Source organism: Bufo bufo, chromosome 5 (genome assembly GCF_905171765.1).
Source record: "Bufo bufo chromosome 5, aBufBuf1.1, whole genome shotgun sequence".
Taxonomy (NCBI): domain Eukaryota; kingdom Metazoa; phylum Chordata; class Amphibia; order Anura; family Bufonidae; genus Bufo; species Bufo bufo.
Window position 1 is genome coordinate 12811403 of NC_053393.1, and position 144179 is coordinate 12955581.

Sequence of the window (144179 nt, forward strand, 5' to 3'; positions counted from 1 at the left end):
GCCTTGGACACCAGTGGACATTTCAGCATGACAATGACCCGAAACACACAGCAAAAGTGGTGAAGAAATGGTTGGCAGACAACAACATTAACGTTTTGGAGCGGCCCAGCCAGAGTCTAGACTTGAATCCAATTGAGAATCTGTGGAGGGAGCTAAAGATCAGGGTGACGGCAAGAAGACCCTCCAACCGGAAAGATTTGGAGCTCATTGCTAAAGATGAATGGGCACAAATACCTGTGGAGACCTGCAAAAAGCTGGTCTGCAATTACAGGAAGCGTTTGATTGCGGTAATAGCCAATAAAGGCTTTTCTATTGATTATTGAGAAGGGTAGGGATAATTTTGGACCTTAAACTTTTTGCTCAAATGTAAATAAAAGCTGAGAAATGTTTTTTTCCCCACAATAATGCCTCTTGTACATCGTCTTATTATCTTTTGGGAGACACCTATGTCATTTCCAGTTAAAAATTACTTGCTGGTTGAATAAAAGTAACTTTAAGTCAAAATTTGCCAGGGGTATGAATAATTATGGGCAGCACTGTATATATACATATATATATATATATATATATATATATATATATACGTACATAAAACACCCAGCAGGTATAAAGTGCAAGTGCATATAATAAATTAAATTTCCATATCAACAGATATTCGCCCATAGCACAGTAACAGGGCTCCCATAATAGCCTAAATATATATATAGAAGAAAACTAAATATTAAGGGCCAGGACTAAAATAATGTATATCAAATCTGTAAACAATCACAACACTTAACCTCACAGTAATACATAGTATAATTGCATACCCATTATATTAGGGATATCCACCTCAGGAGAGCCACGTACCCCGAAGCGCGTTTCGGCGATGCCTTCTTTCGGGGGTGCAGCTCTCCTTGTAAGTCTGCTCCTTTTAAAATACCCAGCTCACCTGCATCCAATGTCATAATAGCGTTTTTTTAGTTAGTCACGTGGTCGCCCCTCCTCTCGTTGTCATGGAGAAAATGTACAACAACTTGGGTCCCGGACGCGCTCCTTGCCGGGCGAGTCACGTGATTGCTGTAGTCACGATCACCTGACACTACAGCGCGATCACCTGACTTGTTGTCATGGTGATCGACGCTGCAGCGTCGGGTAGGGACAACACAGAGTGTTATCAGAAATAAGAAGTGATACCAGGAAATGGCCTATAGAAAGGATCCCCTGTATATTATTTAGTATGTTTAGTCAAAATTGGGCTATACTGATAAAATGTATATAAAAAATATAGAAAGCAAATCGATTATGTATAAAAGATGGTAATTGAAATAAATTATTTTCTATAAAATGATTTTTGACTATTTTTAAAAGGGTTTCTGATAAAGGTAAATACTGTTATAGCAGTAAGGGGAGATTCTGTTGTAGCGTGATAAAAATGAAGATAAAAAATGAAAAATTGGTATAGTGTGATAAAAAAATATAATAAAATAAAAATGGTAATTCTTAATGGCCTAATTTTTAATGCAAGGTGATATATGGTTTGTAATAAAACATTAGACGTAGAAAAAAGGGGTGCAGGGGCGTTTCACATAATAAAAGAAAAACAGAAAAAGGCTTAGTTGATAAGACGTATTACATTTGGAGGGATTCAGAGATTGATCTCGAATGCTTCATTTAGAGACTATTCGGTTTATACAATACATCTCGCGGCGTCTTAGACATTGTAAATCCTTGCTCTGATGTACTGGTATATGTTCAATGGGGGTAATTTTGAAACCTGAAAAACTACCCCCATGATAGTTTGCAGCGTGTCTGGAAACGCTATGTTTTTGCCCAACATATTGTAGGCCACATGGGCATTCTAAAACATAGATCAAGTATGTGGAATTGCAATCCAAAGAACAGGATATTGAGAGCGTTTCACCATCTCTTTTGTTTGTAAAAAATAGTTGTTTAGCAAATAGTTTCCCAGCAGCGGCATCTAGATTGTCCACATTTTTTACTGCCTTGTTTATATAGGGTACCCGTATAGTCGTTCATTTTGACTGCACTTTTTATTTCACTAAAATATTCTTAAAGGGAACCTGTCACCTCCAAAAGTGATATAAAACTGTCAGCATTACCTTATAGCAGCCCCCAGTCTGTTATTGATTGTGTGTGTGAGACAGAAATTCGATAATCCATACTTGAGAAAAATGCTTTTTTAATCTCCTGCGCGCTTTGTTTCCTGTGAGCTTGAAGTCAAGGGGGCAGCGTCTTCCTTGCTTCAAATCAAACAAATCCCGCCTCTTACCCGTCCCCTCTTGACTGTGATTTACATATTTTCTATTCCTTGGGATCACACAAGTCTGGCGCCTGCACGGTGCGCCCCTTGTGACTGCACGATCTGGTATCGGGCTCCCGCAGTCAGCCGGGCATAATTTTCTCACTGCGCATGTGACGTGAAGGTAAGTAGCGCGAGATAGGAAGAACGCACGTCACTAATGAGATAGGAAGATAGAATAATAATAAAAGTTAAGTTTTAAGCGTGTAAGTAAAACATATGGCAAGATGAGGCAATTAGTAGTCATTGAGTAAATGTAAATAAATATTATAGCCTCTACGTGTGTTAGGGTCCATGTGTGAAATATTATCACTGGCTTGAGTTCTCCTGCAGCCAGTGATCACGCTCACGCTGTGAATATACCTCGCCGGCGGGAGCGCGCACGCTGATTCTTGCCGGCGCGTGCGTGCACACGCCGAATCTAGCCAGCACATGCGCAGTGAGAAAATTATGCCCAGCTGACTGTGGGAGCCCGAGACCACAAGAGGCGCACCGTGCAGGCGCCAGACTTGCGCAATCCCAAGGAATAGAAAATATGTAAATCACAGTCAAGAGGGGACGGGTAAGAGGCGGGCTTTGCTTGATTTGAAGCAAGGAGGACGCTGCCCTCTTGACTTCAAGCTCACAGGAAGCAGAGCGCTCATGGAGATTAAAAAATAGTTTTTCTCAAGTATGGATTATCGAATTTCTCGCTCACACACATGATCAATAACAGACTGGGGGCTGCTATAAGGTAATGCTGGCAGTTTTATATCACTTTTGGAGGTGACAGGTTCCCTTTAAGGGTGCGGGCCCTTCTATAGGTAAGGTGGGGTGCTCTCGGGATGATTTGACTTAGGGTCTTTTTTTTTCAGTAAGTGCCAATGTTTATTTAGGATAGATTTCACCAAACTGTGGTTCTGATTGTAAGTCGTAATAAAATTCAGTGATTGCATAGTCTCTTTAGGAGTTGTTCTGGATTTGGGCATCAGGCACTCAAGTTGTGTGAGTCCCAATGCTCGTTTTTTTTCGCTTGGGTAATGATCTCATTAGGATAACACTTTTCTATGAACCTTGAGTGAAGGACCTGACTTTGTTTTTCATAATCCCTCTCCAGGGTGCAATTCTCTTGAATTGGCTAAATGAAATGTTCTGTTTCCATTTTTTATAATGTGTACTATTATAGTCGAGATAGCTGTTGCTGTCTACTTTTGCGAGTCAAATCTTCGCCCCCTTGTATGAAAAGCTCTCAATCCATATATTCAGTTCTAATGTTGTGGTGAGACCCTGTAAATGAAACTCCCCACTCATTGTTATTCAAATGTGATATGAATTCATCAATGCTTACATTATCCCCTCTCCAAATAATAAGCTCATCGATGTACCTCTTAAAAAAGATGATATCGTCCGTCCAGAATTTTTTTTGGTATATGTAACTCTCCTCAAATTTACCCATAAATTTGCAAAACTGGGCACAAATCTCGTGCCCATAGCGGTACCCTTGTACCTGTCTATAGATCTGGTCGTGGAATCTGAATGTATTGTGTGTCAATATGAATTCAATACTTGTAGTGATAAACTCTTTTTGCTGCATTAGCATATACTCATCCTTGGCTAGGAAATCTGCAGTACATTTTATCCACAATTCATGGGCTAAAGCTGACACATCTAGAGTCAGCCATTGATAATAATCTTACCATTTTATATTTTTCAATTTCATTATGAGTGAAATGGAATCTTTGATGTATGATTTCAAATTTGCTACAGGTTTCGGCAAAAAAGTATCAATGTAATGTGATAGGTTGCGTGTGAGTGAAGAGACCCCAGAGATGATTGGTCTTCCTGGTGGGTTATGGAGATTCTTATGGATCTTGGGGAGATGGTAGAAGGTCGCTAGGGTAGAATCTGTGACCATTATATATTCTCTTTCCTTTTTATCCAAGATATAATCTGCTGATTTGATTAGTGACTGGAAATCTTCTTTGTCCTGTTGGGAGGGGTCATCTTTAAGAGGTATATAGTATGCCTCAGGTTGAGACAGGCTTAGATAATACGGACCGGTTAGAACAGGGCACATTAAAGTCTAGCTCTTCCCATAGTGAAGGCTTTGAGAGCATCAATATTAAATTGCAGGATATTCTGGGAGTGGTTAACGCTACTAGTACCTCAGTTACAGAGTTGGCTTCATCCCTCTCAGCAGTACAAGGGGATGTTAGCATAATAAGGGACGAAATGACGAAGGTAAGTTTAAAGGTGAGGGAATTGGAAACGGCAGTTAACTCGGTCAATATAGAGAATGGCGCATTAAAGAACAGATTAGAAGAAGTAGATGAAGATCTGAATTGGTTAAGAAGGAAAGTGGTAGAGTTGGAGGATAGATCACGTCGACAAAATCTGCGTTTAGTAGGCTTTCCAGAAAGGGTAGAACAGGATAATCCGTCGGAATTTATCCAGAAATGGTTGGTAGAAAGTTTGGGTCCAGACTATGATGCATCTTCCTTTTGTGTGGAAAGGGCCCACAGAATCCCTTTTAAAAAACCTCCTCCAGGTGCCCCCCCCAGGGCAATGCTAGCAAGATTTATTTGCTCAAGGGATCGGGACTGGGTCCTTAGACGTAAAAGAGAAGTATCAGAAATATATTTTGACAGCAATCTGATAGCAATATTCCCTGATTTCTCCCGAGAGACTCAAATTAAAAGAAGATCTTTTTTTGAGGTGAAGAAAAGATTGATTGCCGCTAAGATTAAATATGCAATGTTATATCCGGCTAAACTAAGAGTGGTTTACAATGACTCTGTCCGCTTCTTCTCCACACAGGTGGAGGTGACGCAATGGCTGGATTCTAGGGGTTTATGATATTGTATAATGAGGTGGTGAGGAGGGAGGTTAATGAGGGGAGGTGCCGGGGGGGAGGTTAGGTGGAAGGAAAGAGGTTGATGGGTATTGTGGAATGCCTTATCAACCATGTAGGGGGGGTTTTTGGGGGTGGGGTTAAGGGAGGGATTGGCTGCCGTTCTTTATGTCGTGGCTGTGCGTGCTTCTCCGATGAGACTGGGGATACCTCTACGTATAAGATATGCCGTGTAACATTTTATGTTGGAATGTAAGAGGCTTGGGAGACAGAGTGAAAAGGGCGGTTGTATTTGACCTTGTGATCCGTCATCTTCCTGCGATTGTGGCATTATTAGAGACCCACGCAACAGTAGATAGGATCTATACATTGAAAAGGAAATTGGCCGCTCTGGAGTATCATTCTTGTTTTTCCTCTTATGCAAGAGGTGTTAGTGTTTATATTCACAGAGGGATGGAGTTCCAACCGTTAGATAGCGTTATTGATAAAGAAGGGAGATATGTATTCCTGCATGGGTATTGGAAAGGTCAGGAGACGATATTGGCCTTTATTTATATCCCTCCTGCATTTAAACCAATTGTTATTTCCCATTTAGCCCACTACATAGCTTCTAAAAATCATTGTGCGTTATTAGTGGCAGGTGACTTTAATGCGGTACTTGACCCTGAACTGGATCGGTTCTCTTCGCTTTCTGAACGCGGTCACAGTGGGTCCCCCTTGATTGCTGTGTGCGAGGAGCTGGCGCTGGTTGATATCTGGCGCCACCTCTACGGGAAAAAAAAAAAATCTTCTCATGTTTTAGCCAGTCATTTGGGTCCATGTCCCGTATTGATCTGGCCTTTGCAAGTCGGGATCTGTGTGGCCGCGTCCTGAGAATGAGGTATGAGCCCCATGGAATATCGGATCATTCCCCAGCTCTGATTACGTTTGTGGAGGCTCTAACTACAGGAAGAATCTTTAAATTGAACTCGCATTGGTTTGAGGTGATAGGGGAGCAATCCCGGGTAGATCAGGACATACAGGAATTTTGGGGCCTCAACGTAGGCTCGACTCATATCCATTATGTGTGGGATGCGCTGAAGGCCCATATTAGGGGCCTCTACTTTACTAAAATCCACAGATTTAGAATGGAATTACGACGTAGGGAAAAACAACTGACAGATTCAATTAGAAGTTTGCGTGCCGCATTGATTGACTGTCATGAGGAACAACTCATTGGTCAATTAAAGGAGGCTAATTCGCAACTTAAGACACTTTTGTATAAAAAAGCACAACATAAGCTTCTATTTCAAGGCCAGAATCGTTTCTGCGAATCCGGTAAAACGGGCAGGTTTTTGGCTCGTTTGGTGGCCAATCAGAGAGAGGATTCCATTATAAAAGAAATTAGGAACCCACAGGGAATTGGGGTGAGATCCGCAGAGGAGGTTAGAGAGGAGTTTGTGAAATACTATTCTACCCTTTATAAATCTGAGTCTATAATTAGTCGTACTGAGATGGATCAATACCTACAACAATTGGCGCTCCCTCAGTTATCTACTCAAGATAGAGAGATGTTGGAATGCCCCATCCTTTTGGAAGAACTTCAAACGACTCTCCCGCTCCTAAAGTATAGTTCAGCCCCTGGTCCAGACGGGCTGCCGTTTGAAATTTATAGGTACCATGCCAAATCCCTCTTGCCGATTCTTCTCCAAGTTTTTAAGGAATCTTGTGCACTTGGCTCCTTACCACCATCATTTAGAGAGGCAGTAATTACCTTGGTCTTGAAAAAGGAGAAGGATCCATGCGATGTGGGGTCATATAGACCCATATCGCTATTAAATACGGACTATAAGATTCTCGCAAAAATTCTGGCTAACCACTTGAAGAGAGTTATAGCTGGTCTGGTCCATCCTGACCAGACAGGCTTTATCCCGGGCCGGCAAATACAGGCTAGTATTTATAGGGTCTATCTGAATTTGTCAGTTGGGGGCAGTGCGGACCACTCCGTCCTGTCATTGGACGCCGCAAAGGCGTTTGACAGGATGGAGTGGCCTTTTCTCTGGGCTACAATGTTATGTTTTGGCCTTGGGAACGTATTTTTGGAGATGACCCAAATGCTATACGAACAGCCAGTTGCATATATTAACATCAATGGCATGAGATCTTCCCCGGTTACGATGCGGAGAGGGATGAGACAGGGTTGCCCCCTGTCTCCTCTCCTCTTCGCTCTCTTTATTGAACCTTTGGCTTGTCGGATCCGTTTGGAGAATCGTATAGCAGGTTTCGGGGTGGCGGGTGTTAGCGATAAAATAAGTCTGTATGCAGATGATGTGATCTTGTTTCTGGACCAGGGGTGGAAAATCCTTCCGTTTGTTATACAGCTAATTGAAGATTATGGTAAATTATCAGGCTATATGATCAACTGGACAAAGTCATCGCTCCTCCCGCTGAACCGGAAAGCTGTAGATGTGGGGAGTCGAGTCCGCGTCTTGGCCCCTAATGATTCTTTGGATTATTTGGGGGTTAAGATCGGGGTCCCTATAGATAGGTTCTATGAGCTCAATCTGGCCCCAGTGCTGAATAAAGTTAGGACCAAAATTGGCGCTTGGCGGAAACTGACATTGGCACAGACAGATCGAATTGCATTGATCAAGATGATTATTCTGCCTATAGTCTTGTTTCCGGTATGTGCCTGCCCCATTTGGATTGATGATATCTTTTTCCACAGATTGGAGACTTTGATTAATGACCTAATTTGGGGAAGGAAGAGGGTGCGTATTAAGCAGAGATATCTATGGCTCTCGGAGGCAGATGGTGGGTTGTCACTACCTTTTTTTCAGGGTTATTATTTTTGCGCACAGATTCAGCGATGTTGTTATTGGAAAGAGAGTTTACTTTCACGGTATTTGAACATAGTTATTGACACCCCAATAGAGAATATTTTTTAATACCTGGAATCTGGATCTATGGGAATGAGGAAGTCCTTACTGGTCCCTTTCTCACTACAGAGGGTGTGGAACAGGCTGAAGGAGATTCTTAAAGTCCCCGGTCCGTTTGTTTTCACCCCTTTGTGGAGGAATGGGGAGCTGGAGGAATTCTTCAAGATTACAGACTTTGGTTATTGGTCACGAAAAGGCATCTATATGGTGTCTCACCTTTTTCATTTGGGTCGTTTTAAAACACCTCAGGAATTTGGTTTTAATGATAGTTCTCCACTAGAGATATTTATGTATGCACGTTTGAAACATGTCTTTGAAGCCTCTAGGAATAGGGGTCGTATTTTTCCACGAGAGAATATATTTTTTGACTATTGTGACGCCCAGAAGTATGAGAAGGTGAAAATATCTAGATTATATGCTAAACTCCGAATGGCACTGGTAACACCTTTTAAAAGCCCAAGTAAATGGGAGCAAGAGCTGAATTGCTCTCCTTTACAGTGGCCTACTATTTATAGGAACGTGAGAAGGGCGACAGTTTCCAGTGCGCATAGATTAAATCAATTTAAGATTCTTCATAGACTGTATTACACGCCTAGGGTCCAAGGGAAATTTCCACAAAATAGGGACCGGGACTGTTGCTGCCCTAAATGTGGATATGTTAATGCGAACTATGTCCACATGTTATGGAGCTGTACTAAAATAAGAAAATATTGGGATGAGGTTTTTTCTGCCCTACAAAAGGAATCCTCAATGAACTATAACCCGGGGATCTTGATAGTGATTTTTGGAGACTATGGTTCAGAAACGGAAGTCTCTCCCCGGGTTAGACAGATCTGGATGAAAGGATTGATGGTAGCGAAAGCTATACTGGTCAAGTACTGGGGCTCTGTCTCCCAGCCTTCTTCAAGGGAGTGGGATCTATACCTTCAACAAATTAAAATCTATGAGGATGTCTACGTGCACGCAGAGCCACGTAGACATATTTTGATATTACTCATTGTTTGTTGTATTTGAATGAATTGAGGGGAACGACAGCCAATGGGGGGGGGGGGGGTATAAGGATATCTATGATTGTTATACTACATACCTATGTATATATACTGAAGTGGTTTAAATTGGTCTATGTACTAATTCTAGTATTGTTATATTACATTCACTGTTGTATTGGTAATAATTTTATGACTTTCTATAATAAAAATAAAGTTTAATAAAAAATAAAAAAAGAGGTATATAGTAATCAGTGTCCAATACATTTTTTATTGCTTCTTTAATATAATCTTCTCTATTTTGGATAGCTATACCTCGCCCTTTGTCTGCATTTCGAATAATTATACCTAAGTTAGATTGAAGATGTTCAAGGGCTGATTTCTCACAGGGTTATAGGTTGTGTTTTGAGACAGAGTCTAGGTTTATTCGACGGAATTAATCAGATACAACCGAATAAAATGTATCAATGAAATTTCCCTTGTGGTGTAAAGGATAGAAATTGGAAGGTGATGACAGGCCTATGAGATAAAGAGTCATGAAACTACTACTGTATGTCAAGCAACAGCTGTACCCAACCTGGAGGAACCAACCGAGCTGTAAACTCCCTAGCTGCTACTGATACAACCCTTTTTAGCACAGTCACCCATTCAGCATTAGAAATATCTATGTTACTCCATGCCCGAAGAAAAAAGGACTCACTAAAAGAAGATGTGCAGTGTCCCACTGCAATGCAGCAGTACACCACAAAGCGGTTCAAACATTTAAGTGGTACATTTGTTTCCTGTACTTTTTATGCAGGCAGTTAATAGACCTCATTTACATCCACCACAGGGCTGTTGTTACCCTCTCCTTAAATAGAGGAGGTGTTAGACCAGCCTATGTGTAAGTCTTAGAGCAGAGAGGAGTAAGCACAAGCTAAATAACAGTGCTAAAAAAAAAAGCCAGCCCTGGAATAGCAACCAGCCAGATTGAGGCAAGAGAAAGACCAGAAAAGCCCAAAAAGCATGCCAGATGTAAAAGAGGGAATGTAGAGAGACATTTTGTAGAGAATTGCTGTATGAAAATGACCACCAAGTCTCCACAGCCACATGTGAAGGAGATTAAAGTGTTATGGTGCCTGGACACACCTTTGGAGCAGAGGACACTGTAGACACATACATTGTAAATATGGCAACCCATAAAAAAGGTGCAGGGCATAGTCTGACATTGGGGTCCACCTCATGGTTGCACTACAGACAGAGAAGTGTTGCACCTCTATTGTTGGACACCTATGCAAGATTCAGCTACAGACGTGTAGTGTAAGGAGAATTGCTTTAAAGAGACATCTTGGTCTATTAGGCACTTTTTGCATGCTGCCGGTCCATGCAAGCCCAGAACTGTAACTGTTATAGCTGAACTTGAATCTTCAGTAAAAAAAAAACTTTCTACTTCAAATCTGCCTCATTATTGTCTTCAGAACTGCACGGGACCCTGCCTTGCACCCCACAATTCGTCACCCTCAAGGGCTTGCCCTAAAGGCAAGAAAGTAGTGCCCTTCCCATGCCTACACAGCCCAGGGGAGCATCAGAGTGAGTACCAACTACAACCACCATTCTAGCTACAATGACTTCTATCTTTTCCTCTGCTTTCCTCTTCCTGGATCACTCCATACAATTGGCATCACAAACAGGATCCTATGCTCTGTGCCTCTCTGTAACACACCCTTATGAGTGTGTGGCAAAAGAAGTGCATGGTGGACATCAGAAAGGACTCTAGTACATATGTGCAGCATTAATTATCCATCCCTTATCCCAGGAAAAATTTCCCTCTGCAACTCAATGTGAACAGCAAATTCACTGTGTGAAAAACTGGGTATAGCAGAGTATATGTGGTGGCATGGCCGACACCCAACACAGCCGACAACCAACCACATACCCTGAGAATAAATACAAGAGGCAAAATACCTGGAATAATAAATACCAACCAGTTTGGGGAGAGCTGAAAGCCTGACGTACGTTTCGCAAAGTGAGCTTCACGACCCCTGGAAGAAGGTTGTCCGATTTATTTATATTAATGACCTATTCTCAGGATAGGTCATCAATATCAGATCGGCGGAGGGCCGACTCTGGGCACCCCCACCGATCAGCTGTCTGAAGAGAAGGCCGCGATCGTACAAGCGCTGCCTTCTCTGCTTTATTTACCTGCTTGCTGTCGCAACTGCAGCGGTGAGCATTCATTTCTATGGGGCGGTTCCTTCACTTCAATAGAGCTGGGGTGCCGGGAGTCCTCAGGATAGGTCGTAAATATAAATTAAGCAGACAACCCCTTTAAATTACGTCTCCAAATGTCTGCTCCTTCTGCCAAGCACAGTAAGTCCAGTCACGCCTCCCGTTTAATGCAAGTGAACCTAGGGCGTGGGCCTAAGCCGGAAACAGACAGATAAGTCTGCGTCCAGATAGCAAGAAGCCCTGCTAGCTCCAGCAGATGGCGTATAGTGTGGAAAGGTGGTATCCTGAATTAGATTGGAATACAGAAGAAGCCCTACAAGACTACTTTGAGTGATCATTGACTTTCTCCTAAGCTGGGACGTGTGTATTACTGGCCTCCAGATCTGCTGATCCCCACCGGCAGCTTTGTCTCATGAAAAGACACCTTCAGCTATGTTTACTTCTGAGGGATCATCTTCATGCCATGTTCAGGTTGCAGAAGAGGTTGGCAGAACATGCATGGTGTTAGAAGACTTGTCAGACAGAAAGGGTAAACTATCTGCTGACACATTCTCTGATCTGTAGTTTTGGACTGGAGAGAAGGTGAAGGATCATCATGACTTCCACTAAAGGCTGTGAGTTTGGCTTTATCCTCCTGGAGAGAACTTATTTGTTGACCAGTGTGCCTTGAAACACACATATCCCCCGAAACACCTGCACAACCTGTACATTGGAGAAAAGGTTGAATATACCCTCACTCCTAGCCCCTGTGGGCCCTGTGCTATAGGAGTTACAGTACCTGGCTGGAGCAGTTTAGGTCTTTTCTACCAAAATTGTGGAATGACTCACATGGTGGTATGCAAGTACAACATTTCTCATTTTTGTCCTATTGGCCACGAACCCTTTACCCATTGCTTACTGAAAAAAGACCTCTATGTTCCTTCCTATGTAACATTTAATACTCATGCCCAGAGATTAGCTTTTAATTCAAGTGCTCTTTGATATTGGCAACTAAGCCAGTGTTCCTACACCAGTTTTGATAAATATCCCCCTTCATGTCTAAGCCTACGGTGATCAATTACAACCAGGGATGCCCAGGGATGGATGTTCCCCTGTGAATTGCTGCACTTTTAATAGACTTTGCAGGACTGAGCCTTAAGAAAAATGTAGCCCCTATGTCTCATCCAATCTTCAAATCGGAAAATTGTTTTGATCTTTAGTTCACTGACCTCTGTCTCACAAAAAGGAAGCTATGCCTGCAATGTGAAGAGATAAAAATCCTGTTCGATTCATGCATCTCTAGTCTCTAGGATTTGTGTCATGTTAAAAGATCTAAAGAATGTGAGATAGAGGAGTGAACCAGATGTAGTGGAGGAACAGCAAAGATAGTGGATGGCACCAGAGGTATTGGAGGACACCAGAGATACAGGAGCACAAGAGGTAGTGAGGACACCCAAAGCAGTAGAGGCACCAGCGACAGTGGGGACATCAGAGATAGAGATCATTAGAGATAAGTAGAGATGAGCGAATTTCTCAAAAATTTGATTTGGTCGGTTCGCCGGATTTTTCAAAAAGATTTGATCTGAATTTCTTCATGGCGAATCTCAGATCCGATCAAAACAGCTATTTCCTAGCTGCAGAGAATCTGTACAGTGGTGTAGAACACTGTGCCTGTATTGCGGTGTAGAACACTGTGCTTTGCAGAAACACGCATAGGGAGTCTGCTGTGGTAGTGAAATAATACTGTGAGTCAGTATGACATGCAGATGACAGGCGTCTTAGAATCACTGCACAGTACATGGGGCCACAACTGACCAAATTACTCAAGTGTGAACTCTTGGCCTTACAGGTCAATGTTAGCACCGGGTATAAAGAACCGTGCAGAGGCCTAAGATCCTACCATAGCGTGAAAGAGCACACTCCTTTTACACCATTGTCAGCTGATTCTACATAGATTTCTACAGAACCTGTTCTATTAAACACTTATACAAATTGGGTTCCCCCAGACAGATTAGAGAGGGTAATAAAGAAGGAAGGACCGGCACTCGCAATGATGATGATGAATGTTGCGTTTATTCAGTCACATATTAAGGACATATAGTGACACGTTTCAGCACAACACGTGCTTTCTTCAGACTATACAATAAACTCCTATCACATCTCTTTTATACACAGAGAGAGGGAGGAGTAACAAAACAAAAGGGAAATGACATCATACTATGTAGCTCCACCCACCTCAGGGCTGACACAGGTGAAGTAATGAAAGATGCAATAAACCAAAAAAAATCAATGTGGATACATTGATGAAACAATGGAACAGTTGATAACAATTCAGGAATCAAGTCCGCTGAAAGAGACAAATGAAATGTATATTATTATAATCTAAATTCTTATAATAAGAATAATATAGTCAAGAACTAGGTGAAACTGGAAATATTATACTCGCGGTTGAGCCCCCTTGGATCCACAGTTTGTAACCGGTGGATCCAATAAGCCTCACGCTTTAAAAGCAAACTATTCCTGTCGCCGCCTCGGCGAGGTAAAGATACGCTCTCAATCACTTGAAACCGCAACTGCGATATCGCATGACGCTTCTCATGGAAATGATGCGGTAGGGGTAACAACAAATTCTCAGTGCGGATAGTGGATTTATGCTTACTTAGTCTATCTTTAATCCGCATTGAGGTTTCCCCTACATAGACCAAACCGCAGGGACATTTCAAAATATAAATGACATTTTTACTATCACATGTGAACATGCCTTTAATGGGAATTTGTTCTCCAGAATGAGGGTGGGTCAGTGTAGAACCTCTAATGACACTCGAACAGTTGTTACAATTTAAACACGGAAATGTGCCCTGACGCGGAGTAGTCAGTGTGGTTTGTCTGACTATAGGTTTGTTAGTGCCTATGTCTGCTCTAATAATTTTGTCACGGATATTGTCCGCTCTTTTGAAACACATCATTGGAGAATTTTGAAATATCTCCATATGAGGATATGATCTAGACATGATGTGCCAATGCTTATTGATTATGCCCCTTATTCTCTGTGTCCAAGGATGGTACTTCACTATTAATGGGATACGTGGTGGTTTAATAATCTTCTGTCCCTGCGGTTGATCTAACTTCTGCTTTTGAGATTGTAATAAATGTAGGGGATAGCCTCTGTTGAGGAACTTTTTCGTCATCTCTTGCAACCTAATTTCACAGGTGTCAGGATCAGTCACGATCCTTTTAACCCTCTGGTACTGTGAAAAAGAAATCGCCTTCTTGATTGCTGGGGGATGGCTGCTAGTGTAGGTAAGTAGACTATTTCGATCTGTATCCTTGATATATAAATCAGTGTACACTGTACCATCATCCTTGCGCTTTACCCATGTATCAAGAAAGGATATTTGTTGAAAATCAAAGTGTATGGTAAATTGAAGCTCACTCCAAATGGAGTTAAGGCTAGTTTCCATGAGGGATCGAACGTCGCCTCGCCATACGCAAAACACGTCATCTATAAATCGACGCCAAAATATGCAATGCTTTAAATATAAAGAATTGGAATAAACAAATTCACTTTCAAACGATGACATATAACTGTTTGCGTAAGATGGTTTATTGCATCTTTCATTACTTCACCTGTGTCAGCCCTGAGGTGGGTGGAGCTACATAGTATGATGTCATTTCCCTTTTGTTTTGTTACTCCTCCCTCTCTCTGTGTATAAAAGAGATGTGATAGGAGTTTATTGTATAGTCTGAAGAAAGCACGTGTTGTGCTGAAACGCGTCACTATATGTCCTTAATATGTGACTGAATAAACGCAACATTCATCATCATCGCGAGTGCCGGTCCTTCCTTCTTTATTGCAAGTATTGGGACGTCTTCCCACTGACTCGTGCACCGCGTCTATTCCAGCAGTGCCGACCCTTTCCCACATAAGATTAGAGAGGGTGTCAGCAGTAAGTGTGTGTTGACGTCACTGATTATTTTGCCCTTCCTCTGATCCGTCAGAACAATAACCCCCAAAAAAAGGATCCTGTCTGTTGAGCATCTGCCTTCACTCGGAGTGGATCCAAAACAGAGATGACACGTGAATGGAATATTTTTATGTCTTCTGTGTTTTGTACCCACTCCTGCTTTTGGCTACCAAATCATAAGCCAAAATACAGGCCTTACAGCTGCTACATAGACAGGATCCGTTGTGTGTCTCATTTTTCCTTCCTTCTGACAGATCAGAAGAAGGGTCAAATAAATGGTGATGTCATCCAGGCCAAAAAAGCAAAATAGTGGCCCAATCATGGAGTGGTGAGGTAGTAGCAGCATGAGAAGACCACAGAGTGGCCCAATGACAGTGTGGAGGTGGCAGCAGCATGAGGAGACCACAGAGTTTTAATGTGGCAGCATCATGAGGAAACCACAGAGTGGTGAGGTCGCAGCAGCATGAGTAGACCACAGAGTGGCCCAGTGACATAGTGGTGAGCTGGCAGCAGCATAAGGAGACCACAGAGTGGTAAGGTGGCAACAGCATGAGGAGACCACATAGTGGCCCAATGAAAGAGTGGGGAGGTGGCAGCAGCATGAGGAGACCACAGAGTGGTGAGGTGGCAGCAGAATGAGGAGACCACCGAGTGGCGCAGTGACATAGTGGTGAGGTGGCAGCAGCATGAGGAGACCACAGAGTGGTGAGGTGGCAGCAGCATGAAGAGACCACAGAGTGGTGAGGTGACAGCAGCATGAGGAGACCACAGAGTGGTGAAGTGGCAGCAGCATGAGGAGTCCACAGAGTGATCCAGTGACATAGTGGTGAGCTCTAAGCAGCATGAGGAGACCACAGAGTGGTCCAGTAACAGAGTGGGAAGGTGGCATCAGCATGAGGAGACCACAGAGTGGTGATGTGGCAGCAGCATGAGGAGACCATAGACTGGCTAAGTGACATAGTGGTTAGCTGGCAGCAACATGAGGAGACCACAGAGCGGCCCAGTGACATAGTGGTGAGGTAGGGGGCAATACCAGTACCAGCTGAAAATGGTGGGTGGCAGTAAGAGCACCTGGCAGCAGGGGTGTGGCATTAGGTGGGTGACAACATTAGAATAGTAGCTGAAGCAGGTAGCCAGAAGAAACAGGTCTCTTTTGACAAAGTTTAGGTGTGGCACCATGGATGATCTAGTCTGATGTATCAGGCACTGGTATGTGGAAATCCTGGATGATCCAAGCCTTATTCATCTTCACAAAGGTCAGTTTCTCCACATTTCGCGTCGATGGGCAAGTTTTCCTTGGGGTAACTATGGCCCCCGCGGCCCCGCCACACTAGAAACCCGCTCTGATGCCACACTGCTGGCTGGGCAGGAAAGCTTGTCCAGGACAAATCGAGTTTGGCTGCCCAGTAGTCCATGGGAACTTCAATGTGGGGTGGCAGGGTGCACTCCAAGTATGCCATAACCTGCTGGTTCAGTTTCTGCCCTATGTCTACCTACTGCTGCTTCAGGTGGGTCGTTTCTTCAGTAGGCAGATGAAAAAAACTGCTCATCAGCGACTCTAGACTTAAGTTGCTGCTGATACTGCTCCTGCCCCCCCCCCCCACAGCAGCCATGGCAGTGGAACATGAGCGCAGAGGGCCCCCCCGGTCAGACCTGCGAGAGGATGGACGATGGCGCACATAGGCAGCAGCCAACTGACTACATAGGATGTCTCGATAGTAGTTTAGTTTGTCCTCCCTCTCAGCGGGTGTAAAAAAAGGCCCCCATTTTGGACCGGTAGTGGTGGAGAGCCAGTAGTCATCCCTCTGCTGAAAGGGGACAATTCGGCTGTCACTACGCAAGCAACTGAGCATGCATCAGGTCATTTGACCAAGTGACTCCCTGCCTCCATCTCCACTGCATACTGCCATGGTGTGTCTGGGTCCTCTTCCTTATTGCCCTGTAACTCCTCCGGCTGCTACTGCTCCTCCTCTCCTGTCACCTGTGTAGAAAAAACACCCATTTCTCTATGCATTGCTTGTGCTCGAATGTCCTCCTCCTCCTCCTCTAGTTCAGCCCCCACAGGGCTCATGTGTCCATGAGATGTAGTCGCTATGTCTCCTGTCGCCAGGCCAGCCAGATTTAGCAGCATCTGCTCCAGGACATGAATCAGTGGAATAACGTTGTTCATCCCATAGTCCTGGCGACTGACAAATAACGTGGCCTTCTCAAAGGGCCTGAGCAAACAGCAGGTGTCACACATGAGCTGGTACTGGCTAAAGTTGAAGTTACACAGGGGAGTACCTCTGTCTGCCTGTATCATCAAGAAATCGTTTATGGCCTTTCTCTGTTCATATAATCGGTCCAACATATGGAGGGTGGAATTCCAACAGGTGGAAACGTCTCATATCAGCCTATGTTGGGGGATGCTATTCTGCTGCTGTAGCCCAAGGAGGGTGTGCGTTGCGGTGTATGAGTGGCTGAAGTGCATGCAAAGTTTCCTGGCCATTTTAAGAATGTCTTGCAAATGGGGTGAAGAATTCAAGAACCGCTTTACAACCAGATTGAACACGTGAGCCATGCAGGGCGCATGACTCAGCCCTCCTTGACACACCGCTGACACCATGTTCTTCCCTTTGTCAGTCACCACGGTTCCAATTTTCAGTTGTCAAGGAGAAATTTGGATTCGATTTCTTGATGAAGGACGCGGAGCAGTTCCTCCACTGTGTGACTCTGTTTGCCCAGGCAAACTAGGTGCAGAACAGCTTGACACTACCGTGTTCTGCACATGTGGTATGCTGGAGGAGCACTGTGAATTGTCCCTGCAGTGTAGGCTGAGGACACGGTGGAGGATCAGGAGGCAGAGGCGGACATTGTCGCAGGACCAACGGCGTGCGAACATGGCTGGGCAGGAATCACATTTACCCAGTGGGCTGAAAAGGACATATATTGTCCTTGACCGTAGTTACAGCTCCACACGTCGGCGCTGCCATGCACTTTGGCAGATACCGACAGGCTCAAGGACTGGCCCACCTTCTGTTCTACATATGTGTGCAGGGCTGGTACTGCCTTTTTCACAAAGAAATGACAGCTTGGGACTCTCCACTTCGGCTCGGCACAAGCCATCAGTTCTCTGACAGGTACAGAGTACACCACTTGGAAAGGGAGCGACTGCAGCACCAGCAACTTGGCCAGGAGCAGGTTGGATGAGCGCACGCATACTTGTTGTCTCTTGGCAATCGTTTCAGTGATCGATTGCTGACGAAATTACTGACGAGGAGTAGGAGGACGAGGAGCAGGAGCATCAGGACCAGTAGATGATGGGAAGGACAGACAGCTCCCTTTGGCTGAGGTGGTGGAGCCTTGACTGCATAAAATCGGGTGCATGCCACTGGGAGATGTAGTGGTTGCTGCGGCAGGCTGGACCACCACATCGGAGCCACGGTTCTCCCACATCGGAGCCACGGTTCTCCCAGGCCACTGTATGGTGACGCTGCATGTGTTGATGCAGGGCTGTGGGGCCAACATTGGCACCCTGGCCACGCTTCACCTTCTGCCCACAAATTCGGCAAATGGCCATGTTCACCTCCTCCGGCAGATTAACAAAAAATTGCCACACTGCCGAGTATGGCATTTTCCCCCCAATACTCTGTGCTGACTGCCTGCTGCCTCCGTGAACCCTTGAACCGCTACTTTCTGGGCAGGTAGGCACCTGCGAAACGGGTGGTGTACCCCGGGCACGTTTGGCTCCCGACCTCACACTGCTGCCGCCCTGCTGACTCACGGCCACGCTACCACCTTGCTGGCTCAGCCGCTGCCTCAAACGCAAGTTGCCATCCTCTTCTCCTGATGATGATGAAGCCCCTTCTTCACCCGGCTCCAAAGTGCGATCGGCTATATCATCCTCATCCGCTACTGTCTGCACGTCACCCTCAACGGTCTCAGGGCCAGGAGCCTGACCGCTCGCAACACCTGCTCCCACGCGACTCTCATCATCACTACTTGCCCGCCTAACGGAGGAAGCGGCAGATGTCTCCTCCAGATCTTGGCTGGGCAGTAGCTGCTGACTGTCCTCTAGTAGCTCGTCCTCGCTTAAAAGTGGAGCCGAGCCTATGGCATATAAAACTTCTTGTACTGAGGGAACAGAAAATGACTAAGGCAGGTTGAGGACAGTTGGGGGCCCGGCCATGCCAACTAAGCGTGGTGTCAGAGGAACCCACCGACTCTTGGCTGGGGATGTCTGATGTCACTTGCGATGAAGTCAAAGACCAAGTCAACTATTCAAGCACTGCTGGGTTGCTAGTCAAGACATGACCGCTAGATGACACTGGGAGCTCAGGCCTCTCGCTGCAACTCCTGCTGTCACCCCCCCCCCCCCCTTCTTCTGCTGCTACTTCTGTTTTGCGACAAAAACATTTTGGCCACTGCCCGTTCTATTTGAAGGGCCTGTCACTTGTCTGTCTGACATACTGTATAATAAAATAATTAAATTAAAATAATACACCCCAAAAAAGGCTGTAGTACAATGTAACTTTACTGCAAAACGGCGATTAAGACGTATTCTTTTTCCTATTAATACACCGCCCAAAAAAAATATAACAATCAAAATTCACTGCAGAACGCCAATAGGACGTACTTACAGTCAAGTCAATAAATATTGGGACATGGACACAATTCTAACATTTTTGGCTCTATACACCACCACAATGGATTTGAAATTAAACAAACAAGATGTGCTTTACCTGCAGAGTGTCAGCTTTAATTTGAGGGTATTTACATCCAAATCAGGTGAACGGTGCAGGAATTACAACAGTTTGCATATGTGCCTCCCACTTGTTAAGGAACCAAAAGTAATGGGACAATTGGCTTCTCAGCTGTTCCATGGCCAGCTGTGTGTTATTCCCTCATTATTCCAATTACAATGAGCAGATAAAAGGTCCAGAGTTAATTTCCAGTCTGCTATTTGCATTTGGAATCTGTTGCTGTCAACTCTCAAGATGAGATCTAAAGAGCTGTCACTATCAGTGAAGCAAGCCATCATTAGGCTGAAAAAACACAACAAACCCATCAGAGAGATAGCAAAAACATTAGGCGTGGCCAAAACCACTGTTTAGAACATTCTTAAAAAGAAGGAACGCACCGGTGAGCTCAGCAACACCAAAAGACCCGGAAGACCACGGAAAACAACTGTGGTGGATGACCGAAGAATTCTTTCCCTGGAGAAGAAAACCCCCTTCACAACAGTTGTCCAGATCAAGAACAATCTCCAAGTTGTAGGTGTATGTGTGTCAAAGTCAACAATCAAGAGAAGACTTCACCAGAGTAAAAACAGAGGGTTAACCACAAGATGAAAACTATTGGTGAGCATCAAAAACAGGAAGACCAGATTAGAGTTTGCCAAACGACATCTAAAAAAGCCTTCACAGTTCTGGAACAACATCCTATGGACAGATGAGACCAAGAACAACTTGTACCAGAGTGATGGGAAGAGAAGAGTATGGAGAAGGAAAGGAACTGCTCATAATCCGAAGCATATCACCTCATCAGTAAAGCATGGTGGTGGTAGTGTCATGGCGTGGGCATGTATGGCTGCTAATGGAACTGGTTCTCTTGTATTTATTGATGATGTGACTGCTGACAAAAGCAGCAGGATGAATTCTGAAGTGTTTTGGGCAATATTATCTGCTCATATTCAGCCAAATGCTTCAGAACTCATTGGACGGCGCTTCACAGTGCAGATGGACAATGACCCAAAGCATACTGCAAAAGCAACTAAGGCTACTTTCACACTTGCGCTTGATCGGATCCGTTCTGAACGGATCCGATCATATTAATGCAGACGGAGGCTCCGTTCAGTACGGATCCGTCTGCATTAATAACTTAGAAAAATTTCTAAGTGCGAAAGTAGCCTGAGCGGATCCGTTCAGACTTTCAATGTAAAGTCAATGGGGGACGGATCCGCTTGAAGATTGAGCCATATGGTGTCATCTTCAAGCGGATCCGTTCCCATTGACTTACATTGTAAGTCTGGACGGATCCGCACGCCTCCGCACGGCCAGGCGGACACCTGAACGCTGCAAGCAGCGTTCAGCTGTCCGCCTGGCCGTGCGGAGGCGAGCGGAGCGGAGGCTGAACGCCGCCAGACTGATGCAGTCTGAGCGGATCCGCATTCATCCAGACTGCATCAGGGCTGGACGGAAGCGTTCTGCTCCGCTCGTGAGCCCCTTCAAACGGAGCTCACGAGCGGACAGCAGAACGCTAGTGTGAAAGTAGCCTAAAGTGTTTTTTAAGGGAAAGAAATGGAATGTTCTGCAATGGCCAAGTCAATCACCTGACCTGAATCCGATTGAGCATGCATTTCACTTGCTGAAGACAAAACTGAAGGGAAAATGCCCCAAGAACAAGCAGGAACTGAAGACAGTTGCAGTAGAGGCCTGGCAGAGCATCACCAGGGATGAAACCCAGCGTCTGGTGATGTCTATACGTTCCAGACTTCCGGCTGTAATTTACTGCAAAGGATTTGAAACCAAGTATTAAAAAGTGAAAGTTTGATTTATGATTATTATTCTGTCCCATTACTTTTGGTCCCTTAACAAGTGGGAGGCACATATGCAAACTTCTGTAATTCCTGCACCGTTCACCTGATTTGGATGTAAATACCCTCAAATTAAAGCTGCCAGTCTGCAGTTAAAGCAGATCTTGTTCGTTTTATTTCAAATCCATTGTGGTGGTGTATAGAGCCAAAAATGTTAGAATTGTGTTGATGTCCCAATATTTATGGACCTGATGCAGGTAGGAGCAGTGCTGAGGAGCTGATGCAGGTAGGAGCGGTGCTGAGGAGCTGATGCAGGTAGGAGCGGTGCTGAGGAGCTGATGTAGGTAGGAGCAGTGCTGAGGAGCTGATGTAGGTAGGAGCAGTGCTGAGGAGCTGATGTAGGTAGGAGCAGTGCTGAGGAGCTGATGTAGGTAGGAGCAGTGCTGAGGAGCTGATGTAGGTAGGAGCAGTGCTGAGGAGCTGATGCAGGTAGGAGCAGTGCTGAGGAGCTGATGCAGGTAGGAGCAGTGCTGAGGAGCTGATGTAGGTAGGAGCAGTGCTGAGGAGCTGATGCAGGTAGGAGCAGTGCTGAGGAGCTGATGCAGGTAGGAGCAGTGCTGAGGAGCTGATGTAGGTAGGAGCAGTGCTGAGGAGCTGATGTAGGTAGGAGCAGTGCTGAGGAGCTGATGTAGGTAGGAGCAGTGCTGAGGAGCTGATGTAGGTAGGAGCAGTGCTGAGGAGCTGATGCAGGTAGGAGCAGTGCTGAGGAGCTGATGTAGGTAGGAGCAGTGCTGAGGAGCTGATGCAGGTGGGAGCAGTGCTGAGGAGCTGATGCAGGTAGGAGCAGTGCTGAGGAGCTGATGTGGGTAGGAGCAGTGCTGAGGAGCTGATGCAGGTGCAATGAGCAGGACACTTGTACGGTGGCTAATGATGTAGTGGGTCAGGATATGTGCATATAAGTCTATGAGTAGTTTGTGACGCCAATTGCAGCTTGCGCAGGTACTGTAACAGGGCCCTTTAAGATGTTATAACTCACGTACCAGGTGAGGAATGCCAGAGGGGGGTAATGTCTCTGTGTAATGTCAACGGTGTCTCCTACCTTGGTACGGCTGGACTCCTGGATCCTGGCTTACTTGCAATAAAATGAGTGTTGTTAGTAGGAGTAACTGAGGAACTTTGGTAGTAAGGAATGAGATCCAGACTGGTGATATAATCCAACTTGTCTTTACTTAATGGTAGCTTGAATCCATACAAGTATACAGCATAGGTCTTGGGTCCCAGCAGGTATTGGCAATATGTGGCAGGAATCAATATGTATTCTGCTTATATTTATATGCCTAGTGAATCTGTCAGGTATCTATCTTCTGCTCTGTCTGTCTTCTGCTCTGGTGTGGGCCTGACTAGCTAAGGAGGAATTTTTTTTTTGTCCTGGTCTCTGGATAAACACTCACAGTTCTGCTCGCAGGGTATATTTTGTCCTGGAGGTCTGTAGATCTGGAGGTGGCTGCTTGCTTGTCCACCAGCACTGAGGTAGATGGCCCAGTCTGGAAAGGGTGATCCTTAGCCGAGGCTGGATCCTAGGTTGGGATCCCTGTTTCTGGGAGCTCCTACCAACACAGCCTTCCCCTTGCAGGGAGAGCTGGAACACACTGGATCTAACTGGTTTTTCCCTCCCTTGCCGCAGGGCGTGGGAAACTCCACTTCCCTTAAGCAGGGGGGCCGAACAGAACTGGAATGTTCCATTCTGAATGGCCATAACATTAAAACTATGCCTACCAACGAAGCCGCCACCTGCTGGTAGACCTGAGACATTACCAAGGAAAATATAACATTTAAAATGGTTTCAACTGCACAGTAGTGAATGACATGAAGAAATCACATCAGATGACAATACTAATGCTCTTAGCAGATTGTAGCGGGGTAAAAGGGTTTAGTAACCCCACTCTCGGATGTTACATTCCCCCTTACTTTGAATCAAGCAGTCCTCGGCTTGTGCTTGGGATAAGAGGAATGAGCTCTGAGGGTACCCAAATTAATACAAAGGGCTGCCTGACGGGGAGGTATCTATCGTCTCCATGCACTTCTGGCAATGTCACAGGAGGAGGGTATTCCGATCCCATGGATCTCCTGGAAGACACATCAGGATGGGGGTTTAGTAGTCCCATTACCAATCCTGGCACATATAACAAGCGGGAAGGAGAGGTCTAGGACTTCTAACGATTCCCGAAGCAGCGGGGTTACCCTTGCTGGACCTGCCTGGGACTTACCACTTGGTCCTACCCTGGGTACCCGGGATATATGACTCCAGGTGTAGGCCATTAGTATTAAGCTAAGATAGGCAGTCCGTGTAAAGAGAACAGAGCTGTAAGGCAAGACACACAAAGGTAAGGTGCTACTGCTCTGGCTAAAGGCAAAAGTTAGTGCAGTTTCACAAACAGTGCATAAATTCACATTGCGGCATCTGTAAAAGAGTCCATACAATGGGCACAAATACTTGAACGTTGCTCAACCTGTAAACATGTAAGCAAAATTAGTGCAACATTTAAACAGTATAAGTCACAAAGAGTTCAGGTACATGTTTGAGTCCTTTCTTTGGGTGCAAGCTTGTAACGTTGCATAACTTGTATCAAGTAGGAAAAAACACAAAAATCAAAAATAATTAGTAATCTAATATGAAGTATGGTTTGGCTGATGGAGTCCATTAAGTCCAGGCACAAAAAGGTGAGATGAAAAAGGCCAAAAATGTCAACAATAAATAGTAGGCAATGTTTCTTACCAGTCAAAATGTGTCCATGGCTTGGCTCCTATAGTCTCTGTAGCTAAATATTTACTTTGAGAATTCCTGATTGTTCTGTCCCCACATGAAGGCAAATGAAGGTGTAACTGATAATGACTTTGTGACTGTCCTACCTTCGTATCCAAGCAGTGGAGCAGACCGGACCGGCAGATGCTCAGGTTAGATGGATCCAGACGTAGACACGAGGATGCAATCAAACGTGGGTTTATTTGATCCAGAGCAATGACATACGGTGATACAATACAGGAATGCAGTAGATGCTGTCATGTGGAAGTCTTTTCTGAGGCTAACTGCTGAGGCTACTGCTGAGGCTACTGCTGGTCAAAAACTGATGCCTTCACAAGCCAAGGTGTGTGTCTCCAGTCACAAAGAAATGCAGCACTGAAAAAGGCTACAGGAAGTGACCAGGCCCAAGCTGCTAAAACCACGCCCAGAGAAAAAACTTTATAGACAACGAACGAGGCGTGCAGCATACGAATTCCGGCCAGCAGATGGCAGCAGAGAACAATAGATAGAAACAACATAGGTGAAAGAAGAAATAATAATAATACAGTGCAGAAATTCAATTTGAAAGGAACAGCACACTCCCCATCTGAAATTCACTTAGGGGATTTCACTATGACGAATGTCCATAAAATATAAACAACCTGTAAAAAGAACATGTTAGAATGCAAAACATAGATTAGTCCTATTTTCCAACTTGGAATGGAGAAGATCTGCGAAGCTTGATACAGTCCTGTTCACCCAGCAGGGACGTTCTCGATGGGTAATATTAAAATTAGTTCGTTGATTGGTCTTGAGAACGTTTTAAGCTCGCCTTTCCTGAAGATCTTCAACTCCACCTTCCGGACCTTGCCATCCTTGCTAGGGAAAACCTTTGAAATTAGTCCGATAGGCCAGTCAATCCTTTCGGTTTGTTGCTCTTTCATCAATACAAGGTCTCCTTCCTTCAAGTTTGGTTTGTGGTGTTGCCACTTTCTTCTTCCTTGAAGAACACTGAGGTACTCCTTTCGCCACCTGTTCCAGAAGTAATCTGCTAGATATTGTACACGCTTCCAGTGTTTTTGGTAGATGTTAGCATGAGTAAATTCTCCACTAGGTATTAGCGTATTCCCAGTTTTTTGGGTAAGTAGAATAGCTGGAGTCAGTATGGCTGGTGTTTCAGGATCCATAGATACTGGCACAAGGGGTCTTAAATTGATAATGGCAGAAACTTCAGCGAGAAGGGTGACTAGAGTCTCATGTGTGAGTCTTGACGAATTTACATCCATCAGCATAGAATTTAAGATGTTGCGTGAGATGCCGATCATTCTCTCCCAGGATCCTCCCATGTGGGAACTATGAGGAGGGTTGAAAATCCAGGTGCAACCCTTTTCCGCCAACTGATCTTGAATGGACTTGGTGTCGATGTTAAGTTCTCTACAGGCTCCAATGAAGTTGCTTCCCTGGTCAGACCTCAATTGGTCCTCTGATTGCGAAGAACCGTCTTAAGGCATTGATAAGGCTGGATGTGTCCATAGATTCTATCACCTCTATGTGAACTGCTCGCACACTCATGCAAGTAAATAGTACAGCCCAACGCTTACTGTTTGCGTGACCGCCGCGGGTCCTGCGTGCGGACACCATCCATGGCCCAAAGACATCTAGGCCAACATAGGTGAAAGGCGGCTCTGTGCATAGTCTATCCGCAGGCAAGTTGGCCATTTGTTGGTGTAGTTGTTTTCCTCTTGCTTTACGACAGTGCACACATTCATGCAGTACTTGGGCCATACGTTTTTTCATATCTATAATCCAAAGGCCTGCAGACCGTAATTTGCCCTCAGTAATTTGTCTGCCTTGGTGTTCGGCCCTTTCGTGGTGGTATCGGATTAGCAAGACGGTGATATGATGTTTGCTGGGAATGATGAGAGGATTTTGTTCTGCAATTCCCAGGTGGGCTTGATTCAAACGACCACCAACTCTTAGCAAGCCAAGACTGTCGACAACTGGATTTAAGTTTGCTTTGTCCCAGTGACTAATGCACTAACTTCAGAGCGGATTTCTGGATCATTATCCGGATCCTGGATGCTGAAAGCTTCCTGTACACATTCGTCCACCTCTCCAAGCAGAAACTCTGGACCTGTAAGCCAAGTAGAGTTAGTAAAGGAACCTATAGACATAGGCCTAGTGGCATGATCTGCCGGATTAAGTTCGAATGGTACGTAGTGCCATTGTTCAGGTTTGGAGGACCTCCTGATTCTCTCTATGCGGTTACTAACGTACACATAAAATCGCTTGGTCCGATTGTGGATGTAACCTAAAACGACCTTACTATCGGTGTAATATTGGACTTCAGCTATGTCGACACCCAGTTCTTGTTGTATGAAATCCGCAATCTCCACTGCCAACACAGTCCCACAAAGTTCCAGTCTGGGAATAGTATGATCGGGCTTGGGGGCTAACTTAGCCTTACCAAAGACGAATCCAACGTGATTTTGGTTGTTGGGTTCTGTCACTTTCAGATAGGCAACCGCTGCGATGGCCTCCGTGGAGGCGTCCGAGAACACGTGGAGTTCTTTCTTTATGCTAGAGGAAAGTGAAATTTTAATATAGCATCTCGGGATGTGGATCTCATCCAAGGCACACAAAGATCGCTTCCAGGCTTCCCATTTTTGCTGTTTCTCGGAGGGAAGTGGGGTATCCCAATCCTTGACTGTTTCAGAAAACTGTCTCAGTAGAGATTTACCTTGTATGGTAATGGGCGCTACAAATCCCAGCGGATCAAATAGGCTGTTTACCACTGATAGGACGCCTCGCTTTGTGAATGGCTTGTCTGCACAACTTATCTGAAAACCGAAAGAGTCAGCCGAGAGATCCCATCTGAGGCCCAAGCTCCTCTGCACAGGTGGACTGTCCAGTCCCAAGTTAATGTCCTTGAATCCTGGTGCATGATCGCCTGATTCGAAGGCCCTCATAACGGCCAGGCTGTTTGAAGCAATTTTGTGTAGTCTAAGTTTAGCTTGGTACAACATACTTTGAGTCCTTTTGAGCAGATCGATAGCCGCTTCTTCAGTCGGTAGTGATTTGAGTCCATCGTCTACGTAGAAGTCCTTTTCTACAAAGTCTCTGGCGTCTTTACCGTACTTGGATTCTCCCTCTAATGCAGTGCGCCGAAGGCCGTAAGTTGCCACGGCAGGTGAAGGGCTGTTTCCAAATACGTGTACCCTCATTCGATATTCTGCCATCTCTGCGTTGGTGTTGTTATTCTTGTACCACAGAAACCTGAGGAAATTCCGGTGATCCTCCCGGACTACGAAACAGTGGAACATCTGTTCAATGTCGGCGGTGATGGCAACGAGCTCTTTTCTGAACCTCATCAGCACTCCAACTAGGTTATTCGTCAGATTAGGACCTGTGAGAAGGACATCATTAAGCGATACACCTTGATGTTTGGCACTTGAGTCTAAAACAACCCTAATTTGATTAGGTTTCCGTGGGTGATACACTCCAAATGAAGGCAAGTACCAGCACTCGTCGTTCTTCCCTAAGGATGGAGCTGGTTCTGCATGGTTGTTGCGGAATATTTTGTCGATAAAGGCAACGATGTGTTCTCTCATCTCAGGCTTACTGTTCATGGTACGCTGAAGAGAGTTAAATCTAGACAGAGCTTGTTCCCTATTGTTCGGGAGTCTCACCCTGGTAGCTCGGAAGGGTAATGGAGAAACCCAGTGATTGGTTTCATCTTTAAGGAACTCTTTGTCCATTATCTTGATAAATTCTCTGTCCTCTACTGACAAAGCTACTTTATCATCGTCCTTGCTTGTGTGAAAGACTAATCTTCCCAAGTTGTCGGCAAAGGGAGGAATGTCGTCAGGTGGTTGTATGAGGTCTGGAGGCTTCTCTTTCACCTCATAGTGATGAGGGCAAGGCTTAATGCAAGTTGTGCGTCCCTCTCCACGCACGTACGTTTTGAATGAGTGGATTTTTGGCTGATCCAAGCATACATTTCCTATGACTACCCATCCCAAGTCCAGTCTCTGGGCGTATGGTGCATAATCGGGACCATTACACTGTTGACGCACCTTGTGTACCCTTAGATTGTCTCTGCCAAGCAGGAGTAGAATCTCGGCGTTGTTGTCCATAGGTGGGATAACGTTGGCTAGATGCCTTAGGTGTGGATGGTGAAATGCAGCTTCCGGGGTAGGAATTTCATCCCTATGGTTGGGTATTTGATCGCATTCGATCAGCGTCGGTAGAGGTATTTCCGTATTTCCACTGACGGAACAAGCGATGAATCCTTGTGCCCTCCTGCCGCTAGTCTCTATGCGACCCGAGCAGGTGTTTAAGATGTAGGGTTCTGACAGTCCCTTTATTCCAAAGGCTTCAAAGAATTTAGGTCCTGCTAGGGAACGGTTGCTTTGGTTGTCAATGATGGCATACATTTTTACTGCCTTTTCTGGTAGCCCCTCCGGGTAGACCTTGATTAGGCATATTCGGGCACAACATTTCTCACTCTGGCCCTCCACACATACGTCCGAGCATGAGCGGGAAACAGCAATGGCTGTGTTAGCGTGGTTCTGGGGCTCCCCGCCATGACTCGGAGCAGGACTGGTGGTGACAGCAGCAGGTGAATCCCTTGTGAGTGGAGTTGGGTGCATAGCTGAGGCATGTCTTTCACTATGACACTCCTCACACTTGATAATGGATTTACAGTCCTTAGCCATGTGCTCCAATGAAGCGCAGCACCTGAAGCATACCCCAAGCTCGGTGAGGACTTTCTTGCGCTCCTGTATGGTTTTGGATCTAAATCCTCTGCATTTGCTCAGTGTTTTTTTATGAATGGGACATTCACGATTAAAGGCCTTGTCTCCTGTTGAGGCAGTGTACTGTTTACCAGTGGGTACTGCAGATGATGGTAGGTTAGTCTTTCTAACATTCACGCTGCTCTTAAAGTCTCTGTGTTTATGTACAATACTTTCATACCTTGATGATGGTGTCACTGAGGCTGTAGTATTGAACTCCAGGAAGTCGAGGCTGGGGTCATTCCTCATCTGGGACTGTTCATCGATGAACCTACAGAAATGAATAAATGGGGGAAACGTGACGTTGTGCACTCTTTTGTACCTTGAGACTGATGCCGCCCACTTCTCTTGCAGGCTGTATGGTAACTTCACGACAATTGGGTTCACCCCATGGGCTGTATCCAGGTAGCACAGCCCGGACAGACGAGGGTCTCTTTTGGCGAGCTCCAGTTCCATGAGCAAATCACTTAAATCCTGAAGATTGTGGACATCCTTGAGACTGATCTTGGGGACGTTCTGCAGTCTCCTGAATAGTGCCTTCTCTATTGCTTCTGCACTGCCAAAGGTGCGTTCGAGTCTCTGCCAGGCTGCAGCGAGACCTGCTTCTGCTTGTCCCACATAGACAGTTCTAAGGCTCTTGATGCGATTTGTGGAGCCTGGGCCCAGCCATTTGATCAAGAGGTCGAGCTCCTGCTCTGCAGTTAGGTTGAGGTTGGCGATGGCGGCTTTGAAGGTTGCCTTCCAGGCTCTGTAGCTCTCCGCACGGTCATCAAATTTTGAGAGACTGGTGTTAATTAGCTCTCTGCTCACTATAAACCTGGCAAACTCAGACATATCTGATTTCTCACTGCTTGTTGCCATGACAACTTGTGATGCCCCTGGGGCGTACAGGCTGCGTGGCGTGAAAGGGTGAGATGCTTCCGGGTAGAATGATGTTGCTGCAGGGTTGAGCTGTGGTCTAGCCTCTGTAGATTCTGATGACTGCTGCTTGAGCTGTGGAGGTAGGCCAGGAAACACCTGGCAGCCATCTTGCTGTAATAACGAGAGGGCACGTCTGGGCGACTATTATTGGATTGCTCGGGTGCTGTGGGTATCACTGGCACTGCAGGTAGAGCTGACTTGGAGGTTTCAGTGTTGTTGGCTTGGACAGTACTGCACACTGGGGGTGGTGCAGATAACTGTTTCAGTACATAGTCGCTGGTGCGATCAACCGGATCGTCTATCTCCTCTGGTGGCAAGCAGACTGAATCAAGGCCTTGGCTCAATGCTTGCTCAAGTAGTCTTACTTTTGCTAATGCGATTTCCTCTTCCCTCTCTGATTCAAGGATCTTCATTCGACCCTCTGCTTCTGCCCTCTTGGCTTCTGCTTCTGCCCTCGCAAGGACTTCTTTTTCGGTGAAGGAACGCCTCACTTTGGATTGATCTGCATTTATGCGGGCCTCTAGTAATCTGTCGCTCAGGGCGGAGCTTCTAGAGCATGATGATCTGTAGGACCGCGAGGAATGTTTGGATGAATGCGATCTGTGTGATCTGGTTTCTTGCAAATGAGAGATGCGGAGTTCCACTTTATCTTTAGCATCCAGCACCATGGCGTCTCTTTGTCTGTCTATTGATTCTGCCTTGCACAATTCTGACGGGGCTTCTTCTATATTAGAGTCTTTTAGAAAGGTTATATACCTTGTGGACAGTCTCTTGTATCTTTCATGGGCTGCGTTCAGCCGCCCGACGGCAACTTGTAAACTGGTGGCATCGCCTGAGGAGGACTTAAGTCCTGATATGAGGGAGAAAACTCGTTCCCATAGCTCTTCCAGGTTGTCACATAGCTCATCTTTCCTGGTGTGATAATTTTCCGTGATCTTTATAGTTGGTTTGAGAGAGCGCCTTGGTCGCGTGACTTGGTCTGCTGGAAGTGTGGGTTCTACCTCCAGCTCTTCATAATGATCAATATCAGGTTGCATTTGCTTTGTTTCATCACTGGGGAACTGTACAAGGTCCCTTTCGGCCATTTTGATTTAAGGTGCGCTGTCTCTTTAGAAAATGAACTTTTGAATTGGGGGCTGAAAATTGCAGTGCGGCTCAGATGAGGCACCCCGATGAGTTTCCCAAGGTGTTTTGAGTGAATTGCAGGGTTTTGGTTTGAGGGAGGCCCCGCGTGCGTGAACAGTTCTTATATCATGCGAGCAAGGGTTAATATAGGATGTAGAAAGTGGCTTGGCGAGTAGTGGAGGACTTCCAGGCGAGAGTATATCTACTGCGGACACGCCGTGCACTGTTGCTGGGCAGATTTGCTGCGAGTGGGCCTGTTGCAGGGGAGGTTCTTGAGTGTGGCACTGGGCTCTGAGGGAATCTGTAGCCGGGCATTGGACATTCAGACGGATATTGACTGGGGTATAAGGCTTTAAGGCAGTTTTTGACTGTTCTGTCCCCACATGAAGGCGAATGAAGGTGTAACTGATAATGACTTTGTGACTGTCCTACCTTCGTATCCAAGCAGTGGAGCAGACCGGACCGGCAGATGCTCAGGTTAGATGGATCCAGACGTAGACACGAGGATGCAATCAAACGTGGGTTTATTTGATCCAGAGCAGTGACATACAGTGATACAATACAGGAATGCAGTAGATGCTGTCATGTGGATGTCTTTTCTGAGGCTAACTGCTGAGGCTACTGCTGAGGCTACTGCTGGTCAAAAACTGATGCCTTCACAAGCCGAGGTGTGTGTCTCCAGTCACAAAGAAATGCAGCACTGAAAAAGGCTACAGGAAGTGACCAGGCCCAAGGCTGCTAAAACCACACCCAGAGAAAAAACTTTATAGACAACGAACAAGGCGTGCAGCATACGAATTCCGGCCAGCAGATGGAAGCAGAGAACAATAGATAGAAACAACATAGGTGAAAGAAGAAATAATAATAATACAGTGCAGAAATTCAATTTGAAAGGAACAGCACACCGATAACGGACAGGCACACCCTTGTTGGTCCGTTGGGATCTCCGCAAGGATAATCCAGAGTCGCCGAGGGCTGAAATAGAGTCTGGTCCTTGTGAAGGAGGATCAGCCGATGAACTTGGTTCCATAGGCGCAGTGGTTTCTGCAACTGGCATCAGGACTCGGATTAGGGGCTGAAAGAACCACTGAAGGGGGTCAAGCATGGAAGGCAACTCTGTTGGAGTCTCACTTTCTGAAGACAATGGCAGCTCAGGTGATGTATCCTCTTCTCTTGGCTGCTCCTGAACAGGTTCCTGTAGGCATTTCTTAAGCCTCACTGAGTAGCTTTCTTAAGACTCGCTGAGTACCTTTATCCTCTCTCTGGATTTCGTAGACCTCTGGTGAGGGAATGGCCACTATTGTATATGGCTCACGCTCCCAGCGACTATCCAGTTTGCTTAGAGGGTGATTGTTTTTTAGCCAGACCAGGTCTCCAGGCTGTAAGGGCTCAGCATGTGCATGTATATCAAAGTCCTGTTTTTGTTTTTGTTGAGCCTTCTCTATTTTAGAGTCCACTATTTCTTTAGCGTCCTCCAGGCGTTTCTGATGCTCTTTGACCCACTCAGATTGTGGGAAGGAGTGGTTCAGCGTCCGGCACAGGGACATCAAGGGCAAGATCTGCAGGTAGACGGCCATGTTTTCCAAACATGAGATAGTATGGAGTGTACCCAGTAGAGCAATGGGTTGTATTGTTGCACAGGTACACTAGTTCAGGGAGGAGTAACGGCCAATCAGACCTCTGGTGAGGCGGCACAGCCTTGAGCATGTTGATCAGAGTCTGATTCATTTTTTCGCACAGTCCGTTTCCCTGAGGGTGGTATGCGGTAGTTCTCAGTTTTTTGCAGTTGTACAAGGCACAAAGTTCATCGAATAACGGAGACTCGAATGCAGATCCCTGATCAGTGAGTATTTTGTCAGGACACCCATACGGCAGAATAAAGCTCTTCCACATGGCAGCAGCTGTAGTTTTTGCAGTTAAGTCCTTTACAGGTACAGCCACAACAAACTTGGTATAGTGGTCTATGATGGTCATAGCATAGACATACCCGGATCTGCTTTGTTCCAGTTTCACGTGGTCGATTGCCACGATTTCAAGAGGACCTTTACTCACTATTGGATGAAGGGGGGCTCGCTGATCATGTCTTTCCCCTTTCGCCACTGCACAGGTGGGACACTGTCGACACCAGGTTTCAATGTCACTTCTCATGCCAATCCAGTAGAAACGTCGTCTGATGGTGGCTTCCGTTTTTTGGATTCCAAAGTGACCAGACCGGTTATGGTACATGTCCATCACCATCTTGGCATCTCTTCGAGGCAATACTATCTGGTGGAGGCGCTCACAGGTGACAGGATCAAGCGTTCTCCTGAGGAGTAGGTCTCTTTGTAGGAAGATTCAGCTCTCCGCCGTCGGATTCTCTCTGGTATGCGCCCGCTGTAAAAGTAATCCAACAGTTCTCCAATGGCTCTGCTCTCTGATTGTAGTTTAATCCAGAGCTCTTTCTCAACTGGAGATGAGGGGTCACAGGTCTGTGGAAAACAAGTGACTTTAGAGGTCGGGCGCCTAATGTGTAGGGCCTCCTGTCGGGCAAATCGGAAGTAGAATAGTGGCATCTCCACATCTTCCCACTGATCATCAGTAGAAATTGGTTCTTTCTGGGCAGGTAGCCTAGACAAAGCATCAGCATTGTCATTAGATTTCCCAGTACGGTACTTAATGGTAAAGTTGAAGTTCGCCAGTCTAGAGGCCCATCTTTGTTCTAGAGCTCCCAGACGTGCAGTGTTCAAGTGAGCTAGCGGGTTATTGTCGGTGTAGACTGTGAAAGGTGTAGCAGCTAGGTAGTCCTTGAATTTTTCAGTTACAGCCCAGACCAAGGCTAGGAACTCCAGTTTGAACGAACTGTAGTTATCGTCATTCCGCTCTGACTCTCGTAAAGATCTGCTTGCATAGGCGATGACTCTTTCAGTTCCAGCTTGCGTCTGAGATAGTACAGCTCCCAAACCTTTCTTACTGGCATCAGTATAGAGGCAAAATGGAAGGCTGTAGTCAGGATAACCCAGGACTGGAGGTTCTGTAAGTTTTTCTTTTAACAGTTGGAAAGCAGCTTCTCTCTCTTCATTCCACTCCACTGGTATCTTGGAATTCTGACATCCTTTAGGGCAGTGTTTCACAACCAGTGTGCCTCCAGCTGTTGCAAAACTACAACTCCCAGCATGCCCGGACAGCCTTTGGGAAACCCTGCTTTAGGGTGACCTTTCACAAGCTCCTGGATAGGTTACGCAATCTGAGCAAAGTGTGGGATAAATCTACGATAGTAACTTGCAAATCCGAGGAAGCTCTTGACCTCTTTGACTGTTTTGGGAGCCGGCCAGCTTTGTACTGCTGCTATTTTGTCAGGGTCTGTTCTCATGCCTTCTGCACTCACAACATGTCCCAGATATTTTTCACTTGGGGCTTCAGTAAGTGACACTTTGAAGGTTTGACTTTCAGTCCATGCTGGGTCAAAGTCTGGAAAACTTCCGCCAGGTGCTGTAAATGTTCCTCGTAGGTCTTAGAGTAGATGATCACGTCATCCAGGTACAACAACACAGTCTCAAAGTTTTTGTGTCCAAGACATCTTTCCATGAGTCTCTGAAATGTCCCAGGGGCGTTGCATAGCCCGAATGGCATGTTGTTGAACTCAAACAGACCCATTGGGGTGGCAAAAGCTGTTTTTTCTTTATCTTCTGGTGCCATGGGAACTTGCCAATAGCCACTGGTTAGATCCAGAGTTGAAAAGTAGGCAGCGGATCCGAGAGCTGCCAGGGATTCTTCAATTCGTGGCAGGGGGTACGCATCCTTGTGCGTAATGTTGTTGATCTTACGGTAGTCCACACAAAAACGGATGGTTCCATCCTTTTCTTTACCAGGACTAAGGGGGCAGCCCAGGGGCTGTGACTATCCTGGATGACATTAGCTGTCTTTATATCCTGAACCATCTTCTTCACTTGCTGGTACATGGCAGGAGGGATTGGTCGGTATCTCTCTTTGATTGGAGGATGATTGCCGGTTGGAATGTTGTGCTGTATTAAGCAAGTCTGTCCATAGTCCAGAGAATGTTTGCTGAAGACTTGATGGTGTTGTTTGACTAAGTCCAGCACACCGTTGAGTTGCTCGGCAGAGGTTGTGGTATCCCCGATGTGTAATTCGGCCCACCAGGGCTGTTTTGGCGGGTCTTTGGCTTCCTCCACTGTTTGGAGTGATTGTTGAGCCGCAGCAGTGGGATAATCCAGGATATCCTGCGGGCGGATGTGGTATAGGCAGGCCACTAGATAGTGCTTTTTTAATTTCACAGCTTCATCACCCAGATTGACTAAGCGTATAGGTACCTTTCCTTGGGACATGGTGACCACGCTCCTAGCGGCTAGGACGAGGGGGTGATTCTGAAGATGTATTGGCTCCACAAGGGCCTGATAATCTTGACTTTGGATACCGATGCAAGCCTTGCACCATATCAGAGTCTCTGCTCCAGGCTGGAGTTTGATAGGATAAGCATCCTTGATGCGGACACGGCAGATTTTACCCCGTTGATTGCTGAACTTTTGTTGGGCGGATAGCACTCTAATGGTCTGGTGTATAACCCATTGAGTTTCCTGTGGTGTAGTCAGCAGGGTTTTCTTTAAGGCTTTCAGCACTTCAGGGTAGCAATTGCTGAGTACATTCATTCCCAGGACCAGAGGGCAATTGTCATCATCTGGGACCTGAATCACGATTACTCCTTGACATGAGAGTTCAGTATCCTCAATCTGTAAGGTAGGTTCCCAATAACCTAGTATAGGCACTGGTTGGGCATTGGTAGCTATGATCTGGAGCCAAGATTCAGGAGGTTGTATCAGTTGGGCTCCGTTTCGGCATGTGTCAAATGCTGTTTGGCGGATGGTAGTCACTTGAGATCCGGTATTAATTAAAGCAGAAAACTTCACTCCGTTGATGTCAACTTCCACCACGGGGCGGGCGCCCACATACCTTGGCATAAAGGCTGGGTCTTTGGGACCTAGTATTCTTCCTCCCGAGGGGCGGTCCTCGACCTCAGGGGATACCCGTTTAACTGACGGCAGTCCTTTGCAATGTGTCCATACCTCTGACAATGCAGGCATCGCTGTTCCCTGATGTTTTGATAACCGGGCCTGGAAATCTACTGACTGGCTGACGTCGGTATGCTTGCGGACCGGGCGTAGGGCGGTCTCTGTTTGCAAAAGTTCCTTTCACCACCTTTGGTTGCTGTTCTAGTCACTCTAGTTGTTTCCTCATCCTCTCCATATTCTCAACTAAGAGGGAGACTTGAGCGGTCAGAGCTGCTACAGTATCTGGAATGGGTGCCTGAGCTCCGTGCTCAGCTATTTGGCTGTGAGTAGCAGGCCGTAGTGCGGTCCCTGCCTTCTTGTTTTCAGGAGGTTCAGCTTGGTGACTTTCCCCTAGAATGCCAATAGCAAGTTCCTTAAAGTCCAAGAAAGGGGTATCTGGGTGCTGCGCTGAAAGCATCTTCAGCTGACGTTTGAGGGATTCATCAAGGACACCTTCAATAAACTGTTCCCTGAGGGTTTGGTCTTGTCCCTCAGTTTCACGGGGATCAATCTGAATAACAGCTCGCAGTGCTTCCTGCAGGGACAGGGCAAAGTCTCTCAAGGTCTCCTTTGACTGCTGCCGCTTTCAAAAGAAGCGCATTTTAAGCTCAGAGGCGGTCCTAGTCTCAAAGGTGGTACTGAGTCGGTCTAGGATCTGCTCAGTGGTTTTCCGCTCTGACAGGGGCCAGGATTTGACCTCCCGGAGCGCAGCTCCCTGTGACTGGCCAATCAGGATTTCCACTTTCTGATCCTGTGATACAGGATATAGCTTAAACGTGGCTAGCATTTTATCACGGAATTCCCTGAGTGAATGGGGTTCTCCTGAGTAACTTGGGAGCCAGGGTGCCCCAAAATAGTATGGCATAGTGAGAGACATAATGCAGGTGGCTGCCGCTTCTGCTGGCGTATCTCTGTGGTCAAAGTGGGTGCTATCTTCGTTGTCAGACATGCCCCTTGATGCCCAGTACCGAATTGGAGGGATTAGTACTGGCTACAATGCAATTTTAGATGCAGGTTGCTATGGGTGACTGCAGCAGAATTGGTGCGTGGCTCCTTTAAGAGTCGCAGCAACTGCTCAATTTCAGGACGTATGGTGCTCTGGCAGACAGATAACAACTATTAACAGTCTTTAGCAAGGTTATTTGCACAATTGTACTCACTCAGGTGTAATAGCAGACGATTCTCCCACATACAATGAAGACAATGCTGTTTTTCCCTTTCTTAAAATGGCCGCCGCTTTACTTCCTGCTTCCTGTATGGGCAGCGATCTCTTTGTCCTCCTGGGAACTTGTATTCAACCCTTTTGTTCCTGCTGCTGTAGGAATGCTTTCTCTGTGGAGGCAGGCTGTTTGGTTCCCTCCCCTCTGCTGGGTGGAGATATCTGGGATAGCTGCTTAACCCCTGCGCTGCCACTGTGCTGCAACTGATGCAAGTCCACACTCCTCAGCAATAAGTACATGCAGTAAGGCACAAAGGTAAATCCTGGTGGGGCACACTATTGGATCCGGTTCTATTGGACAGGGGTAGGCACACAATTCAATCCGATCCTGTTCGCAGTGACGCCATTTAATGCAATGAGCAGGACACTGGTACGGTGGCCAATGATGCAGTGGGTCAGGATATGTGCATATAAGTCTATGAGTAGTTTGTGACGCCAATTGCAGCTTGCGCAGGTACTGTAACAGGTGTAGTGTCCCACTAGTAAGGGTGGGCACTACACAAGGGTTAACATGTCTATTGCATTAATGTGATGTTTAATGTTCATTTCCCTGTGTTATCTGGGTGTCAGGCCTGTTAGGGTGTAGTTCAGCCTCCTAGACATTAGAGGGAGCTAGAGAGCATTTAGTATATATAGGTAGGCCCAGACAGGGAAGGGTCAGTGTAGTCCAGGTGGCTAGAAGTGCAACCTAGTCACCCTGAAGTTCCTGAGTCTAAGGTTAGCTCAGAAGAAGTCACCCCGGTAGAAGAGAATTTGCCTCCTGGGAGAAACCTGCAGTACACTCAAGCCAAGCAGGGCCAGTGTATCCAGCTAAGACAAGTAAGCTGATGGGCAGAAGAACTATAAAGTTAGTGCAAGGATAAATACGGGAGGAAGATTATTTGCCAAGGATAAAAGCCAGCATTTAGGCATACGGGCCTTGGGATACAGCCAGCCAGAGTATCTGTGAATTAGTGCAGCCTGGTCTGAGAAGCATTGGTCGTTTATCCTCTGAGTATCTTGCAAGGAATATACCTGCCATTGTTGATGTAAGCCTGCTTGTGAAGCACTTGATGCAAGGGACTGTATTATCAGCTTATTGTACAAAGTTAAACTGTTGTTCCAAGTAAAGCAAAGTCTGGTTCACCATACCATCTGTGTACCTCAATTACTACAACTATAAATCGGTGTGCCACCGTTACAGGCACTGGCGTCACGATTCTTAAAGGGACCTTGCCTCAGGCACTCAAAACACCTGCAACATCCAGGGCACCTCATCCACCATCAGGCCTGGTCTCTACATACAGAGTGTGCCCCAGAGGAACTTTGTGCCAGCCTCTCCTTCACTGTCGCATGCCTGCCCAGGGTTTCCTATGAACAGTGAGTAACCCTCGATTGCCCATAACCGTGACCTCACTTCGCAATACCCTGCAGGTCTGGCGTGCTGCACAGGGCCCTTTAAGATGTTATAACTCACGTACCAGGTGAGGAATGCCAGAGGGGGATAATGTCTCTGTGTAGTGTCAACAGTGTCTCCTACCTTGGTACGGCTGGACTCCTGGATCCTGGCTCACTTGCAATAAAATGAGTGTTGTTAGTAGGAGTAACTGAGGAACTTTGGTAGTAAGGAATGAGATCCAGACTGGTGATATAATCCAACTTGTCTTTACCTAATGGCAGCTTGAATCCATACAAGTATACAGCATAGGTCTTGGGTCCCAGCAGGTATTGGCAATATGTGGCAGGAATCAATATGTATTCTGCTTATATTCATATGCCTAGTGAATCTGGCAGGTATCTATCTTCTGCTCTGGTGTGGGCCTGACTAGCTAAGGAGGAATTTGGTTTCTCCTGGTCTCTGGATAAACACTCACAGTTCTGCTCGCAGGGTATATTTTGTCCTGGAGGTCTGTAGATCTGGAGGTGGCTTCTTGCTTGTCCACCAGCACTGAGGTAGATGGCCCAGTCTGGAAAGGGTGATCCTTGGCCTCAGCCGAGGCTGGATCCTAGGTTGGGATCCCTGTTTCTGGGAGCTCCTACCAACACAGCCTTCCCCTTGCAGGGAGAGCTGGAACACACTGGATCTAACTGGTTTTTCCCTCCCTTGCCGCAGGGCGTGGGAAACTCCACTTCCCTTAAGCAGGGGGGCAGAACAGAACTGGAATGTTCCATTCTGAATGGCCATAACATTAAAACTATACCTACCAACGATGCCGCCACCTGCTGGTAGACCTGAGACATTACAAAGGAAAATATAACATTTAAAATGGTTTCAACTGCACAGTAGTGAATGACATGAAGAAATCACATCAGATGACAATACTAATGCTCTTAGCAGATTGTAGCGGGGTAAAAACGTTTAGTAACCCCACTCTGGGATGTTACACAGGTAGGAGCAGTGCTGAGGAGCTGATGCAGGTAGGAGCAGTGCTGAGGAGCTGATGTAGGTAGGAGCAGTGCTGAGGAGCTGATGTAGGTAGGAGCAGTGCTGAGGAGCTGACGCAGGTAGGAGCAGTGCTGAGGAACTGATGTAGGTAGGAGCAGTACTGAGGAGCTGATGTAGGTAGGAGCAGTACTGAGGAGCTGATGTAGGTAGGAGCAGTGCCGAGGAGCTGATGCAGGTAGGAGCAGTGCTGAGGAACTGATGTAGGTAGGAGCAGTACTGAGGAGCTGATGCAGGTAGGAGCAGTGCTGAGGAGCTGATGTAGGTAGGAGCAGTGCTGAGGAGCTGATGCAGGTAGGAGCAGTGCTGAGGAGCTGATGCAGGTAGGAGCAGTGCTGAGGAGCTGATGTAGGTAGGAGCAGTGCTGAGGAGCTGATGTAGGTAGGAGCAGTGCTGAGGAGCTGATGTAGGTAGGAGCAGTGCTGAGGAGCTGATGCAGGTAGGAGCAGTGCTGAGGAGCTGATGTAGGTAGGAGCAGTGCTGAGGAGCTGATGTAGGTAGGAGCAGTGCTGAGGAGCTGACGCAGGTAGGAGCAGTGCTGAGGAACTGATGTAGGTAGGAGCAGTACTGAGGAGCTGATGTAGGTAGGAGCAGTACTGAGGAGCTGATGTAGGTAGGAGCAGTGCCGAGGAGCTGATGCAGGTAGGAGCAGTGCTCAGGAGCTGATGCAGGTAGGAGCAGTGCTGAGGAGCTGATGTAGGTAGGAGCAGTGCTGAGGAGCTGATGCAGGTGATGGGGTGTTGAGAAGCTGAGATTCGTGAGGGAAGCGCTGAGGAGCTGATCTAGGGGGGACATGGCTGAGGAGCGGATGTAGGTGGAACAGTGCAGAGGATCTGATGTAGGTGGTGCTAGTGTTGAGGAGCTGATGTAGATGTGGCCATTGCTGAAGGGCAGATGTGTAATACCACAGACCCGAGGTTATTACTATTGTCAGTGGCGTAGCTAGAAATGACTGGGCCCCATAGCATATTTTTGAATGGGGCCCCCCTCCTCCAGTAATTTTTTCACAACCCCTTCCATTCATCTCGTCCCCATTCCTGTGGCTAGTAAAGATCGCTCTCTCAGACCAGGCAACGGTGATACCCAGGATGTTTATATTTATTGTTATTTTTTTATTTTATTTTTATTATACGGAAAGGGGGGTGATTTGACTTTTATATTTTTCTTATTTTTTATATATTTTTTTACTTTTTTTTTTATTTTTTTATCATCATTTTAAGACTCATAAATTACCTTATAAATTATGTTTTTTTATTTTTCATTTTGACCTATAAGGCCCCTTTCACACGGGCGAGTATTCCGCGCGGATGCGATGTGTGAGGTGAACGCATTGCACCCGCACTGAATCCGGACCCATTCATTTCTATGGGGCTGTGCACACGAGCGGTGATTTTCACGCATCACTTGTGCGTTGCGTGAAAATCGCAGCCAGCTCTATATTGTGCGTTTTTCACGCAACGCAGGCCCCATAGAAGTGAATGGGGTTGCGTGAAAATCGCTAGCATCCGCAAGCAAGTGCGGATGCGGTGCGATTTTCACGCATGGTTGCTAGGAGACGATCGGGATGGAGACCCGATCATTATTATTTTCCCTTATAACATGGTTATAAGGGAAAATAATAGCATTCTGAATACAGAATGCATAGTAAAATAGGGCTGGAGGGGTTATAATAAAAATAAAATAGTTTAACTCAATTTAATCCACTTGATCGCGCTGCCGGCATCTCGTCTGTCTCCTTCTTTGCTGAACAGGACCTGTGGTGACGTCACTCCGGTCATCACATGATCCATCCCATGATCTTTTACGATGGTGATGGATCATGTGATGGATCATGGGATGACCGGAGTGACGTCACCACAGGTCCTGTTCAGCAAAGGAGACAGAAGGAGATGCCGGGCTGCGCGATCAAGTGGACTAAGGTGAGTTAAATTTTTTTATTTTTTTTTAACCCCTCCAGCCCTATAGTACTATGCATTCTGTATTCAGAATGCTATTATTTTCCCTTATAACCATGTTATAAGGGAAAATAATACAATCTACACAACCCCGATCCCAAGCCCGAACTTCTGTGAAGAAGTTCGGGTTTGGGTACCAAACATGCACGATTTTTCTCACGCGAGTGCAAAACGCATTACAATGTTTTGCACTCGCGCGGAAAAATCGCGCGTGTTACTTCTTCATAGAGACTCAGCGCATTCAGCGTATATACTGAAGTCCCGATTGGCCGCACGGGGCTTCAGTACTAAGCCCGAAAGCGCGAGCTTCCGGGTTTTTGCGCATTTAGGTGCCATGATCTCACCTGATCACGGCATCTAAAGCATTTAATTACCGCGATTGGCATCATTGCCTGTTGCGGTAATTAGCCGCAGGTCTCTGCTGTTTGAAACAGCAGAGACTTGCTGGCCATGACGCCCGCTGCACGCTCGAGCGGGCGTCATGCTTGCACAGCACTACCAGCGCCGTACATGTCTGACGCTGGTAGCGAAAGGGTTAATTACTGCATTCTTATATGTTTTATATTCAATTCTATGTAAAGATATAAATGTCTCTGGTACTATGTCATCTATTGGTTGGAGATGGCTGGCCGTAACAAGGCTTTACCACTCTTTTCCACCCCTCCTTGTGGAGTCGGCTAATCTGACTTCCTGCCAGGGGGTGGAAGTCTAGTGTAGGGCATTAAACTATAGTTAGGCAGAGAGGGGACGGGGAAGGTACTGTCCAGACAGTGGAGGAGTGAGGAAGCCGCTAATAAAGAGCTCCTACTCCCAGGAACAGTATCGATTTACCCTGTGGAAGTCCAGGACCCCGATCCCTTTCTTGCCATATAGTGAGGAAGCAGCTCGTAGAGCACCCACTCCCCAGAACTGAAGTTTCCCTACAAAAAATGAGCCCTTTATCAGTCAGCAAAAAAGTTTAAATATTATGGCCGTCAGAATACGGCAACATAAAGTAATCTTATCTAAATACAAAAATGTATTTAGATTTTTTTAAATGTAGTAAAACAGAAAAACTATAGAAATTTTATCTCTATAGTCGTTCTGATCCGTAGAATAAATTCAATGTGTCATTATTACCGCGCAGGGAACACCGTATAAACAAACCCTATAAACAATGGTGGAATTGTGTTATTTTTTTCACACTATCACTCAAAAAGTGTTTTAAAAGTTTTTCAATTCACCTGATGTACCTCAAAATGCCACCATTAAAGATTACATCTTGTCCGGCATAAAACAAGCGTCATGCAGCGAGGTTGTCAAAATATTTTTAAAATTATGACTTTTGAAATATGGAGATAAAAAGTGAAAAATTTGTAGAGACTTAGGCCTCTTTCACACTTGCGTTGTCCGGATCCGCCGTGTACTCCACTTGCCGGAATTACACTCCGGATCCGGAAAAACGCAAGTGTACTGAAAGCATTTGAAGACGGAACCGTCTTCCAAATGCGTTCAGTGTTACTATGGCACCCAGGACGCTATTAAAGTCCTGGCTGCCATAGTAGTAGTGGGGAGCGGGGGAGCGGTATACTTACAGTCCGTGCGGCTCCCCGGGCGCTCCAGAATGACGTCAGAGCGCCCCATGCGCATGGATGACGTGATCCATGTGATCACATGATCCATGAGCTTGGGGCGCCCTGACGTCACTCTGGAGCGCCCGGGGAGCCGCACGGACGGTAAGTACACTGCTCCCCGCTCCCCACTACACTTTACCATGGCTGCCAGGACTTTAGCGTCCCGGCAGCCATGGTAACCACTCTGAAAAAGCTAAATGTCGGATGCGGCAATGCGCCGAAACGACGTTTAGCTTAAGGCCGGATCCGGATCAATGCCTTTCAATGGGCATTAATTCCGGATCCGGCCTTGCGGCAAGTGTTCCGGATTTTTGGCCGGAGCAAAAAGCGCAGCATGCTGCTGTATTTTCTCCGGCCAAAAAACGTTCCGTTCCGGAACTGAAGACATCCTGATGCATCCTGAACGGATTTCTCTCCATTCAGAATGCATTAGGATAATCCTGATCAGGATTCTTCCGGCATAGAGCCCCGACGACGGAACTCTATGCCGGAACACAACAACGCAGGTGTGAAAGAGCCCTTAAGAGGGTTCTCCGGTCTACAGATAATGATAACCTATCCCCAATATCAGATGGGTGAGTTCTGTGAGTTCTGACACCGTGCACCCTCACTGATCAGTTTCATGAACCTGCGGTGTGGGAAATTATACAGTGTATAGAGTTGGAGGCAGACAGCGCCATCCACGGTGCAGTAGCCGTGCCCGGTACTGCAGCTACTATCAAGTGAGGTCTTATAATAGAAGAATAATGACTCGTTGGCCCCTGAAGTCACAATCTCTTTATTTCTATACGTCTGAGGTTACAGGACTGAGCTCTTCAGGATTGTCAGGATGGATCCCAGCGCCAGGATGATGGCGGCATAGCTGGACTTGGTGCTGGTGCTATTGCTGGACTTGGTGCTGGTGTTGGGGCTGGGGCTAGTGCTGTTGATGCTGGTGCTGTAGTTACACAGGTCGGTGGTGCAGCAGGAGACAGTGGTGGTGCCACCAGTTGTGGTATTGGTAGAAGGAGTGCAGGACACTGCACACTGCTTAGTGATGTTGGTGGCCGAGACCCCACCTGCAGTGGAGAAAACAGAAATGTGATAATCTGACCGGCACTAGTCATGTGACCATACAGTGTTGTTATTAACCCCTTCTACCCCGGGCCAGTTTTCACATTCCTGCCCAGGTCAGTTTTTGCAAATCTGACATGTGTCACTTTATGTGGTAATAACTTTGGAACACTTTTACTTATCCAGCCATTCTGAGATTGTTTTCTCGTGACACATTGTACTTCATGACATTCATAAATTTGAGTCAAAATATTTCACTTTTATTTTAGAAAAAATCAATTTTTAAAAATTTGCAATTGACAAAATTGATATTTCTTTGTTTTTAAAACAGAAAGTGATACCTCATGAAATATGTATTACTTAACATTTCCCATATGTCTACTTTATGTTGGCATCATTTTGTAAAAGTCATTTTATTTTTATATTTTTACTAGCAGAAGGACACGTTAAAAGATATCCACAGTATCCACTATAACAGTGACATCTACATTATCCCGCCCCTTTAACAGTGACCTCCACAGTGGCCGGTCCCCTTAACAGTAACATCCACAGCGCCCTCCCTTTTAACAGTGATTTCCACAGCGGCCGCCCCTTTATTAGTGACCTCCACAGTAGCCCGTCTCGTTAACAGTGATTTCCACAATAACCCGTCCCCTTACCAATGACCTCCACAGAGCTCCGTTCCCTTAAAATGTGACCTCCACAACACCCCACCCCCTTAACAGTGGCCTATACAGCATCCCGCCCCGTAACACTGACCTCCAGAGCGGACCGTCCCCTTAACTGTGACCTCCACCATTCCCTGCCCCCTTAATAGAGACCTCCACAGCGCCCGCCCCTATAACAGTGACCTCCACAGCATCCCACCCCCTTAACAGCAGCCTGCCTCTTTCACAGTGACTGCCACAGTGGCAGCCCCTTTATTAGTGACCTCCACAGTATCCCATCTCCTTAACAGTGATTTCCACAACACCCCGTCCCCTTAACAGTGGCCTCTACAGCAATCTGCCCCTTAACACTGACCTCCATAGCGGACCGTCCCCTTAACTGTGACCTCCACAGCAGCCTGCGTCTAGGGTGGCCAGAGGTCCGGTTTTAGGCCAGACAGTCCGGCTTTCAGACTTCCTGTCCTCCGTCCGGCGCAGGGCCTGGACGGACACAGGAATGTCCTTATGAACAGCTCACTCTCATACAGCAGCACTGTGCTGTCTGAGCGTGAGCTGCAGGGAGAAAGTCAACCTCCCTCCCGCCCCTGCAGCTGACAGAAGTAGATTTTTACCTTCATTTTTTTCAATCCCTGTCAATCCCTGTCTGCTGCGGAGTGGGAGGGGGTGTGGCATAACCGAGTCAGGGGCGTGGGTTAGCGGGGCCCGGGGTTTTTAAGTCGGTCTTTTGAGGGTGGCCTGAATGGCCACCCTACCTGCCCCCTGAACTGTGGCGCCCTACCACTTTAAAGCTGAATTACAGAAGTGAAGAAAAATGGCTGGGTTGTTATGGAAACCTGGTGTAAAACTGTGTGTATGTGGAGACTAAGGGCCTGCGAGCTTCTATTGGCTGATAAGGGTCATGTGACCAGGCTTCTATTGGCTAATGCATTTTTGGGAATATCTCAGGAACGGTACGTCCTAGAGAACTGAGACCTGGTCTAAAACCTTCCTGGACTCCTGATGTACCTGTGTGCCAAATTTCTTGATTGTAAATGCGACGGTGCGGATTCCTTTAGCGGACACACATACATACATACATACATACATACATACACACACTGAGCGTTATATACAGTTGCAAGAAAAAGTATGTGAACCCTTTGGAATGATATGGATTTCTGCACAAATTGGTCATAAAATGTGATCTGATCTTCATCTAAGTCACAACAATAGACAATCACAGTCTGCTTAAACTAATAACACACAATGAATTAAATGTTACCATGTTTATATTGAACACACCATGTAAACATTCACAGTGCAGGGGGAAAAAGTATGTGAACCCATGGATTTAATAACTGGTTCAACCTCCTTTGGCAGCAATAACTTCAACCAAACGTTTCCTGTAGTTGCAGATCCGACGTGCACAACGGTCAGGAGTAATTCTTCACCATTCCTCTTTACAGCAATTGTTCAGCAATATTCTTGGGATGTCTGGTGTGAATCGCTTTCTTGAGGTCATGCCACAGCATCTCAATCGGGTTGAGGTCAGGACTCTGACTGGGCCACTCCAGAAGGTTCTTCTGTTTAAGCTATTCTGTTGTTGATTTACTTCTATGCTTTGGGTCGTTGTCCTGTTGCAACACCCATCTTCTGTTGAGCTTCAGTTGGTGGACAGATGGCCTTAAGTTCTCTTGCAAAATGTCTTGATAAACTTGGGAATTCATTTTTTCTTCGATGATAGCAATCCGTCCAGGCCCTGACGCAGCAAAGCAGCCCCAAACCATGATGCCCCCACCACCATACTTCACAGTTGGGAGGAGGTTTTGATGTTGGTGTGCTGTGCCTCTTTTTCTCCACACATAGTGTTGTGTGTTTCTTCCAAACAACTCAACTTTGGTTTCATCTGTCCACAGAATACTTTGCCAGTACTGCTGTGGAACATCCAGGTGCTCTTGTGCAAACTGTAAACGTGCAGCAATGTTTTTTTTTGGCAGCAGTGGCTTCCTCTGTGGTATCCTCCCATGAAATCCATTCTTGTTTAGTGTTTTATGTATCGTAGATTTGCTAACAGGGATGTTAGCATACGCCAGAGACTTTTGTAAGTCTTTAGCTGACACTCTAGGATTCTTCTTCACCTCATTGAGCAGTCTGCGCTGTGCTCTTGCAGTCATATTTACAGGACGGCCACTCCTACGGAGAGTAGCAGCAGTGCTGAACTTTCTCCATTTATAGACAATTTGTCTTACCGTGGACTGATGAACAGCAAGGCTTTTGGAGATACTTTTATAACCCTTTCCAGCTTTATGCAAGTCAACAATTCTTAATCGTAGGTCTTCTGAGAGCTCTTTTGTGCGAGGCATCATTCACATCCGGCCATGCTTCTTGTGAAAAGCAAACCCAGAACTGGTGTGTGTTTTTTATAGGGCAGGGCAGCTGTAACCAACACCTCCAATCTCATCTCATTGATTGGACTCCAGTTGGCTGACACCTCACTCCAATTAGCTCTTGGAGATGTCATTAGTCTAGGGGTTCACATACTTTTTCCACCTGCACTGTGAATGTTTACATGGTGTGTTCAATAAAAACATGGTAACATTTAATTCTTTGTGTGTTATTAGTTTAAGCAGACTGTGATTGTCTATTGTTGTGACTTAGATGAAGATCAGATCACATTTTATGACCAATTTGTGCAGAAATCCATATCATTCCAAAGGGTTCACATACTTTTTCTTGCAACTGTATTAGATGTAAAATTTCCAAAACCCACTTTTAAGGACCAGTTCAGTTATGAAGTCATTTTGTGGGGCTTACATAGTAGAAACCCCCCATTGTAGAAACTACACCCCTCAAGTTATTCAAAACTGATTTTACAAACTTTGTTAACCCTTTAGCTATTCCACAAGAATTAAAAGAAAATGGAGATGAAATTTCAAAATTTCACTTTTTTGGGGCAGATTTTCCAGTTTACCGTATTTTTCGCCCTATAAGACGCACCTAAGTTTTAGAGGAGGACAATAAGAAAAATATATTTTTCATTAGACCTAAGGTCAGACTAGCAATCAGACCCCAAATATTAATCAGACTTCAGCTGACAGCTCCAATCAGACCCCCCAATGTTAATAAGACTCCAATAAGACCTCAGATCAGACCCCCAATCAGATCTCAGCTCAGACCCCAAAGTGAACGACCCCCAATCAGACCTCAGATAAGAGCCCCAATATAAATGAAACCCCCATTCAGACCTCATATCAGGCCCCATGCCTCTTATCATCAGCCCCTAGCCACTTATCAGCCCCCATGCCTCTCATTAGCCCCCAGCCTCTCATCACCCCTTAGCCTCTCATCAGCCCCCATGCCTCTTATCAGGACCCAGCCTCTTATCAGCCCCCCTAGCCTCTTCTAAGCCCCCTAGGCTCTCATTAACCCCCAGCCTCTCATCATCTCCGCAGCCTCTTATCAGCCCCCAGCTTCTCATCAGCCCCCAGCTTCTCATCAGCCCCCAGCCTCTCATCACCACCCTAGCCTCTCATCAGCCCCCATGCCTCTTATCAGCCCCCTACCCTCTTCTAAGCCCCCTAGCCTCTCATCAACCCCCCAGCTTCTCATCAGCCCTCATACCTTGTACACAGGAGCAGGCAGCGTGAAGACTTAGAGGTGGAGCAGGCATGTGTGGCAGGAAAGCCTGCTCCGCCCCTCATCTGCCAGCTCCCGCGCTCCCACCAACGTTCTCACTGCAAATCTGCTGGCAGGTCCCTATCAACCAGCACCAGACAGGGCCGGCCGGTCTCACCCTACACCAGTTACAGCAGACCTGACCCTACAACTCAGCGCATGCCGCAGCCGGTCCGCATCATCAAGCATGCGCTGAGGCCACAGGGCTCTCCTTCTTCAGGTAACTCGGGTACATCGCAGGCTGCTGTTCCTGTGCAGCTCAGCCTGCGATGTACCGAGCATAATCAATGTGCCGCACATTTTATATTTCTTTGCCCTGTATTTACCCCATAAGACGTACTAGTGTTTTCCCCCCATTTTAGGGGGAGGGGGGAAGTGCGTCCATTTTTTCTGTAACACATCAAGGGTTAAAAGCCAAAGAAAACTCAATATTGACTCTGTTTACAGAAACACCCCACATGTGGTCATAAACTGATTTAAGGGCACACGGCAGGGCGCCGAAGGAAAGGAGCGCCATATTGTTTTTGGAAGTCAGATTTTGCTGGACTGGTTTTTAGACACCATGTCAATTTGAAGCCCCTCTGATGCACCATACAGTAGAAACTCAAAAAAAAAGTGACCTCATTTTGGAATCTACGGGATTAGGTGACAGTTTTATTGGTATTATTTTGGGGTACATATGATTTTTGATCGCTCTATATTACCTTTTTTTGACGCAAGGGTACAAAAAAAATGGCTGTTCTGGCACAGTTTTTATTTTTGTATTTCACAATGTTCATCTGACAGGTTAGATCATGTGCTATTGTTATAGAGCAGGTTGTTACAGATGTGATGATATCAAATATGTCTATTTTCTTTGTTTGTTTCACATAATAAAGATGTTTTGAAAAAAAAAAAGTTTTTGTGTCTCCATTTTCTAAACGCCATGTTTTTTTTATTTTTCTACTGATCATCTTGTGCAGGGGCTCGTTTATTGCAGGAAGAGTTGAGTTTTTATTGGTACCATTTTTGGGTTTACATATGGTTATTAGATCATTCAGTATTACATATATCACTGAGGGCAACTTCTAAAACTTAACTTTAATTCTATATACGGTATATAAGATAACAAAGAAATATGTTCGGTCAAAACTGGACCCTGATAATCATAGTACAAAAAGCTGTCAATACAATGGACGGTTAGCACAAATAGGACTGTATTATACAAGTGGGGACAGAGGATTAGAATATCAGATATCTGTCCCTACTCTTGCCCTTGAAGAAAACCTGCTCAGCCCAGAGATGCACCTTGATGGTAGGTGCACTCTGTCCACGTTCCTGGGCTAACCTGTCCTTCAGGGGCGGACATAAGCCGCTGCAGCCGATTCAGTTGCACAGGGGCCCGGCGTGTGAGTGGGCCCATTCTCACTAGTAAACTCATCCAGAAGCGCTCAGTAGTATGCAAGAGATCAGTGATTACTTACCCCACCGGCCTGACTGCGTACAGCGCGCACTATGACCTGACGCTGTACGCAGTCAGGTCATGTGACTGTGCAGCGCGGGCTGTTGAAAACCAGCAGGGCAGGCCCTTACATCAGGACACGGAGAGCAGCGGAGCAGGAGAGGTACGTTTTAATTATTTATTTTTAATCTGATCTGAGGTCTGATGGGGCCCTGGGGGTCTGTCACATCGATATGGGGGGGCAACTGAGATAATGGGGGACTGAATAAATAAACAACTGATATTGGGGGGGGGGGTCCTCCCGAATAACTGATATGGGGGGGCGCCCTGGGCAACTGGCATATGGGGGGGGGCTAAATAAATAAACATTGATATTGGGGGGGTTCCTCCTGAGTAACTGATATGGGGGGGTCCTGGGCAACTGGCATATGGGGGGTCTGAGCATCTGATATGGGGGCGTGAATGAGCATCTTATGGGGGAGGGGCTGAGCAATTGACATATGGGGGGCCTGCCTATTTTATATACTGTAATATGCAAAATAACAGTTTTATATACTGGCAGACATGGGAGTCACTATGAAGGGGGAGGGGCACTATGGGGGGCCCTATCTTGTATACTGGCACACATGGGGGGCCCTATCTTGTATACTGGCACACATGGGGGGCACTATGGATGGGAGGAGCACTTTGAGTGCCCTATCTTATATACTAGCAGGGTACTATGGGGACATTGGCTCTACAGGGGGCACTAAGAGGAGGTATTTTTTATACTGCCACACAACAGGGCATTTCTATTTTTACTGTAACACATTATAAAGAGAATTATTACTACCGGGGGCATTATGGTGGGCTTTATTACAGTTGAGGGACTATGAGGAACATGAATACTAGTATGAGCACTATGGGAGCATTATTACTTCTGGGACACAGTGGGAAATTATTACTGTAGGGGGCACTATTACTACTACGTGTTGTCTGGTAGATAATTATTCCTATTGGTGGGACTTTGGGGAGCAGTATTACTGTGGGGGGCACCCTGGCACGGTATCAGATTAGCACAATTATTTTTGGGGAACATTATGTTCACACTATTAGTTTCAGGGACACAGTTTCCTGGGCGCAGTTATTTTTTAGGACACTGTGTGCCAATACTGAAGGGGAAGTATCTGTGTGTAACCTGTATAGGGAGCACAGCGGGCACAGTATTGGGGGGGCAGGATGGGGTGTTCAGAAGGTGGGAGGATGATGGAAAAGTAGGAAACTAAGATGCCTGTCTGTCAAACTCTGCAGAGAGAAGAGATGGCTGAAAGAAACCATCATGGCGGTCTGGTCTGAACGGAGAAGATGAGGACAGAGAACATCTACATCAGAGGAGACGTCCCTGGATGTAAGAGGTATGTGGACCTGTATTCGGCTGCCTTCACATCTGAGTTAGTGATCCTGGCAGACTCTTCCACAGAGAACAGCCCGGCTGGAATTCACTGGACCCGACACTGCTGGATGCAGACAGAATGTCCGCCGGCCACATTGACTATAATGGGGTCTGGCAGACATCTGGCCACAATCTGGCAAAAATGCAGAGAATCAGCGGGACCGCATGCTGCGGTTTGTGTCCGGCCGATTCCTTGCATTCTCTGCCGGATGAGGTGGCCGGAGCGTAGTGCCGCAGGTGTGAAAGTAGCCTTACCCTGTATGTTTTGTATTGCTATAAGTAATGTTAGGACGGAATAGGTTAGGTTGCGAATTTGGCTTGGGGGGGGGGGGGGGGCAGGCACATTCTTTGCACAGGGGCCCTCTGCTGTCTGTGTCCGCCCCTGCTGTCCTTATATAGCCCTATCACTTTCTGATAATCCTGGAGCGCCCCAGACCAGCAAACATCTGTGACGAGGTGAAGGACATATGCCTATAGAGTACACTTCACAATGTGTGGACACTTAGATAAGTGTTATATATATCCACTACGTATTAGCTAGTATAAACATCGCTATATAAGACAAAAAACGGAGCTGATTCAGTTGGATCTCGGAGTCTCACAGATGTAAGGTGCGTGGCTGGGGGGCTCCAGGGGGCAAAATAACAGCTCCGGAGGTTCCTGGTCTGGGGCGCTCCAGGATTATTTGATTTATCATTATTTTCTGTTTTTCTGTATATGGCAACCTATTACCGTACCGCTGCTTTGAGTCCCCTGATGAACCTTTGGTTATTTATAAGGGGAAACACGTTGGGCCATTGCTGGTATGTCAGGAAGTGATAGGGCTATGTCAGGACAGGTTAGCCCAGGAACGTGGACAGAGTGCACCTACCAAGTGCAGCTCATGCAAAATGGAAGCAAAATCAAAAGTGTTGAGTTTATATTTTTGTTCATTGTATTTTTTATGATAAAATCAGGGGAATAGGGAGGTTTTTTTTTCACTTAAAACTTTTTTTTTATTATTAAAACTTTTTTTTTTTTTTTTACTTCCGTCCCACCCTGGGACTCCTCCCAACATTTGAAAAGAAGGAAGAGGGACACATTTTTTCTGCACTAGGCCACGCCTCTAACTCCGCCCCAAAACATAACTAAACACCTAGTCCCACGCAGTCCCCTAATTGCCCCCACATAGTAATTATTCCTCCTTTATACCACCACACAGTAGTTATGCCCAGATATGTGCCCCTCACAGTAATTATGGCCAGATATGTGGCCCTCACTGTAGTTATGCCCAGATTTGTACCCCTCACTGTAGTTATGCCCAGATATGTGACCCCTTCACAGTAGTTATGCCGAGATATGTGACCCCTTCACAGTAGTTATGGCCAGCTATGTGCCCCTTCACAGTAGTTATGCCCAGATTTGTGCCCCCTTCACAGTAGTTATGGCCAAACAGGCTCGGACTGGCCCACCGGGGAGCCGGTGAAATCCCCGGTGGGCCCCTTGCTTGCAAGCTAATATTTATAATCAGGCAGCCTGGGGGTGCAGACAGAGATGTGTCCGACTCCTGAGGGGGCGCCAGGGCGGGTGACAGTCCTCCCTCTGCATGGACTCCAGACTCGCAAGGCAGATCAGGGCACAGACGGTGATCAGCTGTTTTGAACTACAGGACAGCTCAGCGCTTGCTGGATAGACGGTGGGCAGCACTGCCGCCAGCCCTGTGGTCCCGCACACAGCAGCCTAGAAGAAATCTCCTCCTCCCAGCCTGTTCCCGGTCAGAGGAGCCGACACTGCTGTAAGAATTACTACTAGTTAGAGCCTCCCTTCCACCTCCCATCTCTTATTCCTTGGCTAGCTGTGGTGCCTGTTAACCCTTACCCTCTTACCCAGCAGCCAGACATTCCCCAGGGCTGGTGTAAATGATGCAGCTGTGTAGTCAGGGCCGAGGTCGGGGGGGGGGGGGGGGGGGTCCGGCCATGCAGTGCTTACAGCTACAGTACAGGGGGCTCAGTCCTGCCTTGTACCCACCGATCTAGCTGCAGGACTCCCCTTCCACTGCATGATGGAGCCCCAGGAATCCTGCATCAAAGTAAGTGCATATGTGTAGTATATTCACAAGTGCCACTGCCTGTCGCTGTAATAAACAGTGCAGCACTCACTACAGGGCCAGCAATGGGCATCAATGTGCAGCAAGTGGAGACATGATTTCTGAGATTATCTCACTGCTTGTCTTCTTGTATGGCTGGGGCAGCACATTGGGGCCCATCTTCTTCAACTGTGGGCCCCACCTCCTGACCTGTAAGTGTGTGCATCATCACACTGATGACGCTGCGCACAGGAGCAGCCCTGCCGCCCACCCATATTCTGAGTGATTGTAGAGCGCAGCGGCAGGATTGTGATGACCAGACAGACACCGGAAGAGCCAAAGAAGAGAAGCACAAGGAGATGTTTCAAATAAAGCAAGCTGAGAAGTATGCCCAGGCCAGTCTCCTTCCAGCCTAAGGCCTCTTGCACACGACCGTGTGCTTCCCGTGGCCATATTGTGGGTCCGCAATACACGGGCACCGCAATACACGGGCACCAGTCCGTGTGCATTCCGCATCATGGATGCGGACCCATTCACTTCAATGGGTCCGCAATCACAGTGATGCAGAACGGAACCCTACGGAAGCACTACGGAGCACTTTTTGCAGAACGGACGGATGCGGACCCATTCAAGTTAAATGGGTCCGGATCCGTCCCGGCCGCTGCACAAACTTTGTTCGTGCATTGGGGACCGCAAATTGCGGTCCCCAATGCATGGAATGGAACACATACGTTTGTGTGCAAGAGGCCTAATAGGTATTTAAAAAAAAAAAGAAAGTCTGCATTTTTACTCACCTCCTCTCTGGAAACTACATTTCCCAGCACACCCTGTCAGTTTCAGACCTTCAGGACCTTCTGGGAGTTGTAGTTTTCTTACTACAAAATGCTGTACTCTTAGGGCCCGTACCCTGTACACATGACATATTTTGATGCTCTCAAAATCCGCAATGTACTGTATACCGCAACAGAAACTGACGCGGTTTCTGTTCACTTTAGATGCCATGGATCCTCTTGTGTCTTAGCTCCTTGGAATACAGCCAAGCAGCAAGTGGACACCATGCAGACCTTCGCACTGCAAACTGCGCTGCTGCCTCCCACTGAAAACAATGGGAAGCAGACACCACATTGCCACTGGACAGGGTTGCTAATCGTCCAGAATTTTCTGGACAGTCAGTAAAAATAGATGTTTTTTTTTCCTGTGTCTATGAAAAAAAATAGATATATTTTTTTAAGGCTTGTGGTACTTGACTAGATTATTTTGGTGATAATTATCATCACCTTACCGCTCACAGTAAATGCTGGTGATGAGGTTTATCAATATATTATCAATATATTACGGTATATACATGTATGACAACTAAAAGTCTATACAGTATGCAAAAAAATGAAAGGGGTTCTCCAGGCATCCTGAGAAATACACGCATTCTGTGGACCTGTGGAAGAAATTTGGTTTCATTACTACTCACCTGTCCTTTGCTCTGTCAATACTCGATCAAAACTAATAGCCCAAAAAAATACACATAGAGCATGATATAAAATGTATCAAAATGTATTTATTGAAACATGATCACATAAAATGCATAATATTAAAGGTGAAAAACAGTACGGGGATCAGTTGGAATAGTCTATAACAAATTTTGATACATTTTATATCATGCTCTATGTGTATTTTGTTTGGGCTATTAGTTTTGATCGAGTATTGACAGAGCAAAGGACAGGTGAGTAGTAATGAAACCAAATTTCTTCCACAGGTCCACAGAATGCGTGTATTTTTTCTGGAGAACCCCTTTAAAAATTGGTCTGAATTAGGGATGAGCGAATTGACTTCGGATGAAACATCTGAAGTCGATTCGCATAAAACTTTGTTCTAATACTGTACGGAGCAGGAGCCCAGTACAGTATTAGAATGTATTGGCTCCGGTGAGCCGAAGATGTTGCTTTTGGAAGTCTCCTGTAATAACTTCAGAAATTAATTTGTACTGTAAAAAAACATTTCCTGTTCGGTTTCAAAGTACCACTCATCGGAGCCAATACATTCTAATACTGTACGAAGCTCCTGCTCCGTACAGTATTAGAACGAAACACAGGCACAAGTAAAACACAAAGATCAAAAAGAAATTCCATTCCATCCAAAAAATAAAAAAGTTATAAAAATCAAACTGTATTTTATATATATCATGGTAACATGGTGCTAACGAGAGCTGCACACTGTACATTACACTGGACAGTGCATGGCATAAAAAAGCTAAGAAAAGCGATGGATTTAATTTCTTTCCCATTCCTTGAATGACGTTCAATTCACACAATAATGGAAAACGACCGCCATTTTCAGTACCATTGCAGACTATAGGGGCTATTCACTTGGTTGTTTTTTTTAGCTGCCATCAAAAAATAGGACATGTCCTATTTTTTGTACATTTAGATATTTTGATAGCCAGACGGACCCCTTTGAAATCAATGGGCCAATTTTTAACTGCCGTTTTGACAGAAGTGTGCAAGTACACGAGTGAGTGGCACGGAAGGCAGGGAGTTAAAAAAAAGGGTCATATTTATTAAGACCGGTGTTTTAGACACTGCTCTTAGGCCCCTTTCACACGAGCGAGAATTCCGCGCGGGTGCAATGCGTGATGCGAACACATTGCGCCCGCACGGAATCCGAACCCATTCATTTAAATGGGTCTGTGCACATGAGCGGTGGTTTTCACGCATCACTTTTGCGTTGTGTGAAAATTGCAGCATGTTCTATATTCTGCAATTTTCACGCAGCGCTTGCCTCATAGAAGTGAATGGGGCTGCGTGAAAATTGCATCGCATCCGCAAGCAAGTGCGGATTCGATGAGATTTTCACGGATGGTTGCTAAGAGATGTTGTCTGTAAACATTCCGTTTTTTATCACACGTGCGCAAAAAAGCAGTAAATCACATTGCACTGCGCGATAAAAACTGAAGAACTAAATGCGATCGCAAACAAAACTGAATGGTTTTATTTGCAAAATCACACAGTTTTCACTGAACGCATCCACAACGCATTCTGTTCTGCACGCTGTGTTGTGTGATAAAGTGCACATGTTCATGCACGTGAGGCCGAAAAATATACATGTAATGCGTATTTGTTTACAGTAGTGTTAGGGTGGGCCCCCAAAATTAATTCCACTGGTGGGCCCTGGGCACCCCAGTCCGACACTGTGGCCAGATATGTTCCCCCTCACAGTAGTTATGGCCATATATGTGACCCCTTCACAGTAGTTATAGACAGTTATTTGCCCCCTTACAGTAGTTATGTCCAGATATGTGCCCCCTCACAGTAGTTATGTCCAGATATGTGCCCCTCACAGTAGTTATGTCCAGATATGTGCCCCCTCACAGTAGTTATGTCCAGATATGTGCCCCCTCACAGTAGTTATGTCCAGATATGTGCCCCCTCACAGTAGTTATGTCCAGATATGTGCCCCCTCACAGTAGTTATGGCCATATATGTGACCCCTTCACAGTAGTTATGGCCATATATGTGACCCCTTCACAGTAGTTATAGACAGTTATTTGCCCCCTTACAGTAGTTATGTCCAGATATGTGCCCCCTCACAGTAGTTATGTCCAGATATGTGCCCCCTCACAGTAGTTATGTCCGGATATGTGCCCCTCACAGTAGTTATGTCCAGATATGTGCCCCCTTACAGTAGTTATGTCCAGATATGTGCCCCCTCACAGTAGTTATGTCCAGATATGTGCCCCTCACAGTAGTTATGTCCAGATATGTGCCCCCTCACAGTAGTTATGTCCAGATATGTGCCCCCTCACAGTAGTTATGTCCAGATATGTGCTCCCTCACAGTAGTTATGTCCAGATATGTGCCCCCTGACTGTAATATGCCCAGCTGTGTCTCCTCTCCATAATATGGCCAGCTGGCCTTCGGCAGTAATATGCCCAGTAAAGTTCCCCCTTCACAGGCAGTAAGAAAAATAAATATAAACTCCCCATACTCACCTCGCTCCCCAGCAGCAGGATACACAGAGCTCCTGGCCGGGGGGAGGAATGATGGAGCAGAGAGCAGACGGACGGCTCTTGCTTTATCATTACAGGCAGCTGTCTCTGCTTCCTATGGAAGACAGCTGCCAGAAAGTGAGACATAGCTCCCCCGGACGGCGGGACAGCCACTGCAATCCGGGACGGTCCCGTCAGATCCGGGACGGTTGGGAGGTATGTTAGTGTATTACACAGTATAATAGAGTAACAGTTGTCTAGGAGAGCCAGCCTGGGGTTCCATAGAAGACAGGTCCCTGTCTTCTCACTCATCACAGGGCTGTCTTCTCACTCATCGGTTCCCTGTCACCGCAGCGCTGGGACCCGATGGGATCCCTCACCTGCCAAAAAGACCTTCTATTCCGCGGTCAGTGCTGATCACGGCACAGAAAGGCTTCATCCGCTGGCATCAGCTTTTAAAGCAATGCAGGCGGATACAGCAGGGGCCCGGCTATCAGTGACTGCCGGGCCCCCGCACTGATCGGGTGGGCAACGGAGCGTAATGTGATAGTATGTCAAATGGCTGCCGCTATGATGTACTATTACGTCATTGGTCAGGAAGGGGTTAAAAGAGGTGGGGCTGTGACTACCTGTCATTACCAAGATTGCATGATATGATTAAATATGTGCAGTCAATGGAGTCAGAAGCCGAAATATAGCTGAAGGAGGGCCACTCAGGGGCCCCATAGTGACAAAACTGAATTTCTGAACTCACCAACTGAGCCGGATCCCACTGATGTCAGACAGGACGTTGCGTTGCTTGTGCAGTTAGTCTCCGTCAGGCATTTGGAGTTGCTAGATTGTAACTCACAGGTGTAACATCGTAGACTGTAAACTGCGGGCAAGAGGAGAGAGGATACAGATTACATACAAACGAGTATCTGAGTGCTGAGCTGTGTATCTAATCCTATCCTGTGTGATACTGTCTGCTGAGCTGTGTATCTAATCCTATCCTGTGTGATACTGTCTGCTGAGCTGTGTATCTAATCCTATTATGTGTGATACTGTCTTCTGAGCTGTGTATCTAATCCTATCATGTGTGATACTGTCTGCTGAGCTGTGTATCTAATCCTATCATGTGTGATACTGTCTGCTGAGCTGTGTATCAAATCCTATCCTGTGTGATACTGCCTGCTGAGCTGTGTATCTAATCCTATCATGTGTGATACTGTCTGCTGAGCTGTGTATCTAATCCTATCATGTGTGATACTGTCTGCTGAGCTGTGTATCTAATCCTATCATGTGTGATACTGTCTGCTGAGCTGTGTATCTAATCCTATTATATGTGATACTGTCTGCTGAGCTGTGTATCTAATCCTATCATTTGTGATACTGTCTGCTGAGCTGTGTATCTAATCCTATCCTGTGTGATACTGTCTGCTGAGCTGTGTATCTAATCCTATCCTGTGTGATACTGTCTGCTGAGCTGTGTATCTAATCCTATCATGTGTGATACTGTCTGCTGAGCTGTGTATCTAATCCTATTATATGTGATACTGTCTGCTGAGCTGTGTATCTAATCCTATCATTTGTGATACTGTCTGCTGAGCTGTGTATCTAATCCTATCCTGTGTGATACTGTCTGCTGAGCTGTGTATCTAATCCTATCCTGTGTGATACTGTCTGCTGAGCTGTGTATCTAATCCTATCATGTGTGATACTGTCTGCTGAGCTGTGTATCTAATCCTATTATATGTGATACTGTCTGCTGAGCTGTGTATCTAATCCTATCATTTGTGATACTGTCTGCTGAGCTGTGTATCTAATCCTATCATGTGTGAAACTGTCTGCTGAGCTGTGTATCTAATCCTATCATGTGTGATACTGTCTGCTAAGTTGTATATCTAATCCTATCCTGTGTGATACTGTCTGCTGAGCTGTGTATCTAATCCTATCATGTGTGATACTGTCTGCTGAGCTGTGTATCTAATCATATCATGTGTGATACTGTCTGCTAAGTTGTATATCTAATCCTATCATGTGTGATACTGTCTGCTGAGCTGTGTATCTAATCCTATCCTGTGTGATACCGTCTGCTGAGGTGTGTATCTAATCCTATCCTGTGTGATAGTGTCTGCTGAGCTGTGTATCTAATCCTATCCTGTGTGATACTGTCTCCTGAGATGTGTATCTAATCCTATCATTTGTGATACTGTCTGCTGAGCTGTGTATCTAATCCTATCCTGTGTGATACTGACTGCTGAGCTGTGTATCTAATCCTATCATGTGTGATACTGTCTGCTGAGCTGTGTATCTAATCCTATCATGTGTGATACTGTCTGCTGAGCTGTGTATCTAATCCTATCCTGTGTGATACTGTCTGCTGAGCTGTGTATCTAATCCTATCATGTGTGAAACTGTCTGCTGAGCTGTGTATCTAATGCTATCATGTGTGATACTGTCTGCTGAGATGTGTATCTAATCCTATCATGTGTGATACTGTCTTATGAGTTGTGTATCTAATCTTATAATGTGTGATACTGTCTGCTGAGCTGTGTATCTAATCCTATCCTGTGTGATACTGTCTGCTGAGCTGTGTATCTAATCCTATTCTGTATGATACCGTCTGCTGAGCTGTGTATCTAATCCTATCATGTGTGATACTGTCCCACTACGTAAGGGTGGGCACTACTAAGGGTCATGTTGCCCCACCTCCTGTGGGAAATTGCTACGTTTTTTTTTATTGCATTGTAATGTATAATTTTATGTTATCTCCTGTGTGCCAGGCCTGTTAGGGGTGTAGTTCCTCCTCCTAGGCAGTAGAGGGAGCTAGGGAACCCCCTAGTATATATAGTTAGGCCCAGACAGGAAAGAGTTAGTGCAGTCCAGTCCAGGAGGCTAAGTAGCTCAGTCTAGCCTGCCTGAGGTTCCTGAGTAAGAAAAGCTCAGAAGTTAACCTAGGAGAAGAAGTTGCCTCCTGAAGATATCTAGCACCTTGAAAAGTACAGTGCAGAGCCACTTTTATCCAGCTAAGTAGAAAGCTGAAGGGCAGAAGGATATTTACAGCAAGAGTATTTACACCAGAGGAAGTTTACCCTACCCAAGGATAAAACCAGCTATAGGGAATACGGGCCTTGGAGAAAGCCAGACAGGATTTGAGGAAAATACAGCCTGATCTGTAAGTGTTTTTCCCTCTGAGTATCTTGCAAAGACTTTGCCTGCCACTTATGTGAAGCCTGCCTGTGACCAACATTGTACATGTGGAACTAACTGAAACCTGTAAATAGTTGAACTGTTCAGTAAAAAGAAGTTCTGGTTCACTGCAACTTTGTGTACCTCAATTATTCCTACAACAAATCGGTGTGCCACCATTACTGGCACTGGCGTCACGAACTATAAGGGATCTTGCCACCGGCACATTAAACTTCCAACACCCAGGGCACCTCACCTACCACCTGGCCTGGTCCCTATACACAGAGAGTGCCACAGAGGATTCATGTGCCAGCCTCTCCCTCACTGCTGTACGCCTGCCCAGGGCAAATAAAAACTGTGAGTACCAAGAGCAACCCTCGGTTTGTTAACTACCCCTGTGACCTCATATTCGCTCACCCTGCAGGACTGGCACACTGCATTATGAGCCGTGTATCTAATCTTATAATGTGTGATACTGTCTGCTGAGCTGTGTATCTAATCCTATCATGTGTGATACTGTCTGCTGAGCTGTGTATCTAATCCTACACTGTGTGATACTGTCTGCTGAGCTGTGTATCTAATCCTATCATGTGTGATACTGTCTGCTGAGCTGTGTATCTAATCCTATTCTGTGTGATACTGTCTGCTGAGCTGTGTATCTAATCCTATCATGTGTGATACTGTCTGCTGAGCTGTGTATCCAATCCTATCATGTGTGATACTGTTTGCTGAGCTGTGTATCTAATCCTATCATGTGTGATTAGGTCTGCAAAACCTTGTATCTAATCCTATCCTGTATGATACTGTCACCTGAGCTGTCTATCTAATTCTGTCATGCACAATATTGTCTATTGATTGAAGTGTCTCGCCGGGGGTGAACATGGCGGCATGACGTAAAGATGCGTGTGTGCCGCGCCTCCTCCCCCCATGCCCACCTCACGCTGCGCTCGATGCTTGGGACTGAGGCCTCTGTACTCCGTGCGCTCAGGCTCCCTCACATCTTGCCCGAGGCGCTTCATGCTCCTGGCTCCGAGTGCAATAGAGCCGGATCGGGGTATGCACTCTGACGCTAATAATATGCAATCGCTGGGTCAGGTGTAAGTGATAGTCCATAGTTTTGTTTGTGACTCCAATTGCAGAGTGCGCAGGGTACTGTTGCAGTGCCCTTTAAGGTGTTGTAACTCACATACCAGGTTAGGAATGCCAGAGTGGTGTAATGTCTCTGTGTGGTAATGGCAATAGTGTCAACGGTGTCTCCTACCTGGGTACAGCTGGACTCCTGTATCCTGGCTCACTTGCAATAAAATGAGTGTGGTGCTAGTAGGAGTAATAGAGGAATTTGCAGCAGTAATTGAGATCCAGACCTTTGGTAAAGTTCAAACTTGTCTTTACTAGTTGCAGCTTTCATCCAAGCGAGATACAGCATTAGTCTTTGGTCCCAGCAGGTATTGGCAATGTGTGGCAGGAAATTATCTTCTGCTCTATCATGTGCCTGGAGCTTTTGCAGGAAAGGGACGTCTGCTTTGTAGCTCTGTAATGTGGCAGGAATTTGGCTTCTGCACTATCTATCTTCTGCTGTCTGGGGACTGACTAGCTGAGGAGGCATATGGCTTCTCCTGGGTCTCTGGTCTGTACTCACAGTTAGCTTCACAGGGTATGGTTTTTCCTGTAACTGGAGATGGCTGCTTGCTTTCTTCCAGCTGAGGCTGCAAGGCTCAGGCTGGGGATGATGATCAATTGTCTCAGCCGAGACAAGATCCTGGCTTTGGATCCCTATATCTGGGAGCTCCTACACGCACAGCCTTCCCCTAGCCGGGGTTGCTGGCACACTAACTGAACTTCCCTCCCTCCCCATGAGGACAATATGGAATAATCCACTCTGCTCACAGAGGGGGGAGCTGAACTGGAATGTACTATTCCAGTTCAGAAACACTAAACTGGCTTAAAGAGGACCTTTCACCGAATCTTACCCTATGAACTAAGTATACATACATGTGGAGCGGCGCCCGGGGATCTCTCTGCACTTACTATTATCCCCGGGCGCCGCTCCGTTCTCCTGCTATGCCCTCCGGTATCTCCGTTCCCTAAGTTATGGTAGGCGGAGTCTGCCCTAGCGCTGGCCAATCGCATTGCAGATCTCACAGCCTGGGAGAAAATAACCTCCCAGGCTGTGAGCTCTGCGCTGCGATTGGCCAGCGCTAGGGCAGACTCCGCCTACCATAACTTAGGGACTGGTATCTCCGCCTACTATAACTTAGTGAGCGGAGATACCGGAGGGCATAGCGGCAGAACGGAGCGGCGCCCGGGGATAATAGTATATGCAGTGAGATCCCCGGGCGCCTCTCTACATATCTGTATAGTTAGTTCATAGGGTAAGAATCGGTGAAAGGTCCTCTTTAAGTCCCTACTAATGCATTGCTGCCACCTGCTGGTGAGCATGGAAATTACAGCAATATTTTTGTAACAAGGCATTACAATGCACATTTGTGAGAATATTATGTGAAATTACACAAGATGACCAGGTAAATACACTTAACAGGTTGTAGCAGGGTAAAAGAGTTTCGTAACACAACTCTGGTGTGTTACACGAGGACTGGTGACATCTCCCCCACTCTGAAGATTGGCGGTGTGAGTAGAAGCAGAGGTGGGACCAGGCACTTGGCGCCCGCTGTTGTAGGATTAGAAGGTCTGCGGTCTCCCCGCTTCCCGGCTGAACTTATCTTCGGTATCTGTGCTAACCCTGGCCGTGGCACCTGGCGATCTCTGACAGTGCCACCTGTATTGTCGGTCCGGTAAGAGGAGGCGGGGGTGTGGAGAGGGAAGCAAAACATTACAGAAGGAAAAGGAAGAAAAAGAAAAAAAAAAAAGGAGGAAGTTAAATGGGCCGCTGGAAGATTCCCTGGTATAAAGAAGGGAAAGAGAAGAGTGGGATAAGAGTTGTCATCCTAAGAGACATTCTCCTCTTGTTTCCGCATCAACCTTATGTGTATGGGACGCCCTCTGATTAGTGGAGGCTCGTACCCTTGAAGTAGTGTATACAGAGGACTGAAGGTTTTACAGTTGGGAAGCTTTGGATATCAGTATTTATTTGCCAATATTTATCTGGCCGATAAGACATGGCCCCTAAAAACAGTAGAAAACCAGGAGAACTGTCCTCCCCCAAAGGTCGATCAGGGGGAGGAAAATCCCCGGGACGTGGCCTGGCGCGGCATGTGAGGAGATGCTGAAGCTAGCTCTCCCGGACGAGAATCCTGTAATCCTCCTGCATCCATCCAGTATAGAGATACACTGGTCTCTAAAAACAGCGACCTGACACACTGGAGGTCGGCCAAGCCGGTCATCCCCATTATGAAGGAGAGCAGAGCGGCGATGCGCTCAAAGCAAGATGGCGCGGAAGCAGGAGTAAAGCCAACAGAGTTAGTGGCGCGATGACAGAAATTTGCAAGACTTGCGCCCACAAGCACCCCCGATGAGTCACAGGAGGGGTTCAAAGAGAGCTGGGTGTACTCACTGCTTAGCGCCAATACAGAGAAAATAATAGTGAGCCAGGGGGCTGATGGAGAGGCGGCACTGAATATGGCGGCTGGAACTGGAGAAAGCAATGCAGAGCCTACACAGGAAGCTGCTGAACCTACCATCAGCGATGTATTCAAAGCGGTTACTAACTGCAGGACAGCACTTATCTCCCTTAACACCCAAATGGGGAGTCTGCAAGAAAATATGTACTGTCGGGGGCAGGGCCAGAATTGGTTTTAGTTCATGGTGTCATTGAAAACATATTTGGTTCATGGTGTCATTGTGGCATTCCCCCCCCCCCCCTTCCATTTTCTCTTAAATTTCTCCTCAGCGTTGCTATTGGTTAGATCTGTTGCTGCCTGGTTGCTGGGCATATTTTCTATTTTTATATTGAACTTTGATTGGTGATGGGCCCTTTGTGGTGGGAATTTCGGCTATTTATGGAGCAGTACTTACATTGAGGATTCAGTCAGCGTGTCAATATTCAAGCTGGAAGTTCGTCCCGCCCGCCCTCCCGAAGATTTGTCGCGGTCTTTGGAATTTAGGAGGGGGTGTTAGTCGCCCAGCCTTCTGGGTGGACAAAAGATAAGTGGTAATGGACTTTATTATTTATGGGTATTTCAAATTTATAATGGTTTATTTGCTTTTGGTTCATGTTACCCCCAAAATTTAATAAAGACCGCGGCCATTTCATCCATAATGAATTTTGTTATAATTTCTAGGTTATTTATGATATTGTTTGTTTATTGTTGAATATGACACCATCTCAGGAAGATCTCTGAGAGAATTAAAGAAGTGGAAGATCGGGTCAGCTGCTTGGAAGCCAAAATGTCTCCGTTAAGAAAAGATCTAGGAAAAGTTGTCCATGATGTCTCCTACCTGCTAAACAAGGCGGATGATTTGGAAAACAGGCTCCGCAGGAATAACTTGCGACTGGTTGGGTGTACCAGAAAAAACGGAAGGAACGAATGCCGCAGTTTTCTTTAAACAGTGGCTGATTGAGAAGTTTGGAAAAGACACTCTGTCCAACATGTTTGCTATTGAAAGAGCTCACAAAGTGCCCTTCCGATCACCAACCCCAGGGGCCCCTCCAAGACCAATCCTGATTAAACTGCTGCATTTTAAAGATAGAGACGTCATCCTAAGAAAAGCAAGAGACCATGAGGATCTGCTAATAAATGCTCATATTCTCAGACTTTTCAGCAGAGGTACAGAAGAAAAGAGCTAAATATACGGAAGCGAAGCATCGCTTGAGGGACCGCCAGCTACCATACTCGATGTTATACCCATCCAAGTGAGGAGTGGTGGCGGAAGGAAAGGTCCACATCTTTGATACGGCTAATGCAGTTGTGCAATGGCTGGAAGCCACAAACCTGCCGGTGAATCCTCAACCATCTTCTGGATGATCCATTGGTGCAGAGACATAGAGTGGATCTAACTCAGATGTCGGGTGGACTGTTCCCGTGGATGTTGAGTATATCACAGGGATTGTCTTTAGTTTAAAGTAGGATAGGAAACAATGGGACTCTGGCTTAATGACATATTCATTAAGAGTCTATATGGGGAGGCGTCAACAGCATAATGTATTAGAATATGTTATTAGGGATGAGCGAACCCGAACTGTATTTGAATTCAATACATTGGGACAAATAATTTTTTTCTTATTGTGGTGAACGGTAACAATGAGGAAAACATCTAGTAAGCACGGCCAGGGACGCTATATTTCCCTAAACTGCACACTGGGTAAATGTAGTGGCGGCTGGGCCCCAGGCGGAGAACTCATTGGCGCACGTCCTTCCGCCGCCAAGGATCGCAGGGCAACATTTTTTGCCTCCTGTAGCCTCCTCCTCCTACTCGGCTTCCTCCTCCTCTTCTTCCACCTGCTCATCCGGTCAGCGACAGACCTTCACCACCAACTTCAGCACAGCCCGGGGTAAACGTCAGCAGGCCATTCTAAAACTCATATGTTTGGGGGACAGGCCCCACACCGCGCAGGATATGTGGCGGGGTATTGAACAACAGACCGACGAGTGGTTGCTGCCGGTGAGCCTCAAGCCCGGCCTGGTGGTGTGCGATAATGGGCGAAATCTCGTCGCAGCTCTGGGACTAGCCGGTTTGACGCACATCCCTTGCCTGGCGCATGTGCTGAATTTGGTGGTGCAGAAGTTCATTCACAACTACCCCGACATGTCAGAGCTGCTGCATAAAGTGCGGGCCGTCTGTGCGCGCTTCCGGCGTTCACATCCTGCCGCTGCTCGCCTGTCTGCGCTACAGCGTAACTTCGGCCTTCCCGCTCACCGCCTCATATGCGACGTAGAGGAGGAGGAGGAGGAGGAAGAGGGGTCATTTTTAGCACTTTCAGGCCAGTCTCTTAGAAGTGACTCAGAGGGAGGTTTTTTGCAACAGCAGAGGCCAGGTACAAATGTGGCCAGACAGGGCCCACTACTAGAGGACGAGGAGGACGAGGATGAGGAGGAGGTGGAGGAGGATGAGGATGAAGCATGTTCACAGCGGGGTAGCACCCAACGCAGCTCAGGCCCATCACTGGTGCGTGGCTGGGGGGAAACGGAGGACGATGACGATACGCCTCCCACAGAGGACAGCTTGTCCTTACCTCTGGGCAGCCTGGCACACATGAGCGACTACATGCTGCAGTGCCTGCGCAACGACAGCAGAGTTGCCCACATTTTAACGTGTGCGGACTACTGGGTTGCCACCCTGCTGGATCCACGGTACAAAGACAATTTGCCCACCTTACTTCATGCACTGGAGCATGATAGTAAGATGCGCGAGTACAAGCGCACGTTGGTAGACGCGCTACTGAGAGCATTCCCAAATGTCACAGGGGAACAAGTGGAAGCCCAAGGCGAAGGCAGAGGAGGAGCAAGAGGTCGCCAACGCAGCTGTGTCACGGCCAGCTCCTCCGAGGGCAGGGTTAGCATGGCAGAGATGTGGAAAAGTTTTGTCACCACGCCACAGCTAACTGCACCACCACCTGATACGGAACGTGTTAGCAGGAGGCAGCATTTCACTAACATGGTGGAACAGTACGTGTGCACACCCCTCCACGTACTGACTGATGGTTCGGCCCCATTCAACTTCTGGGTCTCCAAATTGTCCACGTGGCCAGAGCTAGCCTTTTATGCCTTGGAGGTGCTGGCCTGCCCGGCGGCCAGCGTTTTGTCTGAACGTGTATTCAGCACGGCAGGGGGCGTCATTACAGACAAACGCAGCCGCCGGTCTACAGCCAATGTGGACAAGCTGACGTTCATAAAAATGAACCAGGCATGGATCCCACAGGACCTGTCCATCCCTTGTGCAGATTAGACATTAACTACCTCCCCTTAACCTAAAAATATCTGACAGTGGCCTGTTCCAGTGGTGGGTGACATGAAGCCTGATTCTCTGCTATGGGACCTCTCTCCTCTGTCTGGGTACCGGGGCCTAAAAATATCTGACAGTGGCCTGTTCCAGTGGTGGGTGACATGAAGCCTGATTCTCTGCTATGGGACCTCTCTCCTCTGTCTGGGTGCCGGGGCCTAAATATCTGACAGTGGCCTGTTCCAGTGGTGGGTGACATGAAGCCTGATTCTCTGCTATGACATGAAGCCTGATTCTCTGCTATGGGACCTCTCTCCTCTGTCTGGGTGCCGGGGCCTAAAAATATCTGACAGTGGCCTGTTCCAGTGGTGGGTGACATGAAGCCTGATTCTCTGCTATTACATGAAGCCTGATTCTCTGCTATGGGACCTCTCTCCTCTGTCTGGGTGCCGGGGCCTAAAAATATCTGACAGTGGCCTGTTCCAGTGGTGGGTGACGTGAAGCCTGATTCTCTGCTATGACTTGAAGCCTGATTCTCTGCTATGACATGAAGCCTGATTCAGTTGTAACATCCCAGAGTATGTCACTAAACTGTTTCTACCCGCTACAACATGTCAGGTGCATATGTATTGTCATCTTGCGTAGTCTAACATTGCATTTTCCATTATATGTATTTTCCAAGCCTGTTATATACATATTTGCTGTAATTTCCATGTACACCAGCAGGTGGCAGCAATGTGTTTAGTTCAGTTTAGTATAGCTAGACTGGAATAGTTTATTCCAGTGTTTAGCTCCCCCTCTTCTAGGAGCAGAAGTGGGCTGGTCCCACGCCCCCTGCAGCAAGGGAGGGAAGAAACCAGTTAGATCCAAAGTGTACCAGCCCCCTCCTTGGGGAAGGCTGTGTTAGTAGGAGCTCCCAGAAACAGGGATCCCAAGACAGGATCGAGTCTCGGTTGAGGCCAAGATCACTCTTCCCAGCCTGAGCCATCAGCCTCAGCTGGTTGACAAGAAAAGCAGCCATCTCCAGCCTCCAGGAAGAAGCATTCCCTGTGAGCCAAGCTGTGAGTACAGATCCAGAGACCAGGAGAAGCCAAATTCCTCCTCAGCGAGTCAGGCCCATATCAAGCAGAAGACAGACAGAGCAGAAGATAAATACCTGCCAGATTCTCCAGGCACATAGTATAGGAGCAGAAGAGGCATTAACCCCTGCCATACATTGCCAATACCTGCTGGGACCTAAAGACTATTGCTGTACTCATATGGATTTATGCTGCACCCATTAAGTAAAGTCAAGTTGGATTATATCACCAGTCTGGATCTCATTTACTATTACCCAAGTTCCTCAGTTGCTCCTATTAACAACACTCAATTTATTGCAAGTGAGCCAGGATCCAGGAGTCCAGCCATACCCAGGTAGGAGAAACCGTTGACATTACACAGAGACATTATCCCCCTCTGGCATTCCTCACCTGGTATGTGAGTTGCAACATCTTAAAGGGCCCTGAGACTATAACCTGCGCACATTGCAATTGGCGTCACAAACTAAAAACCATTAATTTTGCGCCAGTGTGCATTAGTCACAATCCGGCTTACTGCACAGTGGCCTGTTCCAGTGGTGGGTGACATGAAGCCTGTTTCTCTGCTATGACATGAAGCCTGATTCTCTGCTATGGGACCTCTCTCCTCTGTCTGGGTGCCGGGGCCTAAATATCTGACAGTGGCCTGTTCCAGTGGTGGGTGACATGAAGCCTGATTCTCTGCTATGGGACCTCTCTCCTCTGTCTGGGTGCCGGGGCCTAAATATCTGACAGTGGCCTGTTCCAGTGGTGGGTGACATGAAGCCTGATTCTCTGCTATGACATGAAGCCTGATTCTCTGCTATGGGACCTCTCTCCTCTGTCTGGGTACAGGGGCCTAAAAATATCTGACAGTGGCCTGTTCCAGTGGTGGGTGACATGAAGCCTGATTCTCTGCTATGACATGAAGCCTGATTCTCTGCTATGGGACCTCTCTCCTCTGTCTGGGTGCCGGGGCCTAAATATCTGACAGTGGCCTGTTCCAGTGGTGGGTGACATGAAGCCTGATTCTCTGCTATGACATGAAGCCTGATTCTCTGCTATGGGACCTCTCTCCTCTGTCTGGGTACAGGGGCCTAAAAATATCTGACAGTGGCCTGTTCCAGTGGTGGGTGACATGAAGCCTGATTCTCTGCTATGACATGAAGCCTGATTCTCTGCTATGGGACCTCTCTCCTCTGTCTGGGTGCCGGGGCCTAAATATCTGACAGTGGCCTATTCCAGTGGTGGGTGACATGAAGCCTGATTCTCTGCTATGGGACCTCTCTCCTCTGTCTGGGTGCCGGGGCCTAAAAATATCTGACAGTGGCCTGTTCCAGTGGTGGGTGACATGAAGCCTGATTCTCTGCTATGACATGAAGCCTGATTCTCTGCTATGGGACCTCTCTCCTCTGTCTGGGTGCAGGGGCCTAAAAATATCTGACAGTGGCCTGTTCCAGTGGTGGGTGACATAAAGCCTGATTCTCTGCTATGACATGAAGCCTGATTCTCTGCTATGGGACCTCTCTCCTCTGTCTGGGTGCCGGGCCTAAATATCTGACAGTGGCCTGTTCCAGTAGTGGGTGACATGAAGCCTGATTCTCTGCTATGACATGAAGCCTGATTCTCTGCTATGGGACCTCTCTCCTCTGTCTGGGTGCCGGGGCCTAAATATCTCACAGTGGCCTTGAAAGGAATCCATGTTTTTATATGTTAAAACTAAATCTGCTTTCTGTTAAAGTTTCATTTCTCTGTTAGAAACTAACTCTGATTGCTGTTAAGTATCTTTTCTCTGTAACCCTGAATTTTATCTCTTTGGCACTACTCCCGGACATTATTCATAATATGGAAATTCCGTTTTTGTTTGTTTTTTGACTGTCTGTAGAATAGAAAGTGTTAATATGATAGGTTGAACAAACAACTTACGTTGATATGCTAATAAAGGGGGTAAAAACCCCTCTTTATAACCTGTGTGCATTAAAAATAAACTTCAGAGTGTTCATTCAGTACACCATTGTTGTGTCTTTTATTCCCTACTGAGTGAAGCGCTCTCCTGACGTCAGAACAAGACTCAAACCAAGCCGATACTAGAAGTTTGGTGCCAGGGGTACCAAGTGGGACGTTGAGAATTCCTATCAGTTTGGGGACTCCTGTCCGGGATCGAGAAGGTCATCCTCGGGTCCGGTGAGAAAGGCATCTGTTATTGTCCTCTGGCCGATCCGAGGGCCACGTCTCGATCTAGTAAGTAGAACCTACAACTTCTAGTATATTTACTGTATCAGGGATACAGGGAACAGACTCCGGGAGTCTGGGGGAGTGACCCGGGGACTCCGGGAGTCCGCCATGAGGATCACTCAGAGAAAATATAGTGCGCACTAGATAATATTGTCTCAGGGAGACAAGGATGGAGCTTGGTTTGACTCTTTTAAAGTTGTTTTAAAGTATAAGAATATTAGAGTTGAGATAAGGATACTGATGTTCGGGTGTAAGTGTACGGACTGAAGTTCACTATTTGCATAGACTTTTAAGGACATTGCATTGTTGATTTACTGTGTTGCGGAGGTCTGCAAATTATATGTTTGATGAAACTCTCTGATATTTTGTGATCAGACCTGAGTCCTTTGCCTAGTTGACAGGATTAATTTCTCGGAGCCTTAAAGGTTCAGTACAGCCAGTCCTAGGAAAGTACCATCATTAAAATATCAGACGGAATGGGGTCACAAGGGTCTAAAACAGATTATCCCAAACCTGAGACGGGAGAAACATGCAAAGTTTATGTTGCACGGTGTAGTCCCAAAAATTACTTCCTAGTTAACCCATGGGTGGATAACTTAGCTGGATGGACTGAGTTCATGCAAGCTGCTAGCCCCTTTTCCCAGGGACGGCGATAATAGCCCGTACCACATGGACATGATAAAGGGTCTTTGTCTGGGAGACAAAGAAGCATGGCCACATTTTGACCATGACCCGTCCTAGGATATGGATTACATGATACAAGGGGGGAGGGAATCCTGTAGAGTAAGCGATGTTATATGTGTAATATTATTATAGAAGACAAAGAATTGTTCAATAATTTTCTTTCCCAAGCAGTGTAATGTGGGAATCCAGCTTTTAACAAAATGACTGTATGATTATAACATGTATATTGTCTTCTTATAAAATTTGATTAATCACAGAGTGAAGACAAGAAGACATCGGAAAATACAGCACAACAGCGACATATACTATCAGCAATTCTGGGTGTGGTGTGGCTATCTGTTTCCAGGAAAGCTGTGTTTGTCTGTGCTGCAAGTTTTGGGATGAAACAAAGAAAATTGTGTGACTGGGGTTGTACGACAAATGATTCAGTGGAATGTGAATGGGTGTGGCTTTGAGTTGTAGTGGGGTTGAAAATGTGAAGACTAATGGATGCTTTTAGCAGAGCTGTGTGTGCAATTCAGTTTTTATGTGTAAGGGCGTGGTTATGAGCTGTTTGTGAAAATGAGTACATGAAAATGTGAATGAAATGTGTATGGAGTACAATATTTGTTTTCATATAATATGCGCATTGAGAATTTTATTAATTTTTCTTGGAAGTTTTTTGGTTTTGATCGAGCTGTACATTTTTTTTTAAATTGAAGTTGATGAAAAGTTTTTTTATGGGCCCTTTGTGTGTTCATGTCTGTATTGTCAGATCTGTTTGTTTCAATGTTTGAAGTTACGTGTTACATGTTAAGTGTTGTGCGTAACATCAGAGCTCTGTTCTTATGGATAACTGGGACACTACTGACGGACAGAAGGAGGACCACAGCGTCCGACTAAAAGAGGGGGACTTAGATGACTGAGAGTTAGATTCATGGTAGATAGCAGTGCAACCTCAAGTGTGTTAAGTAAAGATTTGTTCATTAAGCTTGACTTACAAGTGTCAGCCAAAAATCAGGGCATAAGAGTACACTCAGATCTCATTCCAATCTCTATACCAGTGCCACTGATTCTTGCAAACATACAGAACCACCCAGAACTTAACAACATTAACCCTGCATTATGGTCTTCAAATGAATATTACACAGGAGGCATAGATTGCACACCTTACAAAGCTACTGTGAAACCAGGTGTCATTTCAGTGTTCCAGAAACAATACCTACTGCCAAAAGAGAAACTCGATGGACTTAGGCCAATGATAAAAGAATTCCTACAAAAGGGAATCCTGGAAGAGGTGATTTCACCCTACAGCATGCCTGTGAATCCAGTGACAAAGGCAGATGGTACTACCCGCTTTGTACAGGATTTAAGGGCCATCAACAACATCATTGTGCCTATAGCCCCTATTGTACCTGACATCACTCAATTACTATCTGCCATTCCAGCAGGCGCTGTTTGGTTCAGTGTGATAGATCTGAAAAATGCATTCTTTTCTATCCCAGTTGACAAGAAGACCAGGCTACTTTTTGCTTTTTCCTTTGACAGACGTCAACTGACCTGGTGCAGAATGCCCCAGGGATATGCTGATTCACCTGTAGTGTACAGCACAGTCCTCCAAGCCACGTTAGAACCATAGTACCCCCCCAAGGTTCTGTGCTGCTGCAATATGTTGATGATTTGTTACTGTGTAGCATGTCAGCGGAGGCCAGCATTCAGGATGGTTTATCACTGTTACAATGGTTGTCAGGATGTGGTCACAAAGTGACACTTAAGAAAATGCAATGGTGTAAAATGCAGGTTGAATACTTGGGCTTTGTCCTTACAAAAGGTGAAAGGAGAATCAGCACAGAAAGAGTCCAGTCTATTGCGGGCCTGGTCACCCTGCACACCAAGAAAGAAAGGTTATCTTTCCTTGGGATGATAAACTACTGTAGACAATGGATTCCTGATTGCTCCTATTATGACAATGTTTTGAGGCAAGCCACTCTGGAAGAAAATCCAGATTTGATTAAATGGTCTTCTGAAATGTACAATGCATTTGATTATCTGAAATGTTCGCTCATGTCGAGTCCAGGACTGGGCCTCCCTGACTATAATATGCCCTTCCACATATTTGCACGCCAAAATTGTAAAACCATGGCGGGTGTACTGACACAAGAACACGGAGGCAAGTTGCGTCCTTGTGTATTTTTCTCAAAGGTAATGCCCACCCCTGTTCAAGGGATGCCGGCATGTCTGTGTTCTCTTGCAGCCTGTGCTATGATGGTAGGGTTGGCAACTCCTTTCACAATGTGACATTACACCATTTTGCACACTACACGTGATGTTGTAGGCCTACTCAAGGGCATCCACAGACAACACAGCAGGCAGCTGAGCTCATTGCACTCACTAGGGCATGTATTCTACATACTGATAGACCTGTCACCATCTATACTGATAGTAGGTACACACATGGGGTAGTGTGGGACCATGGTATGATTTGACAGAGGAGAGGATTCACGGCAGCAGATGGTAAGGATCATGTCTCACAGGGCAATGCGCTGGCAGATAAGGTGGCGAAACGAGTGGCCAAATGCAACCCCACAGGTCCGTGTAACCATTGGGAGATGCCATGTCCGGCACCTCCAACCCCTGAGATGTCGCAAATGCTTAGTGATCTTCAAAGGTATGCAACTGAACAGGAACAGCAAGACTGGTGTTATCCAGTATTGCAGAAAAATCCTAAGACAGGATTAGTCTGCAAAGAGGGGTAGGATATAACAGCATTTAGATACTCATGGGAAGGCCTTTCCCCACCCCCTGGGCCCAATGATAGTGCAGGAAGGAGACCTTGATTTAATAAGGGAAGAAATGTCACCAAATTGATACAGGTACTTAATAAAACTGAGGAAAAAGTTGCTTGTAAGTCTCCCTCTCTTCCACAGGAACCCACCCTCCCATACAGGGTGGGGGATGAGGTAGTGATCAAAACACTGAAGAAAGGAAAATCCCAAGGTGACTTCGCATATGGCCCACCAACTACCGTGGTCACATTAACTGAACAGTCTCCAACTTGGATCCACGCCACCCGAGTGAAGCTTGTGAGAGCAATAGAGGAGGCAGGAACGGAGGCAGACAGCCTTGGCCTTGAAGAAGCACGAGAGGTACTAACGGGGGCAGACAGCCCTAACCTCCAACGAGGCACAGAGGTACTAACGGGGGCAGAGAGCCCTGACCTCCAACATGATGAGCTCCTCACTCTTTTCTGGGAAATGGTTGAATGTACTGACTAAGATTGCTTCAATAATCTTGTTGATTTTACCAATTAGCAGTATGGGAGAAGTAGCCGCAACTAGTAAGGGCGGCGTCATCACCTTTTGGTATAATTCATCTAACACTCACGTAGCTACCTACACCTTTTGTCTTTGTGATATATTGAAAACATATTCATATTATAACTACTGTTCCAATGACTATGTAGAAGGACAGGCCTATATATGTGTAACAGACTCATACTGGGGAAAAAGTTGTGCATACTTGGGATCAGTGGCATGGAATACAGGGACTGAATGGGGATACAAGACAGAAAGCGCCCTCAAAAGGAGGGATAAAAATTCTAAGTCCCCTTTGACTAGAATGACACTCCTTGAGAGAGGGACGTGTTATGTGGACACCTCCTCATTGAATTATTGCAAAAAAAGGTCAGCGGAAATGAAAATTGCATTGACAATAGAAAACCCTGGTAAATATGAAGAAGGAGATTATGTACTGGGATAGTACTTCCATAAAATGTGGGGAGCCGCAACCTCCCAAGTAACGCAAATTTTCAAACTTAGAGATATGTATAAGTCTAAGGAATACCAACCCATCACAGGTGTCCCCAAAAACCCACTAGCCCCACATATAGTTTCTTTAAAAAACCTAAGGGCCATATCTGATCCCACATATGAGGATACTTTGGCCATGGAGACGGGTTTTTCTGATGCTAATTTGTGGCTTGAGTGGATGAAGTATAGTGCAGCCTCTGTGAATAAAAGTAACTGTTACATATGCGGTGCTGCCAAGCCACACCTAGGTACCGTACCCCTAGTGTTACCAGAAAGTGTTGAAGAATGTTTTTTGACTCTTTTTGTTAATATGTCTTATAACCACAGTGCATGTACAGAATGGAAATCAAAATACCCTCTGTTGTTAAAAAAATCCTCGCCCAGGGGCAGGTATCCAGGTATATCCAGGTAACTACACATGTTACAAGGGGAGCACACATGGGAGGAATGTACAGAATTTCACCAAAGGTTATTGTCACAAATACAGCAATCTGAACATATCCCTCACTCAGAACCAAGTATACTCCATAGGAGATGTGTACTGGATCTGTGGAGATGGAAAAATAAGATCCAGACTGGAAGGTTCCTTGGAAAGGTGAATGTGCGCTTGCCAAAGCTATAATGAACATGCACATTTTTACTGAATCAGATATTATAGACAAAGGGGTGTTAAAGATAAACAAAAGAAGTAGCCCCCTTTCAAGCTTTGATCCCCATGTGTATATAGATGCAATAGGTGTTCCAAGAGGGGTCCCAGATGAGTTCAAAGCTAGAGATCAAGTAGCCGCCGGATTTGAATCAATATTTCCCATTATTACTGTGAATAAAAATGTGGATTGGATAAATTACATATACTACAATCAGCAAAGGTTTGTAAACTATACCAGAGATGCATTACAAGGGGTAGCAGAAGAACTACAAGCGGACTCAATCATGACATTCCAGAATCGAATGGTGTTGGATATGATTCTTGCAGAGAAGGGCGGAGTGTGCCGAGTATTGACTGATCCAACCTCCTGTTGCACATACATACCAAATAATACTGGCCCCACTGGTAAGGTCACAATAGCTATAAAAAAGCTTGAAGATCTGTCAATAGAACTGAAAAAGAACTCAGGTATAAATAATCCATGGGATCAATACTTTGGGTGGTTCACAAGTTGGAAACAAGGTCTCATGCAACTAGGGATTGTCATACTAATAGTAATTGCAGTAATAGGTGTAGTAGCATTATGTGTTATTCCTTGTGTAAGACGAGTGCTAGAAAAAGGGCTCTCCAATATGTCATTATATCAGACTACTCTACCCCAGGAGGATCGAAGCCCAGATGGGTATAAGAATTACCTAATATCATATAGAGAGAAAAAGGACAAGAAAGGAAAGAACCATGTAGTGTGATACACTAAAGGTTCTAAGAGGGGATTTGAAAGGAATCCATGTTTTTATATGTTAAAACTAAATCTGCTTTCTGTTAAAGTTTCATTTCTCTGTTAGAAACTAACTCTGATTGCTGTTAAGTATCTTTTCTCTGTAACCCTGAATTTTATCTCTTTGGCACTACTCCCGGACAATATTCCTAATATGGAAGTTCCGTTTTTGTTTCTCTTTTGACTGTCTGTTGAATAGAACGTGTTAATATGATAGGTTGAACAAACAACTTACGTTGATATGCTAATAAAGGGGGTAAAACCCCCACTATATAACCTATGTGCATTAAAAATAAACTTCAGAGTGTTCATTCAGTACATCATTGTTGTGTCTTTTATTCCCTACTGAGTGAAGCGCTCTCCTGACGTCAGAACAAGACTCAAACCAAGCCGATACTAGAAGTTTGGTGCCAGGGGTACCAAGTGGGACGTTGAGATTTCCTATCACGCCTGTTCCAGTGGTGGGTGACATGAAGCCTGATTCTCTGCTATGGGACCTCTCTCCAATTGATATTGGTTAATTTTTATTTATTATTTTTATTTTTTTATTCATTTCCCTATCCACGTTTGTTTGCAGGGGATTTACCTACATTTTGCTGCCTTTTGCAGCCCTCTAGCCCTTTCCTGGGCTATTTTACAGCCTTTTTAGTGCCGAAAAGTTCGGGTCCCCATTGACTTCAATGGGGTTCGGGTTCGGGGCGAAGTTCGGGTCGAGTTCGGATCCCGAACCCGAACATTTTCAGGAAGTTCGGCTGAACTTCTCGAACCTGAACATCCAGGTGTTCGCTCAACTCTATATGTTATATATTATTGTACCAAGTTAGGTAAAGTAGGATGCATATACGTTCTTTATGCCAGATAAGTCCGTGAGGAGAGAGTAATGGGAGTGGAAAAACCTAGGATCTATAATAGATATCTCAGGTATTAGACAACCTTACGTTGCCCACGGCCGCTGGGTATTTTTCGTTATATAGCCCAAATCCCCGTGTTGCAAGGGGAATGCGTTTATGTAAATGCACTGTGTTAGGGAGTTTTGGGGAACCGTACCATGACCGCTGTATTATCTCTCTTAGCAATAACCAAATACTTACTGGAAGTGAGTTAGAGGTGGTGAAAGCTATATGGAATGGAAGGGATGTCTGGAAAATGATACATTTGGGGTTTGATGATGGGGGTTAATGTAATAGCTTGGAATGTGAAGGGTCTCGGGGACGCATCCAAGAGATACGCAGTATTGAATTTCCTAAGGCAATTCCAACCAGCCATAGTATGCTTATCAGAAACTCATTTGACAAAAGAATCCATGACTACACTGAACTGTGCATGGATGGGGCACGCATACCACTCCGTGTACTCTAGTCATGCTAGAGGGGTCAGTGTACTTGTACATAAACAGATCCAGTTTCAGTGTACTAAGACAAGCATAGACCCTAATGGCCGCTATGTATGTCTACAATGCACAATATTTCAATCAACCCTTATAATCGTGGCGATATATATATACCACCCCCATATACGGAAGAAGTACTGAAACAAGTGCTGGCGTTTATGGCTGCGTCTTCGAGTGCCCACCCACTTATAGTTGGAGATTTCAACATGGTGCTTGATTGTAATCTAGATAGGCACCGGGAGGTCACTGATTCAGAGGAAGTACACTTCTCAAATATGGCAAAGGTATTCATGGAAACAGCACTTAGCGATATTTGGAGGATCCTCAACCCTAAAGTTAGACAATTTTCCAGCCATTCTAGTTCACATAACACATTATCCCTTATTGACTTAGCAGTAGGTAACCTACAGATACTAAGTCTGGTGAGGAAAGTGGAATACTTGCCTAGAAGTATTTCTGATCACTCTCCCATCAAAGTGGAACTGAGCTTAGACTCCAATCCTACGAGAAATAAGGGCCTGTGGAGGCTAAACCCCTTCTGGCTAACTATTTTACGGAACGAGGTGGGAATATTGGCAGAAATGCAGGAATTTATGTCATTTAACATTGGGTCGACATCTATGACAGTAGTATGGGACACTTTCAAGGCTTTTGTTAGAGGGATGCTCAATAAGCGCATTCAAAGGCATAAGTCCAAAAATAGGGAACTGTTACAAGAATTGCAGTCCAGAGTCACTGACACTGAAGATAAATATGTAGATAATCCCACAGACGTGAACCGTTCTAATTGGATTGAGGCGCAGAAGAAATATAGGGATCATCAGTTGGAAATGGCGGACACAGAAGTACTTTGATGAGGGAGAGAGTGTGGGACACATGCTAGCCACTGTTATTAAGGCTTAAGGCTCAGCAGGGACCTTCCTATATAGGATGTATCCAGGATACAATCACTAGGTAGACTACTCAAATCCATGGAGGAAGCAATAATATTAGTGCTGCCCAAACCTGGTAAGGATCCCACATGTCAGGAATCTAATCGGCCTATTTCTTTGCTATGCACAGATGTTCTGGCCAGCAGGTTGACAAAGGTAATCCTTAGTCTGGTCCATGGTGACCAGACTGGCTTTATGCCAGGTAAGTCTACTGCGATTAATATTAGAAGATTGTACCTTAATTTACAGATGTCTAAGCAGGGGATGGGAGACCGAGCAATTCTTTCACTCGATGCTGCGAAAGCTTTCGACAGCATTGAGTGGAAGTTCTTATGGGGAGTAATGGAAGCTACCGTATGGGTTTTGGCCCAAAATTCATGGCATGGGTAAAATTATTGTATAGAAGACGAAGGCTTGTATATGTGTAAATGGACTGCTGTCTGATGCATTGACCCTAGAGAGAGGAACGTGTCAGGGATGCCCCTTTCTGCCGATGCTTTTCGCATTGGCTATTAAACCCCTGGCACAAATGATCCGCATGGATCCCAAAGTGTCCAGTCTAACATATGGAAGCATAGAAGAGAAAATTGCACTTTATGCCGATGACATGCTGCTATTTTTGAACAAAATAGAACAGTCCCTGCCTCATGTAATGAAACTAATTGAAGATTTCGGCGCCTATTCAGGTCTAACCATAAATTGGGACAAATCAGTGATGCTCCCCCTGGACCCTTTTTTGACATCACTTCAGGATAAGATAGCCCCTCTACAAATAGTTACAATTTTCAAATACCTAGGAATACAGGTGTCATGTAGATCACAAGATTACATTGATTTGAATTTGATCCCATTACTTGATAGGAGTACTAAGAAGATAACTAGTTGGTGTAAGCTGCTACTCTCGGTTATTGGAAGAGCCAATCTAGTCAAAATGGTACTGATGCCACAATTTCTCTACATATTGCATAACAGCCCAGTGTGGATATCAGTGCGACATTTCTATAAAATACAGGGTTAATTTAGATCTCTGATATGGAACAAGAAGTCTCCATAATTGTATATGTTCAGTCTTTGACTACTGTTATACCCAAATTGGGTTTATATATGTTCATACATGTGAATTTGTACTAATTTATAGTGTTGATCAAGCTCGGGTGCTCGGGCCAAACACATCGGGATGTTCGGATGCTTGACCGAGCACCCGAGTATAATGGAAGTCAATGGGAGAACCTGAGCATTAAACCAGGCACCCCCTGCTCTGAAGAGGGGAGGGTGTCTGGTTCATAGGAAAAGGTCAGAAATTGATGGAAACACCACCAAAATGGTTCGGGAACAGCATGGGGAGGATGTTTGGATGCATCTTGGACTCCCAGGTTGCTGCTGGGAAAGATGTTGTCCGATCAGTACGCACCTTTTACAGACTGACAATAATACGCACCAAACCGAAGAAAAAAAACAATTTTAAAGAAAAAATTGATAGGAAAGTTTTTTCGTCCGTGGGTCTTCCTTGATTTTTGGAGGATCCACGGACATGAAAAAAAAGTCGTTTTGGTGTCCGCCTGGCCGGGCGGAGACAAACGGATCCGTCCTTACAATGCAAGTCAATGTGGACGGATCCGTTTGACGTTGACACAATATGGTGCAATTGCAAACGGATCCGTCCCCCATTGACTTTGAATGTAAAGTCAGGAGTTAATATACCATAGGATCGGAGTTTTCTCCAATCCGATGGTATATTTTAACTTGAAGCGTCCCCATCACCATGGGAACGCCTCTATGTTAGAATATACCATCGGATTTGAGTTACATCGTGAAACTCAGATCCGACAGTATATTCTAACACAGAGGCGTTCCCATAGTGATGGGGACGCTTCTAGTTAGAATATACTACGAACTGTGTACATGACTGACCCCTGCTGCCTGGCAGCACCCAATCTTTTACAGGGGGCTGTGATTCGCAAAATTAACCCCTCAGGTGCCGCACCTGAAGGGGTTAATTGTGCGTATCATAGCCCCCTGTAAGAGATCAGGGGCTGCCAGGCAGCAGACCCCCCTCCCTCCCCAGTTTAAATATCATTGGTGGCCAGTGTGCGCCCCCCCGGCCCCCCCTCTATTGTAATATCATTGGTGGCCAGTGTGCGGCCTCCGTCGCCCCCCCCCTCCCTCCCTTTATTGTAATATCATTGGTGGCCAGTGTGCGCCCCCCCCCCTCTATTGTAATATCATTGGTGGCCAGTGTGCGGCCTCCCCTCTCCCCCCCCCCCTGCCCGATCATTGGTGGCAGCGGAGAGTTCAGATCGGAGTCCCAGTTTAATCGCTGGGGCTCCGATCGGTAACCATGGCAACCAGGACGCTACTGCTATTACAATATTAGAAGCATCATACTTACCTGCTGCGCTGTCTGTGACCGGCCGGGAGCTCCTCCTACTGGTAAGTGACAGGTCTGTGCGGCGCATTGCTTAATGATCTGTCACTTACCAGTAGGAGGAGCTCCCGGCCGGTCACTGACAGCGCAGCAGGTAAGTATGATGCTTCTAATATTGTAATATTGCTAAGTAACCATGGCAACCAGGCCTGCAGTAGCATCCTGGTTGCCATGGTTACCGATCGGAGCCCCAGCGATTAAACTGGGACTCCGATCAGAACTCTCCGCTGCCACCAATGATCGGGGGGGGGGAGGCCGCACACTGGCCACCAATGATATTAATACAATAGAGGGGGGGCCGGGGGGGCCGCACACTGGCCACCAATGATATTACAATAGAGGGAGGGGGGGCGCACGCTGGCCACCAATGATATTACAATAAAGGGAGGGAGGGGGGCCGACGGAGGCCGCACACTGGCCACCAATTATATTACAATAGAGGGAGGGAGGGGGGGCCGGGGGAGGCCGCACACTGGCCACCAATGATATCACAATAGAGGGAGGGAGGGGGGGCGGGGGGGCCGCACACGGGCCACCAATGATATTCAAACTGGGAGGGAGGGGGGTCTGCCCCCTGCTGCCTGGCAGCCCCTGATCTCTTATAGGGGGCTATGATATGCACAATTAACCCATCAGGTGCAGCACCTGAGGGGTTAATTGTGCGGATCACAGCCCCCTGTAAGAGATCGGATGCTGCCAGGCAGCAGGGGGCAGTCATGTACACAGTTCGTAGTATATTCTAACTAGAAGCGTCCCCATCACTATGGGAACGCCTCTGTGTTAGAATATACTGTCGGATATGAGTTTTCACGAAGTGAAAACTCATCTCTGAAAAAGCTTTTATGCAGACGGATCTTCGGCCACGGATCACGGACGCGGATGCCAATCTTGTGTGCATCCATGTTCTTTCACGGACCCATTGACTTGAATGGGTCCGTGAACCGTTGTCTGTCAAAAAAATAGGACAGGTCATATTTTTTAGACGGACAGGAAACACGGATCACAGATGCGGCTGCAAAACGGTGCATTTTCCGATTTTTCCACGGACCCATTAAAAGTCAATGGGTCTGCGAAAAAAAAACGGAAAACGGCACAACGGCCACGGATGCACACAACGGTCGTGTGCATGAGGCCTAATTGACGGAAGGGCACCACCAGGAGTGGCGCCTGCGGCTTAATTTGACTCAACCCGGCAAACCTCACCCGCGGTACGGACACGGAAAGGATTGACAGATTAATAGCTCTTTCTCGATTCTGTGGGTTGTGGTGCATGGCCGTTCTGAGTTGGTGGAGCGATTTGTCTGGTTAATTCCGATAACCAACGAGACTCCTCCGTGCTAATTAGTTATGTGACCCCCAGCGGTGAGGATTGTGTTGACCAGACACTTACGGGAGAGTGCCTGCTGCTTAGCTGACCATCGAAAAAATTATAGTTGAGGGCCTGCAGGTGGGCTGACCGTCGCAAACATTATGGGCGAGGACCTGCTGCCGCTTTGTGGACTCTAGATAACTTCTGCCTGATCGCACGTCCCCGTGACGTCGTGACGTGACGTCGATGATCCATTTGGATGTCTGCCCTATCAACGTTTGATGTTCTTTTATGCGCCTAACATGGTGACCATGGGCAATGGGGAATCAGTGCTCGATTCCGGAGAGGGAGCCTGAGAAACGGCAGGCGGGAGGCGCGCAAATTACCCACTCCCGACTCGGGGAGGTAGTGACGATAAATAACAATACAGGACTCTTAAGAGGCCCTGTTATTGGAATGATTAATAAAAAATTATAGGGAATGTCACTGGTATTTAGGATGAGGAAACGTTATTAAGGAGAGGTACCACAGGTAATGTCACTGTTTGCAGCGTCTACGCAAAAAATACACTGTATGTCACAGATATGCGAGGGTCTGCAGGTGAGCTGACCAGCGAAAACATTATGGGCGAGGGCCTGCTGCCGCTTTGTTGACTCTAGATAACTTCTGCCTGATCGCATGTCCCCGTGACATCGACGATTCATTTTGATGTCAGCCCTATAAAATGTGGAACAATTTTTCCACAATGACCTATTGGAATTGCACCATTTTGCTTGTCCTCTCCACCAGAGGAATTGGAGATGATAAGTTCTCTTTGTAGCGGGGGTCGAAAAGGGTGAACAACCAGTAATCCGTTTTGTCTAAAATGCGTATACCGCGCAGGTCGCGGGAAAGGCAGACTAACATGAAGTCATCCATGTGTGCCAGAGTACCAACAGGCAAGACTTCGCTGTCGTCATCAGGAGGTGACCTGACCCTGTAAATGATTATAGCTGAGGGCCTGCTGGTGAGCTGACCATTAAAAAAATTGTGTGGATGAGGGCCTGCTGCCGAGCTGACCATTTAAAACATTTTGTGGACAAGAGCCACAGCTCAGTCTGGTCCCTTATCCCATGCCACAGCTCTGCGGCGGTGTGCTGTTTGTCACCTAAGCAAATAAGTTTCAGCACGGCCTGTTGCCGCTTCCCCACTGCAGTGCTACACTGCTTCCCGCTACTGACCGATGGCTGACTGGTGCTGCAAGATGATAATTCAGAGGTGGAAGTGGAGGAGGAGGCGGAGGAGAAGGGGGGGTTGCAGCCACTAACGTAGGTGGCAGCAGAAACCCTGATGGAAGTAGGGCCAGCAATCCTTGGCGTTGGTAGCACCTGTGCCATCCCAGGGTACGACTCGCTCCCGGCCTCCACGACGTTCACCCAGTGTGCCGTCAGGGAAATGTAGCGTCCCTGGCCAAAAGTACTTTTAATGTCGCTGCCACCAACGCCTAATGAAAAATTACACTGACTGAATGTCACTGATATTTCAGATACGTAAATGTTATACATGAGATGTAGCGCAGCTAATGTCACTGTCCGCAGCGGACACCGTCTACGGACAAAGGACACTGGATGTCACTGATATTTTAGGGATGCGCACACTTTAAACAGGAGATGTGGCACGGATAATTTAACTGTCTGCAGCATACACCGTCTATTGAAAAAAAATAATTTATGTCAGAGAAATTTTTTTTAAGCGCACAAGTTACACTGCAGATGTGGCCCTGGTCAGGTCACTGTCAGAAGCGGACACCGTCTACGGAAAAAGTGCACTGGATGTCACTGATATTTTAGGGATGCGCACGCTTTAAACAGGAGATGTGGCGCGGATAATTTAACTGTCTGCAGCGGCCTATTACACAGTATTTTGCGCAGGATGCGCTAAAAATATATTTCTGCTGTCACACACAATAGTCCTTAAAAGGACTTTTGGGTCTCTGAAAAGTTTTTGTACACTTAGAATATTCGATTACACTCCCTACACTCTCTGTCCCTTCCTAACCACAGCTCTTCCTGACTTCGAATGAGCCAAACACGTGTCTATATAGCACCCAATGAAGCGTTCCGGCAAGCCAATCACTGTAATGCCAGCAGCCAACATGGCTACTGGCATTACAGTGATGGCAGTACTTACCTGCACGTTTATTGGCTGCTTAGCAGCCGCAAAACATGCCGGAGGGAGACTCCAGCATTGCGCTCGAGCACATGCGGTACTCAGCCGAGTACCGCCATGTGGCGAGCATAGCGATGTGCAATGAGCAGGACCGTGGTACGTTTACACGGACGCCAAAATATGCAATGGGTCCAGATATGGGTATAATAGTCTATGTTTTTTGTTCGTGACGCCAATTGCAGCGTGCGCAGGGTACAGTCTCAGGGCCCTTTAAGGTGTTGCAACTCACATACCAGGTTAGGAATGCCAGAGTGGTGTAATGTCTCTGTGTGGTAGCAGTAATAGTGTCAACGGTGTCTCCTACCTGGGTACGGCTGGACTCCTGGATCCTGGCTCACTTGCAATAAATGAGTGTTGCTAGTAGGAGTAATTGAGGAACTTGGTAGCAATGAATGAGATCCAGACTTGAAATATAATTCAACTTGTCTTTACTGGAGGCAGCATCAATCCACATGAGATACAGCAATAGTCTTGGGTCCCAGCAGATATTGGCAATATACGGCAGGGATTACTATCTCTTCTGCTCCTATCATGTGCCTGGAGAATATGGCAGAAATCTATATCTTCTGCTCTGTCTATCTTCTGCTTGGTATGAAACTGACTGAGGAGGAATTTGGCTTCTCCTGGTCTCTGGATAGTACTCACAGTTAGCTCACAGGGGATGGTTTGTCCTGGAGTTCTGGAGATGGCTGCTTGCTTGTCAACCAGCTGAGGCTGAAGGGCTCAGACTGGGGATGAAGATCTATCTTTGGTCTCAACCGAGACACGATCCTGGGTTGGGATCCCTAAAACTGGGAGCTCCTACCAGCACAGCCTTCCCCTAGCCGGGGTGGTTGGCACACTGTTTTAGGGAGGAGGCTGTTCTTACATTAGACGAGATTTCTCACTTAGAAGGTATTAGTAAGAATAATTGGTTTAGATCTAGACAATTACACTCTGCTCACACTCTCACAGGTCAATCTCCATTATTTACAGTAGAACATAATAAATGAATAGAAATATAGACTAAGGCACCGGTGGGGAAGATTAAATTAACACATAAATATAGGGCACTGATCCATGGCATGGCAGGCGGAGCAGGGCGAGATGGAGACGTGTGGTCCCTGGACTAGTACAGATGGACTGGGACAGGATTCATACTAATATGAGCAGATCCTCAGGTAATGCCAATTACACAGTAATACAGTTTCATTTAGTAGACTGGTTATATTTATCCCCTGCCCGAATAGCAAGGATGCATGGGGGGCCTAACTCGGGTTGCCCTAGGGGGGACCACAAGTTTGCCGACTTCAGGCATCTTTGTCGGAATTGTAGCTACGTTCAGGCTTTTTGGCAGGATGTATATGGAACCGTCAGGGATACAGTTGCCTTTTACTGTTCAAGTGACTATATTGGGGGATATCGAGAAAGATCAGGGTTCAGTATATAAACTCAAGCTCATTTCTATGGTGTTTATGTTGGCTAGAGTGATTATAGATCGTGGGTGGATGGCTCGAGCCGCTCCCGATATTAACAACTGGCTCAGCCTGGTTAAGAAAGTGAAGGCATATGAAAGGATTAGATACATTTCCCAAAATAAACTAGAAGTATGGTCCAAATTGTGGTCTATATGGTAGATGGTTGCATTGCAGGTTGGGCCTCCTTTTTATTTCTTATTTTCTCCTTGCTCCACCGGTGGAACTATGGGGTTAATTCTCTATAAAATGGCCTCATTTGGTAGGGGTCTATATTATGTAATTATTGTTTCTTGTATTTGATATGAGAAAAATAAAAAAATAAGAGAGAAAAAAATATATTGCCCATTGAGCTGTGTGTCTACTCATATACATAGTATGCATTATAATCTCAGCAGTCCACACAGCACTACAACCCCCATCATTCTAGCAGTGCACCCATCCTGCAGGGTCTTACCTGTGGCAGCACAGAAGGCTATCACCAGGAGGAGGCTCTTGTAGGCTGCCATTGTGAGCGGAGTGATGTGTGATTGGGGTAGGATCGCCCTTTATTTATAGCCGGCTTTTAAAAAGAATGTTTCCTGAAAACCTAACATTTCTATCATTCCACAAAGCAAATAATTAGCCATCGGCCATAAATGTGCACAATGTCAACTATTTTACAGCCAGCAACAGAAGAAACACAATGAGTCCATTAATAACCTAAACAAGCACTGACTTCACACAAAGGATTCCTGACAAATCGGTCTCTTCATCCAGAAGAGTATAACATGGTGTCTGAAGAAAAACATATATAAACTACATGGAAAAAAGTGCAGACCCCTCCACATTCCACCTCCAGGAGCTTTTCTGACCTCACTTTCTACATCCATAGGCAGTAATATGCAGTTGTTCCCCTTTTGCTCTTCTGGGAAGGCTTTTTACAAGATTTTGGAAGGTGTCAGTTGGAATTGTTTCCCATTTATCCAGAAGAACATTTGTGAGGTCAGGGACTGTTGTTGGAGGAGAGGGCCTGACTCGCAATCTCTCTGATGTTGGATGGGGGGAAGGTCAGCTCATATGTCCTAACAAGTTGTACCAGATCCCCCAACCATGCCTTCTATAGAGTTTACTTGCGCACTGGGGCGCAGTAATGCTAGAACAGAAGAGGGCCACTATCTCTCTTCTGCCTCCACCATCTTTGGTTCCCCACTATATCTGGCATGTCCCATACAATCTCTTGTGCCTACATAGAGACCTCCAATAGGACATTACTACATAGAGACCCCAATAGGACATTACTACATAGAGACCCCAATAGGACATTACTACATAGAGACCCCCAATAGGACATTACTACATAGAGACCCCCAATAGGACATTACTACATAGAGACCCCCAATAGGACATTACTACATAGAGACCTCCAATAGGACATTACTACATAGAGACCCCAATAGGACATTACTACATAGAGACCTCCAAAAGGACATTACTACATAGAGACCCCAATAGGACATTACTACATAGAGACCTCCAAAAGGACATTACTACATAGAGACCCCAATAGGATATTACTACATAGAGACCTCCAAAAGGACATTACTACATAGAGACCCCAATAGGACATTAGCACTAGCACAGGCATCTGTATCTCTGTCCTGAGGACGGCGATACAGATGACTATAGAGATGAGCGCAATGGAAGCACTCATCTTCCTGTGGCCTGTGGCCCTCGCTTCCCCCCCGAGCTGCTCAGTTGTGGGGGCACATGGGGGGGCACAGCGTGATGTAGGGGGGGCCATGGCCCCCTCTTGCCCCCCCTTGGCGACGCCACTGGGACAAAGTCCTCAAAAATAAAAATACCGCCACAAAATAGGATATTTTTAAATGCATCTTAAAATCTAATTGTGAGAGGTACATATCTTATGGGAATAAAAGGTTACGGAACAAGAAGAAACCAATGTGGATAAATAGAACTGTAAAGAAAGCAATAAATGTCAAAAAGAAAGCATTTCAATCACTAAAACAGGAGGGAAGTGAGGAAGCACTGAAAAACTATAGGAAAAAATAGAATATGTAAAGAACTAATAAAAGCCGCCAAACTAGAGACTGAGAGATTAATTGCCGAAGAGAGTAAAACTAACCCTAAAATGTTCTTCAATTATATAAATGGTAAAAAGTATAAATCTGAAGGTGTCGGCCCTCTACAGAGTAATGAGGGGGGAGTCGCAGAGAGCGACGAGGAGAAAGCAAAGCTATTAAATATTTTTTTTCTCCACTGTATTCACTGAAGAAAATAAACTGTCAGATGAAATGCAGAATGTAAAAGTAAATTCCCAATTGAAAGTGTCCTGTCTGACCCAGTAAGAAGTACAACAGCGACTTAAAAAGATTAAAATAGACAAATCGCCAGGACCAGATGGCATACACCCCCGTATCCTAAGAGAATTAAGTAATGTCATAGCCAGACCCTTATTTCTGATATTGGCGGACTCTATACTGACAGGGAATGTCCCACAGGATTGGCGCATAGCAAATGTGGTGCCAATATTCAAAAAGAGTCCAAAAACAGAGCTTGGAAAATATAGGCCGGTAAGTTTAACATCTGTTGTGGGTAAACTGTTTGAAGGTTTTCTAAGAGATGCTATCTTGGAGGATCTCAATGAAAATAAGCAAATAACGCCATATCAGCATGGCTTCATGAGGGATCGGTCATGTCAAACTAATTTAATCAGTTTCTATGAGGAAATAAGTTCTAGACTTGACAGCGGCGAATCAATGGATGTCGTATATCTGGACTTCTCCAAAGCATTTGACACTGTACCACATAAAAGGTTAGTATATAAAATGAAAATGCTCGGACTGGGAGAAAATGTCTGTATGTGGGTAAGTAACTGGCTCAATGATAGAAAACAGAGGGTGGTTATTAACGGTACATACTCAGATTGGGTCACTGTCACTAGTGGGGTACCTCAGGGGTCAGTATTGGGCCCTATTCTCTTCAATATATTTATTAATGATCTTGTAGAAGGCTTGCACAGTAAAGTAGAAATTTTTGCAGATGACACTAAACTGTGTAAATTAACACTGAAGAGGACAGTGTACTGTATATATACTACAGAGGACAGTGTACTGCATACATACTACAGTGGACAGTATAATATATATATATATATATATATATATATATATATATACACATACTGCAGAGGACAATATACTGCTACAGAGGGATCTGGATAGATTGGAGGCTTGGGCAGATAAGTGGCAGATGAGGTTTAACACTGACAAATGTAAGGTTATGCACATGGGAAGGAATAATGCAAGTCACCCGTACATACTAAATGGTAAAACACTAGGTAACACTGACATGGAAAAGGAATTTTATTGAACAGCAAACTAAGCAGTAAAAACCAGTGTCAGGCAGCTGCTGCCAAGGCCAATAAGATAATAGGTTGCATCAAAAAGGGCATAGATGCCGGTGATGAGAACATATTCCTACCACTTTACAAATCACAAGGCAGACCACACATGGAGTACTGTGTACAGTTCTGGGCTCCTGTGAACAAGGCAGACATAGCAGAGCTGGAGAGGGTTCAGAGGAGGGCAACTAAAATAATAACTGGAATGGGGCAACTACAGTACCCTGAAAGATTATCGACATTAGGGTTATTCACTTTAGAAAAAAGACGACTGGGGGGAGATCTAATTACTATGTATAAATATATCAGGGGTCAGTACAGAGATCACTCCCATCATCTATTTATCCCCAGGACTGTGACTGTGACGAGGGGACATCCTCTGCGTCTGGAGGAAAGAAGGTTTGTACACAAACATAGAAAAGGATTCTTTACGGTAAGAGCAGTGAGACTATGGAGCTCTCTGCCTGAGGAGGTGGTGATGGTGAGTACAATAAAGGGATTCAAGAGGGGCCTGGATGTATTTCTGGAGCGTAATAATATTACAGGCTATAGCTACTAGAGAGGGGTCGTTGATCCAGGGATTATTCTGATGCCTGATTGGAGTCGGGAAGGAATTTTTTCCCCCTTAAGTGCGGAGAATTAGCTTCTACCTCACAAAGTTTATTTTGCCTTCCTCTGGATCAACTTGCAGGATGACAGGCTGAACTGGATGGACAAATGTCTTTTTTCGGCCTTATATACTATGTTACTCATCTGTAAGGGAGAGGAGGAGGCCAAATTTTTGCTGGCAGCATCGAATCTATTCCCAAAAATGGCCGCGAAATCTCGCAAGACTATTCTCGATCACATGATCAGTCCGATCACGTGACTCACAATGTTTTTTCTTTATGCTCAGAAGGGGCGGATGGAATCTCCCTGCAAAGCCAACGATGTTTGAGATGAATAACACAAAACTCCCGCAGCCGCATAATATCACTGGCGTCATAATAGTAAATGACAACTTGCCCATATCTCTCTTTAGGAAGATACAGTCAGGTCCATAAATATTGGGACATTTACACAATTCTAACATTTTTGGCTCTATACACCACCACAATGGATTTGAAATTAAACAAACAAGATGAGCTTTAACTGCAGACTGTCAGCTTTAATTTGAGAGTATTTACATCCAAATCAGGTGAACGGTGTAGGAATTACAGCAGTTTGCATATGTGCCTCCCACTTGTTAAGGAACCAAAAGTAATGGGACGATTGGCTTCTCAGCTGTTCCATGGCCAGGTATGTGTTATTCCTTCATTATCCCAATTACAATGAGCAGATAAAAGGTCCAGAGTTCATTTCAAGTGTTTTATTTGCATTTGGAATCTGTTGCTGTCAACTCTCAAGATGAGATCCAAAGAGCTGTCACTATCAGTGAAGCAAGCCATCATTAGGCTGAAAAAACACAACAAACCCATCAGAGAGATAGCAAAAACATTAGGCCTGGCCAAAACAACTGTTTGGAACATTCTTAAAAAGAAGGAACACATCGGTGAACTCAGCAACACCAAAAGACCCAGAAGACCACAGAAAACAACTGTGGTGGATGATAAAGAATTCTTTCCCTGGTGAAGAAAACACCCTTCACAACAGTTGGCCAGATCAAGAACACTCTCCAGGAGGTAGGTGTATGTGTGTCAAAGTCAACAATCAAGAGAAAACTTCACCAGAGTGAATACAGAGGGTTCACCACAAGATGTAAACCATTGGTGAGCCTCAAAAACAGGAAGGCCAGATTAGAGTTTGCCAAACGACATCTTAAAAAGCCTTCACATTCTGGAACAACAGCCTATGGACAGATGAGACCAAGATCAACTTGTACCAGAGTGATGGGAAGTGAAGAGTATGTTGAAGGAAAGGAACTGCTCATGATCCTAAGCATACCACCTCATCAGTGAAGCATAGTTGTGGTAGTGTCATGGCGTGGGCATGTATGGCTGCCAATGGAACTGCTTCTCTTGTATTTATTGATGGAGTGACTGCTGACAAAAGCAGCAGGATGAATTCTGAAGTGTTTCGGGCAATATTATCTGCTTATATTCAGCCAAATGCTTCAGAACTCATTGGACAGCGCTTCACAGTGCAGATGGACAATGACCCAAAGCATACTGCAAAAGCAACCAAAAAGTTTTTTAAGGGAAAGAAGTGGAATGTTCTGCAATGGCCAAGTCAATTACCTGACCTGAATCCGATTGAGCATGCATTTCACTTGCTGAAGACAAAACTGAAGGGAAAATGCCCCAAGAACAAGCAAGAACTGAAGACAGTTGCAGTAGAGGCCTGGCAGATCATCACCAGGGATGAGACCAGCGTCTGGTGATGTCTATGCGTTCCAGACTTCAGGCTGTAATTGACTGCAAAGGATTTGCAACCAAGTATTAAAAAGTGAAAGTTTGATTTATGATTATTATTATGTTCCAATACATTTGGTCCCTTAACAAGTGGGAGGCACATATGCAAACTGTTGTAATTCCTGCACCGTTCACCTGATTTGGATGTAAATCCTCTCAAATTGAAGCTGACAGTCTGTAGGTAAAGCACATCTTGTATGTTTCATTTCAAATCCATTGTGGTGGTGTATAGAGCCAAAAATGTTAGAATTGGATCAATGTCCCAATATTTATGGACCTGACTGTATATGTATTATGTTTAGATAGAAAGCTAAATTTGGGGATATTCAGAGTACCATCTTATGGGTAGAAAGATTAGTTTATTAACCCTCACATTACCCACAAAAATATATAAAAGAACGCTGATGATTCCAAGGTGCTATTGCCCGTTCAATCACCATATGGAGATAATATATTCATCACAATATGATAATAAAGTGCACAAATGAGTCATAATTCCACAGAAAACATATATTTATATAATTATTATAAAATGTGTAATGTAAAATATATAACATTTATACATGCCGTATAATGTGCAAGTAACAATCTTGCAATAAGTGAATTACATGATGACTGAAATAAAATACATAATCAAAACATATATTATAACACAATACGTTCACACTAAAACACAAAATTTAAAATCTGGAATTTGAATAAAATATAAATGAATACACTTGTACGCATAGGTTGACCTAATATCATTTTCTCCATCTGTGCAAATAACCGCTGCAAGAGACCGCTGTGCCATTGTACGCTGGACAAAGTCCCACATGGAAGCTATTCAATGCCAGTATGGATGATCGATAATAATCGTATCAAGCTAGTTGCAATATTCATCCGACTATTTTGATGCGATTTTTGTGGATTATCCCAATATGTTCATAGTCTTATATTAGACTTTCACAAACTTATGCGATACTTGCTGAGCAAAAGTCCCACATAATTGTCATGGATAATGGAGGAAAATTGCATTGAGCTGTTTGTAATGTTCGTCCGATTGGTGGTAATACGACTTATAGCTCATGCGATCGTTCTTAAGATCTTTACAGAATTCGATTTCGTTACTTTAAACCTTCACCAATTTACGCGGTACTCACTGATAGATGGGTTTCTCTGAGTGTTAGTCCATGCCGATGGACGTTTACCTCCGAGATCCCAATGATGTCTCGTGAGATTACCGCAGGTGTGCACCTTTAATGAAGACTTCACGATCCCATCGTCATCACGTGGGGTTTTCTGTGTTTTTCCACTATTAGCTGCAGAAGGAATACGGTGATTTTCTTCTATGTTGTAATCGCTTCAAGATTTTCAAGAAGATTATCTATGCCAGCACGATATGGTCGATCCTCCAATAGATGGTGAGATATTTTAAATGGCAACCAGACGCGTTTCGGAGCTATATTATGCCTGCTCCTTCATCAGTGGTATGATACTGCTGCCAGGGATACTTCTTATATATCCCATAACTCTGACTCTAAGATTTGTAATAATCTCCGGATTGGATTTTGCTCCTTGGAACTGAAGTCCCTTTAGATTAAGTTGATTCAAATTTAGATTAAATCACATACTCCATTGCACATATGGATTGTATGATCAAAAAAAGTAAAAATAAGCAATAAAACAGAAAAAAACGCATATGCGTTTTGCTTGCGGTTTCCATGCGGTTTTTGACAAACTTTAGCATTTTTTTTTTACAAAACTAAAGGAGAGTATGTACTATCAGCCTATGTGCTCAGGAGACTTTTCACCCCTGCATCTCAACTATAGAGACATTTTTCATGTTTGTAATAGAATTAGATATAATAAGATGGAATAAGGCCAACTTCTTTCACTAAGAATTGCACATACTCGATTGCACATACGTGTTTTCATGATCAAAAGAAATAAAACAACCTTATAAAACAATAAAAGCCAAAAAACATATATGCGTTTTACTTGCGGTGTCCCTGCGTTTTTTTGCAGACTTGTGCGGTTTTTTGTGAAAAGCTGAAAGAAGACATGTTCTATCAGCCTATGTATTCAGGAATTTTTTCACTCCTGCATCACAAATATAGAGACCTTTTCATATTGATGACAGAGTTGGGTACATGGGAATTGCAAGAGATGGAAGAGATGGAATGGGGCGGGTTCCCTTCACTAAGGACAGACCCCGCGGCTTTCAAACCACCGGGGTTCCGCATCAGTGAAGGGACACCGCCCTGAAAATTCACAAAAACCCAAACAGCTCCATATCTGCATTGAGGCCTGCTGGCATTAGGGTGTTCAACTCAAAGATTCTCCTTGATTCCATTCTTGACATTTGTTTGATGTAATCTCCCCCCCCCTTCAATGTTTTTCCACTTTGTCTATTGCCACAAATATAGGACCACTAGGATCTTGGTTGTGATGATCCCTAAAATGGTTAGATAATGGATGTTTCATATAACCAATCTTGATGTTAGACATATGTTCCGGAATACGTTTTTTGAGAGTTCTTTTAGTTCTGCCCACATACTGTTTTGCAGTGGAGGTGCATGTAATGACATAAATGACACCTGTGGAGGTGCATGTAAGAAAATCTCTGATTATATGTTTATGGTGGTTACTTGTGGCAATGATTTCAGTGTTTTTTTTTAGGAAAAGTGGTGCCGATGCAATTTCTACAAGACCCACACCTGAAGAACCCTTTCAATTTTGTATAGTTCCTACCTTTTTTATATAATTTTTTTTATACTGGGTGCTACTTGAAATCCCAAATTCGGAGCCTTGGTGAAGGTTACCTGGGGTATGGGTGGAATGAGTGTGCAGTAAGCCGGATTGGGATTATGCACTCTGACGCTATAATATGCAATGACTGGGTCAGGTGTGAATAATAGTTAGTAGTTTTTGTTTGTGACGCCAATTGCAGCGTGCGCAGGGTACTAACGCAGGGCCCTTTAAGATGTGATAACTCACGTACCAGGCCAGGAATGCCAGAGTGGGGTAATGTCTCTGTGTGGTAGTGGGTATAGTGTCAACGGTGTCTCCTACCTGAGTACGGCTGGACTCCTGGATCCTGGCTCACTTGCAATAGTGTGTTGCTAGTAGGAGTAATTAAGGGATTTGCAGCAATAATTGAGATCCAGACTTGGAATATAGTTCAAACTGGTCTTTACTTGATGCAGCAATAATCCATGTGAGATACAGCAATAGTCTGAAGTCCCAGCAGGTATTGGCAATGTATGGCAGGAATCTATCTCTTCTGCTTCTATCATGTGCCTGGAGCTCTCTGCAGGATAAGTCGTCTGTTTGTGGCTTGGTATTGTGGCAGAAATTACTATCTTCTGCACTATCTTCTGCTTTTTTGGGGACTGACAAGCTGAGGAGGAATTTGGCTTCTCCTGGTCTCTGGACGGTACTCACAGTTGTGCTCACAGGGTATGCTTCTTCCTTCTTCCTGGAGTTCTGGAGATGGCTGCTTGCTTTCCACCAGCTGAGGCTGAAGAGATCAGATCACTATGGTGACTACGGGGTAGCTAAGTTGTGGCTCTAAGGTTTGAGGGCCCATACCTTAGGCAAAGGCTCAGAAGGGGAGGTATTAGCGTCTCCACGCACTTCTGGCAATGTCACAGGAGGAGGGTAGTATAATCCCATGAAACTCCTGGAAGTAACACCTCAGGATGGGAGCAATCCTGAACATATAACAAACGGGAAGGAGGGGTCTATGACTACTAACCATTCCCGAAGCAGCGGCGTTACCTGTGTAATTACTGGACCTGCCAGGACTTAACACTTGGTCCTCTCCTGTGCACTATGAGTAGGCCATTAGTATTAAGCGTCTGTATAAAGGCAGTCCGTATAAAGATAGGAGAGAACATGAGCTGTCAAATAAGGCATACTGAAGTAAGTTGCTACATTTTTGGTTAAGTGCAATGTTAAGTGCAATTGTCACAAATAGTGCAAGAAGGTCACATTGTGGCACCTGGAAAAGAATACACACAATGGGCATGTTATACTTGAACGTTCCATAAAATGTAAACTGGTACAATTAGTGCAAAAATATTAAATAGGAATCACAAAGAGCTCAGGTATCGTTTGAGTCTTTTCTTTGGGTGCAAGCTTTTAACGTTGCAGTTAACATTTTTTTTATAAAATAGTGCAATTTTATTAATGCAAGAGTAGGCTCAAAAATAACTTGAGTCCTTTGACTTGAAGTGCTTGACGTTGAATCCTCTGGAAACTTCAAAAGTCAATTGTAATCCACAGGGATAAAAGTTAATTGTAATCCAAAGGAGGTATAAAATATTATATAAAAGCTGCATATTTAAGAACCGTAGTTCCATAAGGTTATCAAGTAACCTGAGAAAGGGGGTAAAACAATGAACTTGGACATGAGGGGTTAAATGCTGATGGGGGGAGTCCTTACAGCTCATGACCATCATTGTGAGGACAAACTAGGGCAACCTGAAAATAACGTTAAAACACAATGCCAACGGGTCCTCACCCGTCAGGAACAGTCCACGACGTGGCTCCCATATAGTTCCTTATTTTAGAGGAGGATGACTTTAGAGAAGGACATCCATGTCCTCCTCGCTGCTGGAGCTACTGAGGCGCATCAGGGGGCGCTCTTGCCTCTGCTAGCTCAGGGTGGCAGCTGTTGTAGTATGCCACTGACCTCTGGTGGTGGCTGTAGATACTGGCTGTGCAGACAGCCTGTTGAAAGCAGCAATGACCTGCTGCAAGACGGGATCCCTAGCCGGTGCAGAGGTGGACAAAACCTCCGGCGGAAGGGGCTCTGGAAGGCTACTTGCAGGTGCCTGGGGCAGTTTCCAAGGAAGGACATAAGTTTGCACCCTGGGGTTAAATGTCAGCACAGAGTTATTTATCTGGCCCACCCGTAGTGTTGGTGGTGCAGCCAGGTCAGGGATAAGTGGTGCAGGTTCTGGCTGGGGCTGCTCTCTGAAACGCAACCGGCCGTCTGGGGTTTCTTGCAAGGATCTGACCTTCCCTGCAGAGCCTGGGTCTTCCTGCCAGGTCTCTGGGGCGACTGCAGGGGTTAATGGCTTAGCCAGCAGGGTCACACAGGCAGCAAAGGGGCCTTGGACTGAACGCATAGGGGTGTATTCCACCTGGTCCCCTGCGTACAGGTTGTGACGGGCCTGTGGTAGGTAATGTCGCTTGACTGAGCGGCGGCCCACAAAGATTTCTGACCCAGAGTGGCTATCTTGCAGGAACCCCACTCCTCTCTCGACTGAAAACAAGAGCACAGTCCCAGTGCGCCTGGTCAATTTGGGTTCTCCTGGCTGGGGGTCATCTACCACCTGTTTCACCCATTCTTCTATGGCGGACCCGTATTCCCAAGCCATCTGGGCATAGGCGGTAATTTCCCAAGGGACTTCGGGGTTAAGACATCCCGGTTTGGTAGTAGCAGTACTGGGCGGCGGAGTGGAAGCTCCGGCCGCCTCCGCCGCACCAGTAAGTGTCCCCTGGGCCTCAGGGAGCGTGCCTGCTCCTACCTAATGTTGCGGCTGGGCGGCCAGTTCCGGTGCCTCCTGGTGGTCATCGCGCGGTCCAGTCGCCGTCTGCGGTGCAGGCTAGTCCAAAGCCTGGGCAGCTACGTCAGCGGCATCCTCCGTGGGAGCAGGCTCAGCATCGGCGGCCATCTTGGGGGACGTCTCGCCTTCGACGCTGTCAGCAGAAGTAGCGGAGGGATCCATAGCCTCCGAGGACTTGGCTGGAGTAGTGTCTTCTTCCGCAGGAGTGGTCTCAGCTGGGTTAGCGGCGGCTGTCTCTTCCTTGATTGCGGCAGGTGCTGGCTCTGGGGATGCTCCAAACGTGCAGGGGCCAACTCTCTTGAGAAGCTGCGAGACCCGGATCTCAGGTACGGTGGTCTCATATACAAGCTTTCCCCTGGATCGCCATCTGGTCCCATTTTGGAGGAGGGAGCGCCATCTTCCTTGGCTCCACTGTCGGGGTGCTTTCAGGAAGTGAGGGTGGACCCCAGAGGGAGGAGACTTCGCTCGCTTGGCTCACAATACAAAGTTCTTGGTGGGCAGGCTTTAGATTTCCCGCTTCTAGGGGGGCGTATTCGGCATCTTCGCTCTCTTGAGAGGGCGTTCCTGAGTTTTCCCGCTTCTGGGCATGAAGAAGCAGCGCCATTTTGCGAATATGGCAAATTAACCCTTTGAGTGCTGGGGCGCACGTTTTAGTGCTTTCTGGCACAGCAACAAGGCAATAAAGTCAATTTTCAGGGTTTTTGTACAATTCTCAGAACTTGCAGTACTGTGAAACATGCAATTTGATCCAGCTGAGCACACAATTGGATCCGGTTCTGTTGGCACACAATTCAGTTCTTTTGGCACACAGTTCGATCCTGTTCGTGACGCCAAAATATGCAGTAAACTGGATTGGGATTATGCACTCTGATGCTATAATATGCAATGACTGGGTCAGGTGTGAATAATAGTAGTTTTTGTTCGTGATGCCAATTGCAGCGTGCGCAGGGTACTAACGCAGGGCCCTTTAAGATGTAATAACTCACTTACGAGGCTAGGAATGCCAGAGTGGGGTAATGTCTCTGTATGGTAGTGGGTATAGTGTCAACGGTGTCTCCTACCTGAGTACGGCTGGACTCCTGGATCCTGGCTCACTTGCAATAAAATGAGTGTGTTGCTAGTAGGAGTAATTGAGGGATTTGCAGCAATTTGCAGGTATTGGCAATGTATGGCAGGAATCTATCTCTTCTGCTTCTATCATGTGCCTGGAGCTCTCTGCAGGATAAGTCGTCTGCTTGTGGCTCTGTATTGTGGCAGGAATTACTATCTTCTGCACTATCTTCTTCTTTATTGGGGACTGACTAGCTGAGGAGAAATTTGGCTTCTCCTGGTCTCTGGACGGTACTCACAGTTGTGCTCACAGGGTATGCTTCTTCCTTGAATACTGGAGGTGGCTGCTTGCTTTCCACCAGCTGAGGCTGAAGAGCTCAGACTGGGAATGATGATCTTTTGTCTCAGTCGGAGCTCCTACCAGCACAGCCTTCCCCTAGCTGGGGTGGCTGGCACACTAACTCAACTTCCTTCCCCACCCATAAGGCAGGATGTGGGAACATTCCACACCTCCTCACAGGGGGGGGAGCTAAAGTGGAATGTACTATTCCAGTCTAGAAATGCTAAACTGAACTAAGTCCCTTCTAAACACATTGCTGCCACCTGCTGGTGAACATGAAAATTACAGCAAATACATTTAACAAGGGTTTTAATGCACATTAGTGAGGATGTGATGTAAAATTACACAAGATGACAGTATAAATACACTTAACAGGTTGTAGCGGGGTAGAAGAGTTTTGTAACACAACTCTGGGGTGTTACAAGTGTACCTATAACCTTATATTTTTGTAGATAATGCCAGTGTTTTTCCACAATATGTTTTATTTTCCTATACTGGTTATTAAATGGTATGATTCGCATATGCTCCACTTTGTCTGTATTTGAGACTTCCATTTTTCGTTTAGCGAAGAAACTAGTTCTTTCCAACTCTCTGACTTTATTCAATGAGATTTCCACTAATTTAGAGGGATATTGTTTCTCAATAAATTGATTTTGCATCGTTATTGGCTCTTCTTTAAACTTCGTATCTAAAGTACAATTTATTTTTAGTCTGCGAAATTGTCCAAAAGGTACATTTAATAACCCCCTGGGCAAGTGACAACTGGTGAACAAAATAAAACTATTTTTAGCAGTGGGTTTATGATACTTGTTACATGTGACTTTATTACCCTGTGTTGTTATTTGTATATCCAAGTATTCTATGGATGTCTCACAAATGGTTGAAGTTAAATGTAAATTGACCTCATTAACATTGATATCTGCCAGGAATTGGTTAAGGGTCTCTCTGTTTGTTTGTCAATCTACCCTCCTTCACCAGTTGGTCTTCCATTGCTTTTGTACCTTTTTGGTGATTGATGCTTGTATATAACGATTGAACGTCTAATGTACCTATTATCCAATTTGGATCAACCTCTAAGGATTCTAGGATTTCGATAATTTGGGTGGTATCCTTTAGATAGGATTTTATTATTTTCACTGTTGGTTGTAACAACGTGTCTATGTACTGGGAAAAATTGGACGCCAGGGACCCTATTCCCGATACAATTGGCCGTCCCAGGGGGTTTATAGGGTCTTTGTGGAGTTTCGGTATATAGTAGAAGACCGGGATTCTCTGTTGGGTTGTAGTGATGAATTTATAAAATTGTGATTAGGCTGCACAAGAGTGTTAGATCATGTAGAAGTGGTGCTCACAGCTGATACAGACTCACCCACTATACTTGGAATAAAATGGTAAAGAATAGCTGGGCACTCACTAATACTTGGAACCACATGAATTTATTAACAATAGAGACGAAACATGCGACAATGGCAAGTATTCGAATAGAAATGATGGCATATAAAATCAAATGACATATAATAAAATCGATGACATATAATAAAATCGATACCATACGATTTAAAAGATACCAAACGATTAAATGTTCGTAAAGAGGATCGTCCTGTAATCAAAAAATATGTACTGAATAGTCTCTCTTCCTAGGATGCGAAAAAACAAATCACATGGAGCTTGTGCGGCGTCCCGCTACACAGGCCTAAAGAAGCTTGGTTGAAAGAAAAACCACAGCGATTTGAATAGGATATAATGTGCCGTGTAAAACCCAAAGTCCTGAGACACTAGTGTTGTATGATAACAGGTACACTTACGTGTCCACGATTTTACCCTTCGATTAAGCCCTTCGATTAAAACGCTCTTGTTCACATCACACGCTGACCAGCAGACATGTATCGATATCTGATTAACCTTAAGGCCAATGACGTCCTTACACAGGCAGGCGGGTAGTTGTACTCCTCGATGGCTAACGGCTTGTGGTTGATAATGGCTCTGTGTTGATTCGTTGATAGAAAATCGCGTGGCAAAGATGTAGTGCCGGAAGTGGTATAAAGTCCAATTTGATGATTTGTAAAAAGACCTCTTTGTTCTTGAATTTGGGGGCCAATAGTACCAAACGCGTTTCAGACTGTATATCGTCCCTTCCTCAGTGGTTATTCGTCCCCCATTTTTACCCCATACTTATATGGACTTCGGACGTCTCCAAAATCTGGTATCGATTCAAAACCTGGCATGTATTCTCCAAAAAATATAAAATCTTAATACAAGCAATAAAATTGTTAAAAATAAAGCCATACATCATATTGCTCTATAGATGTGGCATCAAAAGGAGCAAAAAACGCATCAGAAACCAAGATGCGGTTTACATGCGTTTTCATTGCGGTTCTGTTGCGATTCAAGATTAAATTAGATTTTCTTATGATGTTCCAGTATGAAGAGGGGATTTTTGTCTCCTGGAAAATGGAGATTTATGTATATCTCCGTTTTCCATCCCTTCTATTCTATTCCTAGCAAGTTGCCTTTGTTTCCCATACAGCCCGAATATCCTGTGTATAATTACACCTCTTCCAGTCCTTCATATATCCCAGGAGCAACACACAACCCTCGCAGATACTTATATATAAAAATTGTTTACTGATAACATAGATATGACAAAGCAATGGACATTATACATAGAGATACAGATAACACAATACATAGAGGACACCACCACACACAGCCACCTCCGTTCCTGTCCACCCTGGATGCTAAGCAAATGTGGCTAATAATGTGTATGTATATACAGTATATCCAGAGTCCACCAATATACAGTCCACTGGATCTACTCTTCTAACCAACTCACCTCCAGTACCTGACCATTAGTACATGTACATATAGAGACTCATGCATAAACAGCATATAATCTAACTGGTAATACAATAGCAGACTGCTAATATCTATATGTACACATATAAAGTCTACTGGGATATTATACTTATATACATACCCACATAGGCACACATATAACTTAGCTTGCTCCTGCATCCATCGGTGCCCAGGAAGAGAAGCCCCCGCCTCACTCCCAACTTTCACCTATATGTTGCTGTGTCCCAGCCCCCCCCCCCCATAGACTCCACCCTGTGACCACCCAAATATCTCCCCCCATCTCTTGGTCAAGAGGATGTTGTTCAACTGCCTTAGATATGCTAACAAGGGACACAATGCTAATGGCCATACTGAATGGGTGAATACCACTGGGTCCAATTATTAGGCATATTTGTGTGGTCATCAGGATGAGGTTCCGGCTGAAAGCCATATTTCCCTTAACACAGTATATAACACCTTCTTAAATGGTCAACATAGAAATAGGGCAATATGATGTAATAAAAACATAGTTGTTGTTCATATTTAAAAAACATATGTTCTATTGTCCTAAAAATATAGTATTGAGAAGGAAACGCATGAGATCATAGTGCGATTTCCATGCGTTTTTATTGCGATTTCAAGTATCATTAGATTTTCTTATAATTTTGATATCTGTTTAACTAAAACGAAAACTTAAGGTAAGATACACTAATATGGCGACATAAAAGCACAAGGACATAAGAATAAATAGATACATCTATATATACATGTGTGTATATGTTCGGTGCATACTTTCCACAGGTATTGTATTCTGGAGGGAGGCTAAACAGTAGGTGGAGGCCTATCATCAAGGGAGGACCGGCCAAACTAAAAAATGGCACGGTCCCCCGTCGACAAATGGCGCCCACCTACCTTTTACAAGAAACCAAATAGTTCAAACTCTGCATTAAGACCCATTGGTAGCAAAGTATTGAATTCGTAAATTCTCTTTGTTTCTAGTTTTGATAATTTTCCTATATGGTCACCTCCTCTTCAATCTTTATGTACCTTTTTTAATGCAGCTAATTTCAGTCCTGATGGATTTTGGTTATTTACAAGTTTAAAATGGTTTGATAGGGAATGATTTTCAAAACATTTTTTAATATTAGAAAGATGTTCAGAGATACGTTTCTTTAAGGGTCTTTTCGTTCTTCCTATATATTGGCGTTTACGTGGGCACTCAGAAAATATAAATCACATCACATAAGTTACAGGTAAGGAGATCCTTTATATGATGTATATGGTTATTAGACGTTGAGAAAATCTCAGTTGTCTTTTTTGGGAAGGAAGTCTCCTTACAGTTTCTGCAACTTCCACATCTAAAAAAGCCTTTTAAAGGGCTTCTGTCACGCCACTAAACAGTTTTTTTTTTTTGGGTACTTATAATTTATATCCTGCGATATTGCTATACCTTATGTTATTAATAATTTTCGTTCAGTAGATTTTGCAAAAAAAATTACTTTTATGATATGCTAATTACCTTTCTACCAGCAAGTAGCATTTCTACCAGCCCTGTCAGCATTTCAAAAATCGCGCGCCTGTGTTGATTCGGCGCAGGCGCTCTGAGATAAGGAGACTCGGCTCCTCAGCACTCCCTCAGTGCGCCTGCGCCAATGACGTCACTGAAAGAGAAGACGTCATCGGCGCAGGCGCACTGAGGGAGTGCTGAGGAGGCGAGCCTCCTTATCTCAGAGCGCCTGCGCCGAATCAACACAGGCGCGCGATATTTGAAATGCTGACAGGGCCGGCCGGAGGAGGAGATCGCGGCTGACCCTGTCAATCAACAAGAGGAGGGGGCGGTTTTCTGCGGCTGCTACCAGCAAGTAGACGCCCTACTTGCTGGTAGAAAGGTAATTAGCATATCATAAAAGTAAGTTTTTTGCAAAATCTACTGAACGAAAATTATTAATAACATAAGGTATAGCAATATCGCAGGATAGGGATTATAAGTACACAAAAAAAAAAATCAGTTTAGTGGGGTGACAGAAGCCCTTTAAATTTGTTTTAGTCCACTCTTGCAAGTTTAATGGCTTAATAGAGTATTTTTTCACTGTTGGGGCCACTTTTATCCCTAAATTCGGTGCTTTAGTAAATGTAAATTGTGGATGTGATGGTATTATTGATCCTATCACCTTATCCTTTCTCACTAAATGACAATGTTTCTTGATAATGTACTGTATTTTTCTATACTCTGCACTATATGGTAACACTATTCTCAGGTTTTCTTCCTTGGGTTGGTCTTGACTTACATTGTTTTCCTCAAAGAAAGACTTTTTGTCTATCTCTCGTACTTTGTTAATTGCTCCATATTTCAATCGGGTATTCTTTCTCTAAAAATTTTCTTTCATTTTTTCTACCTCATTCTCAAATTGTAGATTGTGCAATTTCTTTTGATTCTCTGGAATTGGCCTTGCAGTATATTTACCAACCATCTCAGAAGATGACAACTACTATAAAGAATATAACTATTCCGTGCTGTTAGTTTGGTGAAGTTACTACATTTCTATTTTTTCATTTTGGATAGTGATCTGTAAATCCAAAAATTCCAACAAAATCTGACTAGTCGCACCTGAGAAGTTTAAATTCAAATCATTATTATTAATGTCCTCAAGGAATTGATCTAACTTTCCCTTTCATGTTTGCCAAATAAAAAAGACATCATCAATGTATCTTTGCCAGAGCACCAGGTCCGACCCCAGTCTGGGAGTGATGTTCTTCTGTTCCCAGTCTGCCAAAAATACATTAGCATAACTGGGGGCGAACCTGGTGCCCATGGCAGTCCCCTGTGTCTGTAAATAAAAGTCGTTATTAAAATTAAAATAATTATGCGTAAGTATAAAACCTATCCCTTCGATCAGATAGTCAGTTTGTCTGGGTGAAAATCGTGTACTGGTAAGTAACTGAGATCTAACTGCCTTTTTTCCTTTCTCATGATCAATAATTGTATACAAGGACTGCACATCCACAGAGCCCATAATCCATTCCTGTTTAAAATTAAACTTTTCCACAATCTTAATAATCTGTGTTGTGTCATTAGTGTATGAAGGAATGGTTTTCACTTTAGGCTGTAATAAAACATCGATATATTGAGATAAATTGGTTGTTAACGATCCAATTCCGGATACAATTGGTCGTCCAGGTGGGTTTTCTTTATTCTTGTGTACTTTGGGTAAACAATAAAATACTGGTATCCTAGGGTGACTATTTAATATAAAATTGTATTCATCTTCTGATAATATGCCAATACTCTTTCCTTCATTATAAGTAACTAACTCTGCATAAAAAAGTTCTGTGGGATTTTTGCGAAGTCTCATATATGTTGCTGTATCTGATAATTACCATGTACATTCCAAATTATATTTCTCTAAGTCTTGAATGACTATGGCGCCGCCCTTATCAGCTGGACGAATGACTATCTTCTTTTCTTTTTGTAGCTCCTTCATAGCCATAGTCTCAGCTCTAGTTAGGTTATTACATTTAAATCTAGTTTTGTCTTTCAATTTTTGAAGGTCATTCTCTACACTTAAAAGGCTGCTAATTCTTGGCCCATCTCATTCCTAGGGTATTTCTTAGAGTTCTTTTTGAGTCTAGTATGTACATATTCCTCATTTTTTTGATTCTCCCTATTCAGTGGGTTTTTTATGAAATATTTCTTCAAACATAATCTCCTTATAAATTTTTCAACTCCTATAAAGGTATCAAACTTGTTTAGTTTTATCGTGGGAGCAAACTTTATTCCTTTGTTCAATAGTTGGCTCTGTGTGTCTGAGAGTGTAACTGAACTTAAATTGATAATGGAATAATTTTCAACCTGTTCTATCTGTAGTGTTCTCTTCTTCTTCCTCCCTCCTCTACGTGTCTTTCTCTCTCTTCCTCGTATTTCCTTATTCTCGGCTGGTGTTCTTGCGATTTGTAATGATCCTGATATGTGTTCCTCCTTTCTGGTTTCTGGTGATAATGTGTCCTGTGTTCTGGTTGTGAAGTCTGGTGTTTGTTCCTTAAGTTGTAAGAGTTAATCATGGGTGAATTGGTGTTGTGTGGCCGTGCTCCCAATTGGGGGGATCTTTGTCGTGTTTGTAGTCTGTGATGTGGGGGAGTTCTGTCTAAAAAATGTTCTCTATCTTCCAATACCTCAAATCTATTTTGTACGGGAATGTGAAAATTAACATCTGTGTTCTTATGTGTGTCACTCTCATTCATTTCATCCTCCCGCGTTTTACTACTCATGTCTGGGTGTATGTTTTTCTTCTTATGTGTATCTTATTATTAGTCTATCTTACCTTGAGTTTTAGTTTTAGTTAAACAGATATGAAAATTATAAGAAAATCTAATAATACTTGAAATCACAATAAAAATGATCTCTGATGCGTTTCCTTCTCAATACTATATTTATAGGACAATAGAACATATGTTATAATCATTTTAATGGAATTTTTTTTAATTTTATTTATATATGGACAACAACTATGTTTTTATTACATCATATTGCCCTATTTCTATGTTGACCATTTAAGAAGGTGTTATATACTAGAACATCATAAGAAAATCTAATTTAATCTTGAATCGCAACAGAACCGCAATGAAAACGCATGTAAACCGCATCTTGGTTTCTGATGCGTTTTTTACTCCTTTTGATGCCACATCTATAGAGCAATATGATGTATGGCTTTATTTTTAACGATTTTATTGGTTGTATTAAGATTTTATATTTTTTGGTGAATACATGCCAGGTTTTGAATCGATACCAAATTTTGGAGAAGTCCATATAAATATTGGGGAAAAATGGGGGACGAATAACCACTGAGGAAGGGACGATATACAGTCCCGAAATGCGTTTGGTACTACTGGCCCCTAATTCAAGAACAAAGAGGTCTTTTTACGAATCATCAAATTGGACTTTATACCACTTCCGGCACTACATCTTTGCCACACGATTTTCTATCAACGAATCAACACAGAGCCATTATCAACCCCAAGCCGTTAGCCGTGGAGGAGTAAAACTACCCGCCTGCCTGTGTAAGGACGTCATTGGCCTTAAGGTTAATCAGATATCGATACATGTCTGCTGGTCAGCGTGTGATGTGAACAAAAGCGTTTTAATCGAAGGGCTTAATCGAAGGGTAAAATCGTGGACACGTAAGTGTACCTGTTATCATACTACACCAGTGTCTCAGGACTTTGGGTTTTACACGGCACATTATATCCTATTCAAATCGCTGTGGTTTTCCTTTCAACCAAGCTTCTTTAGGCCTGTGTAGCGGGACGCCGCACACGCTCCATGTGATTTGTTTTTTCGCATCCTAGGAAGAGAGACTATTCAGTACATATTTTTTCTTTACAGGACGATCCTCTTTACAAACATTTAATCGTATGGTATCTTTTAAATCGCATGGTATCGATTTTATTTTATGTCATCGATTTTATTATATGTCATTTGATTTTATATGCCAGCATTTCTATTCGAATACTTGCCATTGTCGCATGTTTCATCTCTATTGTTAATAAATTCGTGTGGTTCCAAGTATTAGTGAGTGCCCAGCTATTCTTTACCAGTGATGAATTTATATTCTTGTTCTAACAGAATGTTATTTTTCAGGCCTTCTTCACATATTGCCACCAGTTCATTTTAAAATAATTGTGTGGGATCTGTTTCCAATTTTATATATGTATTGGGATCTTCTAGTTGTTTTTTACATTCTCCATTATACTTATCCACATCCAAAATGACAATCGCACCTCCCTTGTCGGCGGGACGGATGACAATATTATTTTGAGATTGTAATTGTTTTATGGCTTCTCTCTCTTGTCTTGTTAAATTTATTACTTCTGGTGGTGTCTATCTTTAATTTACGAATGTCATGTTCAATACATTTACAAAATGTTATCTCCTGACCCAATTCCTGTCTAGGATACTTAGTTGATTTGGGTTTTAGACTAGTTGATTTGGGTTTTAGACTTTAATTCTTCCCTAATGGGGTTCTTAATAAAATATTTTTTAGGCATAACTGTTGTATAAATTTTTACACTCCTAAATATGTGTCGAATTTATTAAGTTTGTTAGTGGGAGCAAATTTCAAACCTATGTTTAATAGGGAAATCTGTGCATTAGTCAATGTAGTAGTACTTAAATTGACTACAGTGCTTAGTGTTTCTTCTAATATCTTTTGTATCTTGGTCTTACATCTCTTTCCTCTTTGTGTTGTTTTTTTCTTTCGTGTTGGTTTGACTCGTGATATTTCCTCTGTGTTTGATTATTGTGATTTCTCTGTGGTTGATGTGTCTGAAAATATAAATTGGTTCTGTGTTCATGTTCCTGGTTGGGGTATCTGTCTCAGATTGTACCGGTGTCTGTTGGGTGATTGTGGTTGATCTATCTGTATCGGTGATCTGTGTATCCGTCCTCGTGTCCGTGGTTTGTGATGAGGGGGAGTTGTGTCTAAAAAAGGTTCCTCTGACAAAGTTTCAAATCTATTATTGACAGGTATAGTATAAGTGTTGTGTGAATCTACTTCTCTAGATTCCCCTTTTACTTTCGATTCCACCCGTTTTGCTCCCTCATATCCCTCACCTTGTCGGGATGTGCCTCCATTATTACATTTTTTCTTCTTTTTTCATCAATTCATGTTCTATTTTATCTAAGCTTTTACATAATCTTAATTGCCAATTATTTAATTCCTCATTAATTTAGAATTTTTCTATTTTTACCTTCAGGAGGTCCAGTCTTGTAGTTACTTCCTCCAAAATTTCTAATCTCCGCTTTATTATCAACTGTATCAAAATTATTGATTGGTCATGTAGTCTTTTGTTCCATTGTATGTCAAACTCCTTACTGCACAGATCTTGTGCTGGTGTTTTATATAGGAGTAGCCCCTTAGGTATCTTATTATATGTCAGATACTGTTGGAGGGATTTAACTTCCCATCTTTGTCTTAATTGTCTTAACAGCAAAGTTTCAATTTCTCTAAATATCTCTGTCATAGTTTCTACCTGTCTCACTGTATCTTCACTAGATGTATCAAATGAAAAGGTCTCTAATGTCATCCTTTTACTCTCAGTGTGACTCCAGATATCCATTTTGTCTGGGGAATGTGCACACTCCTTAACGGAGGTATATTATAAATGGATCTATGTATAAAGGGTGGCACAACTAGCCCAGAGGTAATGGTTGGTGCTCTGGTCGATATGACACATAAAAGAATTCAAGAGGGGCCTGGATGTATTTCTGGAGTGTAATAATATTACAGGCTATAGCTACTAGAGAGGGGTCGGTGATCCAGATGTTATTCTGATGCCTGATTGGAGTCGGGAAGGAATTTTTTCCCCCTTAAGTGGGGAAAATTGGCTTCTACCTCACAGTTTTTTTTTTGCTTTCCTCTGGATCAACTTGCCAGATGACAGGCCGAACTGGATGGACAGATGTCTTTTTTCGGCCTTATATACTATGTTACCCATCTGTGAGGGAGAGGAGGAGGCCCAATTTTTGCTGGCAGCATCGAATCTATATCCAAAAATGGCCGCAAAATCTCGCCAGACTATTCGCGATCACGTGATCAGTCCGGTCACGTGACTCGCAATGTTTTTTCTTTATGCTCAGAAGGGGCGGATCCCCTGTGAACCGCCCACAATAGAATCTCCCTGCAAAGCCAACGATGTTTGAGATGAATAACACAAAACTCCAACAGCCGCATAATATCACTGGCGCCATAATAGTAAAGGGCAACGTGCCCATATCTCTCTTTAGGAAGATATATGTATTATGTTTAGATAAAATGCTAAATTCGGGGATATTCAGAGTACCATCTTATGGGTAGTAAGATTAGTTTATTAACCCTCACATTACCCACAAAAATATATAAAAGAACGCTGATGATCCCAAGGTGCTATTGCCCCTTCAATCACCATATGGAGATAATATATTCATCACAATATGATAATAAAGTGCACAAATGAGTCATAATTCCACACAAAACATGAATTATTATAAAATGTTTAATGTAAAATATATAACATTTATACATGCCGTATAATGTGCAAGTAACAATCTTGCAATAAGTGAATTAAATGATGACTGAAATAAAATACATAATAAAAAAATATATTATATAGCATAAATGACAATAGATTAATAAAAAACAAAAGTGAACCACAATACATTTAAAAACAATAAGTGCTGCGCAAAAGTGCAAGTGCAATGAGCAGGACACTGGGTCAGTGGGCATGCTATGCAGTGGGTCAATATATATGTATATAAGTTTGTAACGCCAGTTGCAGCTTGCGCAGGTACTGTAGCAGGGCCCTTTAAGATGTTATGAGCTCACGTACCAGGTGAGGAATGCCGGGGGGGATATTGTCTCTGTATAGTGTCAACGGTGTCTCCTACCTCTAGTACGGCTGGACTCCTGTATCCTGGCTCACATGCAACAAAATGAGTGCTGTTAATAGGAGTAATTGAGGAATGATGGAAATCCACACAGATAATAGGGTCCAACTTGTCTTTACTTGATGTTATAATATGCAGCTTTTGATTCATACAATGTACAGCAATAGTCTAGAGTCCCAGCAGGTATTGGCAATATTTGGCAGGAATTTACATATATTCTGCATCTGGTACATACGCCTATTGATCTGGCAGGTATCTATCTTCTGCTCTGTCTGTGGTCTGCTTGGTTTGGGTCTGACTAGCTGTGGAGGTACTTATCTTCTCCTTGTTTTGGTATCTTTACTTATAGGACTGCTCGCAGGATATGGTGATGGCTTCCTGGAGATCTGATAGTTCTGTAGATGGCTGCTTCCTTGGTCTACCAGCTGAGGTAAGGGACTCAGGCTGAGAAGGTTGATCTTGGGCCTCATCAGAGGCTTGGATCCTTGGTTGGGGTCCCTGTTTCTGGGAGCTCCTATTCACACAGCCTACCCCAACAGGGGGTGGCTGGTACACTGCCTAGAACTTTCCTTCCTCCCCCTGAAGTAGGATGTGGAAAACATTCCACTCCTCCTTGGATAGGGGGAAGCTAGCCTGGAATGGTCTATTCCAGTCTAGGTCTATTAACTAGCTATGGTCTACTTACATATTGCTGCCACCTGCTGGTGTACATCGAGAAGTACAGCAAATATATAAAATACAGGCATAGAAATACATACATTGGTAATGCACGGTTATATTACATCAGATGGAAATACACATGTACACCTAACATTATGAAGCAGGGTGAAGGAGTTTTAGTGACATACTCTGGGATGTTACACAAGTGCTGGTGCCAAATGTGACAGGCAGTGAAACGTGCAGGACCTTCAAAAACGTATCCCCATATGGGCAGTATGACCCTATGTTATATATCACTAAGCAATTTAACCACCTCCCGACCGCCTAACGCAGGGATGCCTCCTGCAGACGGCCGAGTTATTCCTCCTGGACGCATATACGCGTCATCTCGCGAGATGCGAGATGACGCGCATTTGCGGCCCGCACATGCGCAGTGCGGGTCGGCAAAAGTTGCAGAAGGAGTTGGTCACCAGCCTGCCAGCCAATGATCAGCGCTGGCAGGTTGGTGACTTTTAAAATAACGAACCACCAGCCATATAACACATTATATTTATAAATATAATGTGTTAAATGGCTTCTGTGCTCTCTGCTGGGTCCTTTTTATTGGTTGGTCCCAGCAGAGAGCACAGATCACAGTGAGTACACCAAGCACTACATATTAGCCCCAGATCACCCCCCCATCACCCCAATAAACCCCTTGATCACCCCTGTCAATCACTAGTGAAAGGGAAAAAAGCCCCCACCAGTATTGACTGTTAGGTTTAGGTTAGTTTAGGCCCCTTTGGTAGCTAGTTAGCTTCAATTAGCGCCCAGCCCACCGCACCGCAGTCACTGATTCGCTGATTAGCGTATCGCTAATCAGAATTGGTACTTTATAGTATCTGTAAGTGATCAGAACTGATGACACTCAGATCTATAATAGTAGTAGTGTCACCTTAGCTCGCCCTCCACCCAAAACGCAGTGTTTGCCCGATCAGGCCCGTTCACCCACGCCCGCCCCGCCGCAGTGACAAAAATTATTATATATTTTTTTATCACTGCACAATCACTTCACAAGCGCTGTGGCGATAAAAAAAAAAACAGTTTTGATATTTTTTATCAATCGCAGCGGCCTCCGGTATTTCGCTAGCCTCCCATTTGTAAGACAGGCTTGCTTTTTTTCTTGGGTAGTCTCAGGGAATACCCCCTAAATTTAGTTGACCAAATGGCAAGTAAGGGGTATTCTTCTGAAGAGGCCTACAGGATTCTGACCCAGTCGGATGAGGAATGGGAACCCTCATCTGACGAATCCAGCGGGTCAGAATACAAACCTGTAGAAAGCAGTGGCAGTCTGACCCAAAGTTCGGGCGATGAGGTTGAGGTCCCTGATACCACCAGGCGTACCCGGCCCCGTGGTGGTAGACCACAGGTTGCGCAGGATCCGCTTCAAGGGCAGCAGAGTGGGGCTGGCGCTGTCGGATTACGTGGTGAGGCATACACCAGAAGCGCAGCCCATCCTGGACCTAGTACCAGCACTGCCGTAGAACATGGTGAAGTGGCGAGTACCAGAAGGGCAGTAGAAGCTGGTACGGTGGCACGTGCAGTAGTTCCCCCGTTGCAGCCACCGCACAGACAGGCCCATAGAGCCCCTAGAGTCCATGAGGTGCTGGTAAACCCTGATTGGCAGCCCACAACTTCCGGTGTTCATATGCTTTGGCAAACACTTTGTATATAAAAAAAATATATAATCCCGGCAATGATTTATTCATCCACATCGATTGATGTGAATGGAGAAATCGGGTTTGCCAGGGCATACGAGCTGAGTGGGTTTGGATGTTGGGCGGAGCTCCTATGTCCTGGCAGACGCCTTTTTCCTCTTTTTTTTTTTGCACATTTTCTGGCAGAGATTTTTTCATCCACATTGATCGATGCGAATGAAGAAATCTGTGCCGTTCATTTTTTCTTTCAGCCCAGAGGCTGAACGAAAAAAAAAAATCTCATTACCCGTATGCTCAATATAAGGAGAATAGCAGAAACTCCTATTGCTGGCCATACATGTAATGATTGCGGAGACCCTCAAATGCCAGGGCAGTACAAACACCCCACAAATGACCCCCTTTTGGAAAGAAGACACCCCAAGGTGTTCGCTGAGGGGCATATTGAGTCCATGAAAGATTGAACTTTTTGTCACAATTTAGTGGAAAGGGAGACTTTGTAAGAAAAATAAATAAATAATCAATTTCCGCTAACTTGTGCCAAAAAAAAAAACTTCTATGAACTCGCCATGCCTCTCACGGAATACCTTGGGGGGGTCTTTTTTCCAAAATGGGGTCACATGTGGGGTATTTATATTGCCCTGGCATTTTAGGGGCCCTAAAGCGTGAGAAGAAGTCTGGAATCCAAATGCCTAAAAATGCCCTGTGAAATCCTAGGTACTCGTTGGAATTTGGGCCCCTTTGCGCGCCTAGGCTGCAAAAAAGTGTCACTCATGTGGTATCGCCATACTCAGGAGAAGTAGGGCAATGTGGTTGGGTGTGTACTTTTACATATACCCATGCTGGGTGAGAGAAATATCTCTGTAAATTGACAACTTTGTATAAAAAAATTTAAAAAGTTGTCATTTACAGAGATATTTCTCACACACAGTATGGGTATATGTAAAAATACACCCCAAAACACATTGCCCTACTTCTCCTGAGTACGGCGATACCACATGAGTGACACTTTTTGCAGCCAAGATGCGCAAAGGGGCCCAAATTCCAATGAGTACCTTTAGGATTTCACAGGGCATTTTACGCATTTGGATTCCAAACTACTTCTCACGCTTTAGGGCCCCTAAAATGCCAGGGCTGTATAAATACCCCACAAGTGACCCCATTTTAGAAAGAAGACACCCCAAGGTATTCCGTGAGGGGCATGGCGAGTTAATAGAAGATTATTTTTTTTGGCACAAGTTAGCAGAAATTGATTTATTTTTTTTTATTTTTTTTACAAAGTCTCATATTCCACTAACTTGTGACAAAAAATAAAATTTTACATGAACTCACCATACCCCTCACGAAATACCTTGGGGTGTCTTCTTTCTAAAATGGGGTCACTTGTGGGGTATTTATACTGCCCTGGCATTTTAGGGGCCCTAAAGCGTGAGAAGTAGTTTGGAATCTAAATGCGTAAAAATGCCCTGTGAAATCCTAAAGGTACTCATTGGAATTTGGGCCCCTTTGTGCATCTTGGCTGCAAAAAAGTGTCACTCATGTGGTATCGCCGTACTCAGGAGAAGTAGGGCAATGTGGTTTGGTGTGCATTTTTTCATATACCCATGCTGGGTGAGAGAAATATCTCTGTAAATTGACAACTTTGTATAAAAAAATTTAAAAAGTTGTCATTTACAGAGATATTTCTCACACACAGTATGGGTATATGTAAAAATACACCCCAAAACACATTGCCCTACTTCTCCTGAGTACGGCGATACCACATGAGTGACACTTTTTGCAGCCAAGATGCGCAAAGGGGCCCAAATTCCAATGAGTACCTTTAGGATTTCACAGGGCATTTTACGCATTTGGATTCCAAACTACTTCTCACGCTTTAGGGCCCCTAAAATGCCAGGGCTGTATAAATACCCCACAAGTGACCCCATTTTAGAAAGAAGACACCCCAAGGTATTCCGTGAGGGGCATGGCGAGTTAATAGAAGATTTTTTTTTTTGGCACAAGTTAGCAGAAATTGATTTTTTTTTTTTTTTTTTTTTTTTACAAAGTCTCATATTCCACTAACTTGTGACAAAAAATAAAATTTTACATGAACTCACCATACCCCTCACGAAATACCTTGGGGTGTCTTCTTTCTAAAATGGGGTCACTTGTGGGGTATTTATACTGCCCTGGCATTTTAGGGGCCCTAAAGCGTGAGAAGTAGTTTGGAATCTAAATGCGTAAAAATGCCCTGTGAAATCCTAAAGGTACTCATTGGAATTTGGGCCCCTTTGTGCATCTTGGCTGCAAAAAGTGTCACTCATGTGGTATCGCCGTACTCAGGAGAAGTAGGGCAATGTGGTTTGGTGTGCATTTTTTCATATACCCATGCTGGGTGAGAGAAATATCTCTGTAAATTGACAACTTTGTATAAAAAAATTTAAAAAGTTGTCATTTACAGAGATATTTCTCACACACAGTATGGGTATATGTAAAAATACACCCCAAAACACATTGCCCTACTTCTCCTGAGTACGGCGATACCACATGAGTGACACTTTTTGCAGCCAAGATGCGCAAAGGGGCCCAAATTCCAATGAGTACCTTTAGGATTTCACAGGGCATTTTACGCATTTGGATTCCAAACTACTTCTCACGCTTTAGGGCCCCTAAAATGCCAGGGCTGTATAAATACCCCACAAGTGACCCCATTTTAGAAAGAAGACACCCCAAGGTATTCCGTGAGGGGCATGGCGAGTTAATAGAAGATTTTTTTTTTTGGCACAAGTTAGCAGAAATTGATTTTTTTTTTTTTTTTTTTTTTACAAAGTCTCATATTCCACTAACTTGTGACAAAAAATAAAATTTTACATGAACTCACCATACCCCTCACGAAATACCTTGGGGTGTCTTCTTTCTAAAATGGGGTCACTTGTGGGGTATTTATACTGCCCTGGCATTTTAGGGGCCCTAAAGCGTGAGAAGTAGTTTGGAATCTAAATGCGTAAAAATGCCCTGTGAAATCCTAAAGGTACTCATTGGAATTTGGGCCCCTTTGTGCATCTTGGCTGCAAAAAAGTGTCACTCATGTGGTATCGCCGTACTCAGGAGAAGTAGGGCAATGTGTTTTAGGGTGTATTTTTACATATACCCATGCTGGGTGAGAGAAATATCTCTGTAAATTGACAACTTTGTATAAAGAAATGTAAAAAGTTGTCATTTAGGCCTCATGCACACTACAGTATTTTTTCACGGTCCGCAAAACGGGGTTCCGTTGTTCCGTGATCCGTTTCAGTTTTTTTTTCCGTGTGTCTTCCTTGATTTTTGGAGGATCACCAGACATGATAAGTGAAAAAAATATCTAAGTCAAGTTTGCCTTGAAAATGATAGGAAAAAAAAGGACACGGATCACGGATGCAGATGACAATCTTGTGTGCCTCCGTGTTTTTTCACGGACCCATTGACTTGAATGGGTCCACGAACCGTTGTCCGTGAAAAAAATAGGACAGGTCATATTTTTTTCACGGACTGGAAACACGGATCACGGACGCTGATGACAAACGGTGCATTTTCTGAGTTTTCAACGGACCCATTGAAAGTCAATGGGTCCGCAGAAAATCACGGAAAACGGAACAACGGACACGGAACCCAACAACGGTCGTGTGCATAAGGCCTTACAGAGATATTTTTCACACACAGTATGGATATATGTAAAAATACACCGCACAACACATTGCCCTACTTCTTCTGAGTACGCAAAGGGGCCCAAATTCCAATGAGCACCTTTAGGATTTCACAGGGCATTTTTACGCATTTGGATTCCAAACTACTTCTCATGCTTTAGGGCCCCTAAAATGCAAGGGCAGTATAAATACCCCACAAGTGACCCCATTTTAGAAAGAAGACACCCCAAGGTATTCCGTGAGGGGTATGGTAAGTTCATGTAAAATTTTATTTTTTGTCACAAGTTAGTGGAATATGAGGCTTTGTAAGAAAAAAATAAATAAATTCCATTTCCGCTGACTTGTGACAAAAAATAAAAACTTCCATGAACTCACTATGCCCATCAGCAAATACCTTAGGGTGTCTACTTTCCGAAATTAGGTCATTTGTGGGGTGTTTCTACTGTCTGGGCATTGTAGAACCTCAGGAAACATGACAGGTGCTCAGAAAGTCAAAGTGCGTAAATTAATTTTTTTGCACCATAGTTTGTAAACGCTATAACTTTTACCCAAACCAATAAATATACACTGTATGGATATGTAGAGAGAATATCTAAATCGCACATCCTCATACCTATGCTTCTGATATACAACTGTTTTCAATTATCAGCATTTCTTATGATAAAACATGGCTATACAGCGATGCTATCAATCATTTGCTGTGCACTATAAAGAGGCAATTAGTATACAGTTTGATCAAAGCGCATAGGCCCACTTACCGCGACAAGGATGCCTCTTGTTTAAGTGGGAACCTACTCTAACCATGGCGCAGAGCCGTGCGGCGACCACCACGCCTCCACATCGCTCCAGCAGGCAACGGGATCCGGCAGCCGCACAGCAGCCCCATAATGCAGTGAGGCCGCATGGGCCCCGGGTCCCATCACTCCACCAGCACGGCACAGAAGCAGAGACGGCCGCCGTCCAGCGCCGCGTGTGAACTGGTGCAAATGGCTCACCTGTTCACAGCCTCTCAGGAACTCCAACTGAGATGTGGTAGGAATTTATAAACCCTTTGCAGACTTCTGCTAATTAAAAAGCACCTGATCCACATGGGGAGGAGTGCTGACTCAGGGGAGGGGGGAAAAGAATGGTATAGCACAAATTGTATGAATATGTAGAGTGAATCTCTAAATCGCACATCCTCATACCTATGCTTCTGATATACAACTGTTATTAATAATCAGCATTTCCTATGATAGAACATGGCTCTACAGCGATGCTATCAATCATTTGCTGTGCACTATAAAGAGACAATTAGTATACAGTTTCAGTTCACATGCGGCGCTGGACGGCGGCCGTCTTTGCTTCTATGCCGTGCTGGTGGAGTGATGGGACCCGGGGCCCATGCGGCCTCACTGTACAGTGGGGCTGCTATGCGGCTGCCGGATCCCGTTGCCTGCTGGAGCGATGTGGAGGCGTGGTGGTCGCCGCACGGCTCTGCGCCATGGTTAGAGTAGGTTCCCACTTAAACTAGAGACACCCTTGTCGCGGTAAGTGGGCCTATGCGCTTTGATCAAACTGTATACTAATTGTCTCTTTATAGTGCACAGCAAGTGATTGATAGCATCGCTAGATAGCCATGTTTTATCATAAGAAATGCTGATAATTCATAAACAGTTGTATATCAGAAGCATAGGCATGAGGATGTGCGATTTAGAGATTCACTCTACACATTCATACAATAAATATACACTTGTTGCATTTTTTTTTTTTTATCAAAGACATGTACAGGGAGTGCAGAATTATTAGGCAAATGAGTATTTTGACCACATCATCCTCTTTATGCATGTTGTCTTACTCCAAGCTTTATAGGCTCGAAAGCCTACTACCAATTAAGCATATTAGGTGATGTGCATCTCTGTAATGAGAAGGGGTGTGGTCTAATGACATCAACACCCTATATTAGGTGTGCATAATTATTAGGCAACTTCCTTTCCTTTGGCAAAATGGGTCAAAAGAAGGACTTGACAGGCTCAGAAAAGTCAAAAATAGTGAGATATCTTGCAGAGGGATGCAGCACTCTAAAAATTGCAAAGCTTCTGAAGCGTGATCATCGAACAATCAAGCCTTTCATTCAAAATAGTCAACAGGGTCGCAAGAAGCGTGTGGAAAAACCAAGGTGCAAAATAACTGCCCATGAACTGAGAAAAGTCAAGCGTGCAGCTGCCAAGATGCCACTTGCCACCAGTTTGGCCATATTTCAGAGCTGCAACATCACTGGAGTGCCCAAAAGCACAAGGTGTGCAATACTCAGAGACATGGCCAAGGTAAGAAAGGCTGAAAGACGACCACCACTGAACAAGACACACAAGCTGAAACGTCAAGACTGGGCCAAGAAATATCTCAAGACTGATTTTTCTAAGGTTTTATGGACTGATGAAATGAGAGTGAGTCTTGATAGGCCAGATGGATGGGCCCGTGGCTGGATTGGTAAAGGGCAGAGAGCTCCAGTCCGACTCAGACGCCAGCAAGGTGGAGGTGGAGTACTGGTTTGGGCTGGTATCATCAAAGATGAGCTTGTGGGGCCTTTTCGGGTTGAGGATGGAGTCAAGCTCAACTCCCAGTCCTACTGCCAGTTTCTGGAAGACACCTTCTTCAAGCAGTGGTACAGGAAGAAGTCTGCATCCTTCAAGAAAAACATGATTTTCATGCAGGACAATGCTCCATCACACGCGTCCAAGTACTCCACAGCGTGGCTGGCAAGAAAGGGTATAAAAGAAGAAAATCTAATGACATGGCCTCCTTGTTCACCTGATCTGAACCCCATTGAGAACCTGTGGTCCATCATCAAATGTGAGATTTACAAGGAGGGAAAACAGTACACCTCTCTGAACAGTGTCTGGGAGGCTGTGGTTGCTGCTGCACGCAATGTTGATGGTGAACAGATCAAAACACTGACAGAATCCATGGATGGCAGGCTTTTGAGTGTCCTTGCAAAGAAAGGTGGCTATATTGGTCACTGATTTGTTTTTGTTTTGTTTTTGAATGTCAGAAATGTATATTTTTGAATGTTGAGATGTTATATTGGTTTTACTGGTAAAAATAAATAATTGAAATGGGTATATATTTGTTTTTTGTTAAGTTGCCTAATAATTATGCACAGTAATAGTCACCTGCACACACAGATATCCCCCTAAAATAGCTAAAACTAAAAACAAACTAAAAACTACTTCCAAAAATATTCAGCTTTGATATTAATGAGTTTTTTGGGTTCATTGAGAACATGGTTGTTGTTCAATAATAAAATTAATCCTCAAAAATACAACTTGCCTAATAATTCTGCACTCCCTGTAGAACAATAAATTTAGAGAAAAATTTATATAGAAATGTAGTTTTATTTTAAAAAATTTTACAACAGAAAGTGAAAAATGTTATTTTTTTGCAAAAATTTTGGTCATTTTTGATTAATATCAAAAAAAGTAAAAATGTCCCTCCTCTAGGGGAGATCATCACCTGGTTAATCCCTCTGAACCGCGAGAGGAATCCCTCAGAATTATGTTTTTCTTTGAAATGTCTTGGTACAGTCTGTAATTGTGTCAGATCCTCCTCCTCATCTTTGGCTGCTTCAATTGATAGGACATGTTCCCTGATCCTCCTCCTGAATTGTCTTGATGTCATTCCAACATAAATCAGGTTACATGGGCAGATGGCCCAATATGTTACACCCACCGTGGTGCATGTTGTTGAGTATGTTATTTTATATTCGCTATCATGTGCAGAATTCCAAAAATTTCCAGCGTTGTCCATATTGGCCCGAGAGACAGGGACAGGGCTGTACATTTTTTGAAGATCCTGCACGTTTTACTGCCTGTCACGTTTGGCACCAGCACTTGCACTTTTTCGCAGCACTTATTGTTTTTAAATGTATTGTGGTTCACTTTTGTTTTTTATTAATCTGTTGTAATTTATGCGATATAATATATTTTTTGATTATGTATTTTATTTCAGTCATCATGTAATTCACTTATTGCAAGATTGTTACTTGCACATTATACGGCATGTATAAATGTTATATATTTTACATTACACATTTTATAATAATTATATAAATATATGTTTTCTGTGGAATTATGACTCATTTGTGCACTTTATTATCATATTGTGATGAATATATTATCTCCATATGGTGATTGAACGGGCAATAGCACCTTGGAATCATCAGCGTTCTTTTATATATTTTTGTGGGTAATGTGAGGGTTAATAAACTAATCTTTCTACCCATAAGATGGTACTCTGAATATCCCCGAATTTAGCTTTCTATCTAAACATAATACATATATCTTCCTAAAGAGAGATATGGGCACGTTGCCCTTTACTATTATGGCGCCAGTGATATTATGCGGCTGTTGGAGTTTTGTGTTATTCATCTCAAACATCGTTGGCTTTGCAGGGAGATTCTATTGTGGGCGGTTCACAGGGGATCCGCCCCTTCTGAGCATAAAGAAAAAACATTGCGAGTCACGTGACCGGACTGATCACGTGATCGCGAATAGTCTCGCAAGATTTTGCGGCCATTTTTAGGAATAGATTCGATGCTGCCAGCAAAAATTGGGACTCCTCCTCTCCCTCACAGATGGGTGTCATTAAAAATAGGCAATATGTGTAACCGACCAATTAGACTATGTATTATCACCTACCGTATTTACGTTTTTTTATATTTCTGCTGAGATTCTTTGCAATGACTGATAAGCATTACGTTTATGGGATTGTGCAATATTGCTTGTAGCTAAATGGAGGATTATGTGTACTTAGAATTAATATTTTGACACTTTTGTGATAAGTGTTATATACATAGATTGCACACTCCTTTGAGACTTGAGTATGCCGACCGGTTCTGGCTGGGGGGAACCTTTTGTGTCACAGCATTGTCCTGTATTGTTGCTAGTTTATAAAATATGTCAGATGTTATGTGTTGTGTGACATTTTATTAATAAAGGATGAAGTTACCTTACATGTGTGTTTTCAAATATTTGGTGATCTAGCCACCCCAGCACATGGGGGTTAACATCCATGGGATCCCTTTAAGAAGGTGTAAGTGTTTATCGTGACGCCAGTTGCATTGCAGCAACAAAGGCACAGGCCTGATAGAGTGGTACCCAGGTCAGGAATGCCAGAGTGGTGTAGGGTGGCCTAATGTCCCTTTATAGGTGTTGCACTTGTCATGGTGCTCCTACCTGGATACATTGGAACCCCAAGTGTGGCTGTCCGCTGCAGTAAAAGAGGACATTGGTGAAGGGGATGATTAAATAAATTGAGTCCATACCTTGTGTTGAAGTGGTTAACAGCTTTACTTGAATAAACTTTCATCAGACAACAATCTCCCAACTTTACCTGATGGTGCTCTGCTGGATTTAGCATGGCCCGTTCAGCAGGGACGATGGCCTGCTTCTTTCCCCTTGGAGGGGGTACTCCCAACTCAACCTCTCCCCAAGAAGGGGTAGTCTAGAGTGACCTTTCACTAACTAAACTCCTCCCTCTCTAGAGAGGGCTAGAAGGGAAAGAAAGGCTCCATTCCAGGTAAACTAGCTCTGCCATGCTTGCCGCCATCTGCTGGTGAACCAGGCACATTACACATAAACAGTTGCAAAATCAGAAATAAATATACACATTTTGCAGGATCAGGAAATAAGTGCAAATATGACATTATATTAACAATAGAAGATAGTGAGGAGGTGTAAAAAGTGGTAATGCACCTCTGGGGCGTTACATTCCCCGGCACTTAAGAGTCAAGCCGCCCTCGACGTGCTTAGGGTAAATATCTAAATACGCTCTAAGGGTACCTAGAAAAATACAAAGTGCTGCATGACAAATATACAGACAGACATGGACAAACATAGAAGATGGCTACCACTAGATTCCTGACTGAGTAGGGTGTGTTTCAACGGATCTCCCTCTCGCAGCAAACCAAACCAAATACATGTACTTCACTAAGTGCTACTTTACTGCACTAAGCGCTCAACACTCCATGACAACTTGGCCAAAGTTATCTATGAGAGCGTAGGGGATGTCATATACTGTAATACCTCCACATTCTTTGATATGTTCGCAAACAGAAGGGTGGCTTATCCTGTAATTCCTTCCAAGCACCAAGGTCTGAAAATAGCTTTTGCACGGTCACCCTGATGACTAAACTGGTAGCTAAACACACATTTTCCTTAAGGCAGGACCCCTTGCCTTAGGACACTCTAAACTATGAGGAGGAGCCAGTTCTCTCATCATACACATAGCAGCGGTTTCTACCCTTCACGATGTTAGATCTGCTTGTGATGTAGGCTAATGTCCTCAGAGGCAGTCCATAATGAGCAACGGTGATGTTAGATCTGCTTGCTGACGTCCTCAGGGGCAGTCTATAATAACTAAGCAATTCATAAGGTACTGACTATCTGGTTAACTAGGTAAAGTGCAGAGTCCATACAAAAAAATGCATATATTATCACTAGTGTTGAGCGAGCATGCTCGGCCAAAATGCTGTTCGGCTCGAGCATTGCTATTCTCGGCACATGGCGGTACCCGATGACGCATGTTCGGCTCATTTGTAGTCAGGGAGAGCTGCGCTTCAGAAGGGACAATAGTGTAAGGAATGTAATCGCAATCTATTTAGTACAAAAACGTTTTAAAGAACCAAAAGTCCTTTTTAAGGACTATTGTGTGTGGTGGCAGGCTGGCAGTATTTTATAGTGTGGTGATGTGAATGCTAAAGTGAATAAGGATCCTGGAAGAGGGGTATATCTCACCCAGGTTCCTCAACTGGGTGAGATAAGTAAAGTTCCAGAGTGGTGCTGGCTTCAGCAAGGCATAGTTGCTGGAGCTATTTTGTTTAGTATTTAAGGGCTGGATTTTACTTGGATTGGGAGCTAGGTTGGTAGAGGGATCTACCAATCCACCCCTCTCATTCCAGGGCAGGTTTTCCCTAGCATGAGGGATCCACAGGAGGTGTAATCACCTGGGATCATTACTGTGGAGTAAAAGCCTGTCACTCGGCGGCGTGGTTGCAAGCAGAGGCCGGGTGAGGCTCTGGGTGTGTGGTTCCAGCCAGGTTAGGCTGAGAAACCACGAGGCTGGGACATAGCCTGCACTGACCATGTTACAGCCTGGTGGACTGGTATACGCTTGACTGAGAATGGCGGACCTTACCTGGGCAGGTGTTTGTTTTGCCAAATAAAAATCGATGTTTGGACCTTAAACTTGGTGTCTGGCAAAGATACTGGTGTGAATGACCCCGGAGTAGAGCTAATCCCCCACAATTGGTGGAGGATGCGGGCATGAGTCCCGGCTGAAAAGAGGCAAAGTGGTTGCTGAGAGCAACGACTGCACACAGGAGCCTGTAGATGATAATCTGGACTTTTTTTAATTTATTTTTCCCTGTGGTGCAAACGGCAAGAGAAGGTGCTGCTAAATACTGCTGTGCTGCAAGCAAAAGCTGTGTTGTTTTAAAGGGCCAGAAACCCTAAGGTACGGATACCGACTGTGTTGTTGTGTGGTTTTGTGCTCTCTGACTAAGTGAACTGTGTTGCTGCGAGACTGACTCTGGTCATGGGTCGCGGGGAAAATTTTTGGGTCAAGATGACATCCCATGTGAATTGTGCTCCAGTTTGGCAGAAAACAAGGGCCACGGAGGACATAATGAAGCAGCTACAGCAGAGAACTAATCATTTGAAGAGAGGGTCCTTGACGCGGTCTGGACACGTAAAATTCCAAGAGGCCGGTGGCGTGCCAGGAGTATCGGAGGAAAAGCGAATATATGTTGGGAAGAAAAAGAGCGGAAGAGTGGTTCGGCTCTCAGGAGTTCAAGTGGTCCCTGCAAGTGTATAGAGAATCCTAGAGATGATGTCCGGAGGTGCCATAAGTCCGTTGCTGGGAGCAACCCAGCACGACAGCATGCAGCTGTCCCGCGTCAGAGAGAGTGCTGCTGGAGATGCCATCGGTTCGGAAAGTGTGCACCTGATTGTCCGATGGTCAGGAGACATACGTCCAGGAATCCAAGGTGGGAGGTACCTATTATCCAGGAGAAGGATGATGACCTCGGAGGGGATGGACCTGGAGACCCCACACCTCCTAAGCCTGACGAACCAGTGGCACCAATGGGTAAGACTGTTCCGATTATTGATTGTGTAGTTGGGGTCAATGTGCGGGACATTCGTGCGGATAGGAAGGACTATCAAGTGGCTCTCACTGAGTGTGAGACATCAGTGAAAACTAGGACTTATGAGCTTGGGGTTGCCGATACCCTCATGCCGGATAGGAAATTGGGCAGTGCTTTCCCCTCGCTTTGGGATTTGTCAGGAAATTGAGACACTTCTGCAGTCAGTGATGCAACTCCTGCAGAATTTGTTCCTGTCCCTTAAAGGGAAGATGTCAAGCTAAATGCATTTCCGGAGGAAGGTGTGAAGTTATGTAAAATATGTAACAATAATGAAGGTTTATTTTCTTCATCTGGTATTGTTCAAAAAGAACTTTGACTTGAGTCAACCGCAATTACTGTCTTAAGAGGTTAATGAAGAGGATGAGACACAGTTGTCAATCACTGAGGTTGTGGTTAGGTCAACAAATCAAGAGGATGATCAGAGTGAGGAAGTGGAAGAGGAGGTGGTGGATGATGAGGTCACTGACCCAACATGGGAAGGTGGAAAGCTGAGCGAGGACAGCAGTATAGAGGGGTAGAGATGGCCCGAACTATCCGACGGCGAACAGTTCCCGGCGAACATAGCTTGTTCGCGTTCGCCTCTGCCGGGCGAACACATGCGATGTTCGGTCCGCCCCCTATACATCATCATTGAGCAAACTTTGACCCTGTACCTCACAGTCAGCAGACACATTCCAGCCAATCAGCAGCATACCCTCCCTCCCAGACCCTCCCACCTCCTGCACAGCATCCATTTTAGATTCATTCTGAAGCTGCAGTCTTAGTGAGAGGAGGGAGACTGTAACTGCTGCTGATTTAATTGGGAAATCGATAGCTAGGCTAGTGAATTCAGTGTCCACTCCAGTCCTGAAAGACTCATCTGATCTCTGCTGTAAGGACAGCGTCCTGACAGCACCCCAAAAAGCCCTTTTTAGGGCTGCAACATTAGTCTGCTTTTTTTTTTTCCTTTATATACATATTGCAGTTGCCTGGCCTGCCTGTGTGTGAGGAGCTGCAGGCCCACAGACTGTAGTGTGCCCACTGCCAGTGCTCACCCCTGTCATTCCGTGTGGCACAGGACTTTGCTTAAAAAAAGGCACTTAATTTTTACACTTTAATCTAAGGTTAGTTGCCTGCCAGTGTGTGTCAGGCTGACTTCCACTGACTGTAGTGTGCCCACTGCCAGTGCCCACCACTCATACCGGCTGGCACAGGACTTTGCATAAAAAAGGCATTTAATTTTTACACTTTAGTGTAATTTCAGCTGCTTGCCTGCTGCTAGTGTGTGTCAGGCCGACTTCAACTGACTGTAGTGTGCCCACTGCCAGTGCCCACCCCTGTCATCCCGTGTGGCACAGGACTTTGCTTAAAAAAAAGGCACTTCATTTTTACACTTTAATCTAAGGTTAGTTGCCTGCCAGTGTGTGTCAGGCCGACTTCAACTGACTGTAGTGTGCCCACTGCCAGTGCCCACCCCTGTCATCCCGAGTGGCACAGGACTTTGCTTAAAAAATAGGCACTTAATTTTTACACTTTAATCTAAGGTTAGTTGCCTGCCAGTGTGTGTCAGGCTGACTTCCACTGACTGTAGTGTGCCCACTGCCAGTGCCCACCACTCATACCGGCTGGCACAGGACTTTGCTTAAAAAAAAGGCACTTCATTTTTACACTTTAATCTAAGGTTAGTTGCCTGCCAGTGTGTGTCAGGCCGACTTCAACTGACTGTAGTGTGCCCACTGCCAGTGCCCACCCTGTCATCCCGAGTGGCACAGGACTTTGCTTAAAAAATAGGCACTTAATTTTTACACTTTAATCTAAGGTTAGTTGCCTGCCAGTGTGTGTCAGGCTGACTTCCACTGACTGTAGTGTGCCCACTGCCAGTGCCCACCACTCATACCGGCTGGCACAGGACTTTGCTTAAAAAAGGCATTTAATTTTTACACTTTAATGTAATTTCAGCTGCTTGCCTGCTGCTAGTGTGTGTCAGGCCGACTTCAACTGACTGTAGTGTGCCCACTGCCAGTGCCCACCCCTGTCATACCGAGTGGCACAGGACTTTGCTTAAAAAATAGGCACTTAATTTTTACACTTTAATCTAAGGTTAGTTGCCTGCCAGTGTGTGTCAGGCTGACTTCCACTGACTGTAGTGTGCCCACTGCCAGTGCCCACCACTCATACCGGCTGGCACAGGACTTTGCATAAAAAAGGCATTTAATTTTTACACTTTAGTGTAATTTCAGCTGCTTGCCTGCTGCTAGTGTGTGTCAGGCCGACTTCAACTGACTGTAGTGTGCCCACTGCCAGTGCCCACCCCTGTCATCCCGTGTGGCACAGGACTTTGCTTAAAAAAAAGGCACTTCATTTTTACACTTTAATCTAAGGTTAGTTGCCTGCCAGTGTGTGTCAGGCCGACTTCAACTGACTGTAGTGTGCCCACTGCCAGTGCCCACCCCTGTCATCCCGAGTGGCACAGGACTTTGCTTAAAAAATAGGCACTTAATTTTTACACTTTAATCTAAGGTTAGTTGCCTGCCAGTGTGTGTCAGGCTGACTTCCACTGACTGTAGTGTGCCCACTGCCAGTGCCCACCACTCATACCGGCTGGCACAGGACTTTGCTTAAAAAAGGCATTTAATTTTTACACTTTAATGTAATTTCAGCTGCTTGCCTGCTGCTAGTGTGTGTCAGGCCGACTTCAACTGACTGTAGTGTGCCCACTGCCAGTGCCCACCCCTGTCATACCGAGTGGCACAGGACTTTGCTTAAAAAATAGGCACTTAATTTTTACACTTTAATCTAAGGTTAGTTGCCTGCCAGTGTGTGTCAGGCTGACTTCCACTGACTGTAGTGTGCCCACTGCCAGTGCCCACCCCTGTCATACCGAGTGGCACAGGACTTTGCTTAAAAAATAGGCACTTAATTTTTACACTTTAATCTAAGGTTAGTTGCCTGCCAGTGTGTGTCAGGCTGACTTCCACTGACTGTAGTGTGCCCACTGCCAGTGCCCACCACTCATACCGGCTGGCACAGGACTTTGCTTAAAAAAGGCATTTAATTTTTACACTTTAATGTAATTTCAGCTGCTTGCCTGCTGCTAGTGTGTGTCAGGCCGACTTCAACTGACTGTAGTGTGCCCACTGCCAGTGCCCACCCCTGTCATACCGAGTGGCACAGGACTTTGCTTAAAAAATAGGCACTTAATTTTTACACTTTAATCTAAGGTTAGTTGCCTGCCAGTGTGTGTCAGGCTGACTTCCACTGACTGTAGTGTGCCCACTGCCAGTGCCCACCACTCATACCGGCTGGCACAGGACTTTGCATAAAAAAGGCATTTAATTTTTACACTTTAGTGTAATTTCAGCTGCTTGCCTGCTGCTAGTGTGTGTCAGGCCGACTTCAACTGACTGTAGTGTGCCCACTGCCAGTGCCAACCACTGATACCGGGGTGGCACAGTAGCTTGCCGATAAATAAGGCATTTAATTTTTAGACAGTAGTCTAAATTCAGTTGCTTGCCTGCTGCCAGTGTGTGTCAGGCCCGCTTCCACTGACTGTAGTGTGCCCACTGCCAGTGCCAACCACTGATACCGGGTGGCACAGTAGCTTGCCGATAAATAAGGCATTTAATTTTTAGACAGTAGTCTAAATTCAGTTGCTTGCCTGCTGCCAGTGTGTGTCAGGCCCTCTTCCACTGACTGTAGTGTGCCCACTGCCAGTGCCAACCACTCATACCGGGTGGCACAGTAGCTTGCCGATAAATAAGGCATTTAATTTTTACACTTTAGTGTAATTTCAGTTGCTTGCCTGCTGCCAGTGTGTGTCAGGCCCGCTTCTACTGACTGTAGTGTGCCCACTGCCAGTGCCAACCACTGATACCATCTCCCCGTTCGAAAAATCTATTCAATAAATGGCACCCAGATTGGGGACGTTAGAGGGATTAAACTGATGAGAATAGTACTACAGAAAATACCACTCATATCGGGTGTGACAGTAAATTGCACGGTGCAGATGCAGTCACCGTGGATAAAAACAAAGGGGAGGGAGCCAGCGTTTTTTTAACCATCTCCCCGTTCGAAAAATCAATTCAATTGACCTTTCGGGGACCCTTGTGTTGTACGTGGCTGGGTGGAGGAAGAAACCTTCAATGACATCACCGGGACGTGGCTAGCTTGGTATCCAACCTTGTGCAAATGGGGAGTTTGCGGTTGTGCAAATGAACTGTTTGCGGTGCATTAAAAGGGGAGTTTGGTCTGTCAATGTCTGTGATGCGGGCGTAACCCTTACACTACCTGATCGATACAACATCATACCTGATCGTATACACACACTGGATGTTTTAAAGCACGTTATTCCAAACAATTTAGGATGTTAGTTGATTTATGCCCTTTATGGATTAAAACCCGACTCTGCGTCCACTACGTAATTTTCCATGGGAGTTTTGCCATAGATCCCCCTCCGGCATGCCACAGTCCAGGTGTTAGACCCCTTGAAACAACTTTCTCATCACTATTGTGGCCAGAAAGAGTCCCTGTGGGTTTTAAAATTCGCCTGTCTATTGAAGTCTATGGCGGTTCGCCCGGTTCGCCAGTTCGCGAACATTTGCGGAAGTTCTCGTTCGCTGTTCGCGAACTGAAAATTTTATGTTCGCGACATCACTATAGAGGGGAAGGGATCTGCAGCACCGCAACAGGCTGGAAGAGGCAGTGGGGTGGCTAAAGAGAGAAGGCGGGCCACACCAAACAGGCCCACAACTGTTCCACGGAGCACCCCCTTGCGTAAATCTTTCTTGCCAAGGGGTAGGTGTTCTGCAGTATGGTGCTCTTTTGAGGAAAGTGTGGTCGACAAAAGAATAGTAGTTTGCAACCTGTACCACACCAAAATGAGCCAGGGCGTGAACACTAGCAACCTCACCACCACCAGCATGATCCACCACATGGCATCCAAGCACCGTAATAAGTGCCTCCTCCTCCCCTATGGTACGTGCTGGCCAATCGCCTGTCGAAGGCGCAAGCGAGGATGCCTCTTGCCCTGCACCTGGACCTTCGCAAGCCCAATCAGCGACCACATCCACTTCCCTGTCCCAGCGCAGCATCCGAATGTCATTACCCCAGGCATTTAAACGCAAGCGCAAATACCCAGCCACCCACCCAAAGGCCATAGCACTAAATGGGCACCTTTCAAAATTATTGGCCCTGGAAATGTTGCCATTTAGGCTTGTGGACACTGAGGCCTTCCACAGCCTGATGTTGGCGGCCGTCCCACGATACTCTGTTCCCAGCCGCCACTATTTTTCATGGTGTGCTGCGGCCGCCTTACACCAACATGTGTCCCGAAACGTCACACATGCCCTGACCAACCCAGTTACTGGGAAGATCTACTTAACCACGGACACATGGACAAGTGCATTTGGCCAGGGATGCTACATTACCCTGACGGCACACTGGGTGAACATTGTGGAGGCCGGGAGCGAATCGTACCCTGGGATGGCACAGGTGCTACCGACGCAGAGGATTGCGGGCCCAAATTCCATCAGGGTTTCAACCAGAACCTACGTTAGTTGCTCCAACCCCCACTTCTCCTCCTCCTCCTCCGCCTCCTCCTCCTCCACTTCCACCTCCGAATTATCTGCGTGCAGCACCAGTCAGCCATTAGTCGGTAGCTGAAAGCAGTGTAGCACTGCAGTGGGAAAGCGTCAACAGGCCGTGCTGAAGCTGATATGCTTAGGGGACAAACAGCACACCGCCGCAGAGCTGTTGCAGGGGATAAGAGACCAGACTGAGCTGTGGCTCTCACCACTCAACCTACAACCAGGCATGGTTGTGTGTGATAATTAGTTGAGCGCGAATATTTGAATATCAAAAATTTTAAGTGAATATCGGCACTTCGCTAATTCGCGAATATTTCGAATATAGTGCTATATATTCGTTATTTCGAATATTCGTTTTTTCATTTTTTATTGTTACCCTGGCTTTGTCCAAAAGCAGTACTTTTAAGAGAGGATTCCTTGCTCCCTGACCGCTCAAGTCAGTGCCCGTTGCTGCCTCTATCTACTTCCCGTGCGCATGGAGTGTCCCCATCACCATGGGAACGCCTCCATGCTAGAATGTACTGTCGGATGTGAGAATCAAGTTGCAATCGCCATGCGAATAATATAACTTGAATAAATCGTATAACGATTTTAACTTGTACCTGGTTTACAATGGTTGGCTTTCTTGAATTAGCGAAGATGGAGAATATTTTGTTTTGACTAATAAATATATTCGTCATCCTCTTTAATTTAAAGTAATTTAGTAAACCAGGTCTAAGTTGAAATCGCAATGCGATTAATTCAAGTTATATTAATCGCATTGTGATTTTAACTTGTAGCTGCTACTGGGTCTCTAATGAATGAGTCAGCTTGCTAGAATTAACGAAGTTAACGAATATGGAATCTAGCAGTGCTAATTTGTAATTATTATTAATTATTATTATTAACCGCATTGCGAATCCAACTTTTATAATCCACTATTCTTAGATATAGTACTATATTCATTATATCCGACCGTTAATTCTCCCAATACCACGATTATCAAAATCGCCTAAGTTGTAATCGCAATGCGATAATATTTGCTAACTTTGATACGGTATTATGTTACTTTTGTGGAGTATTAAACATAGGGAGATAAATCGCCTTACTCAATAATGACGTACTTGTCATTATCGTGTAATGCGATAGTAACTTTAATACGGTGTTATGCTAACTTTTGTGGAGGATTTCAATGCTGTATTGGGACAACATAGTAAGATACAGTATATCGCTTTACTTGATAATTACGTAGTTGTCATTATCGCGTAATGTGATAGTAACTTAAATTGAGGAAGATGTAGAATACTTCGCTATCTTCGTTGATGTAGAATACTTCGCTATCTTCGTTGATGTAGAATAAAGAATACTTCGCTATCTTGATTCTTTTATTAACAAAGACATAGACTATAGTGCTATATTCGTGTTAAATATAGATCTCCAAGATTAAAGAATAGGAAAGTTGCCTTATTATTAAGTTAAGGCAATTAGAAGTTATAATTTATAACTTCTACTTCTAAGCTTAAAAATCGCAATATGCGAATGATTAAATTGTATATTAATCGCGATAAATACAATAATGACGAATATTCGTTTTTGATGAATATAAGACGAATATTCAAGCGAATATTCGCGAAATATCGCAAAATCTAATATGGCACCTCCCGCTCAACACTAGTGATAATAGCCATAACTGGGTGGTGGCTGTGGAGCTCGGCAAGCTCACACACATCCCATGCCTAGCCCACGTCCTAAACTTGGTTCAGCGGCTTCTCAAAACATACCCCAATTTGCTTGAGCTACTGGTGAAGGTGCGCTGCGTGTGTGCACATTTCCGCAAGTCATCGACAGCTTCAGCCGGTCTGTCAATGCTGCAGCAGCGCTTGAAATTGCCAGCTCACCGGCTGTTGTGCGACGTGAGCACGTGCTGAAACTCCACGTTCCACATGTTGGCCAGGCTTTGTGAGCAGCAGAGGGTAGTAGTGGAATACCAGCTGCAACATGGTCGTCCCCTTTCCAGTCAGCTTCCGCTAATCAGAAACGAGGAGTGGGCATGGATGTTAGACCTCTGTGAGGTTTTAAGAAACTTTGAGGAATCAAAACAGATGGTGAGTGGTGATAACGCTATTATCAGCGTAACCATCCCACTTCTGTGTCTACTCAAACACTTGCTGCTCACAATTAAGGACGACGCTTTGAATGTGGAAGAGGTGGAAATGGAGGAAGACATTACAGAAGGGTGATAGCCAGACCACCCTCAGTTCGTCTTCTCAGCGCAAATTGGAGGCTGAAGAGGAGGAGGAGGAGCAGGAGACGGTTGCCTCCGCTATAGAGGGTAGTACCCATGTAAGATTAATTCCATCTATTCTGCGTGGGTGGGCAGAAGAGGAGGAAGAGGATGAGGAGATTGGGAGTGATCCCCCTGATGACGACAGCGAAGTCTCGCCTATTGGTACTCTGGCACACATGGCTGACTTCATGTTAGGCTGCCTTTCCTGCGACTCGCGCGTTTTACGAATTTTAAACAACACGGATTACTGGTTGTTCACCATTCTCGACCGCTGCTACAAAGAGAAATTCTCATCTCTCATACCTCTGGTGGAGAGGATGAGCAAAATGTTGCAATACCAGAAGATCCTTGTTGAAGAATTGCTCCAAAATTTTCCATCTGACAACGCTGGCAGCAGAGTCCGTACTTCCTTGTCCAACCGAAGAGGGGAGACAAGGGGAACACACAGCAGTTCCAACAGAGGCAAGGCAACACTCTCCAAAGCCTGGGACAGTTTCATGACACCCCGCCAGCACCCTCACCCTGATGTGCGGCCTATTGTCACAAAGAGAGAAAAATTTGGGAAAATGGTGAAGGAGTACGTAGCAGACCATGTCAGCGTCCTCAGTGATCCCTCAGTGCCTTACAACTACTGGGTGTCCAAGCTGGACACGTGGCACGAACTGGCGCTCTACGCCTTGGAGGTGCTGGCCTGCCCTGCTGCCAGCATTTTGTCTGAGCATGTATTCAGTGCTGCTGGTGGCATTATAACAGATAATCCGCATGTCAACTGAAAATGCTAACAGGTTGACGCATATAAAAATGAACAAGGCCTGGATTGACCATGACCATCTCTACTCCACCAGAGGAATGCTGATGAACATAAAGGCACTTTACATTTGTGGTTTTTAATGTAGTTAATAGACTGTATTGCCAAGCACCCCTTCCACCACAAACAAGGGTATATGGTTGAATCTTCCTTTTCTCATCCTCCTCTTCCGTCATATCAACATGCATTGCTTATTCGTCACATATAATGCCCTTGCATACAGTATATGGCCTTCGAATATAATTTTTTAGAGGGTGCGCTCACCAGCAGGCCCTCACATATAATTTTTTAGAGGGTCCGCTCACCAGCAGGCCCTCACATTAAATTTTTTAGAGGGTCCGCTCACCAGCAGGCACTCACATATACGTTTTGACAGTGTCCCCTCACCAGCAGGCCCTCACATATAATTTTTTAGAGGGTCCGCTCACCTGCAGGCCCACAACTCATATCTTTTACAGGGTCAGTTCACCCGCAGGCCCAAACCTAAAATCTTTTACAGGATCAGCTCACCTGCAGGCCCGCAACTCAAATCTTTTACAGGGTCAGCTCACCTGCAGGCCCAAACCTAAAATTTTTTACAGGGTTAGCTCACCTGCAGGCCCGCAACTCAATATGAATGAGGCTCTCCTTTATGTGATATACAGGTTGTATCGGAGTGCCTCTTCCTTGTAATTTTTGGCAGCACTTTATATACAAGTAAATATATAGGAAAGAATGTTTTCAATAAATTTTTCCTATAAAATCGATTTTTTACTTTGGTTTTGTGCATAAAACCTTAATTAGATTGTGGGCCTGGTGTTCAGTTTAAGCCCTTTTAAGCAGCATCAGCAGCAGCATGGTGAATAAAATGAGTGGCAAGGTGACATGGTGTGGAGATGACAGCATGAGAAGGCCACATAGTGGCACAATGACAGAGTCAGTATAAACAGTGTATAAAATGGATGGAACAGCTGCCGGCCCTGGTCTGAGAGAGCGATCTTTACTAGCCACAGGAATGGGGGGGGCATGAAAGGAAGGGGTCGCTAAAAAATTACTGTGGGATGGAGCCCCATTCAAAAATTTGCTGTGGGGCCCAGTCATTTCTAGCTACGCAACTGATGCAGCCCACAAAAGCAAGTTGGGTTAATCGATTCCAAAACCTTAATTAAATTGTGGGCCTAGTGATCAATTTAAGGCCTTTTAAGCAGCAGCAGCATGGTGATAAAAATGAGTGGCAAGGTGACATGGTGTGGAGATGGCAGCATGAAAAGGCCACATAGTGGCACAATGACAGAGTCTGGATAAAAAAAATCCACGACACGGATAAATTGGAGTATCCCACAGGCCTAGTAACAAGGAGGAGACAGCAAGCAACAACTGAATGTCAGGTAAGTATCCTGTGGCCAGATTACCACAGACAACAGAACGACAAGATCACTTACCGGAAACCACAGCTTGCTGTCTTGTAGTTCCCCCTCCGGGGAACCCCAGGGACCCCCTTCTGGAGTACAACAAACAGGACATGTCTAGTAACCATGCGGGATCAACCACACCATAGAGAAACCACACATGGAACAAACAACTAGACAAACATCAACCCATAAGTGCAGCACCACACATAACAACAATGGGGAAGGGTAGACATAGGCAAGGACCTCGATGTCCAACAATGTGGCCCTCAAAGACTGGGCAGATAGAATAGCCACAGAATGGAGCATAGCTTCCAGCCCACAGCAAGGCTAGAGCACAACTAAACTCCAAGCTACAAGCAAAGGCTAAATAGCTAGAAGAGACCACACCCTGATCTAACCAAGTCAGGATATTAATCCCACGCACACCACACAGCAGGGAGACACAACTTAAAGGGAAAGTGCACGTGCAAACCACAAACTACACGTTGCCACAAGCAACGAGTCTGTATGGCAACCGCGTCACGGTCAAACACCAATATGACCGTGACAACTAGATGGGCCAAATAGTTCTTATCTGCCGACACATTCTATGTTTCTATGTTTAACATAGTTCCAAGCAGCGACCAGCGAGTCCAAGATGAATCCATACATCCTCCCCATGCTGTTACAGAACCATTTCGGTGGTGTTACCAACAATTTCTGACATTTTCTTATGAACCAGGCACCCTCCCCTCTTCAGAGCAGGGGGTACCTGGTTTAATGCTCGGGTTCTCCCATTGACTTCCATTATACTCGGGTGCTCTGTCGAGCACCCGAATATCACGATGTGTTCAGCCCGAGCTCTACGGTGTTCGATCAACACTAGTGCTCACAGATCACAAAAATCTGGCTTACCTGGAATCGGCTAAGTGACTGAACCCAAGAAAAGCCAGATGGTCTTTGTTTTTCATCGGATTTAATTTCATTGTCACTTATCGTCTTGGGGTTAAGAACGTCAAGGCAGATGCCTTGTCACGTAGTTTTCCTGGAGGTGGTGATTTTGAAAATCCAAGTCTGATACTGTCAGAAGGGGTGGTGATATTTGCTCTTTACCCTAACCTAGAGGTGAAGGTGTTAGAGGCTCAGGGAGAAGCACCGGATTCTTGTCCCTCTGGGAAATTGTTTGTTCCATCTGAATTGCATCACAAGGTGTTTGAGGACCATCACTGTACGGTTCTTACGGGACACTCTGGGAGCAGATCCTGCCTACCTAATTTCTTGTAGATTTTGGTGGCCGGGGTTGCGTAAGTGTGTTGAGGACTATGTGTCAGCCTGTAGCACTTGTGCACGAGCTTAGGTGACACATACTTGGCCTTCTGGATCTCTACTTCCGTTGCCCATCCCGTCCAGACCATAGACTCATTTATCCATGGATTTTATCACTGATCTACCTAATTCTTCAGGAAAGACAGTTATTCTGGTGGTAATTGATCGCTTTAGTAAGATGGCACACTTTATAGCATTACCGGGCCTACCTAATGCTAAAACTCTTGCACAAGTGTTTGTTGAAAACATTGTGAAACTACATGGCATTCCCTCTGACGTAGTCTCGGATCGTGGGACTCAGTTTGTTTCCAGATTCTGGAAGGCGTTCTGTACTCGTCTGGGGGTACAATTGTCCTTTTCTTCGTCTTTTCATCCTCAGTCGAACGGACAGACGGACAGACGGAGCGCACTAATGAGAGACTTACATGAGATGTTTTGTCTCTGAGAACTGGGAGGAGTTGTCTTCATTTTTGTCTCTAGCAGAGTTTGCCATAAACAATCGTAGACAGGAGTCCACTGATAAATTGCAGTTTTTTTTGTGGCATATGGGTTTCACTCACAGTTTGGCACATTTTCTGGTTCTGATACTTCTGGTATTCCTGAGGAGGAATGTTTTTCATCATCATTGTCATCTATATGGTGGAAAATTCAAAATAACTTGAGGAATATGGGCAACAAGTATAAACGTATGGCTAACAGGAGACGTATGAATGATCATGACCTAAGAGTGGGTGATTCTGTGTGGCTGTCCACAAGAAACATTAAGTTGAAGGTACTTTCTTGGAAGCTAGGTCCAAGGTTTATTGGTCCATATAAGATCACTGCTATTATTAATCGTCTTGAACATCCTCAGGTTCTAAAGTTTTATAATGTGTTTCATAAGTCTTTGTTGAAGAGATATGTTGAACCTTTGGAACCGTCTTCATTGCCACCCGCTACTGTCATGCTGGACGGTAGTTTGGAATTTCAGATAGCCAAGATAATTAACTCTCGAGTTCGCCGTAGATCTCTTCAGTATCTTGTGCACTGGAAGAGTTATGGACCAGAAGAGAGATGTGGGTACCGGCATCCAACGTAAATGCCAGTAGTTTGGTGAAAGCTTTTCACAGGTCTCACCTGGATAAAGTCGGTCCTGGGTGCCCGGAGGTCACCCGTAAAAGGGAGGGTACTGTCATGGACGTTCCTGTGACAGGTGCCAGGAGATCAGTGAGACTGGCAACATGTGGTTTGATCTGACAGGTTACTTGTGGATCAATTCATGTCTGTGTTGTTTCTAGTGATGGCCACACCCCTTGCCTCAGGTGTTGCTTATGTGGTCATTTATCCTTCCCTAATTATTGTGGCTTCTCCCACCATGCTGTGCACTAGCTTATAGCTTCAGTCTGGTTTTGGATTGCTGGTGTTTGGATCTCGGCTGAGATCCTGTGCTTGCATTGCTATTTGAAGTTAAGTGTCTTCTTCCCCTTTTGTTTATTGTTTGGGTTATCTTGTTTTGCTCTTTTCCCAGTCATTTGTGTTTAGGACTGAAGGAGACTCCTGTTCGTCCTACCGTTTGGAGGAACAGGTTGTCTCTTGTCCTAACATTAGTTCCAGGGTACTACAGGGTGAATTTGGACTTTAGGTTCCTGTGTATGAACTCACCTACCTCTGCGGTAGGTGAGTTGCAGTCAATCAGGACTTTGACTAGGGTTTCTCTAGGAGGTGACCAGCTCCTTTCCCTAGTTTCCAGGACTTTTCCCCTCACCCCTTTCCCTCCTATGTTCGGGGTGGGTTTCCCTCCCGTTTCCCTCCCACACCGAAACGTGACAGTAGCATAATGTAAGACTCACCATGTTGTGGATTGGAATGAAATCTTACTACCAAGTTATTTGAAAGTTCCAGCAGCCTATATGTAAGTGGCTGCTAGCTGTGCTATGTAACAGGATGTGGGGGCGGAGCAGCAGAGCTGTGCTGTGTAACATAATATGTGGGCAGAGCAGCAGAGCTGTGCTGTGTAACAGGATGTTGCGGGGGCGGGGCTGTGCTATCTAACAGGATGTAGGGGCGGGGCAGCAGAGCTTGTGCTATGTAACAGGATGTGGGGGTAGGGCTGTGCTATGTAACAGGATGTGGGGGTTGGGCAGCAGAGCTTGTGCTGGTGCATGTGAAATTAACAGGAATGCCCGCAGAGCCTCACAGGAGATGACAGCACTGAGCAAAACTCATACCATTTCAGAGCATGTGAAGCAAAGCTGATACCAGTTAACAAAGTGCAATTTTATTATGTGCTGCATTATGGTAATATATGGATTTATTGATTTTTAGTGCATAAAGGTGTCCATAGCCTTTAAGTGTTCATCCCTGTCTAATGGGCTGGAAAACATTAGATCATTTCTGATGGCCTGACTGTAGATGATGGACTTTGTGTTTGGGGTGAAAGCTGTCCCATTTGAGGTATGTAGGCCAATCTATAGGCTTTCAATACATCAATATATGTATGGAACTGTTTTACATTTTTACTGCGGTGACCAAAAAGTATAGTTTAGTATCAGAGTTATGATGGAAATTTTTTTAATCTTTTTACATTTTTTTTTAAAGTTCACGTTTAGAATAAGTCCAGATGATTGGGGTATCATTGAAGAAAGGGATACAAATGAGCTCTTAGCAAGCTAGTATCATTGACGTAACAAAACTAAGAAGTCACTTTCCAGTTTTGCCATGATTGGCATATTGTGCTGCCATTCTGCGGCCCATAATGGTTCCAGTGCCTCTGAATATACTTGTCAGGCAGTTAATTCATCCTTATGATGTCACAACCATACACATGACCGCTGCAGCCAATTACCACCATACTTACCAATAGTTGTGACTTATAAGCTCTGCCTCATTGACCACCTGGAAGCACCCCCAAACCGCTCTTGAATTGCCACTATATGTCCACTTGGGAGGGGGTGGTGGTGTAGTGCCCATGGAGCCTATGGATACTTTATAGGATGGACATTTGTGGATATTTGCCTCTATTGCTCTATGCAACTCCCCTACTTTATTGCCTCATTCCAAGGGTTTAACTTGCACTGTGATTTAAGCTATTGTGTCCAGTATGTTTTGCCCTTTAGTTACTTCCAGTAAAGAAGGACACTAGTTCACTGCAGACGCCTGGCCTCTCTGGACTTACTTACCATTAGGGTGTACCATGGTTATCAATGCCTTCTGGAGAGCAGCAGACATGTGGGTGGTACCGTCGAGGACCCATGCAATAGTGTTGTGCCACCCCAAACACAGCCATGCAATTTGGCATCATGAACAGGGATACAGTCAGTGCCAGAAGTGCAAGTCATCGGGGATCCAGGCCTAGTGGATCAAGACTGACAGGGGACTCCAGGAATGCACCAGCATCTGAGGTGAACATCTGCAATCATAAGTGTTCCTCTAAGGGTTTCTGCCACAAGCAAGTGACTCTGCTAGTGAGACTGTGTCCTGCATTACTAGCTAGAGAATGGCTAGTGAGGAACTATGTTACTGCCTTATTGTGCTATGGTACTTTTCTACCATATCAGTAGATATAGAATGTGATGCGTCTGCTGGTCCTGGGGCATGTAGCAGTACTCCAACCATACCTTTGTCATTACCATATTTTTTTGGCACACCAAGGCTGCCGAAATATGGAGGAGAGCCTACAGGCCTCAAGAACTTTAGGAATCAAATGAGTGCAATTTACAAGATGACTCCCATTAATGATGAACAGAAATGCTGATGATAATTTGTCAGTTGGAGGGAGCAGCCCTCAGGGAGGTTAAGTTGAGGCCCATCTCATTTAGACAGGCTTTTCACCATGTTTGACACTAAGATGTTATCAGAGTTAAAATGTGTTGCTTTGACTGCAAACAAAAGATGATTGAAAACTTTAGCTCTGTCTCCTGGAAGCGCTGCGTGCCAACTGGGTCCCACCTACCCATAGAGAAACATACAGGCCTATAGCAGCCGCCTGTGAAATAGACATGAAAGCCTCTAATGTAATTTGTGACAGTCATAGTCCTTGGGCTGCCAGAGTGTGAGAAGGCAAAATGGACCACATGGGTATCTAAGCTGACCTTGCTGCAGGGGCAGATTGGCCATAGACATTACAGGGAAATTTCCCGGTGGGCCGATGCCCAGGGGGGCGACCAAGCCCCTCTGTCTGCTGCTGGCCGGGTACATAATGAGATGTCAGCGGTAATTAACACTGTGAAAATCAAGCATGGGTGTAGCTATAGGGGGTGCAGAGGTAGCAGTCACTACTGGGCCCAGGAGCCTGAGGGGGCCCAAAGACCCTTGTGCCACATAAGAAGACACCAGTATTACAGAAAGTGCATGCTGGTCAAGTTACACCCCTGGCCAGAGAGAAGGATTCTAGGTCAAGAATTTGACATGGAGGGGGGGGGTATCAGTGTATCACACAGCCATAAAGGCTGCATTACAACTGATTGAAAAAATATAAGACTTCTACTGTTATAGCTGGCTAAGTGTACATCTATACACATTACAGCTGCCCCCAACACACCCAGCACTGCTATATCTCTATATGACAGCTGTCCCAGCACACTCAGCTCTGATTTATCTCTATATATGAGCAGCTGTCATGTGGTTAAAAGCTTTGCCTCTGATACAGAAGGTCGTGGGTTCGAATCCCAGAAACTTTTCTGAAATACAAGCACTGACTCCATATATGGACATACAGGGCGGGACACAGGAAGAGGCTGCATCGCATCGCTGACATGGAGGTAAGTAGAAGTGTTTATTATTTTTTTTTAATACCCGACTGTTACTGCCATGGGGGGAGCGGGAGGCACTTGATACTGGCACATGGGGGGAGGGGGGTTGGCACCTGATACTGGCACCTGGGGGGGAGAGAGAGGCACCTGATACTGGCACATGGGGGGGGGGAGAGGGGTTGGCACCTGATACTGGCACCTGGGGGGGAGGGGGGGGGTTGGCACCTGATACTGGCACATGGGGGGGGGGCACCTGATACTGGCACATTGGGGGCAGGAGGGAGAGAGGCACTTGATACTGGCACTTTTTTTGTGTGGGGGGGGGGAGATGGCACTATGATACTGGGACATGTAGGGGGGGAGGAGAGAGGCACTTGATTACTGGCACATGATGGGGGGGGCATCTATGGGGACACTTACTGGCACATTATTGGGGGGCATTATGGGGGACACTAGGCCCGGCAGCCTATCAGAGGCCGGACACTGAGGGGCATCTACTGGGGCACTATATATGGGGCATTTTATACTGGTACATTATGGGGGGGAAATAGCAGGAAGGGGGGAGAGGAGCACTATGGGGGAATTTACTGGGGGCACTATATAGGGGTATTTTATACTGGGACATTATGGGGGCACTATGGGGACATTAGCTCAACTGGGGGCATTACAAGGGGGTATTTTTGCACTGTCACATTATAAGGAGAATTATTACTACTGGGGGGGGGTAATTATGGTGGGCTTTATTACTCCCCCATGGTATGACCCCCTAGTAGCAGCACCAGCCTCTCCCTGCTCTGCTATCCCTCTGCCTCTTCTCCAAATCCTTATTATGAAATCTTTCTCATTAGGATAAAGCACATCATCAGCTCCGCGAGCCCCGGCCAAAGAGTTGAAGTGGTGTCCGAGATCCCAAGTGCCAAGTAAAGTAATTGTAAGTTTTCCATATGAAATATGTTTATGTTATACACATATAGCCTACACTGTGCCCCACAATATACAGTATACCTCTAACACTGTGCCCCACAATATACAGTATAACCGCTACACTGTGCCCCACAATATACAGTATACCTCTACACTGTGCCACACAATATACAGTATACTCTACACTGTGCCCCACAAATACAGTATAACCGCTACACTGTGCCCACAATATACAGTATACCTCTACACTGTGCCACACAATATACAGTATACCTCTACACTGTGCCCCACAATATACAGTATACCTCTACACTGTGCCACACAATATACAGTATACCTCTACACTGTGCCACACAATATACAGTATACCTCTACACTGTGCCACACAATATACAGTATACCTCTACACTGTGCCACACAATATACAGTATACCGCTACACTGTGCCCCACAATATACAGTATACCGCTACATTGTGCCCCACAATATACAGTATACCGCTACACTGTGCCAAAGGAGTGGGGTTTACACTGGAGGAGGGAGGTGCGAAGCACGCTGGAGGGGCCCTTACAAATATTTGCTGTGGGGCCCAGTCATTTCTAGTTACGCCCCTGATAACCAGCTTGACGTCCATAGCCTTGACCAGCCATGTGCATCCCACATGTTCCTCAAAACAAGTTGCCAAGATGCATAATCAGTTGCCAGGCAGATTACAGCATCGACAGCTAGCCAAACACAAGTGAGGGACAAAACCAAGTCTCGCTCTGAACCCCACTTCTCATTGGGGATTGGAGTCCCAAAGAGCCCAATGTGAATTCCCTCTATGCTGCTACTATTTGCAAAACTGTCCTCCTATAGCTCATCTCGAGATTTCCCCCCTTTCAGTCCCCGGAATAGGGACAGCATTGTTGTTGGCCACCAAACCCATGCTTAATTCTGTTTAAGAGCCCGCACCATGAAACATAGAAACATAGAAACATAGAATGTGTTGGCAGATAAGAACCATTTGGCCCATCTAGTCTGCCCAATATATCTGAATCCTATGGATAGTCCCTGGCCCTATCTTATATGAAGGATAGCCTTATGCCTATCCCATGCATGCTTAAACCCTTTACTGTATTTTGCAGCTACCACTTCTGCAGGAAGGCTATTCCAATGCATCCACTACTCTCTCAGTAAAGTAATACTTCCTTATATTACTTTTAAACCTTTGCCCCTCTAATTTAAAACTGTGTCCTCTTGTGGTAGTTTTTCTTCTTTTAAATATGCTCTCCTCCTTTACCGAGTTGATTCCCTTTATGTATTTAAAAGTTTCTATCATATCCCCTCTGTCTCCTCTTTCTTCCAAGCCATGAGGGAGGTTGAAGGCTCCTGAAGCTCTCTCTCTGCTGTACTGATAATCTGAATATGTAACTTGGCTTCCTCTGTAAGCTGCACTTTCTCTCTGTAGTCTGACTCTAAGTTATGCCAGGAAACTTTCTTCCTGGTTCCTGAGGCTTTAAGCTTTGGCCTCATGGCCAGCAGAGTTTAAGGTTCTCTGGCTGGCATGGGCACGTCCAGTAGAGACCTGCCCTGGCACACCTGTCCCTAGCAGGGGGTAAGCTAGACTGACTCTAACTGGACTCCCCACCCTTCCTGCAGGAAGTAGGACTAGCCCACTCCTCTCCAGAGGGGGATTAGATTGGAATAGTAAGTTCCATTCTATCTACATACAGCTCTGCTGTGTTTTCTGCCACCTGCTGTTGAACCAGGCACATTACATGTGAACATAACAATTGCATAACAAAATAGGAATGCACATTGTGGAGGACCTGGAATAAATACACAAGATGACATGAGGTTAGACCAGTAAGGACAGTAGCAAGGTGCAGAAGTGGTAACACTACTCTGGGGTGTTACACACCGTGTAATGAAACCGTAAAACCAATAGCGGAATAGCAGTATTTTTTTCAGAGTTACCCACAAAAAGTTTTAATAGTTATAAAATTCGGAAAATAGTAGTGGGTTGTAGTGGCTCACTCCTTAGTAGTTACAGGGTGGTGCTGCAAGCTCATATAGAGGGAATCACCCCACCCTCTGTTAAAAAGTAAATGTAACAATGGAAAAATGGGCGAGCACTCATACACTTGGCAACCAAATTGACATATGCAGAAAATATTTATTGTTAAATCCCCATAAAATTTAAGTAATAAAAATAATAAAAACAGTGTAT